This window comes from Moschus berezovskii, chromosome 11 (genome assembly GCF_049115385.1).
Source record: "Moschus berezovskii isolate FMDL1 chromosome 11, NW_MosBer_1.0, whole genome shotgun sequence".
NCBI classification, from domain to species: Eukaryota; Metazoa; Chordata; class Mammalia; order Artiodactyla; family Moschidae; genus Moschus; species Moschus berezovskii.
Genome location: NC_142470.1, coordinates 94,494,026 through 94,638,204, shown reverse-complemented (window position 1 = coordinate 94,638,204; position 144,179 = coordinate 94,494,026). Strand labels below are relative to the sequence as shown.

General features: G+C 44.8%; 1 protein-coding gene across 4 annotated transcripts; it reads left to right on the top strand.

The window, feature by feature from the left end:
- Nucleotides 1-31,226: 31,226 nt before the first annotated feature.
- On the top strand, nucleotides 31,227-140,390 carry TGFA (transforming growth factor alpha). Of its 4 annotated transcripts, none has more exons than XM_055399130.2 (6): nucleotides 31,227-31,413; nucleotides 66,016-66,069; nucleotides 120,441-120,558; nucleotides 133,383-133,532; nucleotides 134,684-134,793; nucleotides 136,654-140,390. In XM_055399130.2, the coding sequence occupies exons 1-6, from the start codon at nucleotides 31,374-31,376 to the stop codon at nucleotides 136,659-136,661; spliced, it is 480 nt and encodes a 159-aa protein (XP_055255105.1). In that variant the 5' UTR covers nucleotides 31,227-31,373; the 3' UTR covers nucleotides 136,662-140,390. The 4 variants fall into 4 exon arrangements, with proteins under 4 accessions (XP_055255105.1, XP_055255104.1, XP_055255103.2 ...); XM_055399129.2 differs by having other exon boundaries at nucleotides 120,438-120,558; XM_055399128.2 differs by lacking the exon at nucleotides 31,227-31,413 and adding an exon at nucleotides 31,644-31,972.
- Nucleotides 140,391-144,179: the final 3,789 nt, after the last annotated feature.

The window sequence follows — 144,179 nt, the reverse complement described above, 5'->3', positions numbered from 1 at the left end:
TCTGATGCTGGGAAGGATTAGGGGTGGGAGGAGAAGGGGACGACAGAGAATGAGATGGCTGGATGGTATCACCGACTCGATGGACATGAGTTTGAGTGAACTCGGGGAGTTGGTGATGGACAGGGAGGTCTGGCATGCTGTAATTCATGGGGTTGCAAAGAGTCGGACACGACTGAGTGACTGAACTGGACTGATGCCAGCTTTAAAGTATTAGAGCTTTGTGTAGATAATCAAGACTGTGAAAGAATCAATGTAATGGGCTTGATCCTCTCTCAGAGAGAGAATAGTTATTAGTGTAATACCCTCAAAATATTGGCAATGGTGTATCTAGAATATTTGATACCTGGAGCAGGCTGGGATTTTTATTCCCTCCTTTGTATACTATGAAATTATTTTGAATAATAATCATGAAATGAAACAAATTATAATAATGACAGAAGACACAATAAAAATTTTCCTTTTTGAACCTTTTATAAATGATCATGTCAGTAAAAAAATTACTTTTGCTTGGTTATGTCTGACTCTTTGCAACCCCATGGACTGTAGCCCACCAGTCTCCTTTGTCCATGGGATTTTCCAATGATTTGAGAGAATAGCACTGAAACATGTATATTACCATATGTGAAACAGATTGCTAGTCCAGGTTCGATGCATGAGACAGAGAGCTCAGAGCCAGTGCACTGGGATGACCCTGAGGGATGGGATGGGAAGGGAGGTGGGAGGGGGGTTCAGGATGGGGGGCACATGTACACCTATGGCTGATTCATGTCAGTGTATGGCAGAAACCACCACTATATTGTAAAGTAATTAGCCTCCAATTAAAATGAATAAATTAAAAAGAAAAAGAATACTGGAGTGGGTTTCATGTCCTTCTCTAGGGGACCTTCCTGATCCAGAAATCGAACCTGTGTCTCTTGTGTTGGCAGGCAGATTCTTTATCACTGTGCCACCTGGAAAGCCCTATGATAAAATGTTATTGTACCAGAAAAGTAACAGATTAATACATCTTAATTACATTAATGTGTTCTTTGGAGAGAAAACATATAACTACAAATCAGTCTGGCATAGGAATGAATGATGAAATAATATATAATAATTACATTTTATGGTTTTGAGCTTTTACTTCTACAAGTTTGTCACTGCCCTCATCAAAATTAATTTGTTTGCATATTCATGTTCATTGGGCAATATGGCTAGATTTATAGTTGATTAAATTTATTAATTTTAATTTCAAAATTTTCTGTCACATAGAGCACCAGATACACAAATAGCTAGTGAAAGTCTAAATGACAAGGGTAGATTTGGTAAAAATTACAATTCCAGAAGCTGCAATTCTGTAACTAAAATATCATCACCAGGAAATTCATCATACATTTCTGTTTACACTTTAGATAAACTTCTAAAGTTTTTCTTTTTCTGTAAAATATTCGTAGAAAAAGGAGAATGATAGCGAACATTGCCATGATTTGAGCCATTGCTTTAGAATCACGTTCAAGTCATGGTGAAAATGATACAGGCAGTCAAATCTTCCCTTTTGAGTTCTTGTGGCAATGGTTACATGTCCAAATGGAAGAGGTCAAGTCCTGTTTCTATATTCTTAGGGCAACTGTGCCATTATTGTTTGTTGTGAATCTACTCTTTCAGTTAAATAGTACCACAGAATGGAAGACTCATAATTCTCCTAAAGCAAGATCAATGATTATAAATGGCTATAAACTTCCTCTCCAAACAACATGTAACTAAATCCATGTGGGTAAGACTGACTGTTTAACTGGAAGGTCTCTGAATTAATTTCCACATAGGATACAAAGTTTATTAAAGATTAAGTAATAAACTGCTAGTTTGAAGCATATTTATATGTATACTTACTATATATGACATAATACACACATAATTATATATATGTATTAAATATATATATATACACACTCAAAAATAACTGCCACAACTGTCTAGAACTTAGCAAAGTATTTTCTTCACAGAAGATTATTTTATCACTGATATTGTTTAGAGTTTCCAGTGTAAAGTGGTAATAAAAAGAGAAAGCCTGTAAGTCAATTTATTATTGCTTTAAAATTCTAAATAGGTAATATACCCTCTTATTGCCTGCACACAGGGAGGAATTCTCACCCCATCAATCTAATACTTTTCCAGGTAGAAAACTTGCTTTTAAATTAAAAATGCTCATCTTCTCTCTTCCTTTCTAAGTCATATTTCTTATTTTTTAAAAAATCAAATTCGTTCATTAGAGCTTCCAGAAAAATAGTTAAAGTAAGTAATAGAGTGAGCATTGTCCTTTTTCTGGTTTTAATGGAATATGTCTAGTGTTCATCATTAAAAATAATATTGGCAGTTGGTTTTATTTAAACATATTGCATCATATTAAAAAAGAATTTCTTATTCCCAATTAACTAAAGGATTAATCAAGAATAGAAAAATGGCTTTTATCAAATTATTTTTACTATCTATTATTATCCCTGCTTTTTTCTCTCTGGCCTAAGAACTTGATAAATCAAGCTTTTTTCCTTCGTAATTATATCATTCTTATATTACTTCAACAAGGTCTACTTGGTCAATTTACAGCAGGTTTCAATTTGTTAGTATTTTATTCATGATTTTTTAAAAAATCTGTATTCAGAGATAGGACAAATTCGAGGTACTAGTTTTGCTCGTTTGCTTTTGCACAGTCTTTGTCAGGTTTGGTGTTAGGGTTATACCAGCTTTGAGAAATGCACTGGGAAACCCTTGTCTTTTCCTGTTCTTTGTGTGTGTGCATGTGTGTATGAGTAAAATGATCCCCTCCTGGTTGAATTAATTAACATACCCATCATCTCTCTTATTTCTCTTCTCTGTCTTCTTCTTTGGTGAGGACATTTAAGTTCTACTCTTCTTAGCAAATTTCAATTACTGTACAACACAGTATTATCAACTATAGTCACTGTGTTTTACATGAGATCCTCAGACCTTATTTATCTTATTATTGAAAGTTTAGCTTTCTAATAGTCACTTCCTATTGCACTCCCCAGACCCTGACAACCACTTTTCTACTCTCTGTTTCTACAAGAGTGACATTATTTTTTATTCCATATTTAAGTGATATTATGCAGTATTTGTCTTTGTCTGAATTATTTCACTTAGTATAACTGAATGAGCCCTCCAGGTTCATTTATGTTGTTGCAAATGACAGAATTTCCTTCTTTCTTATCGCTGAATAATATTCTTCTCTCTAAGTCTAGTTAAAGCTTCATGTATTTTATTGTTGTTGTTTTTTAAAACCAGCTCAGTTTCATTGTTCTTTTCTATTGCCTATCTAGTCTCTATTCATTAATTTCTACTCTGATCTCTGCTATCTCCTTCCTTTTACTAACTTTGGGTTTTCTTTTCTCTCTTTTTTTAGTTGCTATAAAGTTAGGTTGTTTATTGAATAGCTTTCTTTTTTCTTAACGTGGGCAAGTATTACTATGAACTTTCCTCATAGAACTGCTTTTGCTGCATACCATAAGCTTTTGTATGTTGTATTTCCATTTTTATTTGTCTCAAGATACATTTTATTTTGTTTTTTATTTCTTCTTTGACTGATTGGTTTTTTAGGACCGTATTGTTTAATCTACTCACATTTGTGAATTTTCCAGTTTCCTTCTTATAACCGATTTCTGGTTTCATTCCATTATGGCTGGAAAAGATGCTAGATATGATTCTAATCTTCTTAACTTTATTAAGACTTATTTTGTAGCTTAACATATGATCTATCTTGGAGAGTGTTATCTGTGCACTTGAGAAGAATGTGTGTTCAGCTGCTTTGGGATGGAATGTTCTGTAACTACCTGTTAAGTCCATCCGGTCTAACATGGTCGAATATGGCACCAGAGCCAAACAATCAAGGGTTGCTTTCCCTGGGTGGCAGCCACAAAACAGGGACATCAGTTGTATGCACAAACTCTTTCCAGGGAGATACTTGTGGTTTGGAATGTGATTGAGGGAGAATGCAGAGGTGATTTTTGCTGGCTTCCCTGGTCTTGGGGGAGGTCTGCAATCAGCCTCTAGATGTGTGCTAAACTAGAAGTCTGACTCTTAAGCAGTATCCTGTAAAGTATACATGTAGGTCTCTTTCAGGAAAAGGTTGGGAGGTGTGCCTTACTATCTGGTCCTTCTGTGCTAAGCCTTGGGGTGATAGCTGGTTAAAAACTGTTTGTTTGTTACAGTCTTGTGAGACCCACAAATGAAGCCAGCTTGGCCACTGGAACTGGATAATCAAGAAGGGTGTCATCTGGGCAGCAGCTACAAAAGCAAATGTGGCAGATATTTGCACTATCTTCTTCCAGTAAGACTCCAATGACCTGGAGCAGGCTAGAGGGAGAATGTGGGAACCAAACCTGCCAGCCTCCTTGTCTCTGGATAGAATCACAAATGTATGCTAAATTAGAATCCTGGACGTCTGCATCAGCTTTCGCAAATATGCCTCTTTTGAGAAAGACTGGGAGATGGGCACTTCTGTTTGCTACCTCTGTGATGACCTCTAGAGGGGAGAGCCACAGTGAGTTCTCTTGAGCCTGAAAAGAACTGTTTCTTGTTTGCTATCATCAAGTGGGTTTTGTGGACACCAGTAGCTTTTAAAATAGGTGTTTGAGGGGCCCACCCTTCAGGTGGAAATCTTAAAAGTTGTGGTGCTAGATTCTGAGTCAAAATCTTTTGCTCCTCAGGGTTTCCCTCCTGATTGTATGTTGCTTTGATGAAGATAAGGTTTATGGCAAGAGGACTCAGCCTTTTCTACCTGTTTTGATGTATTTTCTTATTTGCTCAACATGTAGAAATCATTCAGCTGGTTTCTAGATTTTTTCAGAAGGAAATGATCCATGTGCAGATGTAGGTTTGGTGTGTCTGTGGGAAGAAGTGAGTTCGGAAGCCCCCTATGTCACCATCTTGGACTGAAACATTCAAGAAGAAGTTCTTTGATATATGTCTTGTGTGGACAAAAAATATTGCCTACCATATCAGTAAACAAGTGCTGTTGGGACCAACAAGTATTCAGTCACTGCAGCCACCTCCAACAATTCACACTGAGAGGATTCAAGATGGAGAAAAATAGAATACTGGGCCCAGATAGTTAAGGTACATGTGAAAAGAATGATTTCAATGAGCCCAGACTTTCATCTTCCCATACATAGAACAGTACTAAGTTCATTAACTCGAGACATCTGTTCTTTCTTTAATTAGCAATAATCTTTTGATGTTCAACTACCTGTTCATCTCTTTCTTTTCTTCTTCTTCTTCTTCTTTTTAACAAAAACTCCTATATATCCTAGCTCCTCCCTTACCTCTTTGGAACAGCCCTTCAGAACTATCTGAGGATGATATCCCAGACTTAAGTCCTCAGTAATGCCCCAAATGAAACATAGTTCTCAACTTTTAGGTTGTACTTTTTTTTTTTTCAGTTGATAATTTGCAACAATGCTTTTTTTGATTCAACATCAGAAGCACAAGAAACAAAAGCAAAAGTAAACAAGTGGGATTACATGAAACTAAAATGCTACTGCAGAGCAAAGAAGGCCATTAACAAAATTAAAAGGCAACATACACAATGGAAGAAAATATTTGCCAACCATGTATCATTCAAAATATATAACAAACTTCATGTCAATGTATGGCAAAACCAACCAATATAATATTATAAAATAAAAAAAAAGAAAATAAAGTGAAAGTCACTAAAAAAAACAAATAAAGTAAATAAAAAAAACAACAAAACTGTATTGTATACTTGAAATTTGCTAAAACAATAGATATTATGTTAAGTGTTATTACCACATGCACACACAGAAGATAATAAAGGATGTGGGAGGAAACTTTAGGAGGTGATGAACCTAGTGGTCATGTATGGATGTGAGAGTTGGACTGTGAAGAAAGCTGATTGCCGAAGAATTGATGCTTTTGAACTGTGGTGTTGGAGAAGACTCTTGAGAGTCCCTTGGACTGCAAGGAGATCCAACCAGTCCATCCTAAAGGAGATCAGTCCTGGGTGTTCATTGGAAGGACTGATGCTAAAGCTGAAACTCCAATACTTTGGCCACCTCATGCGACGAGTTAACTCACTGGAAAGGCTCTGATGCTGGGAAGGATTGGGGGCGGGAGGAGAAGGGGATGACAGAGAATGAGATGGCTGGACAGCATCACCGACTCGATGGAGGTGAGTTTGAGTGAACTCCGGGAGTTGGTGATGGACAGGGAAGCCTGGCGTGCTGCGATTCATGGGGTCGCAAAGAGTCGGACACAACTGAGCGACTGAACTGAACTGAATTGAACATGTCAATGGCCTTGATGGTATGGTACTTTCACAGTTGTATACTAATCCTCAAACTTGAGTTGGGTACATTAAAGATGTATAGCACTCTATAAGTCAATAATACCTCAATAAAAAAATTAAAAACAATGTAGTGATTTAGAATAACAACAATAATTTCATTATTTCTCTTGGTTCCTGTGGGTCAGAAATGCAGAGAAGGCTTAACCCAGTGTTTCTGGGGTCTCATGCAATTGTAATTGGATGATGGCTGGAGCTGGAACATCAGGGAATTAAGGTAGCTGGGGCTAGCCTGGCATCCATATAGTCATATCTTCATATAGTTTTGGGGTCTGTCTATGTGATCTCTCCACATAGGCCAGTTTGGGCTTCCTCACAGCATGACTTCCTGTGGCAACTAAAGTCTGAAAGATTCATTATTCCAGTAAATACTGAAAATGCAATGCAAATATTGAAGCTGCGTTGTCATTTACCCCTACCTAGGAAGTCATACAGCCAATATAGTTTCAAAGAAAAGAAAATTAGACTCCATGTATTGATAGGGAAGTGGCAAAGTCCCATTGTAGAAGAGCATGTGAGATTTGGATTCGAAACACCATCCAATTTGGAGAGAATTGATATCTAAACAATGTTATGTGTTTTGATCCATGAATATGGTATATTTCTCCATTTATTTTGGTCTTCAGATTTTATTGTTCAATATTTTATAGTTTTCAATACAATATCTTGAATATCTTCTGTTATATTTATTTCTATGTATTTGATGATTTTGATTCACTTTTTGCTTCATTTAGAATTGTTTATTGCCAGTACATAGACATTAACTGATTTTTATGTTTCCCTTGCTAAAGTCACTTATTAATTCTAGTTGTTTATACATTCTATTGAATTTTATATGTATACAATCATGTCATCTACAAATAATGCAAGTTTTACTCCAAGCTTTATATGCCAACCCTCCTCACAAGACTTGCAGTGCTATGCTGAATAGAAATAGTGACGGTGGCCATCATGGCCTTGTTCTCAATGTCAGAGGGAAAACATTCATTATTTCATCAGTTATTATAACATAAGCTGTAGGTTTTCTGAAATACACTATAATTAGATCAATGAAGTTCCCTTCTATTTCTAAGAGAAATTTCTATTTCTGAGAGATTTACCATGAATCTATGTTCAATTTTATCAAATTATTTTTCTTCATTTATTGAAATTTATTTTTTCTCTATTCTGTTAACAGTACATGAAACACGTTGACATTTGCAATGTTAAAACAAACTTACATCCTTGGACTAAATCCCATTTTTTCAGGATGTATTATCTTTTAAAATACACTCTCTGGGTTCTATTTGCTAAAATTTTATTTAGAATTTTTTATTTTTATGAGAAATATTGTCTCATAACTGGGATAATTATTAATAGTGCTTCCTTTCACTCTGAATAAGTTAAATGATCACCCTAGGAAATACTACATCTTCTTTCATTTTATTACTTATATGATTTTTTTTATTATTTACATTTTATTATTAAGTTGTAACCTTCCTGAGTTTTTCTTCTGGTTCTATAATAGATTATTTTGAACAGTCTTCTGAATTATATTCCCTTTTCTTTGTTCTGTAGGATTTGAGAGCCTAGTTTTGAGGTATAACAGCAGGATTTGGTTTTGTTCTCACCTCCAACTAAGATGAAGTCTTTCCAGACTAGATGTTGGTCATCAGTGAGTGTAACTGTGGTACCTTTGGCCACACTGCCAAGCAACTGAATGACGAGCATCTTTTTTTCAGACCTGGAGTACAATTTGACATGCAGAATGTCCAGAGCAATTTTCTGTTTCTAGCAGGCATCACCTACCATGGTTTCATTCTACTGAGATAGCACATTCCTCCACCCAATTCTCTGTTCCTCTGACCCACTGCTCACCTGCAACAGTGCAATTGATATTGTGTACTGCTATTAGAGATCTTACTGTCTCCACCCTTGCCTCTGGTGTTTACCTTGTAAATATTGCACCTCCCAGGATACAGTACAAAATTGCTGGTTCTCCTTCCTCCTGCCCTCCCCCACATATACATACATTTCCTGCCCAGTTATTTCCTAGGAGGTGCTAGCAGCAAATAGATAGTAGTGTTAGCATCCTCAAAAAGCAGCACTTCCATGGCATATGGGTACCTACTTGTGTTGTAGTTGGTTCAGACCGTGGATCTCTGGGCCTGAAACAAAACGTAGGGGCAGCTGACTTCCTTTTGAGCTCAATTATATGAGCCATAACCTGGATACGTTACGTGTGTGTAAAGTCTATGTAGGACCATGAAGTCTGTGGCCTACTTGCTGTCATCACCTGCTGCCTCTGGTGGGTCCTATCAGAACACTCTTTTCTTTCCACTGTGTCCCACTTTATGATTAGTGAAAATGCCTCCCAGAATCTGGTCAAGCCATTGACTGGGTTGAAGTTTCTAGTGTTCTTTTAAGTTCTTGTCTTTTTCTTTGCTTTCATAAATAACATAAGGAAAGTTGGGAGAGGCTGGCTCATGCACTTGTAGCCAAATGGCATTAAAGCCACAAGTTATTTCTTTGTGGTTACCTTATTTTTTAGCTATGTATTTAGATCTGTCACTAGGGAGAGGGGAGAGGGGTCAGCAATCCTTGAAATAGGACTGTCTGGCTTGGGTTGGACATAAATGGTGTAAAGAAATAGAATCCAGGCCTCAGAGAGTGCTATCTTGTTACCTGTAGTGAGCTGTTTACACAGGACCTGTTTTTCTGCAAACACATTAGATGTCACTGCATTGATTTCAGCACAAAGATACCCTCTTCCCTGTCTCTCCTATCCTGGTTCCCTCTTAACAAGTCACATTTCCTAACCATTGGGCAACCGTCTTTCCCATCAGTTGAAATGTCCACTCAGTAAGGTCTCTGCAAAGTGAAAACTTCAGTCTTGGCTGCTTGTTTCTCAAGTCTTCTTCCTGGGTTTATTCTTTCAAAACATTTGATCAAGCAATTAAGGCTGGAGAAGTGCAAGAGAAAGGGGTGGTCTGGTAGGACCCATCAGAAGCAGAAGGTGATGACTTAATTAAGATTTTGTACCTCATCCACAGAAGCTTGAGGTCCACTCTTGGTGAAAGTTATTCTTACTTTTGTTGTTGCTGTTTAGTTGTTAAGTTGTGTCTGACTCTTTTGTGACCTCATGAACTGTAGCCCACTAGGCACCTCTGTTCATGGGATTTTCCAGGCAAGAATACTAGAGTGGGTTGCTATTTCCTTCTCCAGGGCATCTTCCCATCCCAGGGATAACAGACCCACTCATCCTGCATTGGCAAGCGGGTTCTTTACCACTGAGCCATCAGGGAAGCCCATTCTTACTTTTATTCTTATCTTTAAAAAAAACCTTGTTTTTCAAAAACTGTGATTTCAGACTTGCAGGGCTAACATAAATATCTCAGAAACAAATTGTGTGGTGATAGTTTTACAATTTCATTTTGGTAAAATTTTCCAAAAAGGGATTTGGGGATTATTGAAATATTTAAGAAATTTTCAAAGATTAATTCACTCATTCATTAAATGAATATTTATTGATAATCAACTACATTCGAGATTGAACTAGGTACATAAACTTCTGCTGGGGAAAGATAGACATAAAAGCAAAAATTTTGGAAGTCCTTGTGTGTTGTAATTGTGGTATGGGTATAATATTTATTGTTATGAATTTAGATGAAGGAAGAGGTCTTTTACTTCTCCTAAATCAAATTAAATCCTAGCTGAGAGATTGCCCAGGTTGATGAAGTTCAGTCTGATGACCCCTGATACTGTGGGACTGATAACAAGCAGAGCAGGAAAATAGCACAGGGCCCATTCCTCAGGTTCAGTGGCTCCCACTTTGACTGACATAGCCCTGCAATAGTGATTCATTCTTCTGGAGAGTCCATTCTTTCTATCCAAGCCTGACTGATGAGAGCTTCCATCAAGGGTTCAGGTGTGCAAACTCAGTGCCTGGATTCCATAGCACGTTAGCAATGGTCTCCTGGAGGTCTTGCCCCTCCAGAGAAGATGGTGTTATGTGGTCAGGCTCACAGAATCAGCAACCTTCTTCTCTAGCCTGGATACCCCCGGAGCAACAGGTACTGGTTTTTACTTTCCAGGGAATTTGCATATGTTTTCCAAATTTTAGGTTGTGTAGAATGATCTGCACATGAATCGTTCCAGAATCTCCTTTGTTCTGACCAAGATTTCTTTCAAATCACTCAGCACTGCCACACATGTGACAACATGCTTAGTGCTAAGATCTCTGCGTGTGGGAATCTACACAGGTAGAACCCCTCCCAAAGGGAGGCATACTCATCATGTCTCATCCTCTTAGTCACTGGGTTCTCTATCTAGCACCTTTATAGTTTCTTTTGATTGCAATGTTCTCAATTTTTAAAAGTCATTCTTTCTCTCTTCTTTTCATAAGTTTTAAAAACTAAAAAAGGGACAAAGTCGGATTTCTTTTCAGAATCAAAATGCAGAACAAATGGAAAAATAATGGAATTTATCCTTCCCAAGCTTGAATATACACAAATAATGCACCCAGCTCTTATATTTTCAACAGCTCTTGACATACAATCCATATACTTTGACTTGGTTCAAGTTCTATTCTCATTTCCAATTATGCCAATTCTCCCGTTACTCAAAAAGAAAAAGCCTTCTTGGTTATTTTCAGAAACTGCTATGTAGCTTACCCACACCAACACCCAGCAAAGTACAGAAGGATGGAGTGGAATGTGGGCGAGACAGAGGCGGAGGCAATTCACCAGGATCTCTTAGTTCTTCCGTAAATCTGATTGTTAACATTTCTATTATATCATGACAGTAACTACTGACTGTTTTTTTTAAATGGGGGAATTCCTTTCTTTTTCATGCAGCTAGTGCATAAAACAGTGGTGTCATCAGCTGAGCTGGAAGGGAGACTCCAAAGAGGCCAAGAGAGCTCTGAGATCTGAATAGTTATTCTTATAGCAGGACGGTGTCTTCAATGTCCCTTTGCCAAGGGTCCTGGTGGTGGTAAGGTTCTATGATATTGTGGTTGGATCACACTGAGTAAGATAACCAGCCATTTCAGGCACAGGAAAAGGCTAGGCTGTGGGCAGGAACCAAATTATGATGAACTATTTATTGCTATATTTGCAAACATGCACTCTTTCCTGGAGAGATGGCCCTGCCAGAGAGAAGCAATGACCTTTGTTTAGCTTGTGGTGGGTATAATGAGAGGGCTGAATATTTACTGAGTCAACTCTGTGCCAGGCCCTGGATTTGAAGTTCACTGGCCAGAGTTCAAATTCTTGCTCTGACAAGAATTTGGGTGTCTGACCCTATGCAAATCACTTAATTTCTCTGGTCTCAGTTTATACATCTGTAAAATGGGGATGCATTGGTAGCTTCATCACACAAGGTTGATGTAAGGATCAAATGAGATAATGATTCAGAAGCACCTTGTAAGTGGTACCAGTGAGAAGGAATGGCTGGTTATCTTATTCAGTGTGATCCAACCACAGCATCATAGAACCTGCTCCACCTGGAGGTCCCGTCTGGGGGAATTCCAAGATCTTGCCCAACTGGAGAAGCAGGTCACTTGGCAGATCCCTGTCTGTATCTGGAGACCTATGATAGCTGGCAAGCCAGATCTCGTGATACGTAAGTAAAGAACTGGGCAAGAGACACTGTGGGCAGGCATGTCTGCTTTTAGAGCTGGGGTGCCATTTCAGGCACAAGAAAAGGCTGGGCTGTGGGCAGGAACCAGACTATGATGAACTACTTCTTACTATATTTGCAAACATGAGCTCGAACGTTTTATACAAATCCTCACAGGAAAAAAAATAATAAAGAGTTTCAGAGAGTAAGATCCAGAGATCCATACGGTAAGAAATAAAATGATAGTATCTTTCAGACCAGGATAGAAGGCAAAGGATTTTTGTTGCTGTTGTTAATTTAGAATGACATTCAGACTAAAAGGGCAAAAGAAGTAAGTGAATCATGCAAATCACTGAATAAAGGCCAACTAAACTTAGATTTTTCAAATTAGAAAAGATAAAAGATCAACATACTCTCTTTCATTAAAATTAAATAAAAAATCATTTGATACCCATATGATATCACTTACATTTGGAACTGAGTATATGACACAAATGAACTTATCTACGAAACACACACAGACTCACACAGAGAACAGACTTGTGGTTGCCAAGTGTGAGGTGGAAGAGGGATGATGGGAGTTCAGAATTAGCAGATACAAACTATTACATATAGAATGGATGAATAACAAGGTTCTGCTATATAGTGGAGGGAACTATATTCAATATCCTGTGATAAACCATAATGGAAAAGAATATGAGAAAGACTATATATAGTATGTACAACTGAATCACTTTTCTATACAGTAGAAATTAACACAACATTATATATCAACTATACGTCAATAAAATAAATTTTTAAAAAATAATTTGAATACTCAGTTTCTTTTACTGCCAGTAAAGAAAAGGAGAAATGGACAGTGAGAGATGGGCAGAATAAGGAAAAGAACAGGACAAGTTGGCTGGAAAGGGAGGTAGGGTTAGGGGCACGCAAGGGCAGCAAGGAGGGTGAGAGGAAATAAGAGCCATAGAAACTGCTCTTGTTACTTGAAGCACGGACCTCCAAATAAGTTATTTCTGACTTTGGTTTTCTGATTATTTTTCAGAGTCTAGAAATGGTTCATCTATCTGTATTAGGGAGAAATGTTTGTTTCCACTGGAACTCTTGAAAATTGTGATATGAGAAGCAATGGCTCAACTTTTAGGTATCTTCTTTGGGTGATGGTAGTTGTAGCTTCAGGCTTCCCTGGTAGCTAAGCTGGTAAAGAATCCTCCTGCAATGCAGGAGAGCCCAGTTTGATTCCTGGGTTGGAAGATCCCCTGGAGAAGGGATAGGCTATCCACTCCAGTATTCTTGGGCTTCCCAGGTGGCTCAGATGATAAGGAATCTGCCTGCAGTGTGGGAGACCTGGGTTTGATCCCTTTGTTGGAAGATCCCCTGGAAGAGTACATGGCAGCCCACTTAAGTATTCTTGCCTGGAGAATCCCATGGACAGAGGTGCCTGGTGGGCTACAGTCCATGGGGTCACAAAGAGTCAGACAGGACTGAACGACTAAGCACAACACAGCACAGTTGTAACTTCGAATCTGTTGCCTTACTTGTTTTCTATGTTCCTGTTGATGGCCAATAAAAACTCATCAGAGAGAATGAAGTGGGTATGTCCTGCCCTACTGGATAGCTATTCCATGGTTTTGTGTCAAATCCTCAGAGATTCAGCTCGGAGTAGCATCCCTAGAAGAGCTGACGAAGGAATCCTTAGGATCTGAAATGTGATGAGTACATGTCAGTTCAGATGTTTACTCCAATGATGTTTGTAACAGGTTAGATCTGACAGGTCAGAGGACGACAACATGAATCCAATGGTACATGTGCAGGACTCACCTTTCCCCTTTCCACACCATTCATCCACATACCACTTCCCTGCTGGGGACATCTCTCATCATGGGTGGCTGTTCTTAATCTGTTCTTACTGCTATCAGAGCAAGTCCAACTCAGAGCAGATCAGATGTGAATGTAAAAGCCCCTCCCCAATGGGATTTTTTTCTATATTCACCTCCTTTACTGATATCATTGGTAGTTACTCGAGAACAAGCCAGCATCGAACAGAAAGTCACTGTCACTGCAAACGGTACTTTGCTAGTCCTGCACATGTACCATTTTAACCTCGTCTTCCAAAATCGGGCAGACGCTGCACCTTTTGATCCCATACGAGGTGATAACAGTTGTCAGTCACAGTGGTGACATCCACCACGCACTGAGCGGTTTCCGTGCAACTGGCTCTGATTACACCTTTAACACAGGTCATCTCACTTAATCTTCCTTAATGACTCTATGTGCTGAGTGTTAGGATCATCCCCATATTACAGGTAAGAAACCTGCCAATTGGAAATGTTCAGAAAGTTGTCCTTGGGACATTGGTGCTGGAGCTAGGATTTGAACTCAGAAACTATGAAAGTCTATATGAGTCCCACCATACCACTGTGGCCTTTGAGAGCCCATGCCATACAGTCCCAGCCACAGTCTTTCAATACAGAGCCACCCTGACTTTTATGATTTAAAGACTCCTTTGTCTGATAAAATTTCTATCCCTCTATAGGTCTAATCTTCTAAGAGGTGGGGGTTTGAATGAGTATCTGCAAGGAAAGAGTATTTCACTGTGTAAGGGGTTGGGCGGAAGGAAAGGAGGAGAAGGTGAGGCCATGAATACATGGATGCTTCCAGCCTAGAATGAACTTATTGCAAAAGGTCAAAGGTCACCTGTTGCAGCTGACTGAGGCACTGGGAATGCCCCATTTCCTGGGAAATGAATGGACAATTCAGGGGCCTCGTCAGTCACTGCTACTTCTCAGCCTTTAAGCCATAAATCTAAAACAAATAATAAACAAGGGAAGCTCTTTAAGACTCCCTCAGCAATCTAGTCTGATTGATTTTTATTCAGGGAAGATGCCAAAAAATCCCCGACTCACTACAATTTGTTTTTTTGTAAGAAACTGAAAAGAGGGAAAACTCAAATGTTTTTGCTGTCTCTCATTTGAACGTTTCTAATCCAAAGTAAACAGGGGACCTCTGTCCTTTGTGCTGGACGGTGGCAGACACAGGGCCCTTGTTCAGGAGTGTGTATCTGCCCATCACAGGCCCCAGAGCATACTGAGGCCCAGTGTCTGGCCCGCGGAATAGGCCCTCCATTTTACACACGCACAGCAGTGCAAACAGCTGATGCTCAAACTTCATCTCCCCCCGACCCCGGTACTCATCTCCCCCTCAACAAAAAAGAGAGACACCCTCGTATCACTCACTCTGGGCAACTCTGAAACCCGTCAAACTGTGCTCACTGCCTTTCTTCCTGAGAGAAATCAGTTTGTTTCTTATTACAAAAGTGAAATAAATTGGCTGTGGAAAGTTTTAAGTTAGGAGAAGAAGAGAGAAGAATAGACAAAAAAAATGACTCAATTTAAACACCCAGACATAAGTGTGAAACATTTAGCATATCTATAGCCATTATCTGTTTCTCTATATTTATGGGGGAGGGGTAACATTTGGACCATACCTTACATTGCTTACGGATGTATTGTAAATTATTACCAAAAAAATGTCAATTGGATTAAAGAATTAAATGTAAAAGGTGGTAGAGTAAATATAGATGAATATTTGTTTCAGTTCTTAACCTGGATTACATGCATAAGCTTCAGAGTCTATAAATGCATATAATCATATACACAATTTGGTATACAAGTAGAGATATGGATAAGGACATGTTGTTGTTCAGTCGCTCAGTCATGTTCAACTCTTTGCAACCCCACGGACTGCAGGACGTCAGGCTTTCCTGTCCTTCACCATCTCCCAGAGCTTGCTCAAACTCATATCCATTGAGTCTGTGTTGCCACCTAACTGTCTCGTCCTCTGTCATCCCCTTCTCCTCCTGCCCAGCATCAGGGTCTTTTCCAATGAGTCAGCTCTTCGCATCAGTTGGCCAAAGTATTGGAACTTCAGCTTCAGTATCAGTCCTTCCAAAGAATATTCAGGACTGATTTCCCTTAGGATTGACTGGTTCGATCTCCTTGCAGTCCAATGGACCCTCAAGAGTCTTCTCCAACACCACAGTTCAAAAGCATCAATTATTCAGTGCTCAGTTTTCTTTATGCTCCAACTCTCACATCTGTACATGACCACTGGAAAAAACAGCTTTGACTAGACGGACCTTTGTTGGTAAAGTAATGTCTCTGCTTTTTAATATGCTGTCTAGGTTGGTCATAGCTTTTCTTTCAAGGAGCAAGTGTCTTTTAATTTCATGGCTGCAGTCACCAACTGCAGTGAATTTGGAGTCCAAGAAAATAGTCTTTCATTGTTTCCCCATCTATTTGCCATGAAGTGATGGGACTGGATGCCATGATCTTAGTTTTCTGAATGTTGAGCTTTAAGCCAGTTTTTTCACTCTCTTCTTTCACCTTCATCAAAAGGCTTTTTAGTTCCTATTTGCTTTCTGCCATAAGGGTGGTATCATCTGCGTATCTGAGGCTACTGATATTTCTCCCTGCAATCTTGATTCCAGCTTCTGCTTCATCCAGCCTGGTATTTTGCATGATGTACTCTGCATAGAAGTTAAATAAGCAGGGTGACAATATACAGCCTTGATGTACTCCTATCCCAATTTTAAATCAGTCTGTTGTTCCATGTCAGATTCTAACTGTTGCTTCTTGACCTCCATACAGATTTCTCAGGAGGCAGATAAGGTGGTCTGGTATTCCCATCTCTTGAAGAATTTTGCATGGTTTGTTGTGATCTACACAGTCAAAGGCTTTAGCGTAGTCTGTGAAGCATAAATAGATGTTTTTCTGGAATTCTCTTGCTTTTTCTAAGACCCAACAGATGTTGGCAATTTGATCTCTGGTTCCTCTGCCTTTTCTAAATCCAGCTTGTACATCTGGAAATTCTTGGTTCACATACTGTTGAAGCCTAGCTTGGAGGATTTTGAGCATGACCTTGCTAGCATGTGAAATGAGTGCGTGTAATTGTGTGGTAATTTGAACTTTTTTTGGCATTGCCCTTCTTTGGTACTGGAATGAAAACTGACCTTGTCTAGATAAGGACATAGATAAAGACATAGTTATGTAAGGGGAGCAGGGGTGATGGTTCACAGTTTTCATCAGATTCTGCAAGATATATGGGTTCCAAAAATCAATAATTTATGTTAACTTAGCTTGGGGAAAAATTCCATGTAGGAAACCATCTACCACAGCTGGTAGAATCATGAATTGGTTAAATGCTTCTGTAGGGCAATTTGGGTAATCCTGCGTATGTGTGTTTGTGATTTAAAATATCCATAAACACATAATAAGTTAAAATAATGCAAAGAGTGTAAATTGAAGAGCCTGCCAGTCTCCTCTGTCCATGGAATTCTCCAGGCTAGAATACTGGAATGAGTAGCCATTCCCTTCTCCAGAGGATTTTCCAGACTCAGGGACTAAACCCAGCTCTCCCGCATTGCAGGCAGATTCTTTATCTTCTGAGTCACCGTGGAAGCCCAACTTGAAGAGTAGAGATAGAGAAATTATTAACGCAGAATATAAAACCTAGAGGTGGGTGGGGTCAGGAATATTACAAATTAGTGGTATGATAAATGTATTATTTCAGTAGGGAAAGAATGGATAAAGTTAATGAGCATCAAAAACCTTAAGATTCCTCATCAGATCAAATTGTATAGAGAATGTTACAGAATAGTAGTTAGTTTAGCATCCTTGTTTGATTCCTGCCTCCAATGTTTTCATACGAAGAATTTTACTCATGCTGATTTGACATAGATATTCCTGATGTTAATGAGGTTGCCTATATCTTTTTCCTGCAACTATAGAAATTATTGTTTTATCTTTGATTTTAAAATATAAAGAAAAGAATTTGTAGCTATGTATAGGATGGATGTGAGCTAAATTTATTGTAGAGATAATTCACAATAAACATAAATATCTAATCATTATGTTGTACACCAGAAACTAATATATGTCAATTTAGGTCAACCTTAAATGTAATTATTTATTAAAAAATACTACCTGAATTACCAGAACAAATCCTACTTGGTAATATATAGTTTTTAATGACATTTTGGATTTATTTATTTTATTTACTTTTTTTCATCTTTGCTCTTAAGTCAGATTGGTCTTTACAGATTTTTTTTTTCTGTTTTGTTTGTGTTTGCTACTTTTGTTAGTTTTGGGTATTAGGGTTGCCTTAATTTGAAAAACTGAATTGGGATACTTTCCAGTCTCCTTCATGTTCTGGAACACTTAAACAGCAAAGGCATAAAAAATTCTTTGAAGTCTAAAAGAAATATAATACTTTATAACTTTGTGGAAATGGCATCTTTTATGGAGTAATTATTGTAAAACTTTTCCATTTCTTTTTCTGATTATTAGTTTTTTCCAGTTTTGACTTCTTCTTGGGTTGATTTGGCAATTATTTTTCCCAGAAAATTTATTCATTTTAATGAGATTTTTCAAATTTATTGAGTTATAGATACTATTTTCTTATAATTAAAAAAAATCTTTTCTACATGTGTTCTATTTCATATCTCATTCCCAACACTATAAATTTTTTATTTTCTCTTCACTCATGATTAGGGCTTCCCAGGTGGCACTAGTGGTAAAAACTCCATCTGCCAGTGGAGGAGACATAAGAGACGTGGGTTTGATCCCTGGGTTGGAGAGATCCCCTGGAGAAGGCCAAGGCAACCCACTCCATTATTCTTGCCTGATTAGTCTTGCCATGCTTTTATTATTCTTTTTAAAGATTCTCTTTCATTTATCCTCTGATTTTTTGTCTAGTGGTTAGGGCTCCAAGTTTTTGCTGCTGAGGGCCTGGGTTCAATACCTGGTTGGAGAACTAATCCCCCACAAGCTGTGTGGAGCGGCCAAAAAGAAGCGGGGTCGAGGGTTGGGGGGATGGAGTGGGGGGCAGGGGGTGAGAGGTGGGGAGGGGGGTGGTGGCCATGCCAAGCAGATCTTAGTTCTCCAAGGAGGGATTGAAGCCAGGCAACTGCAGTACAAGTTCCAAGTCCTAACCACAGGACCTCCAGGGAGCTTCCTGACTTTTGCCTTTTCTAATTCATTAGTTTCTGCTTCAATTGTGACACCACATTATTCCTTTCCTTAGATTTATTTTTATTTTTTAATTTCTATTTCAGTTGTTACTTCATTTCATGTATTTCTTAATAATAAAAGAATTTGTGTCCAAACATTTCAGCTTTGGCTGAATTCCAAATATTTTGACTTTGTGCTCATCACTATTTTGAAGTATAATTTTAACTTTCAGATAAAAGAGAAATTTAGGAAAAAATGATTTCATTGTATGCTTAAGCTGTTCTTTGTCATTAAGTTCTAATTTAATTGAATTATATTTAATGATTGTAGCCTAAAAAGTTTTCTATTCCTGGAGTTTATTAATGTTTCACTTGAAAATCAGCATTATGTCAATTTCTTAAAAATCATCTAAGGATTTTTTAAAGGAATGTGTTTAGACTTGTAGAATAAAATATCTTGATTTGTACAAATTAAATTAATTATATTGTATCAATTATCCAAATTCATTGAAAGCCTGCTAGGTTTCTTCTACTTTTGAAGTACCACAGACAGAGATGCTCCAGTTTCAAAAGGATATTCCTTATCTACTATTGCATGGCAAACCATCCCAAAATTTAGTGTTTCAAAAGCATGACATGTAACTATTTCTTAGGATTCTGAGTTGGCTAGGCTCACTCTTACAGCTGAATTCAACAGGGGATCAGACAGGGACTGCGTTAGGACTTCTGGCTTGTTTCTGCTCCACGTGACCTCTCATTCTCCAGTAGAATAGATTGGGCTTCTGCCCTTGGTAGTAGAATGATTTTAAGACAGCAAGATCTAATGTACAAGAGTTTTTCAAGTCTCTGCTTGTAACCTCCTGTTAACTAAAGTTCCACTGAACTAAGAAAGACACATGGCCAAACCTGCACTTAGTGCGGGCGGGGACAACCCAAGAGCATGGTATCAGGAAGTGCATTGTTGGTGACCATCGATGTGACAATCTACCACACAAAAGGATGACAATTTGTCTTTGCAGTTCTCCTTACATTTCTAATAGTTTTGACCAAAATAATCTTGTTTATATATGAATTCATTGTTTTGCTACAAATTTTAGTTTTCTCATTATTATGTTACTAGTTTTCTTTTGGCTTGTATTTAGTTTTTTACTTTATATCACTGATAGGTGAGTTTCTCAGCTCTAGTTGAATTTTATATTTTAAAAGTGCAATTAAAACCATTCCTTTTAAACTGGAATTTGGAGACTTGTGCTTACTTCTGCCGTCTGATTGTTCTCTTTTCCTTCTAACTCAGTACCTCTCTCTCTGCTCCTGGTTTTCCTCTAGAAATTTGGATGTTAAATGTTCTATTTTTATTCTATTACTAGTTATCTTTAAATTTTTGAAAGAATTTATATATCTAAGAAAATAATTTTATAGTAGTTGTTAATTCTCTTCAATGAACAATAACAAAATAAGCACATTTTTACTTTCCCTTCTATGCCATCCTGTCCTCCCAGTTTATATAACAATAATCTGGGCCTTTAGATCTAGATTATTATAATTTAATCCCTATTCCTAATTCATGTATGTATGTTTTCTTTCAAGAATTACCTTCAGTAGTTTTATTAAATTTCCAACCATACCATTAACTTTATCTGACAGTGGCTCAGACGTTAAGGACATTTAATTATACCATATAGAAAGGCAAGTGAATGGAGGCAGGTCTCTGGTTGGTGCAGTAGCTCTAAAATCTCAAGGTGCTATGTGGGTATCTCTCAGATTCTCTTGGTCATCTCCTCAGGGTCACAAAATGGATATCACACTCCAGATACTTTATCCTTAGACAACCATCTTCAAGACAAAAAGGAGATCAGGCTATGCCATTGTCTGTCTTTATCAAAAAGCAAATTCCTAATAAACTTAACCAAGAAGACAAAAGACTATACTCTGAAAACTACAAAACACCGATGAAGGAAATTGAAGATGATACAAAGAAAAAAAAGATATCCCATCCTCTCGGACTGGAAGAGTTAATGTTAAAATGGCCATACTACCCAAGGCAATCTATAGATTATTTACTATAATCTCTATCAAAATGGCAAACCTAGACAGCATATTAAAAAACAGAGACACTACTTTACCAACAAAGGTCCATTTGGTCAAAGCTAAGTTTTTCCATATGGATCTGATTTGGACCATAAAGAAAGCTAAATGCTGAATAATTGATGGTTTTGAACTGTGGTGTTGGAGAAGACTCTTGAGAGTCCCTTGGACAGCAAGGAGATCAAACCAGTCAATACTGAAGGAAATCAGTCCTGAATATTCATTGGAAGGACTGATGCTGAAGTTGAAGCTCCAATACTTTGGCTACCTGATTTGAAGAACTGATTCACTGGAAAATACTCCGATGCTGGGAAAGATTGAAGGCAGGAGGAGAAGGGGATGGCAGAGGATGAGATGGTTGGATGGGATCACCAACTCGATGGACATGAGTTCAAGCAAGCTCCAGGAGTTGGTGAGGGACAGGGAAGATCCCCTGGATTATTTTATTATAAAATAAAAAACTGATGTACTGCAGTCCAAGGGGTCACAAAGAATCAGACATGACTGAGCAACTGAACTGAACTATCAAAATACCCATGACATTTTTCACAGAACTAGAATAAATAATCTTAAAATCCATACAGAAACACTAAAGGCCCCAAACTGCCAAAACAATCTTGAGATAAAAGAACAAAGTCTGGAGGTTATACTTTCCAGACTTCAGACAATACTAAAAAGATACAATAATGAAAAAAGCATGGTTCAGTTCAGTTCAGTTCAGTCGCTCAGTCGTGTCCGACTCTCCGCGACCCCATGAATCACAGCACGCCAGGCCTCCCTGTCCATCACCAACTCCCGGAGTACACTCAAACTCATGTCCATAGAGTCGGTGATGCCATCCAGCCATCTCATTCTCCATCGTCCCCTTCTCCTCCCGCCCCCAACCTTTCCCAGCATCAGAGTCTTTTCCAGTGAGTCAACTCGTCTCATGAGGTGGCCAAAGTATTGCAGTTTCAGCTTTAGCATCAGTCCCTCCAATGAACATCCAGGATTGATCTCCTTTAGAATGGACTCGTTGGATCTCCTTGCAGTATAAGGGACTCTCAAGAGTCTTCTCCAACACCACAGTTCAAAAGCATCGATTCTTCGGCGATCAGCCTTCTTCGCAGTCCAACTCTCACATCCATACATGACCACTGGAAAAACCATTGCCTTGACTAGACGGACCTTGGTTGGCAAAGTAATGTCTCTGCTTTTTAATATACTATCAAGGTTGGTCATAACTTTCCTTCCAAGGAGCAAGCATCTTTTAATTTCATGGCTGCAATCAGCATCTGCAGTGATTTTGGAGCCCAAAAAAACAAAGTCTGACACTGTTTCCACTGTTTTTCCATCTACTTCCCATGAAGTGATGGGACCAGATGCCATGATCTTGGTGCAAAAACAGACACATAGATCAATGAAACAGGCTAGAAAGCCCAGAAATAAGCCCACACATCTATGGTCAATTAATCTACCATAAAGAAGGCAAGAATATACAATGGAGAAAAGAAAGTCTCTTCAACAAGTGGTGTTGGGAAAATTGGACAACCACACATAAAACATTTCCTCTCACCATATACAAAAATAAACTCAAAATGGTTCAAAGACCTAAAATGGAAACCATAAAACTCCTAGAAGAGAATACAGGCAGAATACTCTTTGACATAAACCATAGCAATATTTTGTTGAATTGGCCTCCTAAGGTAAAAGAAATAAACAAATGGGGTCTAATCAAACTTAAAAAGTTTTTGTACAGCAAAGGGAACCAAAAACAAAATGAAAAGAAAATCTATGGAATGGGAGAAAATATTTGCAAATGATGTGTCTGACAAAGGGTTACTATACAAAGTATACAGGAGCTCATACAATTCTATGCCAAAAAGCAAACAACACAATCCAAAAAAAAGAAAAAAACAAAGGCAGAAGACCTGAATAGACATTTTTCCAAAGAAGACATACAGATGGACAATAGACACATGAAAAGATGCATATCACTAATTATTAGAGAAGTGCAACTCAAAACAACAGTAATATATCACCTCACACCTGTTCGAATGGTTATCATTAAAATGTCTACAAATAACAAATGTTGGAGAGGATGTGGAAAAATGGGAACCCTCCTACACTATTGGTAGAAATGTAAATTGGTGCAGCCACTATGGAAAACAGCATGGAGGTTTCTCAGAAAACTAAAAATAGAACTACCATATGATCCCGCAATTCCACTCCTGAGTATTTATCTGTAAAAAAAACCCTAAAACACTAGTTTGAAAAGATACCTGCTCCTCAATGTTCAGATTGGATTAAGAAGTGGTGTGCATGTGTGTGTGTGTGTGTGTGTGTGTGTGTGTGTGTGTGTATAGATATATATGTTTTCCTTAATTGCTGCATCAATTTACATTTCCACCAACAGTATAAGAAGGTTTCCATATAGTGTGTGTATATATATATGCACACATACACATACATGCCATATCTTGTATATATGTATGTATTTGTGTACATAGATATATATAAACACATACAATGGAATATTACTCATCTATAAAAAGAATGAAAATTTGACTTAGAGAATATTATGTTTAGTGAAATAAGTCAGACAGAGAAAGAAAATACTGTGAATCACTTAAATGTAGAATCTTAAAAAAAAACACAAATGAATGTATATGCAAAATAGAAACAAATTCACAGATACAGAAAGTAAACTTGCAGTTACCAAAGAGGAAAGGGAAGAGGGGAGGGACAAATTAGGAGCATAGGATTAACAGATGCAAACTCCTAGGTATAAAACAGATAAGCAACAAGAATATGCTACATCCGTGCGTGCTAAGTCGCTTCAGTCGTGTCCGACTCTGTGACCCTATGGACCTTAGCCTGCCAGACTCCTCTGTCTGAGGGATTCTTCAGGCAAGAATACTAAAGTGGGTTGCCATGCCCTCTCCAGGGGATCTTCCCGACCCAGGAATCAACCCCCCATCTCTTACGTCTCCTGCAATTGTAGGTGGGTTCTTTACCACTAGCGCCACCTGGGAAGCCATAGCACAGGTAATTATAAACCATTATCTTCTAAAAGGGGCTTCCCTGGTGGCTCAGAGGTTAAAGCGTCTGCCTCCAATGCGGGAGACCTGGGTTCGATCCCTGGGTCGGGAAGATTCCCTTGAGAAGGAAACGGTAACCCACTCCAGTATTCTTGCCTGGAGAATCCCATGGACGGAGAAGCCTGGTAGGCTGCAGTCCACGGGGTCGCAAAGAGTCGGACACGACTGAGCGACATCACCTACCTACCTACCTATCTTCTAAGAACCTACAGTGGAGTATAATCTGCAAAATTACTGAATCACTAAGCTGTACACCTGAAACTAATATAATATTATAAATCAGCTATACTTCAATTAAAAAGAAAAAGAAACAGCAGCAAATTTCTTCCCAAGAAGCCTAATAGGAGACTCTCCCTAACATCTTATTGGCCAGAACTTAGTTACATGCCCAGCCCTAAGGCAACTGTCAACAGACAAGGAATTGTCATGCTTCATCCTCTGGGTCATAGCCTGCTGTCAATCACACAAAATTGGGATTCTGTTAGTAGGAAGAAAAGAAAAATGTTCATTCTATTGGGATCTAACAGTGAGTCCACAACATACTAAAAATCAAGAGTAAGTCTCAACAGTAAGTTTTGATATAGCTTTATCAGTTACTGCTTTATCATTCTTTTACATTATTTCTTATACATAACTGAGTTTATTTGTTTGACTGAATATTTTCTGAACAGTCTATTTATTTTTTCCATTAAGGTGGTACATGAATGGTTTACTTTTTTTTTTAATAGCTTCTTGTCTGAAATAGCTGGATAAGAAAAAGAATTTTGTGTTACGATCATTCCCTGCCCCCAGTGTATTTTCCAGGCCAACTGCTTTGTTGATTTTGGCATTTATGTAGCAAACATGACGATGACGTGTTTCCCTCAGAGGTTACCTGATTCTTCTGCCTGCCTGGCTTCACAGTGAAGAGAGCACTTAACTTGTCCATTGTTGAACCCTTGGTGCCTAACCCAGAGCCTGGAACGTAACAGGCTTGTCATGGACATGTGTGGAATGAATGGGTGAAAGAAAAAAAGAACCGGTTGTCTGTGGACTCCTGAAAGAGCCCCTGCATTTCACATGCATGTTGAACAGTGTGTGTAACCACGTAACACTAGCTGGGAGCCTGTGTGGCTGCCCTCACCACTGCCCCCACTTGGCAACATTCTCTCTGTGCCAGGCATCAAATGTGAGCCCCCCATGGGATCCCTGCCCTGTGTGCACCCCAGTACCTGGACACTTCCTGGATGCTTCAAGAGGATGGAGATTTGCCCATCCTGACTTTCCTGTGATTCTTTTTTTTTTTTTTTTTCCTGCAGCCTTTGTCGCAACCAACTTTGGAAGCATTGCTGGGTTCCAGTGGGGGTGTCTCCCCAGAGATGCCTTTCTTTTCTGTGAGATGAACTGAAGGTTGTCAAAGCCTTCACTCAAACTGGTCTCATCTGCGCTGTCTTAGAGAAATTCCTTGAAATGTCTGGTATGTGGGTGGAATCCTTTTCCAGTTTTGAACAATGACAGATCTCCCCCATCATTATTTGCCTTTGCCCGTTTCAGTGGGGGTTTGGAAGACAGGCGGGCTGAGAAGTTCAATGTGATGGTTCAAATGTATGTCACAGAATAGAACACTGTCCTTGTACTTCTTATTAACTCAAAATCTGTGCCCCTCCTTACAGATCTATGGGATGTATACCCCCTCCTCTTATCGCTGACCCCTCCCTCTTGGGGCAGTTTCTTTAGCCTCTCTATTAAAAATATTTTGTTTATTCTGGCTTTGTCTTTCTCTGTCTCATATCTTTATATCTCATATTTTTTCCCCTTTTCTTCTGAGTGTGGGGAGAATTTCTTGAGTTTATGAGGCAGATTGACGCATCACTAAAAATATTAAGGCCCCTTTGCAGTTCTCTTTGACTTTTCTTTCTTCAATTCTGTATATTTCTTGTTCCTGTCTCTCTTTAGCATCTCTTGGTCATCACTATCCTTTCCCATCATCATTAGTTTCACCTGCCTAAGGATTTCTGGTCATTTGATTTAGAACTTCCCCCTTGCACTCCTGAGGATTTGGGGACCAATCTTCCCAGTCTTTAGCATGCTCTGGCTATAAACGTGTAGCTCTTCTGCCTTCGAGAGTGATTAATGGAATGGTTTGACATCAGCTGTGTTGATACTCTGGGTACCTCTCCTGAATGCTGGTCAGCTAGGCTTGTGAACTGTGTGAGGAGATTACTTTAGTTGTAGCAGCCATCCGGTAACTCTGAGTCTTACTCTAACTAGTACCTTGACATTTGGAGCTGCTTGGACCACCCATGGAAGCATCAACCTTCAGACTTCAATATTGGGTTTTAGAGCCATCCTGTGATATCCTTTGGGAAGGAAGGATTCAAGCTGAATATACAATTTGAATGTGAATTCCCAAGGTAGATCTGAGAGCAGGGGAGTGGAAGATGTTAAGCAGAAGGTCAGACCAATCTTCGGACAACACCAGCATGAAAACCACTCAGGTAGTTGAGAACAAAGCAAACGTCTCTGATGGCTTATTACCTCCCCCATCACACTGGTGATGAAAACTGTAAAAATGGACTCAGCATAAGGTTTCCAGCTTTTTCTTTTGGCTGGAGATAAGGAATACGCTAATAGCTGAGATTTCACAGGGGGCTGATACTGGAACAATACCTTACTTTGGATCAGATTTCTTTTCCTAAATCCCTTAATACATTAAAATCTCATTCTGCCCAAACACAGCTCTCCAGAGTCCTTTACAAAACCTCTCTCTCTCTCATACACAGATGACATCAGATCTTTGACCTCTTACTGAGTCAGGCACCCTTTCCTTTTCCCCTTTGAGTTCCCCTGTCTGCTGCTGCCACCAAGGCAGCCTGCAGCCACCCGAAGCCGTCTCTGCTCACTGCTCTCTGAGGCTTGTCTGCAGGAACTGTAATTCCTTCAAGGCAGTGGCCCATGACTCTGCTTCCTCCCTGAGAATGTCTGGGCTGTTTACTCACTAATATCTGGGTAATTGCCAATCTGAACAGCGGGCTCTGCTGGCCTGAATCATTCAGGGAAGACTCTGGTGCTGTGGCCCCACAATCACTTCCACAAATGAATCCGGAAGGAGGGGAGGCTGATTAGAGTGAAGAAGGAGACTCTTTAAACATACTCTCTGTAATAAGCAGGTAGAAGAAAAGAAAGGGAAAACTGACAGTGGGACGGTACTAGTCTCTGAGTAGAACATACTGTGGTTCTCCTGTTAGCATGGGGAGGAGAGGCTGTGACTGGCTCATTACAGAAGGGATTATCCTTGAGCCCAAGGCCAGCCGAATCGAGTGTTCAGAGGCAGCCCAGACATCATCCTAGCAGGAAGGCCACATACCAGTCAGGCTCCACACACACAGAAATGGGACCTTCAGTGGCCGTGGGAGATAGTTATAGCGCCTGTAGGTAAAGGAGCGCAATGACCTATCTACGAAGATTCAGGGGCTACTGCTGGAATTTCAATCAGCTTGGAGTGCCATGTATTCCATACTGCTAAAATACAAAAACATCACAGCATCCTCTAGGAAAAATGACATCTTCCCTCTAAATCATATTCTGTAATTTTTTTTCTCATTCCTCTCATACCACAGGTTGAGAAACAAATTCATAGCTTCTGACTTACTTTGAAACTATTCCCTGTAGGAAGGTGTACATATGCACCAGCAAACAAACTGATATGGAAATGTTTTTTTTTTTTTTTTAAAAAAAGAAAGGTAATGATAGAACATTGAGAGAGGGGAAAGTTGGGTTCACTAAGAGTTTTTCTTTAAACAATAGTGATATTCGTTGATATTAAATAATGTGCTAAGCATGCAAGTAAATTCTTCCATTTAGTTCTTGTATCGACCCAATGAGTTCAGTATTATCCTTGTTAAAAACATAGGAACTGAGGCAGCATAGCACAGAGCCCAATACAGAGTTCCTGGAAGCAGTTCAATTGTTTTCATATAAAAGGAGGATGGACTCTTACCTCATAGGGTTGTTTTAAAGATTAAATGAGATATAAAAGATGCCCGAGTCAGAGTGTTAATATTTTAGTATATTGGGTTTCCTCCTAGCCCTATAAATGTTCAAAAATCATTTTTCAGTTTACAAAAAATGGTGTGGATATTTAGGAAAAAACTTCAACACTTGATTATCTGTTTGACTTGTATGAGTTGGAAGGTTGATAAAACTACAGATATGAACTGGCTACTGAAAATATTGGGGAAGAATCAATAATTTCCAAGCATTAGAATGTCCTTTGATTTGGGTACTCTTTAGGCTGCAAGGTATCAAATTATCTCTTGATTTTAAAATTTTACAATCATGAAGGGGACAAGCTCATTGTCTTGATTCTGCTGCTACTTCCCTCAACCCATGACTTTATGTGCAGGCAGGGGGCATAGGAGGGGAAACTGCTGTTACCTGACTCTTGTCAGTTTGGACAGTTGGCCCTCAGTCACACTGAACTTGAAGTGTGTGTCCCAGCAGGAAACAAGGTGACAGATCAATTCTCCAGCCCTAGTTGAGGGTCCTGAAGAACAGGAGAAGGATGTGGAGAACACCTGATTTCTTTCCTCCTGTAGCCAAGGCAGGCTAGTCTAGGAAGGAGACAAAGAGCCACAGGCACAGTAGAAACAGCCCGCAGGATGAAGACAGATGCTGCAGGGAGTCAGGGAGTGCTCCCTAAAGACAGTGTGTGTGCCTGTGCATGCACACATGCGCGCTTAGGAAAAGAGGTACCCCAGGCCTTAAACCCTCACCACCGGTCACTGAGTTGAAAAAGCAGCAAAGTACCCTTTGACAGATGTATTACAAGGAATGGTTTCTCAAAGTAAATCTATGCTGTTTCCAAAAATCCTTTTCTACACGGGTATTTCCTGCTCAAACGTCGAGGCCAGTGGCCTGCTGCTTCCTATTTGAAACTAGGCCCCTTATCTCCTATGCTGCTGCTGCTAAGTCGCTTCAGTCGTGTCCGGCTCTGTGAGACCCCATAGACGGCAGCCCACCAGGCTCCCCCGTCCCTGGGATTCTCCAGGCAAGAACACTGGAGTGGGTTGCCATTTCCTTCTCCAATGCATGAAAGTGAAAAGTGAAAGTCACTCAGTCCTGTCGACTCTTAACGACCCCATGGACTGCAGCTACCAGGCCCCTCGGTCCATGGGATTTTCCAGGCGAGAGTACTAGAGTGGGTTGCCATTGCCTTCTCCTATCTCCTATGAAATAAACATCAACTCTGAGAGTCTGAGTCTTGGGCCAAGGGAACAGCAAGCGATTTTGCCCTCTTTCCCTTCAAGGAGAGTGGGTCTATCCTGAGGAGGTAGGGTAGAGGGATTGGATATGCAGATGACACCACCCTTATGGCAGAAAGCAAAGAAGAACTAAAGAGACTCTTGAAAGTGAAAGAGGAGAGTAAAAATGTTGGCTTAAAGATCAACATTCAGAAAACTAAAATCATGGCATCCGGTCCCATCACTTCATGGCAAATAGATGGGAAAACAGTGGAAAGAGTGGCAGACTTTATTTTGGGGGGCTCCAAAATCACTGTAGATTGTGACTGCAGCCATGAAATTAAAAGACACTTACTCCTTGGAAGGAAAGTTATGACCAACCTAGACAGCATATTAAAAAGCAGAGACATTACTTTGTCAACACAGGTCCATCTAGTCAAGGCTATGGTTTTTCCAGTGGTCATGTATGGATGTGAGAGTTGGACTATAAAGAAAGAAAGAATTGATGCTTTTGAACTGTGGTGTTGGAGAAGACACTTGAGAGTCCCTTGGACTCCAAGTAGTTCAAACCAGTCGATCCTAAAGGAAATCCGTCCTGAATATTCATTGGAAGGACTGATGTTGAAGCTGAAATGCCAATCCTTTGGCCACCTGATGGGAAGAACTGACTCATTTGAAAAGACCCTGATGCTGGGAAAGATTGAGGGCGGGAGAAGAAGGGGACGACAGAGGATGAGGTGGTTGGATGGCATCACCGACTCAATGGACATGAGTTTGAGTAAACTCTGGGAGTTGGTGTTGGACAGGGAGGTCTGGTGTGCTGCAGTCCATGGGGTCACAAAGAATCAGACACGACTGAGCGACTGAACTGAACTACTCCCTGAGCTGGGGGCATCTGGAGAATACACTGATCACTGCCTCTCTGGAGCACACTGTCACCTACGCATGGTCCCTAAGGAACGTATGATTCTTCTTTTCTCTACCCAGAAAATCTTCCCTCTGCCTCTCTAACTTCTCCAAATGCCAGCACCAGGGGCCAGCTAAAGTCCACAAATCCTTGAAAAAACCATCCAGGTAGCTCCAGCCCATTCACCCCTCTCTCAGACACGTGGCTGCGTGCTACGTTGTTCTTGGTCTCAGCTGACTGTGGCAGGATGGGGTGGGGTGGTCTGGGGTATTGGTGGTGATGGAATACCAGGTGACGCATCTTCATTATCAGCACCAGACCAGGTGTACGAAGGTCTACTGATCTTCACAACGTGTCGGCCCGAGAACTTGGGGGTGGCCGCGCTCCAGGCGGGAGGCATCCGGAGAATCCAGTGTTCTCTCGGATGGGGGCGCAGGTGGGGAACCTGGTTGAATTTGTTCGATTGTGGGGAGCACTTTCCCTGAGCCATGTCTTGGCAAGGGCAGGCGAAGCTCGCAGGTCCCCTTCCGGGCCGCGTCCCAGTTCCTTGCCCGGGAGAGCCCTCGGCAGCGGCCGTCGGCGCAAATGACAGACGCTTGGGCGGCTCCTCTTCTGCGCCGAGATCCTGGAAGCGGCCGCTGCGCCCGGCCGCTCGGGCTCGGATCTGGGCGGCTAGTCTGAGGGTGGTGTCTGAAATCGGGCGCTTCCTGCCTTTCCCTCGGCCTGGATGCCCGGCTGGCTCGGCGGGCTCCGAGACTCCCGCGCCGCCCCGCCCGGCCGCCCGCGCCAAGCGCGGTGCGCGCTGCGTCCCCGCCCCAGCCCCACCCCACCCCGGGCCCTCAGGGGGGCACCCCCACCGGGGCGGGAGGGTGGTCGGCCGCGCCCGGTCGCCGAGTGGCGGAGGTGACGGTAACCGCCTTCCCATTTCCGCCCGGCCGGTGGCGCGGCGGGGCGAGTGCCAGCAGAGGCGCGCGGTCCTCCCTCCGCCCGCCCGCGCCGGGGGCTGGCCCTGCCTCGCCGGCGCCTTTTTCCCCCGCACCGCGGCGCCGCTCCGCCACTCGGGCACCGCAGGTAGGGCAGGAGGCTGCAGCGCCTGCCGCCCGCCGCCCGTAAAATGGTCACCTCGGCTGGCCAGCTCGCCCTCTTCGCGCTGGGTACGTACGCTGCCGGTGGCGCGCCCGGCGCCACCTGCCCTCCGGGACACCCTGCTTTCCCCTTGTCCCCTCCATTTCTCTGTCTCGGGGGTGTTCTGCGCTCGCGTAGGAGAGGAGAGGGAGGCGAGTGCTTTTCGAGGCTTGCAAGCTAGGAGGCACGGGGAATCACTAGTGCCTACTAGGGATGTGGGGAGCCTGTTCCAAAGGGGGGGACGGCCGAGCGCTCAGCCGTTCCGCGGGAAGTGGCCGGCGGGCCGGGCGTGAGAACGCCCGCCAGGGCAGCGGGAGCGCTGTGTGAACGCGCTTGAACTTTAATCCGCCGCGGCTCGTCCGCTTGCCAACACACCTACCTGCTTGCCTGGCTGCTTCCAAGCCAGTCTTCACCCGCGTATGAAGCGCGTCGATTCGGAGAGGGTGGCGGGGGTCCGACCCTCCGGCCAGACCTTCGCTGCTTCCTTTTCGCACTCTCTGCCTACCCCTGAGCCCCAGCGACCCGCCGATGTTCACCGTCAGCAGCGGCGCCTCGATCTTCTAACTTTGCGAGTTCTGGAGCTTTGGGGTGGGTTTTGGATTTTTGTGCGGATTATTTGTTCTTTTGATTAACTTCTCTAGGAGAAGTGGTTGAAGTGTCAGCCGAGGGCAGGAGTGAAACCCTAGACGGAGTGCTGCCAGTTTCCTTTGAGTCTGTTCTTGGAAGAGAGCGAGGGATGGGGGAAGGGAGGGGAAGTTAAGCCGGGCAAACCTGGGCCGGGTCTGGGGAGCCGGTGAGTTTTTCAAAGGTGAAGGTCACTGCCCGGCCGGCTCTTGCCCCTTGCGGCGCCGGGTTTCTCTGGTGTTGAGAGAACAGATTAACAGCCCAGGTGTCCTGGTTCCGTGAAGTGAATTGTTCAGCCACTGTCTCCTCTGTAAAGCAAGTTGCTTGCTACAGGATGATTTATTAGAGCTTGAGAAAAGCTATGGAACCCTACCCCCCCCCCCCCGCCAGATGCCCAGAGCCTCAGCACCACCCAGTTCCGTGTACAATTTCAGGGGGTTCACGGACCCGCCCGTAATCCTGCCCATGAAACGCTGATTAAGAAGTGGAGGCATCATCTAAGGGAAATACGGGGCAGCCGTGGAACCGGATTCCACAGCAGCTCCGAGGTGTACCCTCACCTGAAACTCACCAACAGGTGGCATGACTCCGAGTGGCTTTTTTTTTTCCTTTTCCCAAGCCTTTTTATATTTTTGTATTGATAATTCTAATTTTAGATTTTTTAAAAAGCAGTTAAACATTACCAATACAGTAGAAGTCTCCTGTATTCGGGTCCCTATTATGATGTTTGCAAATGCTGAAAGTAATAATAATAACCTAACACTATTTGAGCACCTGTTCTGTGCCAGGCACTGTCCAGAGTACTGTGTGTGTATCAGCTCATTTAATTTTCACACCAACCTGATGATGAAGACGGTATTACCATCCCCAGTTTATGGAAGGGGGAAGTGAAGCACATAGGCCCTCAGTTAGTAGGTAGCTGGGTCAGAATTATGAGTGTAGAAGGAATGTTGATATTAAAAGTCAATTTACTGTGGCCACTGTAGTCCCATCTCCTGGATTTGGGACTTTTTCTCCAGGAGAGATGGATGAATACCTTGGAACTTGCTTTAAACAGGGTTTTCTTTTGGATTCACAGGATCTCAGGGCAGTCTCAGGTTATTCAGTGAACAATGAAACAAGAAACAATGAAAGTAAGCAAATTCTAGGAAGCTTTGTGAAGCTGCTCCTGCCCCTCAGCATAGGATACTTGCCCATGAAGACTGCATTCATTCATCATGGAAATTTTCTCTTTTGCCCAAGATCAACTTAATCTTTGTTTCTTTCCTTAACAAAAGAGTGTATAAACTTACAAAGATTGATCAATATGTAAAAGCTGGCTTATACAGTTCCAAGCAATGAGCAAATGAAAAAAGTAGAGGAAAAAGAAGGCAAGAGTAATTTACACCAGTGAGGATTCCTTCATATATATATATATTAGCCATTAGTTCTGTGCATTGACTACAATTTCTGCCTCCCACCTCACTTTCCACTAGATTGCTGAATACCTATCAATGCCACATGCATCTTTATTCTGCACATTTCCTCCAGAGTTGCTTTCCTCTCTAATTTTTTTTATATTAGTTGAAGGCAGTTCTCGGCGAATCAGCCAGTGTTCTGTCAGTAATCAAGATCTAGAAAAATGAGGTCTTTCCCCTTTTTCCCCATGTCCTTGGGGACAATCTAAGAAGGAACTATTAGGATTCCCTGTTGATTCTTCTGATTACTTGATTGGTGTTTTGGTGGAGAGAGTGTGGAGACTTAATTAAATGCAACATTGGGAATTTAATCTGGGTTCCTGTGGTGGCTGCCCTCTCATGTCAGGTTTCCCTCATTAGCTGGGCAAACTGCATAGGGTCTTGGCTTCTCCAATCCCAGGTCATCCTGGTGTCCTTAAGGGAGCAAGATGTGTAATTTTGGGCAAGTTACTTAGCTTATACCTTGTTTTTCTCATCTAGAGAATAGTGATATTAATAGGATCATTGAATATAATTAATGAACCTCAAATGGTGCCTGACACATAGTAAGTGTTTAATCAGTCATCATCATTGTCACTTTGAACTTCATAGAATTCCAGGTATCATCGCAGGTTATGTCCATTCCAAAACTGAGAGTTTGTCTTATCTCCCAGTTCCTCACCCTTCCTAAGACAGAAAATACTAAACTAAAAACCTTAGCGATTTTAGCAAATCTCTTTTGGCAGATGACAAATTCAAGAAAGTTTGGGAGTTCTCTTGAACCTAGTGAATTCTTTAGTTTTTGATGCAGAACATTTGTATTTCCTCCTTACTGTTCAGTGGTCAGTTGTTTATTGAAGTCAGCACTGAATTCTAGTTTCCCTGTCTGTAAAGTGGAAACTCAACACACCTCTACACAATGGGTTGTTATGAGACTCAAATGAAATGGTAAATATGGAAGCTACTTATAAACTTTAAAAATAAAGGGCTACACACAAAATGACATTGATTTTGTAATATATCTTATAATACAGAAATAAACATTATTACTTTTATGGCAGCTCTCAGAAGTAAGACTAGATGTAGACTAAAGAAGCATGTTCCCGGACACAAAATGCCATGAAGGATGGGGAGAGAGGAAGCGAGTCAGCTTCCCAGTGGATTTGGGGCAGAGGGACCAGCAGGGGGCATGAAGTAAGCTGGTTCTCTTCTCCATTACATAGAAATGATGTCTTTCAGAGTGAACAGTGGAGCTTTGCCCAGGACACATGTTTTCCTTATTGGACAGTCATAATTAGGGAAAGTTCACTTTGAACAAGGGCTGTAAAGGTGTATATGGAAGACTTAGAGGGTGAGTTTCCTGTATTTACTTTTCCAAAATTTGGTTTCCTAGGATAAAGTGAAAATCTTTCTGCAAATACTCAGTGTCCCCTGCAAAGAGGACCTTTCTTATAGGAGTAAATGATGCTTCATGTTCCATGGTAACATATGAAAAATAGACGGTTTTTCCATTAGACCTATCTCTAAAGACCTTTTCAAAGTATACTTTGAACAGGGTCCTGCTCTTTGGGCTGCCGGCAAAAGGGACAGGCAATGGGAAGTTGGAGATGGGGTCAGCCAGAATGGAACTGGCCTAACGAACTGGGCGTCTTGTACCTGCTTCTCCCTCCAAACCTCTGTAGTCTCTTCCACAGCAGTGCCATCAAATCACAACCGCTTGGAGGACTTGGTACCCGGTTGGCTGGGTAGGAGGTGGGAGAGTGTGCCCGTCTAATGAGAGTTCCCCTGTGTGACTTGTGACTGCTGCTGGTGGGGAAGTGAGGAAAAGGACCCTCTGAGACCCATAGCTGTATAGTCAGTGCAGTTAGGGAAACTTCTCACTTCACTAATTGCGTTTTGTCTGAAGTACATTTGTTGTTATAAATGCTGCTGTGTGCTTGTGAGCATTATTAAAGGCACTTCTGCCTGTCCTGTTGACCAGAGCAGAGTCAGAAGTCATACTGAGGATCTTAACTGTCCTACATGTTCTTGTAGTTGACCTATGGAAAATGCAATGATCAACGCAATATTAAACTCCAGCAGACCAACGCTAATCATGCCATACTTTTTTTTTGGTTAATCACCAAAAATTGACCATTGTTTTCCTGCCATTTCAAATGTTTTTCATCGTCTCATTTAAAGTATAAACTTAATTCTATGCTAAAGCTAGTATGTTTCAGATTGCCTCTAGATAGAGGATTGGGGCACTTTTATGGTGACTTTTGTTTTGTTTTTTTTTTTCACCTGTGAAATGTTAAATATAAAAATCCTTTTGTAGAATCAGGAAAGGAGCCAGAAATCTAGGCTACTAGAACCATTTCTTAGGAACTCTTCATTTCAAGCATAAGTGTATGTTTCCCTTCAGACCAATTCAGACCCAAAAATGTGGGTAAATTCTTTTGAAGCAGTATTAATTAGTTGGGTTAAATATGACTTAAATAGTTGTTATCTGGGCTTAGAAAAAGTTGGAAGTTCATTGAAATCAAATTGTATGCATTTGCTAGTACTTTTATTTCTTTCTTTTAAGTCAGAGGAAACAAATTTTTTCTTCACTGGATTCCCTGATGGCTCAGACAGTAAAGAGTCTGCCTGCAACATGGGAGACCTGGTTTCAGCCCCTGGGTCAGGAAGATCCCCAGGAGATGGAAATGACAATCCATTCCAGTATTCTTGGGAAATCTCATGGATGGAAGAGCCTGGCAGGTTACAGTCCCTGGGGTCGCAAAGAGTCAGACACGACTGAGCAACTAACACACACTAGCCTAGTGTATTTATTTTATGCCCAGTACTTTTGCCTTTAATAGTTTGCTGTCCTCTTACCTTGAAAATCTTTCAGTTTTCCCCACTTACGTTTCTGAAGTACCTGTAGCTGGTTAGGGCTTCCTCAAGGAGAGATTTGACACATAACTCCTTTGTGTACAACAAGCTTGTATAACTTTGTGGAACTCAAACCTGCTTTTGCCTCTCCTCTTTTGGCTTTAATTTTTGACCATGTTGACTTTTCTGGCAGGGAACCTTGATACACCTCCACGTCCTGTCTTGAACTCATGTGGGTTGGTGCTTGCTGCCTCTTCCCTGCTGGTTTGAGGGCTTCTGGAGGGCAGAACCCCTTAGTCTTCATCTTTGCCCTTGGCACCCGGAGCACAGGCTGACCTTCCGGGGAGACCAGTGAGCACTTGATGACTCCTTGGAATGCCCTGTGCTAAATACTCCCAAGTGTAAACTCAGTTGGCAAACACTTGGCTGGGCAGGTAACATTTATCCTGAAAAGCTCTTTATTATGATCATCAAGGTTGGTTGCATATAAATGCTTCTTTGCAACTTGTTTTCAGATAGTGTTTTATTGTTTTTTAGTAGATGATGATTTCTTTTAGACTGCAAAAGCATATTTTTTTCTCTGAAACATAGAAAATTTAGGAAAACATAAGAGAAAATGTATTTTAATGGCCTGTAATTCCACCACCCAAAGATAACCATGACTAACATTCTGTTGCACAGTCTGATGGATGAAAGTATGCGTGTGTGCATGCATGTTTGGTTGTGTCTGACTCTGCTACCCCATGGACTGTAGCCCATCAGGCTCCTGTGTCCATGGGACTTTCCAGGCAAGAATACTGGAGTGGGTTGCTATTTCCTCCTCCAGGAGATCTTCCCCACCCAGGGATCTAACTGGTATCTCCTGTGTCTCCTTGCATTGGCCGGGAGATTTTTACCACTGGGCCACCTGAGAAGCCTTCAGATGAATGTATAGATCAATAAATATTCTGTAAAAGCTTGTACGAATTCTGAGGGACTCACACTGTTTACTTGCTTTTTAACTTAAAAATCCTTCATAATAAAGCTTTTATGTCATTAAATATTCTTCCATAACATCATCCATAGTAGCTGGGAAAAATAATCCCTTGATTGTATTTACTATAATTTTGAAATCCTTTGACCATATAGATTCTTCTTATTTCTCACTGTTATGAATAATCCACACACTGTTATTGGGAATATGAATTGATACAACTTTTCTTGGACGTCAATGTGGCAATCGCTATTGTTAAGTGGGCGTGATTTGGGTCATTGATTTCACTTTTTGATATATATATTTATATTATATAAATACTTACCTGAAAGTACAGAGAAAAATGTAAATGATGATGGTTGTTGACTTGTTTATAACAATAACAAGTTGCCAGTACCACAGTTATAATATTTTTAAGGAGATTCCTTACATAGTTATTTTTATATATGAATACAATGATTTCCTATGTTCAGTTCAGTTCAGTTGCTCAGTCGTGTCCAACTCTTTGCGACCCCATGAACCGCAGCACACCAGGCCTCCCTGACCATCACCAACTCTCGGAGTTTACCCAGACTCATGTCCATTGAGTTGGTGATGCCATCCAACCATCTCATCCTCTGTCGTCCCCTTCTTTTCCCTCCCTAAATCTTTCCCAGCATCAGGGTCTTTTCAAATGAGTCAGCTCTTTGCATCAGGTGGCCAAAGGATTGCAGTTTTAGCTTCAACATCAGTCCTTCCAATGAACACCCAGGACTGATCTCCTTTAGGATGGACTGGTTGGATCTCCTGGCAGTCCAAGGGACTCTCAAGAGTCTTCTCCAACACCACAGTTCAAAAGCATCAATTCTTTGGCGCTCATCTTTCTTTATAGTCCAACTCTCACATCCATACATGACCACTGGAAAAACCATAGCCTTGACTAGACGGACGTTTGTTGGCAAAGTAATGTCTCTGCTTTTAAATATGCTGTCTAGGTTGGTCATAACTTTCCTTCCAAGGAGTAAGCGTCTTTTAATTTCATGGCTGCAATCACCATCTGCAGTGATTTTGGAGCCCCCCAAAATAAAGTCAGCCACTGTTTCCCCTGTTTCCCCATCTATCTGTCATGAAGTGATGGGACCGGATGCCATGATCTTAGTTTTCTGAATGTTGAGCTTTAAGCCAACTTTTTTACTCTCCTCTTTCACGTTCATTAAGAGGCTCTTTAGTTTTTCACTTTCTGCCTGTGTACCTATTTTAAAAAAATAAAGGTTTCTTCAAAATTTTAAATTAAAAAAGGCAGGTTCTAGAACTAAATGTATGTATAGGGCAACAGTTTGAATTAATTTTTTATAACAATTATATATTAAATTTGTAAGGCTAAAGTCAAGGAACATAAATGATACAACAGAAATTCTTGTACATAAATGTTTGGCTCATCTTTGATTTTTAATCATCTTTAATTATTAATTACCCTTCTTTCCCACTAGCAGTGTGTGAATGTTCACTTTTGAGCCCTTCTATAAGCAGACATTAGTTCTAACATTTGCCAACTTGACTGGGGATAAAAATCTCAGTCCAATTTCATCTTTAATATTTGTTAGAGTAAATAAGTTTGTAGGTAGTTTGTCATCTTGTTATTTGCATCTTAACCTTTTCAGAATTTTTCCTATTGATGGATCATCCTTTTCTTAGAGCTTTATAACACACTTTATATAAAAAGGTTATTGATACTTGGCAAGTAGTCCCCATTTATTGTCTTTTACTGTTTTGTTTATGGTATTTTTGACATGCCTATTGTTTTTTTTTATGTAGCAGAAACTATAAGTCTTTCCTCTTAGGGTTTCTACCTTTGCTTGTATAATTAGGAAAACCTTCCCTATCTTCTAATTCTTTTGTGGTCTCGTTATGTGAACTGCTGCTGCTGCTGCTAAGTCGCTGCAGTCGTGTCTGACTCTGTGCAACCCCATAGATGGCAGCCCACCTATCTCCCCTGTCCCTGGGATTCTCCAGGCAAGAACACTGAGGTGGGTTGCCATTTCCTTCTCCAATGCATGCACGTGAAAAGTGAAAGTGAAGTCGCTCAGTCGTGTCCGACTCCAAGCGACCCCATGGACTGCAGCCTAACAGGCCCCTCCGTCCATGGGATTTTCCAGGCAAGAGTACTGGAGTGGGTTGCCATTGTCTTCTCCGTATGTTGAGCTTTTCTACCTATAATTTGTTCTAATATGTAGTGTGAGGTACAACTCATGTTTTACTTTTTTAAAACAGTCAACCAATTAATATTCTCAATTGTCATTTGTGGAATAATCTATTCCTTCCTACTGTGGTTTGAAATCCCATTTTTTTAAATCATATACAGAATCCTAAGTACTTGAATCTGTTTGTGGAATTTAAGTTTGGTTCTTTTATTTTGTGTTTTTGTCCTTATTCTGAACTTGCTCATTCATGTAGTCTACAAATTTTCATTGAGTATCTATTCTGTATTGTAACTGCTTCTAGGTACTAGGGAATTGGCCAAGAATGATTCCTGTTTTCATGGATCTAGTTGGTGAGACTTTTTCCCCTGCTCTGGTTATTGATGATATCTAAAAGCTTTTTAGATATTTGTATATTATATTTACAGTTGATCCCTGAACAACACAAAGGTTAGGGGTCTAACACTCCAAAAATCCACCTTTAATTTATGATTGTCCGTCACATATCCAGGCTTCCCCACTGGCAGACTCAATCAATGCTGATCATGTAGTTCTGTGGTATTTACTATCAAAAAGAATTCACACATGGAAATGGACCCACACAGTTCAAAGCTGTGTTGTTCAAGGATCAAATGTATTTTGTAATAGGTTTTGTTAATTTTAATAGTCCTTCAGCTGATTCTCTGAGGTTTCTTGCACCATGTAATCTTCAATAGTGATAACTTTGCCTCTTTCCTTTTATATTTTCATCTCGTTGCACATGTGAGTGCTCAGTCCGTCCGCCTCTTTGAAACCCTATGGACTGTAGCCTGCCAGGCTCCTCTGTCCATGGGATTATCCTGGCAAGGATACTAGAGTGCGTTGCCATTTCCTCCTCCAGGGGATCTTCTCAACTCGAGATCGAACCCGTGACTCCTGCATTGGCAGGAGATTTCTTTACCACCGAGCCACCTGGGAAGCCCTTTCATCTCATTACTTTTTCTTATCATGCAGGCTAAAACTTTTAAGAGCAACACTTTTTTTTTTAAGCAGTGGCTATCCTTGTATTTTTCCTGACATACTGTAATGTTTGTAGCTTTTAACAATCAAATAATAGACTGATTTTTCAGTTATTTACATATAATATACATATGTATATTATGTATATTTTCTATGTGTATACATACATGTAAACTTTCATGTTAATAAAATATGCTTCTCTTCATAAATTACTAAAAGATTTAGTATTTTGATTTGTTTTTTAAAGCAGGGGAGATAATGTGTTGGTTTTTTTTCTTTTTCCTGAAATGTTTTGAGGATATTTGACTCAATTAAATTAAAGCCATGCTTTTAAATTCTTGGAACGAACCCTTCTTGGCCGTGTGTATTATTCTCTGTATCTACTGCTAGATTTGATCTATTTGGCCTTTTTTTTTCTTCTTTTTTTAGGTTTTGAAATCAGTGTTAAGTCAGCTTTATAAAATAAATATCAAATTGTTCCATCTGTTTTATTCTCTGGAGTAGATGAATTATCATGGAAATCAAATGTTGCTGTGAAGGCTTGAAAGAAATTGCTTATGAAACTTCTGAGTTTGGTCTGTTTTTAGTGGTCAGTTCAAGTTTTCTACTTCTTGAATCATTTTTGGTAATTATTTATTTTCTTCACAATCTATTCAATTCAGATTTCTAAAGCTTTAGCAAAGATTAATAAATGATCTCCTTTTAATTAAAATTTTTTCTTTTGCACCTACAACTGCAGTTAATATGGTTTTACCAAATATGAAACAAAAATAAGCACTTTGGCCCCCAACATACATTGTTAATTTGTTTTTCTTGATAACTATAAAAACTTCATTTTAGTCATTAACCAGTTCAAGTCAAAGTTTCATATTTGATAGTTTATTTGCATAGAGGCATGTCCAGTGTTGTTACGATGATGCCATTTCTGATTTGGATGCTGCATGGCACTATAATTTCTATCAGAGGCTGCTGACTAGCTTCCTGATGGTTTCTTAAGCTTTAAAAAGTTTTGTTGTTGTTGTTCAGTCACTCAGTTATGTCTGACTCTTTGCGACCCCACGGACTACAGCACGCCAAGCTTCCTAGTCCTTCACCATCTCCTGGAGCTTGTTCAAACTCATGTCCATTGAGTCGGTGATGCCATCCAACCATCTCATCCTCTGTCGTCCCCTTCTCCTCCTGCCGTCAGTCTTTCCCAGCATCAGGGTCTTTTGTAATGAGTCAACTCTTTGCATCAGGTAGCCAAAGTATTGGAGCTTCAGCTTCACCATCAGTCCTTCCAATGAATATTCAGAATTGATTTCCTGTAAGATGGACTGGCTGGATCTCCTTGCAGTCCAAGGGACTCTGAAGAGTCTTCTCCAACACCACAGTTCAAAAGCATCAATTCTTTGGCATTCAGCCTTCTTTGTGGTCCAACTCTCACATCCATACATGTCTACTGGAAAAGCCATAACTTTGACTATGTTTTTAAAAGTTTTAAAACCTCCAAAAACACTATTGTGTCCGTTAGATGCTATTGTAGTGTTTGGAGCAAGATAGGAGATTTCTATTGTTTGCTGATTTGCTTTTTGTTTACTTATTGATTGATTTGCTTTTAAGATCAGTACTTCTAATTGAAAAATGTTGTGTTCTTACAAAGAGACCATGTCTTCATCTTGGATTTTAGGTCTTTAATCTGAGTTTGAACGAGGTTAGTAAACAATTCTCCTGGGTACTTGGAGACTAGGTGTACCTTGATGGCTCTTTTGTCATCTCTCTCCAGGACTGAGGCCCTCTCTGTGTAATTATTATATTTCCAAGAGGTCTGGGAGATTAACTTGCTAAATGGTACACATAATGTGGTGACACAAAAGCAGCTGAAGGTGATAAACGAGAGGTTTGCAATTACACACTCTGCTTCCCTCTGCCAGGCCTTGGCAACAGGGAAAAGACAAACTTCGGATACTTTTCTTGGTTGAAAGAAACCACATAAGACCTGTAACTTTCACTGAGGCCGTGGCTCTGAGGAATTGGCATGGGAACTGTGGAGGAACGTCACCTGGTCACTTTGTCACTGAGCCCAGCCTGAAGCTCTGGGCTCAGGAACCTGTCACCTTGGGCGGGTTTCTGGGTTACCATTGCTGTGTTGAAGGAGCACCTCAACAGGCTGGTTTGCATGCTGTACACACTCCCTGCCAGCACATTTGAACAATGACAGGTGGATTTTTGCACATAGCAGACCTTGGGTGTTATAATTAAGGTTTTGGGTGATGACTCATAGGTCCCTGAACTAGAATGAAAGCAAGCCCGGGACCTGAGCATTTCTCTTAGGGAGATGAGGTAAACTCACAGATCATATAGGTGGGGAATCCTTCTGGATCTGGACACTCCCTACACCTCATCAACCACTCCTGTGTCCCCCCCAACAAAGAAACCCCCCCAAACACACGTTTTGTGCTGAACCTGAGCAGACCACTTCCTGTTACCAGAACACCCTCTGGTTGCCACTCCCCATGTGGCCACTTAGGACACCCTCCTTCTCTGTCAGCCTTGTTAAATCCTACTCATTCTTTTTCCACAGTGAAAAAGAAAATCAGAATCTACAAACGAGAGCCTGGAAAACACCCTCACATTCAATTCACCAGAGACATTCTTTTTCGAGGCTTAACTGTCGGGGCTCTTACCATATCTCTTTCTGTCTATGGTTACAGATTTATTTGTATATTCACTCCTTTTCCTTCAAAAATGGCATTGGGTATTTTAAAACCTGCTTTTCACTTACAGTATATAGGGAAAATGTTTTTGTGGCAAAGATACAAATATGTCTATCCATCTATTTTTAATGAGTAACATTCCATTAAACAGCTCTGGCATTGTCATTTATTCACCTGTTTTGATAGAGATGTAGGGTGTTTCAACCTTTTAAATACTCAAACCTGAAATTAAAATGTTTACAGCTAGATTATTACTGGCATCTTTGAATTATTTACTATGATAAAATCCCCAGAAATGGATTACTGGGTCAAAATGTACACACTTTTCCACCTCTTAATATGTTTTGACAGTCTGCCTTTGAGAAAAGGCTGACAAATTCATACTTCTGTGTATGAGTGCCTATTTATCAGCAAACTTGCCTATGATGAACACTGTGATTTTCAAGACTTTGCTAATCATGTTGATTAAATAATATCTCATTTTAATTTGTATTTCTTTGGCTAAAACCAAAATTTGCTACAATTGCATGCTTTTTCATGGTGAGTATTTGAGTTTATTTTCTTGAGACTTACCCATTTCTGTCCTTAGGTCATGTTTTGTGTAGGTGAGTTATTTCCTCATTGATTCATAAGCAGTTTTTTAAAAGAAGATATATAAAATATTTCCCTTGTTTTGTCATTTTGCTGTTTAAATGTACATGTGTGTATATTTGGGTTTACAGAAGTATGGTTCTGTTTTTGTTTTTAATTTTTAAGGACTTAAAATCGTTTCATTATTTCTTTGTGACTTCTGCTTTTGTCTTGGAGTAGAAAGAGATTTTCTATAACTTTTTGATCTCTCATTTCCTGTATTCTTTCCTCTTGTTGCTTTGGGGATTTAAATTTCACTTCTTTGGGAGTGCATTTTGGTTTCAGATGTGAGATAGGAATCTAACTTGCCTTTTTGTCAAAAATGATCTGGTTCCTCAAACACCATTTGTTGAATAATTTATTCTCTACTCACAGATTTCGAATTTTTGCCACTTGAGACTTTCTTAGGAGTACTTGAATCTGTTTTTAGAGTTTCTGTTCAGTTCCATTAATCTGAGACTTGTCCTGTAATGAACCATTGATTGGGGCTGGGAATGTGTCATTACCCTAGGAAGCTGGGACAGAAAAATTGTGAGAAGTAGGCAGGCATCGGGTAGACCTTGGGTCTCACTATCCTGAAAGGTATGGTGAACTTGCCTCTGCCCTCCTTTTCTTTCTGGAACTTTGTGCTTTGCAGGAATTTGGGGTCACGAGGCAGGCCTGTGGTCCTTCATGTGACATTCAGGTTAATAAAAACCATATATTTTCAGGTCCACTTCTCAAACAAGAGTACCAGAGAGTCTGCCTTGGCATACATAGAGCCACAGACGAACCTGGCACATCTCCTAGGATATAGTAAAAGAAATAATTAAAGAATCAGAAAAGAGAGTCACTAGACAGGCATGACATAGTTTTCTATATTAAAACAAACTCAAATATATTAGTGAATAGAATGCAAGATTGAAATATCAAAATTAGTTCTCCAGGTATAAGTCTTCAAATAAATTGTGATTTTTAAATTTTGACTGTTTCAAGCTGTGCCCCCATACTCTAGAGGAACAGTTATGAGTTCCTTCTCTTTGCCATTTTGGGGGTTTTAATGGAGAAATTTGAGAAGTACTGTCTCAAGTGGATGACTAATTTTCAGATACTTAGAGTAGGGCAGAATAGTAATGAAAATGAATGACTTCACCATTCTTCTGCTTCTGTTGGATATAATTTCCCTTTCTTTTTCTAAGGTTTCCTAAGGTAAAAACTTAATTATTGATTTTAGATGTTTCTTCTTTCCCACCATAGTCATTCAATGCTAAAAATTTCCCTGTAGACTCTGCTTTCACCTCATCCCACAAATTCTGATGAGTTGGTTGTGTTTCAGGTTTTTTTTTACATCAGAATATTTTGACTTCTCTTGAGATTTCTTCTTTGACCCATGTTTTATTTAGAAATGTTGTTTAATCTCCAGTGTGTGGAGATTTTCTGGCTATATTTCTGTTACCTAGTTTACCTTCTTTATTGTCTGAGAGCAGACATGGTATGATTTCTATTCTTTTCAATGTGTGCTCAGTCGTGTCTGACTCTTTATGACCCCATGGACTGTAGCCCTCCAGGCTCCTCTGTCCATTAGACTCTCCATCCAAGAATACTGGAGTGGTTACCATTACCTCTGCCAGGGGATCTTCCCGACCCAGGGACTGAACCCTTCCTCTCCTGCGTTAGCAGGTGGATTCTTTACCACTGAGCCATCTAGGAAGCCCTTCAATGTGTCCAAGTATGTTTTATAGCCCAGAGTGTAGTCTGTCTTGGTGAATGTTCGTGTGAACTTGAAAAGAATGTGTATTCTACTGTTGTTGAATGAAGTAGCTCATAGATGTCATTATATCCAGCTGGCTGATGCGTGGCATTGAGTTCAATTATGTCCTTACTTATTTTCTGCCTGCTGGATTTGTCCATATCTGAAAGAAGGGTGTTGAAACCTCCAGCTGTAACAGTGGATTCATCTGTTTCTCCTTCCAGTTCTATTCATTGTTGCCTCACGTATTTTGGTATTTTATTGGTAGGTGCATACAGGTTCTGTGTTGTTACATAGCTTCATCATTCATTAAAGCTCTTCTAATGATTTGGGATCTCCCAGCAGATAAAGATCTTCACTAGTAAGCTCTTTCTTCCCATGTGGTGCCTATGGTAAGCAGATCTCAATTTTAACTTTCCTTGTGGGGAGAAAAAAATATAAAAGGCATTACTCCAAGTTCCTGAACTAAGGCTCTGTTAGGATCAAGATAGTGGGACCTTCTTTGACTGAGGGCATCCTTTCAAATCAGTTCTTATTTTGAATGTAGGATGTAGAAGGCTTCAGTGAATTGCTTATGTCCCTTTGAGACATCCTTGAGAGTTAGAAATTTACACTTAGGAAAGTAGCATCATCTCACTATGTAATATGAGCTTATGCTCTTGTGAAATGCCCCTTTCCCTTACTGTGGAATAAAGGGGAAAATAAAAGCTCTTCTGACTCAATTGGATTTTTTTTGATTTCAGATAAAAGGCAGAACACTTTCCTTTTAACAGTGATAACAGAAGCAGTTGGAGTATCTCATCTGTCATCTCATGTAATACATCCAAGTGATCAAAGACTTGTGATTTTTCTGAACTGGGCCTGACATAACGTTTATTCTTAATTCATCTGAGGAAGCTACTTTATTCACTTACAAAGCCAAAGGATGAGTAGCAAAAATAAGATCTGACAGCTCAAAGTGAGAGATGCTGTGTGTTTGGTTAGGTTATATTATACTTGGATTGTTCACTTCAGCAAACATTTAACTGTGTATCAAACCTTGTGCTGAGTTTGGTGATATTAATTCAGAAGAAAGCCATGACTAGCCCTCACCCCCAGCCCCTGAATTCTTTGTAGATTGCAGCAGAAGCAAACACAGGTTTTCACAATATGACATGAGGTACACAGTGAACACCTTGGGCTCAAGAAGAGGCCTCTTGAAGGAATTCCCTGGCTGACCGACCAGTGGTTAGGACTCTGCACTCTTGTTGCTGAGGGCCTGGATTCAATCCCTGGTCAGGGAACTAAAATCCCACAAGCTGTGCAGTGCAATCCCTGCCCACCCACCATGTCCCTGCCCCCACCCCCCACCAAAGGAACGTTCTTTGTATGACAGGGCATGGCAGTCTTCAAGAAGCTAATGGCCATCACTTAGAACAGTGATGGGTAATTTCTTTAAGTGCCTGTTATTATAAAAATTCCTTTAACCCATCTAGCAATCCTATGAGATATTGTGATTATCTCCATTTTATAGGTGAGAAAACTGACACACCAAAATGTTAAGTGAATTGCTGAGGCTCCTATAGCCAGCAAAGGGCAGAACAAGGATTTGAACCCAGGACCCTTGCCTGTTATCCTGGCCATCTCCCTGTTCTGCTTCTCTGTGTCATCATGGAAGGCTGTGGCTCCTGCGGGGCCTGGCTTCACTCCCATGAGTGTGCCATTTTGTAGCAGACATTAGATGTAATCAGGCTTTCAGATAGCTGCTCCTCTAAATATTTACCATATTGATGGTAATTGCTATGAAGGCTAAAATGAAATATTCTACTTCCCAAAGCATGAAATAGAAAGAAACAAGTGTGGTAGTTGTTCTCCCCTTCTTTAATCAGAAGTTCAGTTGTTCAGAAGACAGATAATCACTGGAGGTGCGTGTGACACATTTTGTTGCGACCACAGAGCCTCTAATAATAAATTCACTAATAGAGGCCTGTTTGCATTTCTGCCATATATTTTTTAAAAGGTGTTTGTTTTAAAGGGTGATCTCTTTTGTTTATGCAGGCAGCCTGTCTCCAGTGGGTGATGTGCCTGAAGTCAGAGTGCCTGTGCACTGCAGCCTTGAAGGCCCTCTAATGGGGGGCTGGCTTCACCCTCCTTTCACGCCTCCCCAGTTGACATTTCCCCCAAAGAAGAGCAGAAGGTGGAAGAGTCTTTAACACTTTTACTTTACATTTTTAGTTCCTCTCAGTCCAACCAAAGATAGAATCTGTGTTAGCAGATTTGCTAATAGCTGGCTCCACTTTCAGACTCTTCACCCCAACTGCAGTGATGACATGTACCCACAGACAACACAGGCATCTCCATGGACCCGATAGAATCTCAGATCAGAACACAAAGAGCATTTACTGTTTCAGTTGTGTATAGGAACTTCCTTCATCCAGCTGGCAGCATTTTCGATGGCCTTTGTACCTCTGAATAGGTGGTTGAGTATCAGATGCTCAGATGTGGACAGTCTACAAAGGTTGATTAAAGGTGATTTTTTTTTTTCCCCATTAGGTAAAAGTAATGGGGTCAGATGCATTGGGAATCAGTGTATTACTAAGGTACAAAGCAGCCAGTGAGACACCTCTTTTGCAGTGAGTGAGCTTCTGGGGAAAATATATATATATAGATCTGTATCTTGTTTGAAGGACCTTATTTGATAATCCTTTTCTAGAACCATCTCTTCTTAATTGGTTTGTAAATCCAAAGTGTTCAAAGTAGGTTGCTTCTGCTGTGGTGGCATCTCTCAAAACAACATTGACTACTTGGGAATTGTGTAAAAGCCCATCCAAGCTGGTCACAGGGGAGAAAAAGCTGATTTTTTAACTGAGTCAGGGAACTAAACTCTCTTCTGAGAGTTACGTGCACGGATAGTCACTCCTTATAAAACTCCTGCTGTTCTCAGAGCAGAGGGCCTGCTTGAATTTTCCATAGGTCTCCACACTCAGCTACAGACTTCCTTGATCTTTGTTTGCGTCATCTAATCTCTTAGTGACCCATCATCTAACATTTCTTCCTCCGGTTGATGCTCTTTAGTTGTGACATTCAGTAGGAAAGAAAAAGAAAGATTTAACATTTTTGGAACAGAGCAATCCTTTAGGCACAAAATGCCTTCATCTTCTCAGCTTGCAGTCCAGAATCCAAGGAACCAAAATTGCACAGGGCTGGTGTGTGATAACAAGGCAAAGAATTTGGTGAAATAAGCCTAACTGTTTTCTAGCAGGAAGAAAATAAATCTGCTTCACCATTTATATATGTGCTTCACTGACTAATCAGGGAGCAACACTTTGTGGCCTGAAGCAGGGAGAGGGTTCTGCTCCAGTGGGTGACTATTCATGGGCCAAGGATGGAGAAGCAGCCCCCATTGCTGGGAGCTCCCGCGAGCCTGCCCTGTGGATGGAGAGTTTATCTGAGCTCCCAGTCTTGAGAAGTGAACCACTGGACTGTGTGGGGAGGCATGTTTTTTATCCCAGAGAAGAGGCTATGATGTGCAGCTTTCCTTGCAAAACACACACTTCCTTAAACGAAGCAAGTACTGGCTGCCCTGCTGTGCTGAATAGGGGAACGGGTCAGGCTTAAGGAGAGACCACCCCCCGCCAACCAGGTCTCACTCCTGAACACGTTGTGACCCCAGAGGCTAGTCTTGGTTCAACCAAGAGTCTCCCCTGGGGGCTGTGATGTCATCTGATTCTACTACAAGCTGAGCAAAAATAGGCAAATGGCCTCACTGTTTGGCCTTCAAGATAAAGTAGTCAACTTTTATAAATAAGCATGATTTGGTTCCCAGGAAGTGAATTAGGAAGTGTTAAAGAAATCTGCATTGTTCTAACTACCTAGCTCTGTGCTTTTCTTGGTTGTTTCCACGTTAACCTCTTTTATGAATGGTTCAGTCATTGTTTTCACCTGGGATGTTTATCACCTGAGCTGTTTTCAGAGGCTTCACGGGCAGAAATTTTCTGAAAATCTATGAAGGTCTGTATAGTCAAAGCAGTGGTTTTTCCAGTAGTCATGTATGAATGTGAGAGTTGGACCATAAAGAAGGCTGAGTGCTGAAGAATTAATACTTTCTTACTGGTGTGGTGGAGAAGACTCTTGAATATCCCTTGGACAGCAAGGAGATCAAACCAGTCAATCCTAAAGGAAATCAGCCTGAATATTTATTGGAGGACTGATGTGGAAGCTGACGTTCCAGTACTTTGGTCACCTGAGGCAAAGAGCTGACTCTTTGGAAAAGACCCTGATGCTGGGAAAGACTGAGAGCGTGAAGAGAAGGGGGCAACAGGGGATGAGCTGGTTGGATGACATCATCAACTCAATGAACATGAGTTCTCCTGAGCAAACTCCAGGAGATAGTGAAGGACAGGGAAGCCTGGCAGGCTGCGGTCCATGGGGCTGCAAAGAGTCAGACACACTGAGTGACTGAACGACCACAGAGGGCTTTGATTTACATTAAAACGTCTTGCTTTGAGAAGGTGGATAAATTGGTATGAATAGTTCTGGATGTTCTCCGGTGCTGTCCCATTATCCTGGGAGAGAAAGGATGAATCTGCTGTCACCTGTCATCATACCAACAAATGGCAGCTTGCTCCATTGACAATAATTGTGTGCAGGGGTGTGAGGATGTGTGCATGTGTTTCATCGAGAGGCTTCATTTCCTACTTCTTGAGCTTTTTTCAGCTTCCCTCCTCCCCCCCTCAGCTTCTGCAGTGCCTCACGTAATCAGCATTTCATGGTTGATCCTTACGTTTTTATTGATGACAAATAATTTATGCCCAGAGTCTTTCATTTCTCTTTTCTCTTCCTCCCTTCCCCTCTCCACTTGTCACTTTCAAAACATCATTGACAAAGCAGCAGGTATTTTTTGAGCTGAAGTGGGAAGTAGTTCCATCTTCTGGGCTAACCATGATCATTTGAAAGTGTTTGTTTCTAAGGCTTTGGAGGTTGCATCTGAGTTCAGTTCGAAATAGTGCTGTGATCAAGTCGTAATGTCTGCTGTGGGTCCAGGCTGGAGGTGGTCTGACATATGCAGGTATTTCCATTCCTGCTTGAGATGGTGGGTCCTTTTTTCTTAAGAATGATAAAAAGGCATGCATCTCTAAGGAATTACTTGAAGATGTTCTCACTTCTGTTGCTTATATTTCCTGCCTTTTAAGTCATTATTTACTTTTGGCTGCGCCGTGGTCTTTGTTGCTGTGACCGGCTTCCTTGTGGTGCGGGGGCTTCTCATTGCAGTGGCTTCTCTCATTCAGAGCATGGGCTCCAGGTGTTGGGACTAAGCAGCTGCAACCTGTGGCTCTAGAACATAGGCTCGTAGTTGTGGTGCCTGGGCTAAGTTGCCCCAACAACATGTGGGGTCTTCCTGGACCAAGGATCGAACCCATGACTCCTGCATTGGCAGGCAGATTCTTAACCATTAGACCACTAGGGAAGTCCCTTTCCTGCCTTTTAAAAAAATTCAGTGCTCCAAGTTTTAAAAGGTGTTCCATAAACCTAATATCATAACCATGCAAAAGTACTACTGAGTCCTGTTAGGCAGAATTAGCATCCAGCAAGGCAGCCTATGGGCATGCGGGCTGGTATGTCCTGCTGTCCTCCAGAACATGGGGTTATCTGCCTTCCTTTAGAATAAGAAGCATAAAACCGTAGGTATCGCTGGACAGCAAAGCTCTGTGTTGATGTTTGCATCTGCCCGTCTTGGGTGCTTGTTGGGTTATTAGCAGGAATGTTCTGGCTGCCTGCGAGTAAGAAGGGAACACTGACATCTCGCTTTCTTGGAACAAAGGACTCCTTTCCCTAGAAGGTGTGTGTGTGTGTGTGTGTTTGTGTGTAGCATGTTGTGGCACTCCCGCCCAATAACCATCAGTATCCTTAGACCCACATCAGTGGGGACAGCCATCCCTGTTCAGTTGTCCCCCACAGATAAGAAGGAAAGTGGAGAGAAGGGCTGTGTCCACACTAGGCACAGAGGTTGCAGCAGCGGCAGGGTGTTTAGGCAGAGAAGCCCAGAGCAGACAACAGTCTCTGGGTCTGTAACTTTGCAGCTGGACATGCCCTGGTCGCAGGTCAGCTTGAGCCAGTTCACTTTGCTCCTTGTGTGTCCTTTACTCCTGTCTTGGATGCTATAGGCCAGCCCACAGTGGCATCAGAGGGGTGTGTGGTAAGCAGGATTAGATGCTGTGTGAGCCTCTGGAAAGCTTACCTAGGGCACACTGTTGGTGTCTGCATGCTAGCTTATCCTGGATGTTGAATGTGACTCTCACAGGAAAGCCATGGACTGGGATTCCTAGGCCCTGGCTGGGGATGAGCAGGGCCAGAACCTTCATGCTAGCCTGTAGCATCCTGGAGGATCTTTGGGGGTAGTGGGCAGACCCAGATAGGAACCGATAGTGAATACTTTAGAGAAATGCGAGACCGTCATGACCAAAATGAGACTGACTTGTGTGGCTTCGGTGCTTGTGAGCGCTGAGCTTGCTAATGGGTTTCTTCAGACCTCTGTCCTTGTTGACTCACTGACTTGGTATTTTAATTTTGGGGCAGGGTGGGGTGGGGTTGGAGATGGGATACTCCATCTGAGGTGGTCAGGAAAGGTTTGTGAAGACACTGATGTTTGAGCTGGCCTTGAAGGTAAGGAAGGAAGGGAAATAGTGGAGGCAGAGATGGGGTGGGCAGAGGAGGTCCCACACTCAGCCTTCCTGCGATCCCAAGTCCTGCTGGATGTTTCTGTTCTCCCGCTGACCCCTCCTCACACCCTCTCCCATCAGGACTCTGCGGTAGCCTTGTCCCCACTCCGCCAGCTTCCAGCCTTGCTTCTGTAAGTTCTTCTGTTCTCAGCACCCTGCGTGATGTCTCTAATCAGACGCTGTGGCTCCTCTTCTCAAAACCTTGCAGTGGCTGCCCAGCTTGGAGTAAAATTCGGGTTCCTGCGCTCCCCCAAGAGAGCTGTCAGCGCCCCTCCAGCCGTGTTCCCACGGCTGTCTTCTAGCTTCTCCAGCCTTCTTGCTGTTTCTTGAACGTGCGAAGTTCAGTCCCACCCCAGGGCCTGTGCACTTGCCTTCCTTCACTTGGCTGCTCTTCTTCCACATACTTGCAGGACTGTTTCCCTCGTTTAATTCAGGTCTCTGTTAGACGTCACCTGTTCAGAAAGGACATCTGTGATGACTTTATCCTTCTGTGCACACACCCGTGATGAAGAAAATGCCCCACTGTCTGCATCATTTCTTGGAGAACTATCATCACAGCACAGTTCTGATGGTGTCTTCTTATTCCGGAATGAAAGAACCTAGATTCCACAGAGTCCTTCAAAAGTGCTTCTGCTCACATAGGAGTTCAAATCTCACCTCCTTTAGTTCACAATTGCCAGAGATCTCTGCAGCACTGTCTCCCAGGTTTGGCTTAAAAGAGACCTGAATTCATTCTGGAGGTTCAGAGCCGTCTACATGTCAGGCACCGTTTTAGGCACTGGAAATACAGTGAACCGAAAAAATCATCTCTCCCCTACCCCCACTTGGTGCCAAGAAGACAGAAAATAAGCAAACAAGCCTACAGTAAAATGTCATGTTGTGGCAGCAGAGGGGATGGGTGGTGAGCTTCATTACCTTGCAGGTCGTCGTCACAGAAGGATGCTTTCAGGCAGTGGAAATGCCTCCATTTCTCTCTTATTCCTTTCCTGCCTGAAGTGTGAGAAAGGAAATATGAGGAAGGAGAGGATTGGACCAGTTCTCTGTGATGATAGCTGCGTTTTGTTATGACAAAGGCTGTGCTTGGTACCCACATGGGAACCCCTCTCTTGGATGTAGCTGGGGGGTCCAGAAGCAGAATTACACCATCCTTCAACAACTCTTGAATTCTGCCCCCTCCATCTCGGAGCTGACTGCTGGCTGGCAACAGATTGAAAGCTGTATTCGTCACTTGTCCTCATCTGAGGGAACATCTAGAATGCATCTGGTTTACATTGGAAACCACAGAAGCAAGGCCGGCTGCTTGAAGCTGGGGCACTGGATTTCCTTGGTTGTTTCGAAAGCTGCTCAGACTCCTGGCAGTGCCTGTCAGCCTCTCTACTGAAAGACTTCTCTGGAAGACTCTTCACCCATCGTTCCTCCCTTTCCTCCCCTCCAGGTTCCTATCTGCCTTATCCATGGCCTATTTCCAGAGGGTTTTCCCCTGCTTCCTCCCATCCTGACGTGCCCCCAGTTTGAGAGTGAGACTCGGGGTCCAGGTGGCTCAGCCTAGTCAGATCAGCCACTGATCGAAGCTTCTCCCTGGCAGCCACTATCAATACACAGTTGTCTAATAGACTGTGTATATTTGGCTCTGCCAGGTCTCAGTTACGTTGCAGCATACAGGGTCTTTGATCTTCACTGTGGTGCGTGGGATATAGTTTCCTAACCAGGGATCGAACCCGGGCCCCCTGCCTGGGAGCGTGGAGTCGGAGCCATTGGACCACCAGAGAAGTCCCTAGACTGTAATTTTAGAGCAGTTTCAGGCTTGTAGAAAAGTTGAGTATAAAGTACAAAGAGTTCTTGCCTACTTCCCCTGTTACTAACATCTTGCTTGAGTGTGGCACATTGGTTATAATCAATGAGCTGATATTGGAACATTATTTTTAATGAAAGTTAATGTTTTTTAACTAGAGTATAAACTAAAGTCCCTCATTTACAATAGGGCTTATTCTTTGTGTTATGCATTCTATGAATGTGTGTGGTGGTATGTATCCACCATTGTATCACACACAGCAGTTTCACTGCCCTCAGATCCTCTGTGCTCCCCCTGATCCTCCCTTCCTCCCCCCGACCCCATCCCAAACCCCTGGCAACGAGTGATCTTTTTCCACTGTCTCCATAGTTAGGTCTTTTCCAGAATGTCATGTAGTTGGAATCACACAGTCACAGTACATAGTCCTTTCCAATCTGCTCATTTCACTTAAGAACATGCATTTAAGGTTACTTCATGTCTTTTTCCAGTTTGAGAGTTCATTTTTTATTGTTGCATAATATTCCATTGTCTGAATATACCATAGTTTATCCATTTGCCTGCTGAAGGCTATTTTAGTTACTTCCGTGATTGAGTAATTGTGAATAAAGCTGCTATAAATATCTGTTTGTGCAGCTTTCTGTGTGTGCGTGTATGTGTGGGTACATGTAAATTTTCAATTATTTGGGTAAATACCAAGGAGCTCGATTGCCAAACCATATGGTAAGACTATGTCTGGTTTCGCCAGAAACCACCAAACTGTCCTCCAGAGTGGCTGTACCATTCTATCAGCTGGTTCTGGTTCCTGCCCCACTTTCACTTGGACGAGTCTGATTTTTCTGGGCAGTGCTTCGGAAACACGCTGAATATTCCAGGGATGCTGTCCACGTTCTTCCTGTCATTCTCCTCTTCTTGCTAGAGCTGAACCATCTTAGCAGCAAACTTCCTCTTCCCTCCCTCTTTTCTTTTGCTTCACGTCTCTGCCGTCCCCCCACCCCAAAGTCAGCAAGGTAAATGGGGAAGGGCAGGAGCAGGCTTGGTAGGGGAAAGCTACCGTGCTTCCCCAGGGTGTGTTTTTTCTTTATTTAAAATGACTTAAGTTGACAACACTAAGAGGTACATGATGCTCTTCACCCTGAAACTGTGGGGTCAAGTGTGCCTTGTTCCTCTCTGATGTGTCTCCAATCAGTAAAAGAAACTCTTCCTATATGACTAAGAGCACTGGGGGCATTCACCGAACAGCTTTGTATTGTGTGGTCAAAAGAATATCCACTGGCCAGAGGGAAATATTTCAGGGGCTCTGAAGTCAGGCAGTGGACCGAGAGACAGTTGCCCTCCTCGCCATGCCTCCCCTCCTTCCCTCTCCAGGCCCCCAGGAGTCTGTTTGGAGCCCTGAGACTATAAATCACTGGGTGCAGGTTTGTTGGCAGCTCGTTGGTCTTGTTACTTTATAGGCTGGCTTCCTGTTGTGCAACCCAGATGCTCTGGGTTATTATAGAGAAGCATACAGATGAACAGAATGGAGGGAATTACTGAATGTCAGGGAAGGAAGCAGCCCAGTTACCCGAAGCCAGGCTGATCCCGCAGTCCGCTGCGAGCTCCCCCAGGCCGCTGGCAAGGCTTTCCCGAGCCGCCCTGTCCGTTCATGTACTTATTCTGTCTCCCTTGAGTTTTGGGTGCTTCTGCGCATGTGCAGTTGGAAGCTGAATGACCTATAGTTGAGAGACTTTCCATGCCTGGGTCCATAATTTCTCAACAGGGTGCACTGTTAGCCTCTTAAGGAGGACAAACTCCTCTGCATCCCAGCAGTTTAGCATCCCTGCTCTTACCCACTAAATACCAGGAAAGCCCCCATGTCATTGTGACGGTCAAAACCTACCCCACCTGTTACCAGCTGCCCCCAGGACGCACTGCCAGTGGGCAGAAACCCGGGGCTAGGGGTGGTCTGGTCAGGGTCTCCTAGTGAAAGAGGGTTCTCTGAGTGCCTCTTACGCACTTCTCATCCGGCCCTTCTCAGCAGCTGGTACCTGCTCTTTTCCTCCATGCCCTTCATCTTCTCTCTTCTCTTCCTCCTCCTCCCCCTCACTGTCAGCCTCACTCTTCCCAGGTTGCTTTGTGATGCAGGGTTCCAAGAACTTCAGGGTGTTTCCCCTTTAATTCTTGAAAATCCATCTTCTGGGGATTTGTTTCCTCATTTGAACTCTGCTTCTCGATCCACGATCTTTATGCAGTCAGGTGAGTTCTCCTAAGGTGTGTTCTGGAGTCAGCCCCAAGAACCCAGAACACGATGGAGGCCTGATGGTGGCGACGAGCATTGGTGCAGCGCTGTCCCCTCTGTCCAGCCCTTCCCCCATGCCCAAGGCCAACGCTGCATTGATCTGAAATGGAGCCAAGTCCCACTGGCGTTTATCTTGGCTCAAACCCCAGCCTCGGCGTGCCTCCTGCAGGGTGGTTCTGGAGGTGTCCGAGCTGAGTGGTGGGAAGGATGAGTTTGTCATCATCACGTGGAGGAAATAGGGCAGAGTTCAAGGATTGCTTCTGTTTTCACCTCCTCCCCTCTCGTAGTCTTCTTCTAAGCCACTGGTGGGGAGTGGTGTGCACACATGGCCTTGACAGAGCTGAGGGGTGGGTCCGCCTTTGTTGGGGCTGCCAACAGGCTGCCTCTGCTGGGCTGAGGTCTGCACAGGCAGAGCCTCTGCTTACCCTAGGCCCCAAGGATGGCCATTTGGGCGCCACCACAAGGCCAGGGGAAGCTAGGTCAGGGCCAGTGGCCTCCTTGGAGGGGGCGGGGCTTGGCGTTTGATTCCTGAATTTGCTGGCAGCTGTGGGACCCTGGCCCTGCAGGGAGTGTCACTGCGTCTCCCACTGATCCCAGCCCCGTGTCTGGTCCGCTCTCCCAGCCCCGTGTCTGGTCCGCTCTCCCACCCCTTCTTTCCTCAGGGACTCTGGGAAAGTCGAGCATGGCCCTCTGCACTGACACCTTGATGCCTCCCATGAGGGTCAGTCGACTGGAACAGGCTGTGAGCACCTCAGCTTGTCACAGCTTCCTGCAGCCTTGGAGCTTGGCGCTGGGAGAGTGTGTTGGTGATTCAGCAGCCAGGAAACTCTAGGAGAGCTAATCATACTCTCCCAGCTGCTCCGCAATCCCTGTCGAGGCCCTCGGCCCGCCAGATGGGAACAGGGCCTGTGTAAGAGGAAGTTTGCCTCAGTCCCCAGCCCTGGTCCAGGATCATTGATGAACCTTCAATTCTGCTTCCTCCTAACAAGAAAGAGCGGGGCATGGATGGGAGTGGGCACAGGGCCCGTTTCCCAGAGGAGATGCTTGGTGCATCCTGGTTAACTGTTTTACAGAGATATTTTGCTCCTGTGTGCTGTCTGCTTTGCAGGGGGTGGGGGTGGGGGTCCTCTCAGACCACCATATTAGCAGGTAGCACTGTGCTGCAAGGCTTTGACCTGGGTGAGGGTTGCGGGGAGCAGAGAGGAAGATGTGTGTGTAGCAGCGTGAGGCATTGCGTCATACCTACCGGGCCTTACGAAACAAGGTTTCTCAACAGCGCAGCACCCACCCGCTCCTGCCACGGTCTCTACGGCTTTCTCCTTTATTCATTTCTTTTTCTTTTTGATTTATCTTTAATTGAAGGATAATTATAATATTGTGTTGATTTCTGCTATACATCCACATGGATCAGCCACAGGTATACACATGTCCCCTCCCTCCTGAGCCTCCCTCCCACCTCCTAGCCCATCCCACCCATCTCAGTTCAGTTCAGTCACTCAGTGGTGTCCGACTCTTTGTGACCCCATGGACTGCAGCACCCAGGCGTCCCCATCCATCACCATCTCCTGGAGCTTGCTCAGACTCATGTCCATCAAGTCGGTGATGCCGTCCAACCATCTCATCCTGTGTTGTCCCCTTCTCCTCCTGCCTTCAGTCTTTCCCAGCAGCACGGTCTTTTCTAATGAGTCACTTCTTTGCATCAGGTGGCCAAAGTATTGGAGCTTCAGCTTCAGATGAATATTCAGGGTTGATTTCCTTTAGGATTTACTGGTTTGATCTCCTTGCAGTCCAAGGGACTCTCAAGAGTCTTCTCCAGCACAACAGTTTGAAAGCATCAATTCTTCAGTGCTCAGCCTTCTTTATGGTCCAACTCTCACATCCATACACAATTACTGGAAAAACCATAGCTTTGACTAAACGGACCTTTGTCGGCAAAGTGATGTCTCTGCTTTTTATTACTCTGTCTAGGTCTGTCATAGCTTTTCTTCCAAGGAGCAAATGTCTTTTAATTTCATGGCTGCAGTGACTGTCTACTGTGATTTCGGAGCCCGAGAAAATAAAGTCAGCCACGGTTTCCACTGTTCCTCATCTATTTGCCATGAAGTGATGGGACTGGATGCCATGATCTTAGTTTTTTGAATGTTGAGTTTTAAGCCAGCTTTTTCACTCTCCTCTTTCACCCTCATCAAGAGCCACCCCATGCACTACCTGTTTATTCTGAGTCCCTGCAGTCAGTCTTTACAATAATCCCGCGTGGGAGATGTATATCTTTATCCCTTTTTCATAGCGAAGGAGACTGAGATGCTGGCAACAGGCCAGGGTTGCATAACTGCAAGGACTCAAGTTAGGACCCTCATGGCATGTCCGAGACACTGAGCTGAGTGAGGACAGGTGGTGTGCTGGGAAGGTGGCCGGTGCCTGCCGAGAATGGGCGGGAGGAGCCACAAGAAATGGGGTTTAGGACCAGGTTACGCACCCGAAATCTCTGGGCAGGACTTCAGATGGGCCTCTGTGAGCAGAATGCAGAGGGAAGGGGTCTGGTGGTCCAAGTGCTCTAGAAGCTCACTGGCAGCAGGAGCAGAGGTGAAAATGCTTTGGTCAGAAAAACCAGTCAGGCAACTATTGTGAAGACCCAGGAGAGCCGATGCGGCCTGAGTTTTGGCAGTGGCAGTAGGGATGTAGAGGGATGGGTAAGATGGGCAAGGTGGAGGCAAGTCTTGTGGGAGGTTCTGTGGCTTGGTGACGGGGTGGGGCCAATGACGGTATCTGGTCTTCGGCCCACCTAGAACCAGGGAGGAAGAGTGGAGAAGGGCAGGAGACACGAGGTCTGAGGTTCAAGCCTTGGAGAAGGTTGGGGTTGGAAACAATGCTTAGGGCCTGGAAGTGGGAAAGTGTCGATGGGAATGTGGGATTGTGTGCTGGCTTTAGCAGCCCATACTCATCTGCCTTCCATGGAGTACAGGAGAGTCCATTTTCCTCTGACTTTGCATACTTTACTTCATTTTCTTTAATCCTTACAATAGTCATGTGAGGAAGTGTTGTCCTTGTTTGTGGATGAGGACACAGAGGCAAAGTGAGGTTAGATAACACAGCTGAGGTCTCACAGTTAAGGAGCGGCAGAGCTAGGGTTTGAACCCAGTCCTGACGGCAGGGCTTCTTTTTTCTCTGCCATAATAGACCCTGAGCTGGGATTAGAAAGTGGTACGAGGTTGCAGTGCAGACACCCGTCTGCCTGTCTCTTCCACCTTTCTGATCCTGAAGGTTCAATCTGAGCACTTTGGGTTTTCCCACCCACAGATATACAAACACAGAAATGGAAAATACCCATGAGCATTCAAGTAACACTGGCTTATTTTCTAGGAGGTCATAGTCATAAGGTATTGCCTTAGACTCAGTTGGACTTTGCTGCTTCTGGCCACCCACGAGTCATTAGGAAGGGCAGCTGAGGGTCCCAAGCTCACTGACCCAAGAGCATTCATCCTGGACTGTTAGCTTTGAATATATCTTCAAGCCCATGTCAAGACTGCATTGAAAATGTAGAAATGGAAAGTGCCCTTTTAGGTTCTAGTTTCAGATCTCTCCCATCTTCTGATATTCGATGGACATGCTAAATCGAAAGACAAAATTACAACAAACTGTGCACACTCATTGAGGCAAGCACGCACAGCCTTTTGCCTGATCCTGGTTCAAGGCAAGGGATCCACCTGCACACCGAGCATCTGAATGAGGCCAAGTGTGTCCATACCCTTCTTCCCTAGACAGATGGTTTAGAAAGATGCCAGCCCCATATCATCCCAGAAGTTAGGGACAGGGCTGGCCCAATTCTGTCATTTAAACATAAGGAAGCTGAGAGTGAGATTGGTGAAATTGGTGAAGGGACTGGTAGAGGCGGCCCCACTCGCGGATGACCTTAGTCTCTGGACTCCCTGGGTATCTCCGTACCACAGCACATCTGGCTTAGATCTAGGAGAAGAGACTTTTCTAGAGTGTCTGTGTCCTTTGGCTGCGCTCCACAGGATAGGGGGAAGCAGAGGGTGGCTGGCTGGGCCCTGTAACATGAGCTGCCATGTCTGTCACTTACAAGCCTGGTGATCTTGGACAGTTGACTTAATCTCCTATATCTGGACTTTTTCTCATCTCCAAACTGGGAGCTTGAGCAGTGCCTGCTTCCTAGGACTGGCTTTGTGTACTGAATGAGACGATGCAGGGCATGTCGTAAGTGCAGAAATGTTGCTGCTATTACTGTTAATAACGCTCTCAGCCACAGTAATAATTATGGCTGAATGATGCGAGGAGGGAGCGCGGGAGACTAGTCAGGTGCCCGTGGTCTTCCCGCCCACTGCTGGCGTACAGGTGTGTTCCTGGTTCACGTGTCTGTGTGGAGCTGTTTGGGTGCAGGGTCAGAACCTCACTTGGATGGGTTTGTCACAAGAGCTACCCACTTCCCTGCAGAGTTACCACCTGAAACCCAACACTAACCATTTCAAGTGATTTCTCGATAAGACTCTCCTGGGGTAGCAAAGTTTAATCTGTGTTTTGAAGGCAGAGGTTCAGATGCTGGGATGGGCAGAGAAAGAGCCCTCCGTCCCGTGAGCTGTTCGGCCCAAAGCGATTCATTCTGTGTCACGTATTTCTAAACCCTCCTCGCCTTCCCTTGAACTCTCCTGATCCCGTCCGGCCAGTTACTCCACACATTCCTCTGCTGCTTTGCCTGCTGTCCTCTGAAGCCGGTGTCACCAGTGCCTCTATAAGCAGGGGCACTTGTGAACTGTCACCTCTTCTTTGGAGAGAAACTCTGCACTGGGGTGATGAGGATGCCGTGTGGCTGCTTTTGATGTGACATTTATGGCTATTCTCACAGGAGGGTCAGGCACGGGTCTCCTGGTCTCACTGGTCCTGCCAGCTTCCCTCCTTGCCCCTGCCTGCAGTGTGTTCACTTTTTCTTCCTAATCACTTCTGACCCTGAAGCTAGCATCTGTACCTGGCTATCAAACCTCTTGCATTGAAAAATACTAAGTCACACAATATTGCAGGTTTTACAGTTAAAAATCCTGCCATGTTTGCAGATAAATTTCAGGTGTTGGAATATAATTCATAAGAGAAGATACCCTAGAACCTGGTACCAGAAATTACCTTAGTACGAGCAGACCCTGGGTTCCCTGTGACCCATTTCCACATATTTTTGTCCCCTACATGGCTGTTCATGGGTGTCACCTGAAGACCTCGAGCTGTAGGTACCACCCTCACTTCCTGAGCTTCTGCTCTGAGCCTCATGACTGCGCAGCCCCAAGCATGGCAGGAGAGGAAGTGAGATCCTGGCTGCCCTCCACTTAGCCACACTGGTTCCTGCCCCTCCGCCTGCATTAGCTCATTCCCCGCGGGCCTTTCCTCACCACCTCCTCTAAAGCTAAGACATCTTTCATCCAAAAGGATCTGCTGCAACCTCTCTCCACCCTCCCCACATCTCCCTGACGCCAGAACCTCACCCTCAGTCCTTTGCTCAGGAAGCCTGGCTTAGGAGATTTGAAAATGGATGAGCTGTGGAGCCTTGATTTTCTAGGGCAAGCAGCTGATCTACACAGTGGGGTAGGTAGGAGCCTGGAGGCAAATACCAACTGTAGCAGAGGCGAGAGCAGGGCGTGGTCTCCTCTGTCGGGGTGGCCGGGGGCCTCACAATGCCTCTTCCAGGTCGGGGCCTTAGAGCTGAGTGTCTGCAGAGGAGGTGAAGTGGTCACCAGGCCGACAGGTGGAAGAGGATGGAGGGTGTCCCGTGCTCAAGACACAGCCAGGTCCCAACCCCATGCATGCACGCGGGGCCGCACAGATGGGGCATCCTGCTCTGTGGTCAGGGGGTGATAGGTGTCCAGCATCCATTGGCAACATTTCCCCTTGGCCCTGACCTGTGAGCTCACAGGTAAGTAGGCTGTCCTCTCTCTGGCCGTTCTTCCTGTTGGAAGCAGCCATCTGCATTCCAGAAGCTGAAGTGAAAGCTCTGTGGCCCTTGTCCTTCCTGGAGGGCTGCCTGGGTTCCCTCTGCCTCGAGGCTGGGGTCCGTCTTTCACAAGGTCTTTCTTCCATTACGTGTAGATTTTCCCCTCACCACGCACCGCCCCCCCACCCTTTACTAAGTTCACAATCCTGAGATTCCCCTCTTTGGAGCTATTTAAACAAAATGGGATGCTGGCAGGAGCAGCCCAGAAGGGATTCCTGCCTGGAGGGAGGCTGGCTGGCTCGCCTTGGGGCAGGCAAGGCCCGACTTTGAACCTCAGGCGAGAGGCACCTGTAGCCTCTGAGTCTCCGTCTGAACTGTGTGTTGTCTCCCCAGGGCCACTGGCGGTGGCCGTGCCTATGTCTGAACCCACACAGGTGCTCCAGGGAGGATTCCTGTGCTTCTGATGTGTCTCAGAGCCTGCCAAGGCCACTTGTTTCTGGCCTTCACACGGTCCAGCTGTTCCAAGCAAAGCCCAGGGAGCTGGAAGTCCAGGCAGCTGGGCTTATGGAGGTTATGCTGTGGGGAGTCTGGACATTCACACCCTTGCTCCTGCTCGGTAGACCTTGCTCATAGTGGGGGGATTGGAGGCAGTGGAAATATCACAAGAGGCAACAGATGGAGCCTCTGGAAGAGAGGGATCAACCTGGTGCCTAGGCCCACTGAAACTGTTGTCTGGACTCTTTTGGGGGTCATAGCTGGTACCTTCCAGTGTGTCATGACAGCCCATGGTCAGAAGGACTGGTGTGTGGGGTGGTCATTAAACACTGTCCCAGGCATAGGAGTTGGATAGACTTGAGTCTAAATTGGGCTGCAGGAACTTGGGCAGATTTCTCAACCTGTCTAAGCCTCAGTTTCCTCATCTGTAAAATGGGAGTGTTTCCATAGACTGGACCAGAAGGCAGGGAGGCTGGGAGGAGCCCTGTGTCATGGTTATGGTGAGGACTAAATAAGATAGAGCATGTAAAAGCCAAGTGGTGGGTGTGGGACTGCCACCTGCCCAGTAAGTGGCACCTGTGCCCCCGTGAGTCGTGACAGAGGTCAGACCCTGTCTTGTGGGTCTGGGACCCTCCTAGGGAGCCCACCACATGGTGAAGGAGAAGCAGAGGCCTCGTCTCCCATCACAGGGCCTCTGCTGCAATTGTGTCTAAACAGAAATTGCAGAGAGAGTCCAGGGCACTGAAGAGTTTTTCCATGGGACTGTGGAGGATAACAGAAAGGCACTGTTCTTATACTGCTCAAATTATGATTAAAAACCCAGTGTCCTTCCTCTGTGGAACGTGGTGGTTTTGTAACCCCTAATTAGTTCCCGAAACATCTTTGCAAGTTCAGCAGCTGAGAGCTCCCAGGTAAGGAAACTAGGGGGTGGGATGGCAAAGGGACTCGCCCCAAGGCTGAGGGAGCACCCCTCCATGTGCCCTGAATGCTGGGGAGCACCTCTGCTCTCTCCTGGCTGAGGTTGGACAGTGTTTGCTGTCTAGTCCAGGTTTTGCTTCAGCAGAGGTCAGCATGGAGCCCAGGAACTGTACTGACTGATGGATGGACGGATGGATACAGGGCTGGGAGGGAGCGGGGAAGGAAATGCATTTGTTCATAGACTGTGACAGACCGGTGGCACTTCCTCTCAAGAGGTATACAAAGCATCTGAGAGTCTTTCCTTTTGGTTCCACAGGTCACTGGCCACCTTTGGCCCACAGTGGTTTGTGGTGATGCCAGTAAAATCAGCTTGTGACAGGTCCCCAGCTGACTGGGAGAAACCTCTGAGACTTTTCCTTGCTTTGGTAGGAAACCCTCACTTTAATGCTTGGGGTGTAGATTACACACTCGGCCTTTTAGATAATGCCCAGGGGGACCCTGAGACCTTGCTTCCAAAGGCAGTGTCTACTGAGCAGCAAGAAGGAACTACACAGGCCAACATCTGATTTCACCAACTTTCTCTCCTCGTCCCCTTCTGCCAACCACCTCCTGGTCTCCCCGCACCCAACTCCAGCACCAGTGTCAGGTTTGGCACTCTGTAGGAGTATTTGGGAAATTCATGCCAGGCCAGCAGTGAGAGCAGCCTGAAGCTTTTAGATATTTCTCATGTCAAAGGCTTAAAGGAAAGTCCTGAGCAGGTTGCCTTGTCTGTTCCAAGCATGTTTCTCCCTTGAGAGTCAAGGACTGGTGTGTCTACATCCTGAGGGATGGGGGAAAGGAACTCTCACAGCCTGAATGGCAAGGGGCGTACTGTTCCTGAGCCATGGGGTGGGGGCCATAGCACAGAGGTTTGTCTCTTTTCTGAGCTGCCTCTGGGCTAACCTGCAGGTGGCCCGGCCTCATAGCGTGACCACCACGGCATCTTTTTGCAGTTCAGTTTTAGGAAATCATTCTAACTTAGTTGATGCTGATTGCATAACTCCTAGAGGTTCCTTCTTTGACAGAATTGTGCTGCTGTGTTTCCTCCCGGGCTGCAACGTGCAGGTGCAGAAGGTCATCTGCTGTCCGCGGTGGCTTTGGAAGTATGAGACCCCTGTGGTCCCAGAGCTTCCTGCTCAGGTAGGCCCTGGGCTTGGGGGCTCACGCCCACCCAGTTGCAGTATAGACATACTTAATGGTTTTCCTTTCACGTTATAATGTGAAAGGAAAATGAGGTTCACTGGGACAGTGGGGTATGTGCAGGGCCCTGGGGCCTTGGCTCCTGTGATCCCACCTACTGCCACCTCCCTGCCTCCCCTGGGTGGGTTCTTGCCCCTGCCACCTGGGACCTGGACACCAGAAAGGCTGGAGTGAGGTATGTGCCCCTCCTGGGCAGGGCATGGTGGCAGCTGCCCCATCGAGGTTGGTAGCCCAGCTGTGCCTCTGCGGAAGACGGACATGGGCGAGCCTCCCCATCCCCTAATCCATGTATCCCGGGTAGATGTTGCAACACCCTCAAGGTCACCTGCCCTCCGTGGGTTGGGGCGATTGGTTTCTGGGAAGAAGAAACCTCTGACTGGCTTCCCTGCCCCCAGCTGGGTCGCCCATCCCCCTGCTGGCAGACCCAGCTGTCCGGGATCACATGCGCGTTTGGGTACTGTCGCTGGGGCCCAGGGTGCCTCTGGGGAGCTGGCTCACCCTGCAAGTCTCCTCACACCCCAGAGAGAGCAAGACCAGAAAGAACACGTAGCAAATATCATGACCTGCTCAATAGCATGTACATACTTAAAGCCACTGAACTGTGCGCTTAAAAAGAGTTAAGATAGTAACTTCTGTGTATATTTTATCACAATAAAACATATCTATAAGGTGTTTTAAAACAAGAACCATCATGACAAGTGGAGAGAGAGAGAACAGGAAAGAAAAAGCTTGAGATTTTAGTATTGCTAATAGGCACTTTTTTCCTGCTTTTTGCACAAAGGGTCCCACCTATTCATTTTGTACTGAGCTTCCCCAGTGGCTCAAGATGGTGAAGAATCTGCCTGCAATGTGGGAGACCTGGGTTCAATCCCTGGGTTGAGAAGATCCCCTGGAGAAGGGAATGGCAACCCACTCCAGTGGGTTCTTGCCTGGAGAATCCTCGTGGACAGAGGAGCCTGGTGGGCTACAATCCACGGGGTCACAAAGAGTTGGACACAATTTAGTGACTAAACCACCACCACTCTGTATTATGTTGCTATGACTGCCTGTTGGCCACTTTGTGAAACTATCAACTCTTTCCCTTGAGAAGGACCCATCTTTGAGCCTGAGAAGTTGGCTGCTGGCCAGACTCTCACCTGCCTTCTTTTCTTCCTCTTCACAGGTATTTTCTTGGCTGTGTGCCAGGCCCTGGAGAACAGCACATCTGCCCTGAGTGGTGAGTCCCATCCCACCCCCTCCATGTAGGCGGGTGTATGGAGAACGGAAGGGGGAGCAGCCCCTGGCTGCTTTGTGGAGCCTCTGCTACAAGCTTCCCCCGGGGTTCCTGCCTGCTGAGCTCCCATGCATCTGCCTCCTGCACGTTGTCCCAGGCCCTGGGGAGTGCTCCTGGGAGGTCTTAACCGCTGACCCACAGTGACCATTCCCTGCTCACCGAAGGTGTACCTTCCCAACTCTGATCCCAGCACAGTCACTGTGGGCAAGGGTGCTGGCAAACTGAGCCTCATAATCCATCTAAAGAAGAACCCAGATTCCTAAACCCTCTTGTCTCCTTCTGCCTGGGAATCTTTGATTTGTTATTAATATTTTCCAGTTTCTCTTTGGACATTTGTAGTTGCATTTCCTCTGTTGCATTTGTGAGATCCTGGATCAACAGATTGGAAAGTTGGGAAACGTTGGTGGCAAACAGCTATTGGGCAGAGGCTCCCAAAAGCATCCCCTGTGATGTTTGTGCAAGGCTTTTAGCATTTGTCCGTGTGCACTAATATTTTTATACAATTAGTTGCGGTGAGGAAGTGATTCGGGTTCCTGCTTTTTAAACTCAGGGTTTGGAGTTGTGCTTTTTTACATGTGGCTAGTGTTGGAGAAGACTCTTGAGAGTCCCTTATACTGCAAGGAGATCCAACCAGTCCATTCTAAAGGAGATTAATCCTGGATGTTCATTGGAGGGACTGATGCTAAAGCTGAAACTGCAATACTTTGGCCACCTCATGCGACGAGTTGACTCACTGGAAAAGACTCTGATGCTGGGAAAGGTTGGGGGCGGGAGGAGAAGGGGACGACGGAGAATGAGATGGCTGGATGGCATCACCGACTCTGTGGACATGAGTTTGAGTGTACTCCGGGAGTTGGTGATGGACAGGGAGGCCTGGCGTGCTGTGATTCATGGGGTCGCGGAGACTCGGACACGACTGAGCGACTGAACTGACTGAACTGAGGCTGAACTGAACTGAACTGAAGAATGCCTTGAAATGTATCCTTTTAAAATGTCATAATGTTTCATTTAAGTGGACACGTGTTACAATTAGGCTTTTCCCATGGGATATTTTTGTTGTCTTCAGTTTAAATTATAATGCTCCCTCTTGATGCCTAGAAACTATTTCCTTCTTTTGGATTCTTTCCTTGGGACATAGCTCTAGGAGCAAGAGTATATATTTACGACCCTTGTAACAAATTGCTAAGTAGCTTTCCAAATGAATTGAGCCGGTTTGTATGTCAGCAGTGCACCAGTCTGCCTGTTTCTGTTTGCTCGTTGACATAGAGAATGTTCCCATCTGTTACTGCAGTGGCCCCAGCTGCGTCTCCCTAGTTATTTCAGGAAGGTGCCAGGGCAGGAGGTGGTGTTCTGTATTCATACATCCTCAAACCACCACACAGCGTTCCTGGTACTTAGCTCTTCTCTTCCAAAGCTTTCCTTCCAAACATAGTAGATGCTGCTGCTGCTCCCACTGCATACCAGTGCTTCTGCAACCCCACAGTCTCCGCCTGGAGCTGTTATCCTTGATGCACTTGAACCCTTAAGGTGTCTGCGCCACTTGGTGACCCATGATGCCACAGAAGAAACTGCCTCTTGTCTTAGGTGTTATACTTCGTTGGGACTGGGGGTGGAAGCGCCCGTCCATTCCAAAGCGGTGCTTTGGCAGTTCAGGGTCTACTGGAGTTTCCATGAAGTAGTTCTTTCACTTTTTAACTGCTTCCCCCATCACAAAGGGCTCAGATGTGCATATTCAGGGAGGAGGGGATAGCTGTGTGACCCATGCTAGTTTCGCAATTGACCCAGCCCTCATCCTGGGGTGCATTTACCCTCTGGGTGCACCCCCAGCCCGTCGTGACCCTCACTGTAGGACCTGGGAGGCCAACAGCCGGGTTTTCCCCTAAGTCACTTGTAAGTGACAGTTTGTGGTGATGGCAGAGGCTGATGCTTCCCCCAGGGAGACGGTTATCTTACCCCCAACTCCCATTCCATCCTTTCACACAGGAAAGGCCTAGGGGATGTTGTACCCGAGTCAGTCCCCTTAGGGGCCTGGCATGGCTCCTGTCAAGGCCCTTTGGGGTTTCCCAGGCTCTTCTGGGTAGACGTAGGAAAACCTGTGATATTTATCCAGAAAATGACTATGCTTGCTGCGGTCATGATCGACCTCTGTTCCATGTTTCTTTTCTGGGCTTGCTTCTGTGAGACGGTCTCAGGTTGACATTGGACATACTCTCCCTATGACGACTTAGGTTCAGAAAACAGTAGGTGTAGCCTGTCCTTCTGCACACGACTCTGTAGCTGGCTGAGTGCTGCTCTGTGGCCCAGTGTGGTGGGTGAGAGCTGGGGTAGTGCCGCACCTTCTGGTGTCCAGGGGCATTGAGATCTTGGTATTGGCTGGTGATATGTTGGAGAGGCGGGGGCGCCGCCAGTCTGGCCTCTTGCGCTGCTCTCTGTTTGATGGGTTACTTAGCTGTGGTACTTGTGCCCCAGAGAGGTTAATGGAATAGTTCTTTCCGTGTTTGCTTACTCTCTGCCCTGCCCTGCTGGACCAAGAAATGAATCCAGAGAGGGCTGGGTTAGTTAGTTATGTTATGTTATGTTATGTTATGTTATGTTATGTTATGTTATGTTATGTGAAGTAGTTCAGTCGTGTCTGACTCTTTGCGATCCCGTGGACTGTAGCCTATCAGGCTCCTCCCGCCATGGGATTCTCCAGGCAAGAATACTGGAGTGGGGTTAGTTAGTAGATAAGTCCAAATGGTGATGACCATGTCAGAGCCACTTGTCCAAGAGCTAAAGCTCTGTGACTAAATCAGTCTTGTTTGCTCAATTTTTTTTTCCCTTTAGGGTGAACTTCCCGCCTCCTGGAAGACTCCCCAGGCCCTTGTAGGCCTTGCCCACCCCACCCCAACTCTGTCCTCTCCAGACATGGCTGAAATCTTGTTGTGGGTACAGCTCAAACTGGAGACCCCACCAGCCACACTCACTGCACTAGCATTGGAATATATGTGTGTTTAACTCTTGGCTAATTCAGCAAGAAGAATTATTTGTTAATGTTTATAATAGAAATCTTCGTACACAGAAAAGGAGAAATGATAGTACATCAATCCCCATGTATCCATCACCCGGCTTCAACAACTAGCCTCTCTCTGCCATTTTTCTTTCAGCTATTTTCTCACCTTTTTGAGTTTGCTCTTTGTTGGTATAGTTTAAAACATAATCTACTTCTCTTGTGACTATTACTTGTATCTAACAGATAAGAACTTTTAAAATGAAACCATAGTTCAGTTACACCAACAAAAGCAATAGTAACTCTTTTTTATTAGATTCTTAAATATGGAGGGTAGATGACGCTGAACTCAAATTTGTGGCGTTTTATCTAATTCACATTGCCTTTGATGTTTTCATATTTTGCTTTCTACTTATATTTCCTTTCAGGTCAACGCTGCTTTCATAAAATGTGCTCATTGATATACTGGGTGACTGACTTTCACATCTGAGTCCTTCCTAACCCTTATGCTCTGGAGGTTGGTGGGCTCATTTACTGAAACTATCTAGGTGTGAAGATGGGTAATTTTAGGATAGAAGCTACGAGAGCTTCACCCATGGTTTAAATATGCATATCTCTTCATTCTAATTGCAATGAGAAACAGTAATGAACACTAGAAGGTTTTGGTACATTCCTGATTGATGGTGCTGGAACAAAGGACTGCAGATTTACTCAGAATTAAACTCTAACATTTTGATGGAGCAACATAGACAGAAAATTGCAAGCTCCACGTGCCAATCAAAAGTGGAATATGAGCTTGAAGGAACAGGGGCTGATCCCATGTGGCATTCTTATGCTTTCCCCCCAAAAAAGTTCCATGGCCTCATGACTTCATAGCTGCTCTTGGCTTTCTTATTTGAGGTTTCATTGGTTTCTTTCAATCCTCCTTTTTATAAACCCCCAAATGTGGAGGATAGATGATGCCAGAGGCATGGAAACTGGCATTATTATCATCAGAAATGCTTCTCAGACATTCGCTCCGGGTGGGACATTGGAGGGATACATGCCTCAGGCTGCAGGTTGGGAGCCAGCGTGCTAGACCCATCTGGTCTCGGTTCTGCCGTGTCCTCAAGCGAGTTATTCATCTGGTTCCTGTTTGGATGTTGGCCTTGACTTAGGAAAAACCTGTGAAGTTTTTCACATGACCACTGTGATGGATTGATGGAGACTGCTTAGAAAGCTTTGATGAGGATTTAGAAGGCAGCCTTCAAAGTATCAGTTCAGTTCAGTTGCTCAGTCGTGTCTGATTCTTTGTGACCCCGTGGACTGCAGCACACAAGGTTTCTCTGTCCATCACCAACTCCCTGAGCTTGCTCAAACTCATGTCCATCGAGTTGGTGATGCCATCCAACCATCTCATCCTCTGTGGTCCTCATCTCTGCCTGCCTTCAGTCTTCCCGGCATCAGGGTCTTTTCCAGTGAGTCATTTCTTTGCATCAGGTGGCCAAAATATTGGACCTTCAGCTTCAGCATCAGTCCTTCCAATGAACATTCAGGACTGATTTCCTTTAGGATTAACTGGTTGGATCTCCTTGCAGTCCAAGGGACTCTCAAGAGTCTTCTCCAACACCACAGTTCAAAAGCATCAATTCTTCGGCGCTCAGCTTTCTTTATAGTCCAACTCTCACACCCATACATGACCACGGGGAAAACCATAGCCTTGACTAGACAGACCTTTGTTGGCAAAGTAATGTTAGGAATGTATGGCAGTGCTCAAACCTGCCATGAGCCTCAGATACACTGGTGGTAGTGTGACTGCCATGTGTCTCATTCTCTCAGAGCCAGATGCTATTTTACATTCAGGTTCTAACATTATGGGCTTTTCAGGTGGTGCAGTGGTGAAAAATCCACCTGCCAATGCAGGAGACGCAAGAGACTTGTGTTCAGCCCCTGGATTGGGGAGATCCTCTGGAGCAGGAGATAGCAACCTACTCCAGTACTCTCACCGGGAAAACTCCATGGACAGAGGAGTCTGGTGAGCCCCAGTCCATGGGGCTGCAGAGTCAGATGTGACTGACTAACTGAGTATGTATGCACACACACGCACACACACACACACACACGCACACGCACACACACACACACACACACACGCACACATACACACACGCACACATACACACACGCACACACACAGAGGCTACATTATAGTTGCTGGACAACCCTGTCCTTGTTGCCACCACAAAGGTGACCCCACAATGAGATCCTCGCAGTGACAGATGGCAACCACAGCTGACTGCTTAGTGTGTGATTTAGAAACTCATTGCTCCAAGAAGTCAGTAGTCTGCGGGCCAGGACAGAAAATTTGTATCTGGCTGGTTGTCAGTTTGTAAAGCTTGCAGAGAAACATTAGCTGGAGGCAAAGTGAGGATGGCAGCACCTACAGCTTAGAGCCTGACACCCTTCGTGAGGAAAGAGTTAGGGCCTATCTTCAAAGGCACCTTTTAATGCCCCTGACTGGGGACAGAATGCACCCTGGTTAAGTTGTTGGGTGGCTGCTTGCTTAACCCTGCGCAATGTTGCCTCGTTCCCAGGCTGCCCATCTGGTTCTCATATTTTCATGAGACTCATTCTAATGATCCAGGGGTGTGGTGAGGGCCTTGCTCAGACACCTGGGAGCCAAGCTTCTTCTGTTCTTTGCCTAATTCCTGGGTGATTCAGGGTGGCTCTTTAAACCTCTGAATTTCTGCTCCTTCCTCTAGCCTGTGTCTATTGACACCCGCTTGGAATCAGGCAATGTTGGAAACCTTACTTACTTTAGCATCTGGGAGACTTTTCGAAGGCGATGATGAGACCATGGAACATTCATGGTGGTGTCATTCAGAGGGATGGTCCCTCTTATCAGCTTGCATGGGGAGACGGTGGTCAGATTTGGTGGGGGCTTTGAGTTTAGCTGTTAAGAAGGGCAAGTTTGGGCTGGGGGTGTGGAGGGAGGGCAAATCAGATTATAGGGAGCAGTCTTTGAAGACAGCACTTTGTTTGGAAAACAGGTAGAGCACGGGTCAGCCAGCAAGCCAGGGATCTGGTTATTGCTCACCTCGCCTAACAAAAGCTTTTCAGATCTGCAGCCTGCTTCCCCGTTCCATTGTCTGGAGTTTTCCCACGTGGGGCTGAAGTCATTCTAAAATTAGAAAGCTCACGTGTTCTGCCCAGGTACAAGGTTCATGGTTCCAAATATGTGTCTATAGCACAAGAGACTTGGTATGACTTCGTTAGGGGCTAAAAACACAGACAGCCGTGGGTGCGGGGACTGGCTCGCTGTGGAGCACGCTTAGAGGAGTGTGGAGCCTCAGGAGAGAAAGAGGGCTTGTTTCTCCTTTCCTTTCTGGGATTTCTGCTTGTCGCACAATTCCTCACTTTGCCTTCTACTTTTTGCGGGGGAAACGATGCTGGGTCAGAAGGCAGGTTGCTCAGAGTGGTAGGCACACCACAGAATGTGGAATCCGGGATTGTAATTCTGACTCACTAGCTGTGTGACATCTGTAGTGCCCTTAACCCCAGTTCCCCCCTGGATAAAGTTCAGGACCTGGATTAAGGCAGTGTCTTTTCAAACTGTGAGTCAGAAAATCACTCTAGTGGGTCACAACCAACATTTTTTAAAAATGATATTGAAGAACTTAGACTAGAGAATTTCAGAGTGCATTACGTGAAGGCAAGTCAGATAAGTCTCATGATACTCTTTTGGTTACTCATGGATTTACATATTGGCATTCTGCATTTGTTTACTTTTGTAAGCTGCACCATTTTGCATCCTTTATAATTTCTATATTTGGTTTCTTCAGTGTAAGAATTCAGACACTTGCAGAGTAAGTGCCTTAAAACTTTGCAGACCTATACATTCCCCTCTACACCTAGTCTTTCATAGCTATCTTGTTCACCCCTAAATTGACATCAATACTTTTCACCTTTATCAAGTGTTTCCAAAACACTGCACTTTAATAAAAACAACAGCTCTTTCCTTATGCATAGATATTTCATTAATATATATAATATGTAGTTATGTAAATACAGTAATGAGTGTGATTGACATGAGCAGGTTTGGGAACAAACACACGTCGTCTTGGTAAATAAATATCTTCACTGTTAAAAACAGAAATGGGTGGTAAACTAGTGTAGCCAACTGAGCTTTTGCGTGCTGAGGATGTTGCTATAGATATTTTAACAAAGGAATGGAGGGGATGGATTGGGTAAATCAAGGCTGTGGTTTAAGTTGAGCTTAGATAAGTGAATATCTACCAGCTTTGAAAAACCAAAGTGAGTGACACAACTCCTGGGTTTCTAAAAATCAAGGCCTGTAGAAGCCTCCTGTTCTCCTGATTTTTAGCTCTTGACTTTTTCTTAGCACCCACTTATTAAGTACTACCTTCTACCAGGCATTGTGCTAGGCCCTGGAGATATACATGAGAAGTCAGTATGAGCCCTGCCATCAGAGGGCATAGAGCCAGGCCAGTGATGTTGATGATTTTTACATCTCAAAGAAAATCATAAACACAGAGCAGGTGATCCACCATATGGATTTCTTTGAAGAAAACACCCGCCTCTACTATATTCAGACTTCCCATTTTTAATCCAAGTGCCAAACTGTGTCCTTTTTCTTTTCTTTAATAAATTGTTTCTTGCTGAGTTTGGCTTGTGATGCCGAGCTGGTTTTCCATCTGATTGATCACTCTTCTGGGCTGTGATTGTCATCTATGAAGCTGGAATAAAGGGCATCTTCTGGCAGGCACCTTATATAGCAGGAACAGAATCTAACCACACATCAGCCGAAAGAGTCAGCCTGCAGAGAACCACAGTAGTAGCAGTAATCAGGCCCCACAGTCTGTGGCCATTTACTCTGTACCTACAGTGAAGATCACACTAATGCCAGCTCAGTCCACCTCTGGACCTCTTAGCTCAGAGTCTCAGGAGGGAGAATTGGACCAGTATGTCCTCTTTGGTCCGAGTGGTCGCCCAGCACCTGTGGCAGGGGTGGGGGGAAGGCTGCAGGTAACAAGATGCCCAAGAGCAGGGTAGGCCTTGTACAGAGCAGAGCCCCTCGGGTGACCTGGAGGGGACAAAGACCAGCATTCCTGGTCCAGACCGATTCTTTGAATCATTCATTCAATCAGCAAAGATTTACTGAGCACTTATTATGTGCCAGACCTTGAGGAAAGCAAAATCTCTGTCCTCAAGAACCTTATCCTCTACTGGGAGAGACAGACATACTGTTTTATTTTAATCTGTCAAATTGGCATATTTTTGAGCATGGCAACACAGAGTGCTGGTGTGCGTGAGGTGACACAGCTGTGCATATCGCTTGTGGGAGTGCCCGTTGGCTCCTGGGAAAGACTGTAATATTAATGGGGAACTCGATTCCTTAGTATTTGCAAGAACCGTATAATTGCCCATGCCCTGTGATCCAACAATTACACTTTCAGCCATCTATTTTACAGAAATAACCAGGGATGTTAGGTTATTATCCACTATAGTAAAGTACAGCCAATTTAAATGTCAGCAAGAGAGAAATAATTATGGGACAGGTGATTAGATTTAAATAAAAACCCTTTAAAATCATGCTGATGAAGTATATTTAATGATATGGGAGAAAAAGTTATATATAAAATTGAATATAATATCTCATGTAAATAAATAGAAAAAGGTATATATAAAATTGAATATAAAATCTTAATTTTATACACTGTACACACAGATGCAAAAATAAAAGGCAAGCATCATATAGTATTAACATTAATTATCTCTGAGGAACTAAAGAGCCTCTTGATGAAAATGAAAGAAAGTGAAAAAGCTGGCTTAAAACTCAACATTCAGAAAATGAAGAACATGGCATCTGGTCCCATCACTTCATGGCAAATAGATGGAGAAGCAATGGAAACAGTGACAGACTTTATTTTCTTGGGCTCCAAAATCACTGCAGATGGTGACTGCAGCCATGAAATTAAAAGACACTTGCTCCTTGGAAGAAGAGCTATGACCAACCTAGACAGCATATTAAAAAGCAAAGACATTACTTTGCCAACAAAGGTCCGTCTGTCTAGTCATAACTATGTTTTTTCCAGTAGTCATGTATGGATGTGAGAGTTGGACTATAAAGAAAGCTGAGCGCCGAAGAATTGATACTTTTGAACTGTGGTGCTGGAGAAGACTCTTGAGAGTTCCTTGGACTGCAAGGAGATCCAGCCAGTCCATCCTAAAGGAAATCAGTCCTGGGTGTTCTTTGGAAGGACTGATGCTGAAGCTGAAACTGCAATGCTTTGGCCATCTGATGCAAAGAACTAACTCATTGGAAAAGACCCTGGATGCTGGAAAAGATTGAAGGCAGGAGGAGAAGGGGACGACAGAGGATGAGATGGTTGGATGGCATCACTGACTCGATGGACATGAGTTTGAGCAAGCTCCGGGAGTTGGTGATATGAAGAGAAGCCTGACATGCTGCAGTCCCTGGGGTCGCAGAGTCGGATACAACTGAGCAGCTGAACTGAAGTGAATGGCAATATAGCGGATTGTAATTTCCTTTGTACTTTCCTATCTTGTCTACAGTGAGCATTTTTATTGCTATTTTTTAATACATTTATAATACTATACATTTTTAATACTATTTAATTCTATTTTAATACTATAGGAAAAAAAGGAGCTACCTTTTAAAAAAGACAGAAAAGGCCAAGGCTGATGTCCTGCCCTGCAGGTCTCTTGGCCAGTGTGAGCTGATTGCAGGCTGTCTCGAGGTGCAGGCAGTGCCGCTGTTTGTGGAGCACAGGGACCTGCCACCCTGGCCTGCATGCTTGGCACCCACCTCCAGGGACCTCGCTGTCTGCGGAGGTTGACCCCAACAGAATACTTGCCAGTTCACCTGGGGATACTCATCCAAACTCTCCTTTGGTGGCCCTTTGGCTCCTAAATGCTGATTCATTCCTTTTTTTTTAGCTGTTATTTTATTTTTACTTTTTTATCTTTAATTGAAGTATAATTGCGTTACAATGTTGTGTTGGTTTCTGCTGTACAACAATGTGAATCAGCTATAAGTACACATATATCCCCTCCCTCTTGAGCCTCCCTCTCATGCCCCTCACAACCCCACCCCTCTAGGTCATCACAGAGCCCCGAGCTGAGCTCCCTGTGCTAAACAGCAGCTTCCAACTAGCAATATGTTACACATGATATATGTCCATGCTGCTCTCGCAATTCCATTCACTTTTATCTCTGGGTTTCAGTGGAGAGGTTGGGCTTTTCTGGGTCCCCGGCCCTAGAGTCAGTCTCTAGGTAGAATGTGAGCCCTCTGGAATTGGACAGAGTTCAGACTCTCCCCCTGCCACTTACTAGCTGTGAGACCTTAAGCAAATTACTTAACCTGTGTACCTCAGCTTCCTTATCTATGAGACAGGAGTAGTGATGGGACCTGCTCTTAGGGTTGCTGTGAGGATTAAGAGATGACGTGTACAGCACTTGCAGCTGTGTGCACACACATTTGGGTATCTGCTGCCGCTCCTCTGACTGTATCGCTGGTGATGCATGGATCGTGACGCAGGACTGTGTCTTCACAGTGCTTTTATCACTGGCAGTCTAGTTGTAAGGCAGTGGTTCTCATGTTCCAGTGAGCAGAAAAGTCATCCTGCTGATTGTTAAAATGCAGATTCCTGGACCCTCATCGGCCTGTGGCCCAGAAATCGGCACTTCTGATTCTCAGCAAAGTGTGCTTAAGGCCCAAGGGAAAGAAGCTGAGTGGTAGATGCATGCCCTCATAGGCTGAGAGGCTTTCTCTAAGGCAACAACCTCATCCCATCCCTGGAATTCTTACTCCCCTTTGCTGGACAGAGCTGGTTTATGGGAGTCTGTTAAATTTTTGTGTTCCAGCACTGACTTTCTAGCATCCACCCAGAAGCTTGGTAAAGACGATCCAAAACCCCCGAACTTGGGCCATCACCTCAAAGCATCCTCTTTCTCTCTATCCTTGCTGTGATGAACTGGTGAACACAGCGGCTTTGGGGTAAGGCGTCAGCTCTGTTTTCTGAGAGCCTGACCCAAACTGCCTGCTTCTGAGTTTGGGGAACAGCCTTGAGTGTCTGGTTATTTACTAATGGAGGACCTTTAGCTGTTTTGATGGAGCCAGGTTCAGATGTCCTCCTTAGCAGAGCAGTAACTGTTCATTCTGAATCTCTCTTCTTTCTGGAAGTCTGTGTAACAGAAGGTGATTTCACATGTCTGACCATTGTATTGTTAGGCTGCATTGACTAAAGTGTTTCTTAAATACCAAAACACACTAGTACGAATCAAGGGGGAAAATGGATAAAACAAAATAGAATGGGGGGGGTCGATTTTACTCACATTGATGCCATGGAGCTGGGGTTCAAACGGGGATGCTTTTCTTCCCAGTTGTCATTTAGCAGCCTGGCTAGGAAGCTCTCTTTCTAGGCCTTTTTTGTCCCAACTGTTGGGGGCTTGGGGCTTCCCTGGGTGCTCAACTGGTAAAGAATCCACCTGCAATGTAGGAAACCCCAGGTCGATTCCTGGGTCGGGAATATCCCCTGGAGAAGGGATAGGCTACCCACTCCAGTATTCTTGGGCTTCTGTGGTCGTTCAGACGGTAAAGAATCCCCCTGCTGTGTGGGAGACCTGGGTTCAATCCCTGGGTTGGGAAGAGCCCCTGGAGGAGACAGTTCACTCCAGTATTCTTGCCTGAAGAATCCCCATGGACAGAGGAGCCTGATGTGTTGCAGTCCCTGGGGTTGTAAAGAGTCGGACACGACTGAGTGACTAAGCGTGCACTGGGGGCTTGGAATATAATAATCATCTCTCCCTGCCTTACACAGTGAATCTAGAAAGGCACTTTTGGAATCTTAAAAGTGAAAAATGTTACTTACTCAGAAATCTTACTCAGAAATCTGCCACTAATGAGTGTCTCAGGTGCTCTGGGGCATGACAAATGGAAGTACAATCATGAATCACATAACCATCCTCAGGAGCCTCTTTAACCATCTGGATGTAGCAGGCTGTCCAGCTAATATTCCATTAAATAACCACAGCCCAGCTCAGTGAGAGGCTCTGGAAATCTAGATGTACATCTAACCAGAAGGTAACCACATCATCATTGTCATTATAGGCAATTTCCTAAGGATTTAACCCTAGGTCAGTGCTTCACAACCTTTTTCAGAATTAAGATCCAATTTGAACATCAAAAGTATGTGATGCACCACAGACAGTAGTTGTTCCTTTAATATTAAATTCATATATAAAAGTTGCTATGAGAACTCAGGAGCACTTTAAATTTGTATTTTATTGATCACATTAGAATTCACATAGTAACATGACTTGAACTAGCACTGTCAGAATTCTCACCATATGCTGTTCTACCTATCCTCATTTAATACCTACAACTCTAGGGAAAAGGTACTACTATTAGTCCCATTTTACAGTTGGCAAAACTGAGACAGAGAGAAGTGACTTGCCCAAGGTCACACAGAAAGTGGCAGAGCTGAGCTTTGAATCCAGGAAAGGAGGGGGAGAGGGAACCTCAACATGCTCTTTGGGAGGCATCAGGGAAGGTTTCTCAAAGAAGTGATTTTTGAACTGAGTTTTGAAGGAAGAGATGGACTTAGGCAGGCAGACTTTGGGGGTGAGGACGTGCTTGCAGGTGTGTGGAGGTGAGGCTGGGAGAAAGTGGTAGCTAGTTGAGCAGAACAGCACGTGGACTTTGTTCTCAGGTGTATAGATTATTAGCACTGTAAATGCTTTGCCTGGATCTAATGACAGAGAGGCGCTTCCTAAAGGAAGCTCTTCATGGATTTACCTAAGATGGCTGTCAGTAGGCTTTTGAAACACAAAGGATTAAATCTGTAGGGCTCCAAGGTCACAAAGTCCATGGGGATAATAACACAGCCCTCCCAGCCTTCAGCTTTAGCACATGCGGTGGCCCTGTCTGCTCACTGCCTTGGGTGTATATGCAGTGGGGATGGTTTCTAGGCTAGACATTCTCAGTTATTCTTGGAGCTTCAGTTTTACTTGATTTCAGCTTCTCATTTGCAGGTGAGAGAATTATGCCTTTTCACCTGTCTAAGTGTGGCTTGATGCAAAGGTGCCTAAAAATAGAGATGATAAGGCTGATAACACAGTAATTACAGTAGTCTCTAGAGTCAGCCTGGGTTCGAGACTGAACTGTGACCCTTGGGAACTCTGACCTTAGGCAAGTTACTTAATTGCTCTGTGCCTCCATTTCCCCATCTGTAAAGTAGAGGTAACAGCAGAGTGTCCTTCATAAGGTCATTGTGAGGATTAAAGAGTTGGCATGTAACATGTTCAAACAGTGCATAGTAAGGCCCGTGTATTAGTCACATAGATCTTTGCAAAAATACTGAGAAAGCAGTGATACATATGATACCTGAAATGCCGAGATGGCCTTAGCCAGTTGGTAGCCAGGATGTGAGCTGAGTTTCAAGTTGTAAAGGACCACGCTGGGGGTAAGCCACATAATTCCACACCCAGGGGCTTGCCCTTGAAACTCAGAGGACAGGTCAGAGGAAGTCCCCCTTGGCTTGTTGGGAAGTGGTGCTATAGAACCCGTCACTAGAGGATGCCCCACAGTGAAGTTCTCCTTTTAGAACTGTGGTACCCAACGTAGAGGAAACACAGCCTGACCCTTCAGTGGCGGTGATGGGAGGCGTGGGATGTTGTACTCTATCCTGAGCCATGAGGTTTAGGAGGGACGTAGAGAAGCTCAAGAAACTGAACCACCACAAGAAGTTGAGGCACAAGAGGGCTGAAAAGTGAGGTGAAATTCTCAGCTCCCCGTTCGGGGTGCCTGGCACAGACCCCAGGAGCACAGAGGTGGAAGCGCTCAGTCACACGCTTGAGGGATTCACATGGACAGCCTTTGACACTGTTGTTTAAAGTGAGAATAGGCTGCCCTCCCTTCTTGTGAAGGCCTCAGGGAGAGGCTGGTGATCCCACGTGGGGGCTATTTGTAGTGATTTTTAAGAGAAGCGTTTACTCCTAATTCCTCTTTAGATTCTAATGATTTCAGAATCTGAGTGGAAGCCCAGGTTAGAAATATATAAAGATGGAGAAATAATTAGATGGTTAAACAGAGAGCATACCTAATTAAGAAACAAGAGCTACTGGGATTAAATGGCTTTTAGGATTAACCATCCAGGTAACAACATGGAAGAAAATAATATTTCAAAATTTAAAAAAAGTTCTTTGGTACCCTTGAGAAAGAGGATATGGTAGTGACAGGATCTTTAGCCCAATTTGAGTTGACTGCATTTCTTTTATTAGTTTTTTTAAATTCTTGATTTCATTATTTATTATTTTTGGCTGTTCTGGGTCTTTGTTGCTGCACGAGGTTTTCTCTAGTTGTGACATGTGGGCTTCCCATTGCAATGGCTTCTCTTGTTGCGGAGTACAGGCTCAAGGCACTCAGGCTTCGATAGCTGCATCTCCCAGGCATTAGAGCACAGGCTCAATAGTTGTAGCCACAGGCTTAGTTGTGCCATGGCATGTGGGATCTTCCTGGACCAGGGGTCGAACCAATGTCTCCTGCATTGGCAGGTGGATTCTTCACCACTGAGCCACAGGGGAAGCCCCCTGTTATTAATTTTTTTTAAAAGAGATTCTTATGATTGACTGTGAGGGTTTACTACAGATAGCTGTGCTAAGCATCAGAGATGGGCAAAGGATAGTCCCTGCCCTCTGGGCCCTTTACCTGGGAAAAGTGAGGAGTAAAGCTTCAAATCTTCTTTGAGTTAAATGACTTTGCCCACCAGAATTATAAATAAACCCATGTCAGGAAGGGCCAGGTGCACACTGTCCTCTGCCTAAGGGACTGAAGAAGGTGCCTTAGAGGAGTGACTTCCATGGACAGCCTTCTCAGCTTGGAATCAGCTTCAGGTACAACAGGAGGCTTGAAAAGATGTGTCTGGAGGAGCCTGAGAGGTTCAGAGTCCAGAATCGCTTGTCTGTGGACCATGGAAAAGGATGTGGCCTCCAGACCATTTTTCAGTGACTGCACTATATTATTTGTTAGAAATTCTGAAATAAGGTGCAGTCTAGGCCTCCTGCTCCCCGTGTGCACCATGTGCCTTGTGCTGGTCACACCTGCTGTTGGCTCCTTTAGGAAGGTGAGGGGCGCCTCTGATTAGTACACAGTGGAGGAGTCACAGCCAGCCTGGCTTCACTGTGCATGCCGCAGGAGGTCAGCTGAGCTGGCCTTGTTTCCTTCTGGTCAATTTCTAATTAAAATGATCAACTTTGGTAAAGAGTGCTGATGTGCTGTGTGCTTAGTCGTGTCCAACTCTTTGCGACCCTCTGGACTGTAGACCACCAGGCTCCTCTATCCATGGGATTTTTCAGGCAGGAATACTGGACTGTGTTGCCATGCCCTCCTCCAGAGGATCTTCCCAACCCAGGGATCGAACCCATTCTCCTGCATTGCAGGCAGATTTTTTTACCCACTGAGCCATCAGAGAAGCCCAAACAGTGTTGGTACTACAGACCTATCCAAATCGTCACTCTGGTAAAAACTCACATTGGCTGATTAAGTCAAAGGAATTCTTCAAAGGTATGTTTTTACCATTAATGCTGCAGAAAGTAGACTTTTTTCTTAAAATTGGCTTAAGTAGTATAACTTTGTGAGTAAATATAATCCCCTGAGCCAGGATGTTGTTTGGGGAGAGGCTTTGACCATGTCAGTATTTTAAAATATCAGTGTATTTGTATTGGTCTTCAAAGGCTTATGTAATCAAAACTCTGGCTTATTGAGCATGCTCAGTTCATGGTTTGCCTTTAAGTGGATGAGTGATCAATGCTCAGTGTATCCCCCTTGAAGAGAGGATGTCTTTAGAAGCCTCTGGCAGTTACTGAGAACTTCACTGTCCAATGCAACAGCCACCAGCGGCTATGGAACCAAGTTGAGATGTGTTAAAATATACAGTAAACACCAGATTTTGAAGACTTCTTATTCTTTTTATGTACTATCTTATAACTGCATGTTAATACTTGTCATTTATTGAAATGACACTATTTTGATTATATTGGGTAAAATAAAATATTCAAATCAATTTCACTTTTTTTTCCCCCCCAAAAGGTGATTTTTTTTTTTTTTTCAGTTCAGTCACTCAATAGTGTCTGACTCTTTGCAACCCCATGGACTGCAGCATGCCAGGCCTCCCTGTCCATCACCAACTCCTGGAGTTTACTAAACTCATGTCCATTGAGTCAGTGATCCAATCCAACCACCTCATCCTCTGTCATCCCCTTCTCCTCCTGCCTTCAATCTTTCCCAGCATCAGGGTCTTTTCCAATGAGTTAGTTCTTTGCATCAGGTGGCCAAAGTATTGCAGTTTCAGCTTCAGCCTCAGTCCTTCCAATGAATTTTCAGGACTGATTTCCTTTAGGATGGACTGGTTGGATCTCCTTGCAGTTCAAGGGACTCTCAGAGTCTTCTCCAACACCACAGTGCAAAAGCATCAATTATTCAGTGCTCAGCTTCCTTTATAGTCCAATTCTCACATCCATACATGACTACTGAAAAAAACATAGCTTTGACTATATTGTTGGCAAAGTAATGTCTCTGCTTTTTAATATACTGTCTAGGTTGGTCATAGTTTTCTTCCAAGGAGCAGGCGTCTTTTAATTTCATGGCTGCAGTCACCATGTGCAGTGATTTTGGAGCCCCCCCAAAATAAAGTCTCTCACTATTTCCATCGTTTCTCCATCTATTTGCCATGAAGTGGCAATGAATTTTTTTTTTTTTTTTTTTAGAAAATGTCAAATCACCTAATTGGTTCACCATACTTACTACTGGACAGCACGCCCCAAGGGCCTTACAGCACATTTGTTCCCGCTCACATTACTTCCTTCCCATCCTGGGCCTTCCCCTAATAGCCAACCCCTTAGAACATCTCTCGTCAGCCTCATCCCTGTATCTTGCTCCAGCCCACATGTCTAGTGCTTCTCGTGTACCTGAACCTGTGACAGTGATCTGCTTAGGGAATGGTGACTTGTCCTTTAGGTTCTAGGTCTTGCATCTCTTCCTTTAGAGCTCCCCTACCATCTTTGAACAAAATTAATTTGTCCTTCCTCTGTCCCATTCCCTTGTTTTGAAATATTTGGGGTTTGGGCAAAAATATTTGTTTTTTTCCCCCTGCTGCCTCCTCTCTTCTGGTAATTCCTTGAGGGCAAGGGACTGTGTATTTTTTAAAAACTTCTTATTTTATATCAGAGTATAGCCAATTAAGAATTTATAGTAGTTTGAGGTGAACAGAGAAGGGACTCAGTCATACATGTATCCAGTCTCCCCCAAGCTGCCCTCCCATCCAGGCTGCCACAGAACACGGAGCAGAGTTAAGGGACTGTGCCTTGTTAATCTCTGTGTAAGAGGAGCGCTTTATTCCATGCCTGACACGACGGCAGCACATTAAGGTTGAATAAGTAGTGAACACTAGCTCTCTATAACACCGATGTCTCCATGAAGCCATGAAACAGAAAATTAACAGAGCACTGTGTTCACTTCTACAAGTGGAGGCTACAGGCTGCTAACCTAAGAATCAAGCAGATGCTTATAAAAGTTAGTATTCCCAGGCTTCACTCTTAACTAGCAGGTTCAGTCAGGAGAAGTTAAGTCATGCTGCGTAACAAAATTTCATTACCTTCATAGAAAAATTCTCTCATGAATTTGAAGTCCTATGGGCCCTTGGTTGACTCTCCAGGGGTGGTTCTGTTTGCCTCCAGTTGAATGTTCTCACCCACATATGGGTCAATTTTCAGTGCTCCCATTTCATTGCCTGAAGTAGCTCATATGACTGTACCTTATACAAGGGCGTGGGGAGACCAAGCCTGTGTTCCTAGAATGTGTGTGCCAGGTAATCCACGTTTTTAATTCCTTGCTGGGCTGTATTCACACTAACATTAGGTGGCCATTGGGTAGGACAGAACTTTTCAACTTTGGCTGCACATTAAAATTACCTGGGGAGTTTCAAAAACACCAGTGCCCTGGCCCTACCCTCAGAGATCCTAGTTCACAGAGGCTGGGGGAGAGGTCCAAGCATTAGTATTTGTTAGTCTTCCTGAGGGATTCTTCTATGGGGCCAGAGTAGAAAGCCACAGGTGCAGGAAAAAGAGCAAGGGCCTTTGGATTCTGACTGTAGTGCAGACTGAACCTTGGTTTGCATACCTGTCGGCCGCAGTGAAGATCAAACAAATGTGAAAGTATTTGTCAGCTGCAGTATTGAACAAATATCAGCTATATTTATTCACTGGCAGGTGTGGACTTTTTATAAGCTGGAGTCGTGCACATTCTTACACGCACACGTGGTTTCTGTCCCTCCTCGTCCCCTGCCCCCCGCACCCCCAAAGCAAGGAGGGGAAGGAAAGCATCCTTCACACCTTTGCCTCTGCCACCTTTTCAGTCAGCAACCTGGGGGCGGCAAAGTCCCGTCTGCTTATCTTCATGATAAAAGGAAGAGAAAGGAGGGGAAAAATACTTCCCCACTTCTCTTTTCCTCTCTCTCTGTTCCAGAACCCTTAGCCTAGGCTAATTGTGCCTTTGCCTTTCCCAGGCCCCTGCCTTCACTGACCCTTAACTCTGTACCTTATGCTCTAATCTCCTACAACCCTATCTCCAACCTCTCCCTAAAGCTCTTCCCTCTGACACCTCAGTCCCCTGCCAGGGCATGCAGCAAGCACCCTGGCTCTGGGGAGGCCCCTTCCCTGCTTTCTGATGGGTTGAGCAGCGTTAGACACCTATACTCTCAGAATATTCAGATCCAAGACATTGTCCCATAGTGAATCGTCAGGACTGGCTGACTCAGCGCCCTCTGAGAGGTGAGATGTGCTGTTGGTTAGGCCAGCGGGTCTGGCACCCTCAACCACTCTTTAGAATGTCTTGTTTCCTGTGGTTTAATATTTTGTTTTACGTTAGATCCTGAGGTTGCAAACAACTTCTTGTAATGCTACTGTTCTGTAACCTGGGATTGGCCTCCAAAGTCAGCTTTCTTTAGTTTCAAAAGTACCACATTGGCTTTCTTGCACTGACAGAGTTGAGAGTTTAGGCTGGAATAAGCTGTTTTTAATTATTTTCCCCCTCATATCTAACAATTTCCAAAGCAGAACAATGCCAAGCGTACCTTTGGTTGTTCAGTCGCCAGGTTGTATCCAACCATTTGCAACCTCATGGACTGCAACACGCCAGCCTTCCTTGTCCCTTACCATCTCCTGGAATTTGCCCAAGTTCATGTCCATTGAATCGGTGATGCCATCCAGCCTTCTCATCCTCTCTTGCCCTCTTCTCCTTCTGCCCTCAGTCTTTCCCAGCATCAGGCTCTTTTCCAGTGACTCTACTCTTTGCATCAGGTGGCCAAAGTACTGGAGCTTCAGCTTTAGCAACAGTCCTTCCAATGAATATTCAGGATTGATTTCCTTTATAATTGATTGGTTTGATCTCCTTGCTGTCCAAGGGACTCTCAAGAGTCTTCTCCAGCACCACAGTTTGAAAGTATCAATTCTTCGGAGTACCTTGCAGGAAATAAATGCCATACTACGTATGAAAATATAGATCTGTGCTTTTATATGAATTGTTGGCTTTGTAGAAGGATTGAAAGCATCCATCAGCCTAGACAACTGTGAACAGATGGTTTGAAATGATTCTTACTGGTCCAGCAAATACAGCTGAGGAACTTAGCAATGGAGGTTTCATGTCAGGCATCAGACTGTAGGCCACCCCAACCTTCCGAAAAGTTGGAGCCCACTTCTGTCCTGCTTATCTGCCAGAACATTCTCTTCACCTTAGTTCTTTCTGAGATCAGCTGGGCTGGAGTGAGACGTGCCCAAAGGGAGAGAGCTCCAGTGCTCATCTCCTTGTCGGCAGGGACCATGCGTGCAACTTCTCCTAATTTCCAGCGTCTCCCACGTGGTAGGTGCAGTTGGTATTTTCCCTTGATTTGTGCACGGTGTTAGGTCTCCTATAGACATCAGCGATTCACTGAATTAAACAGAAACGCTTAGCAAACTGAAGATGAGCCTCCTTCAGTCAGATCTCCTCGGTATGCTTTCCTGCAAACAAAGATAGTTGAGTAACTATTTGAGCTCTGGTTTGAACTGCAACCCATTGCAGCATCTCCCAGGAGCCACAGTAGCAGCAGCAATTGACCCAGATCACTGCTGCCCTGCGAGGCCCTGCTGCACAAATCCAGGGGGCAGTCCCCCTGCTCTCCGGCTGTAGCTCATACCCCTTTCCTCCTTAACCCCTGTGCTTCGAGTCTCTGGCCGCTTGTCATTTTCTTAGGTGTGTCGGACCCTTCTTCACTGCTAGGCTTTTGCACTTGGTCTTCTCTTTGCCTGCAGTGCTCTTTCCACAGTTTTCCCATAACTGTTATCTCTGTCTCGGGTCTCAAACCTCCTTCCCCTTCTCCACGCGCTTTTCCCTGGACGCTGACCTCCGACGGCAGCCCTCCATCACACCTCTGTTCCTTTCCTTCGTAGCACTCACTGCTGCCTATAATGACTTCATGTTTTTATTTACTTATCCTTTGCCTGCCTCCCCCAGTCTCCCTAAGTTCCCCGAGGGCAGGGATCTTGTCTGGCTAGTTCAGTAATAGTTCCCCGTGCCCAGCACGATGCTTGGCACGTTCGTTGTTGTTTAGTCACCAATCTGTGTCTGACTCTTTTGCGACCCCATGGACTGTGACCCGCCAGGCTCCTATGTCCATGGGATTTTTCAGGCAAGAACACTGGAGTGGGTGGCCAGACCCTTCTCCAGGGGATCTTCCCGACCGAGGGTTGGAACCCGCACCTCTTGCATCTCCGGCATTGGCAGGTCCACCAGGGAAACCTGCTTGGCACAGAAAAGGCACTTGATATTCATATGAGTGAGTGAATGAAGAAATGAGTGAACCTGCCCTTGAAATCGCCACCGCGTCTTTACAACGCTCATTTTGATGCCCGGGAACCTGAGGCCCAGAGTCCCCAGAGTGTTTTTGGAACTTGCTCAAGGTCAGAATTGGTAACAAAGAGCTGAGATTTGATCTCAGTTTGCCTGCCTGCTGACGTTATGGTTCATTTTTTGGCCTTATTCTGTACCTTCATGGGTTTATGAATAGGAAGTATTTTGTTTATTCCTGTGGCTCAAAACTTCTTGTCCATGGTCCTTGAAATAGATCATTTCCCATCATTTTGTGCAAAAGAACCTGGTGGCAACAAGGAAATGTTGCAGCAGAAGCGTATTTTGGAGGGAGTTATAGACATTTGCCCGAGCCTGAGGATTATGGGTGAGTCTTTTTTGAGATGTAATGCACATCTTAAAGGCTAGATTTTAGAAATAAGAAAATAATCAGAGGTTTTCCTGGTGGCTCAAGAATCTGCTTGCAATACAGGAGACACAGGAGACTCGGGTTCGATTCCTGGATTAGGAAGATCCACTTGAGGAGGGCATGGGAACCCATTCCAGTATTCTTGTCTGGAGAATCCCATGGACAGAGAAGCCTAGAGGGCTACAGTCCATAGGGTAGCAGATAACCGGACGTGACTAAAGTGACTGAGCACAGCACACAGCTCTGCAAGGAAATAATCAGTGGTTTCCTAATATCCAACTAAAAGTTTACTGAGGAAGGTCACTTTCAAAATAGTTACAAAACATAAACTGTAGACTATGTAGGAATAAACTCTAAGAGATGTGCTCAGAATCTGAAGAATACTGCAAAGCTTTCATTTTGAGGTAATTGATTTGACTAAAGAGAACCGTGTCTCCATAGCAAAGCACAATGATATGAACTGTAAGTTCTGCTCATTATTACTTTATAAACCCAAGCAGTCCTAGTTAGTCTTTTTTTTTTTTTCTGCTGTGCTGGGCTTTCATTGCTGCTCACAGGCTTTCTTTAGTTGCGGCAAGCAGGAGCTACTCTAGTCATGGTGCGGGGGCTTATCATTGCTGTGGCTTCTCGTGTTGCAGAGCAAGGGCTCTAGAGTGCGTGGGCTCAGTAGTTGTGGCACATGGGGTTAGTTGCCTAAAGGCATGTGGCTATTTCCTGGAGCAGGGATCGAACCTGTGTCCCCTGCATTGGCAGATTCCTATCCTCTGGGCCACCAGGGGAAGGTCCCAGTTAGTCTTTACACAGGATCAGAATGGGGAAAAGGGAATTTGAGTAAATGATTCTAAAGTTTAGCTTTAAGAATAAAGCATGAGAAAATGTTGATTTAAAAGGTGGAGGGATTTGTACCATCAAATGGTAGCAATTAATATAAAGCTGCACTAATTAAAATGTTATGATCCTGGCACAAGAATAGATACATTCATGAGCCAGCCTGGAAAGCTCTAGAAGAGAGCCAGTTACATGTAACAGGTTGATGTGATGCAAACTGGCATTTCATAGCCCTAAGGAAAGAGAGGATGATGTCACAAATGATTCTGGGGTCTTAGGCTATGCATTGAAAAAGAAACAAAGTTGGATATGAAAACTTAATGATATTCTAAAGTAAGTTCTAGCTGATTGGAATATTTTTAAATGGAAACAGAGTTTATCTAAAAAATATTAATATAGGTGAATTGATGCTTTTGAACTATGGTGTTGGAGAAGACTCTTGAGAGTCCCTTGGACTGCAGGGAGATCCAGCCAGTCCATCCTAAAGGAGATCAGTCCTGGGTGTTCATTGGAGGGACTGATGCTGAGGCTGAAACTCCAATACTTTGGCCACCTCATGCGGAGAGCTGACTCATTTGAAAAGACCCTGACGCTGGGAGGGATTGGGGGCAGGAGGAGAAGGGGACGACAGAGGATGAGATGGTTGGATGGCATCACCGACTTGATGGATGTGAGTTTGAGTGAACTCTGGGAGTTGGTGATGGACAGGGAGGCCTGTCGTGCTGTGATTCTTGGGGTCGCAAAGAGTCGAACACTACTGAGCGACTGAACTGAACTGAACTGAACTGATGGCCAATAAACATAGAAAACATATCCAGCCTTGCTAGTAATCAAAGAAATGCAGGTTAACTCTGCATTTAATCTTCAGATTAAAATGCAGATAGAATTTTCATTGATCAAATTAGTTAAGATAAAAATAAGTATTGTATACAAAGTAGATAAGGTTGGAGACTTGTACTGTTGGGTGTATAAGTTCTCTCACTTGTACAAGAATAGTTTGGAAATACTCATCATAAAATTTTAAAATGGCCTGCTTACCCATTGATCCAGAAATACCACTTCTAAAAATTTATCCTAAGGAAATAAGCATGAGTTGCTTTGTGTGACCTAGCTATGATGATGTTCACTGCAGCAAGATATTTATCAGGAGAACTCCAAATGTCAAGATGGTAAGAGGTGCTGGGAAAGGTTTCAGGGTGTTTGAAATGGATGGGCAGAGCCTGTGTCTGTATTGCTGGGCCATACGGAACAGTTAGTGTGCTTAGGTCACCATCTGAGGGGCCAATGAAGCATATAGGTAATGGCAGTGATCCATTTGATGGGCTGTGTTTAGAGTTTTATTTTTCTGTTTTGATGGAAGTTTTTCAGGTTACTGTGAATTAGGGTCCAAATTTCTCATTTACAGTTTTGAACTGTTGAACACTTGCTTACATTAGTTCAGTACATGTGGACATAGTCATTTGATTGAATTTCTAACTGTGTTGGCTCTCAGATTATGACTGTGAAAGCAAAAAGTATAGTTTTCCCTTTCCTCCTGCTCTACCCATTTTTATATTTTAAGAGGGCCATCAAACTTGCAAATATTTTTCTGCTGACAATAGATTACTGGGAAGATAGAATTCTTTTGTTAGGTGTGGTAGGCTGAATAATCCCCCGAGGATGTCCACATCCTGAACCCCAGAAATGGTGCATATTCGACCTTGCATTTAGAGTTTGCAGATTGACTAAATTAAGGGCCTTGAAATGGGGAGATTATTTTGGATGACCTGGGTAAACCCAGTGTCATCAAAAGAGCCCCTATAAGAGGAAGGTATGAGCCCCAAGTTAGAGCAGGAGAGGAGATGAAGGAAGCAGACATTGAAGTGATGCTGTGTCCAGTCAAAGACTGGTTCTGGTTGACTCTAGAAGCTGGGAAAGGCAAGGAAACGGATCTCCTTAGGGTCTTTAGAAGGAACCAGTCCTAGTGACACCTGGATCGTAGCTCCGTAAGACTAATTGCAGGCACAAAACAATAAAATGATAAATTTGTGTTGTTTTAAGAGCCACGTGGTTTGTGGTAATTTGGCATAGCAGCAGTAGAAAAAAATACATTTAGAAAAGGAGGAAATATCAAACTTTTAGTTGAGCTGTAGTTATACATTAGCTATACTATGTTATACACTAGTTATACTACGGGTGAGTTCAGAGATGTAGGTTTTGGTCATGAACTCGGGAAGTCACCCTCCAGGTGTCTGGTTCCTCATCCTTAAGGTTCACTTCTTGCTCTAAAGTTCTGGCCCTCCTTCAGCATTTGTTAGCCGTCATTAGGTAACAGATGTGTTGACACTGATAAGCTGGGTGAGGCTTGTGAGTAGATTTCAGTTGATTTGCTTTGGAAGCTGGTCACACTACTGTTAGCATTGTCCTTTTTGGGGTGTGTGCCTGGGTGTGTGGTGCGTCCTCATATGCAGATCTTGGAATATCACAGTGAATGCTGAGGAGTCAAGTGGGTCAGAGGCCATTAGAACTACAACAAATGGATTGCAAAATGTCTAAGATTGGGCATGCAGGCCTGATGGACTCTCCCATGATGATCTGAGATCTTTCTAGAAGGATTTTCTGTATCTCTCCTACTCAGACCCCCTATTCCAAATTGCTGCAAAGTTTTGCACATACAGAATGAGAAGTTTGAGATTATAATGTCGCATCGAGGCGCCGCTGTAGAGCAGCCCAAGTGTCCATAGTTACTTGTCCAGCAGACCCATGGGACCTGCCCAGGAGGGGGAGTGGGTCTGCATTCTGGATCCCAGAAGGTGCACAGTAAATGTTGCTGAAGAAAACAGTTCAAAACTTTAGCAGTGAGGGTTGTCACTTGATACCACGGAGTGTATGCATGTTTAATAATGCAGTACATGGGCCTTTGGGGCTTCCCTGGTGGCTCAGATGGTAAAGAATCTGCCTGCAATGCAGGAGACCTGGGTTCGATCCCTGGGTCAGGGACCTGGGTTCGATCCCTGGAGAAGGGAAAGGCTACCTACTTCACTGTTCTTGCCTGGAGAATTCCAAGGACAGAGGGGCTTGACAGGCCACAGTCCATGGGGTCACAAAGCGTCGGACACAACTGAGCGACTAACACCACCGCCACATGGGTACTTTGGGGTTTTATCACATACATTGTTTCCTCTGCATACAAGCACAAGAACCACAATCAACAGCTATTAATATTTGAGTTTGACTATGTTCAAGATAAATATATACACGTAGTTTTCAAATTGAAGTTTGTGCCTATAAGAAATCAGCACTACATTTTAAAATGGGAATGAATTCATCTTATCGCCATTTGGCACGTTCACACCAAAAGTAAAGTCATGTTTATCAGGGAATGACTTGAAAGACACCCTTGTTTTTCAGAGCACATTGGAAGCACAATTGGTGATTGAGAGGCATGCCAGGGGGTTGTCGTTATAACTTGTTATCCCAACGTGTGGAAACATTGTGAAATGGAGCTGAGGTTTTGAAGTTAAACATGGGGATATGGAAAACCCCTACTTTACACAGAGTCAGTTCGATAATCAAAAGGGATATCAACGAACACCATGGTGAACAAAACAGCCTTGCATAGTGAGAAAGGAAGAAAAAATTCAGGGCTTGATTAACCAGTCATGGCTCTGGTGCCAACCAGCAGAGCAACCTTGGGCGAGTCACTTAACCTCTTGGGTCTGTTTCCTTGTCTATTAAATGGGGAAAAGTACCTGCTTGTCTGGTGGGGAGTGAGAAATAGGGATGATGGCTTACACAAGCACCCACTCATCTTATTTGTACCTGACCTCAGGAGATGTACAGTTCAGCTAAGAAGATGCCTGAGCCATGCTCAACTGACCACAGTCCAAGATGGAGCTCATTAATTGCTGCTCTACCTTGGCCAGGTGTGGAGAAGGAAGTGCCACATTTGAGTACCTGTCAAGGCCCAAGCTGGCTGTGGAAGGCTCCATCAGTATGAGAGAACCTCTGGTGCTCTTCTTGCCTCTCTTCTATCCCTTACTCAGTTGAGGCCCAGGTTTTTTCTCTAGGCTTTTCTCCTTTCCTCTGAGCCCTCTTGATACCTTTGTTTTTGTTTCCTTTGTATCAGAACAAATTGGCTGTGTGGGTGGTAACCTCACCTGAGCATAAGATCTTTGAAAGTAGGCCAGGTATTTCTCTTCTGCAGTAAGTTTTCTGCACGGATAAATAGCTCAGCTAATATTTGTTTTTTTTAAAAAATTGGAGATGTCCCCTCCAGGACACTGGAGATATACCTTTGTGCAACTCATTTCCTGGGCTGTGTAAGCTCTTAGTCCAGGTTATGTGGATTGGTGCCCCAGGAGTTCCTAAGGGTAGGGTATAGACAGAGTCGTGGTGTCTTCCACTTGGCAAGGAAGCTAAATATGAGCCTTTTCTCAGGGGACATTGTTGTTGTTCAGTTGCTCAGTCATGTCCAGCTCTCTGTGATCCTATGGACTGCAGCACAGCAGGCTTCCCTGTCCTCCACTATCTCGCAGAGTTTGCTCAGATTCATGTTCATTGAGTTGGTGATGCCATCCAACCATCTCATCTTCTGTCACCCCCTTCTCCTCTGCCCTCAATCTTTCCCAGCATCAGGGTCTTTTCCAGTGAGTCAGTTCTTCACATCAGGTGGCCAAAGTATTGGAGTTTCAGCTTTAGCATCAGTCCTTCCAATGAACACCCAGGACCGATCTCCTTTAGGATAGACTGGTTGGATCTCCTTGCAGTCTAAGGGACTCTCAAGAGTCTTTTCCGGCACCACAGTTCAAAAGCATCAATTCTTCAGCGCTCAGCCTTCTTTATGGTCCAACTCAGGGGACAAGAGGGGAGCAAAGAAAGCCTTTCACTTGTCAGAGTAGAGCCCTTCTGGGAAGGAACAGTCCTGTGCATAAAACGCTGTTAGGCCACTGTCTCCAGGAAGGAGGCCTGGCTGGCTGGGGCCTGGTGAAAGGGAGACATCTCACAGTATACACATGTTCCTTATGAATTCTCAAGACTTTGAAGGAAACAAATGTCTTTAAAAACCAGCTGTCTTACAGGTCATTCCACAGGCCAGGGAGACTCACAGAAGCGCAGGTGGGCCCTCTCGAGTAGAGCAGTGTTCCTCTGCATGGTCGTGTGACTTCTGGACCGTGCCACGCTGGAGAGTCTGATTTGGTCTGGAAGGTTGTTGGCTCCCCCACACACCGTAAGCCTATGCTCCTGACCAACCTGCCGACACCTCGCTGTTCCCTGCCTCAACATGGGTGTGTCCCGGGGTCCCCATTGCAGCGCCGCTGCTGATGCTGCGCGCCTTGGCTGGACAGCCTGGGAGAAGCTCCATCCAGCAGCCTGGCCCTTGTCCTCAGCCCAGCTCCCAGAGAGCATACTGGGTTTCTGATGGAGCGTGGGAGCTAACAGCACCTTCTTTAGGAGTTAAAGTAAAGGTGGGTGGGTGGGTGGTGAACTCTGTGTTGCCCCTGGGCTTGACGTACTGAATACTGACCGTTTTCCCCACTGTCGGTTCCCACTGAGTATGGTCATGTCATATGCCAGAACCTGATATGATTGGAGAAACCCGAGCCGGGAGTCACTTTTTATTTTCTCGAGTCACTTTTATGAATGGCTTGAATTGAAAGGAAAGGCGCTGACTGGTACACAGATATGTCTGCGCCGTGTTGTGCTGGCTCCCGGGCCAGATAAACGTGTGAAGCGCAGGAAGCCCTGTAAGCCGAGACTCGGCTTTGAGGCTGATGTCCTGCCTAGGTGGCTGGAACGCAAGGGCAGATGTCTTTGCATAGCTCACCTATGAGTTTAAAGCAAAATAAGGCAGGAAGTCAGAGAGAGACCAATTCATCCCCCCTTGATTATTTACCCAACATGATGCTGAAAGACATCTGTGTTTTTTGGAAGTTCTGTTCCCTGGCAATGAAATAAAACCTCCTTTCTAGGCTAGAAAGATTGATGTCCAACTACATTAAAGGCGTATGTGAGTAAAAGGAAACTCTGTATTCTGCAAGTGAACACAAGAACTTCCACTGTGCTTATGGGACCGTAGTGCAGAGCGCATTATCAGACCCAAAATTTGTGACACAGAAGTAAAATTGTTTTAATAAGACTGGAGCACAAAAATAGTCCCACTTCCCATGGTTTGAAAATTGTTATATGAAGATTTGACTTTATTAGAAGATGAGAGAGAGGCAAAGAGTAGGATTCAACTTTGTTTTTATTTTTCTCTGCTTAAGGACGTCACTGATTGGCACCGTATAGCAAGGCACATCACATCAGTGGCCATGTGTCCAGTTTCTTTTCTGTGAATTTTGTTTAGTTGTTTGCAAAGATTTCTATGGTTCTGTTTATAGTCCAGGAATTCCAAAAGGAATTTCTTAATTTTTTTCTTTTAATTAATTTATATATGTGAGACCAGTGGTTCTCAACCTTTGCTGCATATTAGAACCATTGGGAGAGTCTTTAAAAAATCCCATGGTCCCAGCCACACCCAAGAACAATTAAATGGTCATCTCTGGGGGTGGACCTGGGCATACGTACTTTTGCAAGGTGATTCCATTGTGTGGCCAAGATTGAGAAGTGCTGGTCCAGAGCAGCACTTAGCAAACTGCAGTGTGCATACAACCCTCCCTCCGTGGGGGATGTAGGGGGTGGGGAGTCTGGTTAAAATGCAGGTTCTGTTTCAGCAGCTCCAGGTGTGACCAACACTCTGCGTTCTTACAAGCTTCTGGGCAGTGCCAATGCTGCTGGTCTGTGGACCACACTGAACTGCAAGGTCCCAGATGATAGAAGAGACCCTACAGCTAGAGGCCGGGTGGCAGACACAGCCATGATAACATGCTGCCCAGGTTCTCGCTGGTCCCCTGACTGCAATCCCCTGCCATGTAAACAAACAGCAAAGCTCCCAGAATTCATCTTCCTTTTCCTCTGAGGTTTTTTAATTATTATTAGCAAACCCCAAAGGAAAAGCCCTTCTTTCTCAGACCTCGCTTGACGGTTTGTCTGTGAGGACATGAGTCACCCCAAGGTGGAGGTTGGGGTCCATGTCCCCTGAGTGGGTGGCCGAGGGCCTCTGTGGACAGGGTGGTGACCTGTGTCCTGCACTCTGGCGGCTCGCCCAGCTGTGGGAACATTCCCTGTGCAGCCCCGGGAACCCTGGTCTCGTGCTTCGTCTGTGGGGAGGAGAGATCTTGGTAAACACCGCGTGGGAAGAGGAATGAAATGGGCCGAGAGTGAGGCTAAGGAATGGGTGTGTGAGACGCCAGGTTTAGTGAGGCCGGGGAGTCTCAGAGCCGCATTCCAACGCCCACCTCCCCAGCAGCGGGTGGGAGAAGAAGCTCACCTGCCCAGGGAGGCGGGCAGTGTGACGCATCACGGTGCGGGGCCCCAGGCGGGCTCTGCGGGGTGGCCTGACGTGCCTCACTCTGGGGCCTGGCTGTGGGCTAGAGGGGCAGCTCCTGCCCTGGCCCCCTGCGCTGGGGACCCACCAGCGGTCCCCAGGCCCCGTCCTGTCTCCTACGAAAGGTCACCTTGTTCAGTGGTCCGCATGCCCTCTCAGTGCCTAGAAAGGTCTGATGCAAGGCCAAGACCCCTAAATTAGTTTACCTGGATTTTTTGGCTATCTTTGGCCCAAGGAAATCTTAGGAATGGACTGGAATTTCTGGACTAGGCCTTCTCTGTAGAGTGGGTGAGTTCTGTAGAACAGCTGCTCAAGACTGAGCTAAAAGTAACAGACGTGTGAAAACTTAGTCCACTGTGGTTCCCACTCTCTGGTCACATCAGTTCAGTTCAGTCGCTCAGTTGTGTCCAACTCTTTGTGACCCCATAAACCGCAGCACGCCAGGCCTCCCTGCCCATCACCAACTCCCAGAGTCCACCCAAACCCATGTCCATTGAGTCAGTGATGCCATCCAACCATCTCATCGTCTGTCGTCCCCTTCTCCTCCTGCCCTCAATCTTTCCCAGCATCAGGGTCTTTTCAAATGAGTCAGCTTTCTCTATCAGGTGGCCAAAGTATTGGAGTTTAAGCCTCAGCATCAGTCCCTCCAATGAACACCCAGGACTGATCTCCTTTAGGATAGACTGGTTGGATCTCCTTGCAGTCCAAGGGACTCTCAAGAATCTTCTCCAGCACCACAGTTCAAAAGCATCCATTCTTCGGCGATTAGCTTTCTTTATAGTCCAACTCTCACATCCATACATGACTACTAAAAAAACCATAATCTTGACTAGATGGACCTTTGTTGGCAAAGTAACGTCTCTGCTTTTAAATAATCTATCTAGGTTGGTCATAACTTTCCTTCCAAGGAGCAAGCATCTTTTAATTTCATGGCTGCAGTCACCATCCACAGTGATTTTGGAGCCCAGAAAAATAAAGTCAGCCACTGTTTCCACTGTTGCCCCATCTATTGGCCATGAAGTGATGGTCACATCAGGTCAGGTCAACTCTGCCTACCCTGCCCGCTTCCCCGACCTCTTGCCTCTGCTCATTTGCACATCTGATCCACACTGGGGGGCTGATTGCACATATTTGCTGTGCCCTTATGGAGATCCCGTGTTCAAGCCCACTTTTCTCTAACAAACTTTCTTAGATTAAACTAGCTGCATTTAGATAATCATCCTTTATTTGTTACTCCTTCAGCACCTAAGCTTACCATTAATAATAGACATTTCTATGAGAGTCCATGCTCCTCAAAGGGCTCCCTCATCCACCATCTCACTTTTGATAGAATCAGAATTTTAATATGAAAGGAACCTTGGAAATCAATTTTACAGAGTAGTAAACTGAGACCCGTGGGCCTCGCAAGTGGTGCTAGTGGTAAAGAACTTGCCTGCCAATGCAGGAGAGGCCAGAGATGCAGTTTCAATCCTTGGTCAGAAAGATCCCCTGGAGGAGGGCATGACAGCCCACTCCAATATTCTTGCCTGGAGAATCCCATGGACAGAGGAGCCTGATGGGCTACAGTCCATAGGGCTGCACAGAGTTGGACACAACTGAAGTGACTTAGCATGCACACACAAACTGAGACCCAGGGACGGGAGTGACTTGGCCACAGTCGAGTGAGTGTCCTGGTTGCCGCGAGGACCCAGGCTGCCGACTCCGTGTTTCGTGTTGCATCCGTCCAGCCTCTGGTGCACAGTGCTGCCGCAGGCCAGTGAGGCTGGAGGCCTTTGCAGATCGTGTCAGGGGTGGTTCACCCCAAGCCAAGGGCGTTACACAACAGCGATGGTTGTTGAGTACAGAGTTCCTTGGAACTTGATTGCAGGGTGCACGAAGGAGATTTGAATAAATGGAAAATCACAGCATGTTTGTGACTGGGAAATTTTCATATTTAAATAGGCCGGTTATCTCTAATTTCTAATGTCAGTCTCTAAAAGATTTGGATATTTTAGGAATGGAACTTGTCAATGATTCTAAAGTTCAACTGGAATAAATAAACAGATGAGAATATCTGTTTTTTAAAAATGAGTGATGGGGGCAAGCTGCTGCTAATGCTAAGTCGCTTCAGTCGTGTCCGACTCTGTGAGACCCATAGACCGCAGCCTACCAGGCTCCTCTGTCCCTGGGATTCTCCAGGCAAGAACACTGGAGTGGGTTGCCATTTCCTTCTCCAATGCATGAAAGTGAAAGTGAATTTGCTTAGTCGTGTCCGACTCTTCGCGACCCCATGGACTGCAGCCTACCAGGCTCTGCCATCCATGGGATTTTCCAGGCAGGAGTACTGGAGTGGGTTGCCATTGCCTTCTCCAGATGGGGGCAAGAAAGAGTGGTGAATTTGTACTGTCACATATTAAACCATATTATACTGTTACAATAAGTAAAGTGATTTGGTACTGATATAGATATAGAATCTCAGTGGAACTAAATAGAAAGACCAAAAAATAAGTATAGTTATGATAGAGATAACATTTCAGATCAACAGGGAAATTATAAACTATTCAATAAATGGTACTGGGAAAATTGTTTAGAAAATAATAAAGTACACACTATAAAATAAATGATAGATTGTTTAGAATTAAATATAGACAATGAAACAGTAGAAATTTAGGTAAATATTTTTATAATCTTAAGAAAGGGAAGGCATCTAATCACAATGCTGAGGTTATTTCTGCATTAACAAGATGAAGACACAAAAGACAGATTATTGGCAATATGTGTGTATAACAGGATACTGAGTTATTATTCCTATTATTTTAAGGAACTTTTACAAATAAACAGGAAAGAATATATCAGCACAAAGTTGGATGAAAAATAAAAGCAGCTTATTCACCAAAGTTGAAATACAAATGCTATGAATTTATGAGAAAAACATTCAGCATCCTAAGTAATCAAGAAAATGCAAATTTTTATAAGAGATTCCAATATGCCTCCATGAAATTGACAAGGAGGGAAAGGGAAAATAATATTCAGTGTTCGGAAGGAATCGAAATATTCATCTCCTTCTTAAGGAGCCTAAGTTGTTACAAATGTCCTGGAATGCAGCTTGACAGTATGTCTCAAGTCTTAGAAATGAGAACTCCTTTGTCATGCTAATTTTGCTCCCAGGAAAATAATCATAAGTGTACATAGACAAAGATCTAAGTAGAAGGATATTCAGTTCTATATTATTTACAAGAGTGAGTTACTAGGAAGGTATCAGAATGTCCAACAAGAGGAGATTGGTTAAAGAAAATGTGTCAGTCAAAGAACTCATTCGTTAAAGACTACCCTGTAGAGTAATATTATTGGGTTGGACTGTTGTGTTCAAAGTGGATAACCAACAAGAACCAATTGAATAGCACATGAGACTCTACTCAATATTATGTGGCAGCCTGGATGGGAGGAGGGTTTCTGGGATAGTGGATAATGTATGGCTGAGTCCCTTCACTGTTCACCTGAAACTACCACAACATTGTTAATTGGCTATACCCCAATACAAAATAAAAGTTTAAAGTTTGAAATAAAATATTACTGGGTTGGAGAAATGTTCATGAGAGCATTGTTTTATTCCGGTTGGGGACAGAATGAAGACAAAGGGTATCCTCCAAAGTGCTGATACGGGTTATCCCTGAGTGATGGGCTAGTGGTGGTTATTTTTGAGTGATGGGCTTACAGGTGACTTAGTTTTTTTCCTTTCTTTGTGCTTTTTATATTCTCTCAAGTTTTCTGCCTTGAACATATGTTGCTTTTGGAAATTTCAAAAGTTATCACAACAAGGGAAAAAAGAAGGGCAGGAGGTATAGTTGTAAGAATCTGGGTGGGCTTTGCTCAGCTGTCTTTGAGAGACCTTGTAAGTGCCTTATAGTGCACTGGAAGGAGTGCTCCCTAGAGCTGCCCAAACTAGGATCAGGAGAGGTAAAATATCCTGCCCTTGCTTCCCAGGCCCTCCTTCCCATAAGGGCCACTGTGGAATAGATCAGAACGTTCATGGTTTCACCATCTAGGTCTACAGAAGGCATTTCTGCTGCGTTGCCCACAGGCAAACATAGACCTTCCCCATTCACAAAAAGTGTCTTGCAAGTGGCTGCATGCAGGACACCAGCTCTTCAGGGGGTAGTAGAAAGCAATGACTTCTTGACTTGGAAGGTGAGGAAAAATATATTCAGGACAGGTTAATGGAGACATATTATGTGAGCTTTTGTCTTTCGAATACCAACGATCACCTCGACACCTGGAAGAACAGAAGACCCTGAGAATCCTCAATTCCAGGAAAGGCAGTACAGATGAGAAATGTTACTTCCTATGGAAGAGTGCAGTATTGACCCTCGTGTAGCTAATTGGTAGGCACCATCCGTCTGAGACACGATAGAGAAGGGCCGACACAGCCACCAAAATGAGATCATTGCCTGTATAGACTTTATATATCTATATGACCATAGCCTATAAAGATTTGTCAAGAGATGGACTGTAGCATGTATAAACAGGGAAATAAGCAAGTGTTTGGCAGAAGAGGCCCCCAGCTAATCAGTATGTCCTTAAACAGAAATTTTGGGGTAAGAAAGATGATTCAAATAAAAATGTAAAGCCAGATGCTACTTGAGAGGGTGGCAGGTATAGTCTGAAAATTAAGCTGCGCTGTCTTCCCTGGTGGCTCAGAGGTTAAAGCGTCTGCCTCCAATGAGGGAGACCTGGGTTCAATCCCTGGGTTGGGAAGATCCCTGGAGAAGAAAATGGCAGCCCACTCCAGTAGTCTTGCCTGGAGAATCCCTCGGACAGAGGAGCCTGGTAGGCTACAGTCCACGGGTCGCAAAGAGTCGGACACGACTGAGCGACTTCACTTCAAGCCCCTTTGAGTTGATTCAGAGTTCACAGTTATAATATTGTATTTATTTTTAAATTTCTCAATACATTAAAGGAGACCATGAAGTTATATTTATCAATTTAGGAAGGGAAAGCTTAACAAAGGACAGGAATAATGCAGAACACAGCACTATATAAACAATACCTAAAATCTTGGGTAACTTAGTCTTAGAGTTCGCTTTGGGGGCAATGAATAAATAAAACTTCACATTTTAATCCAGTTTATGTCATTTGGGCTCATTAGGGAAATGTTTCTGAAACACAAATAGATGGATGAGTCCAGTGAATTGAATGGGTGATTCCAAGATGCTGTGGGCATTAGCGACTGGGTGGGAAGAACATCACTGGAATAAGTCATTGGAGAATATGCCTTGTCCTGGAGTATATCAACTAGAGTTTTTTGGTTGCAGCGATCAGTTCTGGCTACCATAAACAAATGCAACCTTGTTGGGAGGCTGTTAAGCCCACAAATCAGCAAGAAAGCTAGAGAATCATACTTGGAAATAGATGCCTCCAGGAAGCCAGGCATCTCAGGACTGAGCTGTGTTCAACACGCTGCAGTTGTGTTACATGAACTCTACCTGCATTATCTCTGTGTCTTCTCAAGATGCAAATTCCATAAGGGAGGGTACGTGCCTGGCTGTTTCCATAACCCTATATAAACCCATCATGGAAAAGAAAATCTGGGTGCTGCTTAGAAGTGGGGAAATATTTGTCAGTCAGCCCTAAATTGTTGACCATAAGCTTAACAGAGGCATGGATGTTTGATTCCAGTTTTGTTTTGTTTTTTAAAGGAATATGAAGAGTAATATTATCATGGATCAATTTTACAGCTAGATGGTTTATCCAAGTAATTAATACTGCATGGATCCTGATTACAAAGTAGTCATAGAGATAGAATGTGGTTTGACAGCAAATGTCAGACTGGTGCATTTTCTGGAAATCTCAGTATGCCACAAATGGAACACCCAAAAGATTCTTTGCATACCTGTTGGATTACTCAGAAGCTGGAGAAGACAGAAACACCTGCTTCTTTGACTGCAACCTTGACCAGAAAGTGTAACAGGCTAGCGTGTCTCTGTGTCCATTCAAAGTTTCCAACAGGAAAGAAGGAAACACTAGGCATAGTTCAGCTTCAGAAAAGCAGAATCTCCAAAAATTCAGAGAAAAACCAAATGTGATCCAATGACTGGGATTCTAAAAGGAATTGTGGCCTGGGGAGGTTGGAGTGTTAGTCGCTCAGTCGTGCCTGACTCTTTGCGACCCCATGGACTGCAGCCCACCAGGCTCCTCTGTCCATGAGATTGTCCAGGCATACTGGAGTGGGTTGCCATTTCCTTCTCCAGGGGATCTTCCCAACCAGGGATCGAACCCGGGTCTCCTGCACTGCAGGCAGATTCTTTTACCGACTGAGCTACAAGGGGAGGTTGGAAGGCTTGTAATAATTCTGAGTTCATATTCAGAGGGTACACGAGAAAGACAGGGAGTAAACACTTAAAGGAGATCTGAGTGTATCTGCTGAGGGAGATCTCTGTAATAAGTTGTGCAGAGAAGATGAAAAAAAAGACATGTCCCAAGAGATATGACAAAGAACAGTACTGAATGGCACTTTGTTGAGTGAACAAGCTCATTGGTACCTCCTGGGTGGCAGGTGTTACCCTGGGTGCTGGCAGATGATTACAAGATTGTCAGGAAAACTGAAAGACGTGAGAAATAGAGGCCTGCCCACATGGCTGTTGGCCACTTGAGAAAAGGGGTTTTAAAGCTCTATTTGGGAGCAGACAGGTTAAAAAGAAAGGAATATATCCATTCCTTGGGGCAGGTGGAATGAGGTTAGCGCAGAACCAAGAAAAAACTACTAATGACTATAATTTTGTTTTCCTCTTTTCTGTCAAGGAGAGAGCTCTTCAAACTAGAGAAGATAAAACAAACATCGCAAATAAGAAATAGTCTAGAGAGGATCCTAGTAAAAGACCACGTAATGCCGTAAATGAATTTATGTTCAGGGTTACAAATGAATTACATCACAGTATACGAAGGAAACTTGTAGAAAAATCATTCCATCCCTGTTGGGGATTTTTAAGTAGTAGACTTTTAAGAAGTAGTCACTGTTGCTCAGTCACTAAGTCATGTCCAATTCCGTGACCCCATGGACTGCGGCACACCAGGCTTCCCCGTCCTCCACTGTCTCCTGGATGTTGCTCAGACTCATGTCTACTGATTCAGTGATGCCATCCAACCATCTCATTTTCTGTCGCCCCTTCTCCTCTTACCCTCAATCTTTCCTAGCATCAGAGTCTTTTCCAATGAGTCTGCTCTTTGCATCAGGGGGCCAAAATATTGGAGCTTTAGCATGAGTCCTTCCTGTGAATATTCAGGGTTGATTACCTTGAGGATTGACTGGTTTGATCTGCTCTCTGTCCAAGGGATTCTCAAGAGTCTTCTTCAGCACCACAGTTCAAAAGCATCAAATTTTGGTGCTCAGCCTTCTTTATGGTCCAGCTCTCACATCCATACATGGCTATAGTCAAACCATAGCTTTGACTGTACGGACATTTGTTGGCAAAGTGATATATCTGATTTTTAATATGCTGTCTAGGTTTGTCATATCTTTTCTTCCAAGGAGCAAGCATCTTTTCATTTCATGGCTGCAGTTACCATTCACAATGATTTTGGAGCCCAAGAAAATCTGCCACTGCCATTTTTTCCCCATCTGTTTGTCATAAAGTGGTAGGACTGGATGCCATGATCTTAGTTTTTAGAATGTTTTAAGCCAGCTTCTTCACTTTTCTCTTTCACTTTCATCAAAAGGCTCTTTAGTTCCTCTTTGCTTTCTGCCTTTAGGGTGGTATCATCTGCATATCTGAGGTTATTGATATTTTTTCTAGAAATCTTCATTCCAGCTTATAATTCATCCAGTCCAGCAATTCACGATATACTCTGCATATAAGTTAAATAAGCAGGTGACAATATACAGCCTTGACGTACTCCTTTGCCAATTTTAAACTAGTCCATTGTTCCATGTCCGGTTCTGACTGTTGCTTCTTGACCTGCATACAGGTTTCACAGGAGGCAGGGTGAGGTGCTCTGGGTATTCTCATCTCTTGAGGAATTTTGCAGCTTGTTGTAATTCACACCATCAAAGGCTTTTTGTAGTCAATAAGGAAGTTTTTCTGGAATTCCCTTGGTTTCTCTATGATCCAACGGCTGTTGGAAATTTGATCTCTGGTTCCTCTACCTTTTCTAAATCCAGTTTGTACTTCTGGAAGTTCTCATTTCACGTACTGTTGAAGCCTAACTTGAAGGATTTTGAGCATTCCCTTGCTAGCATGTGAAATGAGTGCAATAGTACAGTAGTTTGAACATTCTTTGGCATTGCCTTTCTTTGGAATTGGAATGAAAACTGACCTTTTCCAGGTCTGTGGCCTCTGCTGAGTTTAAATGGTTAGAGTCATAGAACTATGTCCCAGGGCTTTTGTAAGAATTAACTTTGATGATGCATGGAAACCTAAAGCATTTGGTAAAGTGGTTTTTGTAATAGTTGTTTTTGTTGTTCTCATGCAGGACTATTTTAAGAAGGGCACTAAAAAAAGTCAGGATCTGTCCTGAGGTAAAAAGTTTACAGACTTTGCCACTTAAAGAGCATTTATAGAAATTGGAGTGATTAGTTATGTATTGCTGTGTAACAAATTACCCCAAAGTTTAGTAGCTTAATCAGTAAACATTTATCCCACACAGATTCTGAGACTCGGGAATTATGAAGCAGCTTAGCTAAGAGGTTTTGGTTCAGGGTCTCTTATAGAGGTTGTTTTCAAGATGTCAACTGGGGCTGAACTGTCATCTGACAGCTTCACTGGGGGCTGAATAATGGCTCCTTCACGTAACTCTCGGGTGAAGACTTCAGTTTCTTGCCACGTGGACCTCTCCATTGAGTGTCCTGATGACCTGGCAACTAGCTTCCCCCAGGGTAAATGATCAGAGAGAAAGCAAGGCAGAAGTTATGGTGCCTTTTGTGACCTAACTTCTGAAGTCACATACTATCCATATTCTATTGGTCACCCCTGACATAGTATGGGAGGCAAATTCACAAGGCCATGGATACCAGGAACTGGGGATCACTGAGACCCATCTTGAAGGCCAGCTTTGCTGGGAGTTATCACCACAGAGTCTCAGAGATTTGGAAGCTGACTGCAAACACTTAAAAGTGCTGTTTTCTGGAAGAGGGAGGCATTTTGTGTGGCTTCCAAGGATGGAGTCTAACTGATAATCAGAGAGTTTTCAGGGCGACATCAGTTAGCTTGGTTTGAGGCAGAACCTCACTGCAATAAACTGACCCAAATAGGAGTTGCCTTACAGGGTAGTGAGCCCCTGTGTATAAAAAGAGTCAAGCACAGCTGGATGCCCCCCTCAGGGACACCATATGAAGGGATGGGCTCTGGGCTAGCCAGAAATTTAGATATGAGCACCTCCATCTCTTTAATATTTCATTTCTGGGTTAGGGAAGAATCTGGGGAGATGGGACCCTTTACAGCCTTATTTCTATTATTTTGCTTTTGGTGGAAAGGAACTGTTTCATCAAAATATAGGATCTTTTGTTTCTGAACCAACGTGGCTTGGAAAAACTATTAACAGATAAAATGACCTTGGTGTTTCTAGAATCCCCTAACATTTCTCCTTTTAAGAGCAGAGTTCTGATGTGGTTGGTTTACACTTAGTCTGTGGGGTTTAATGCTTTTGAACTGTGGTGTTGAGAAGACTCTTGAGAGTCCCTTGGACTGCAAGGAGATCAAGCCAGTCAATCCTAAAGGAAATGAGTCCTGAATATTCATTGGAAGGACTGATGGTGAAGCTGAAGCTCCAATACTTTGACCACCTGATGTGAAGAACTGACTCATTGGAAAAGACCCTGATGCTGGGAAAGATTGAAAGCAGGAGAAGGGGACGACAGAGAACGGGATTGTTGGATGGCATCACCGACTTGATGGACATGAGTTTGAGTAAGCTCCAGGAGTTGGTGATGGACAGGGAAGGTTGGCATGCTGCAGTCCATGGGGTTGCAAAGAGTCGGACATGACTGAGCAACTGAACTGAATTGTGGGGTTTAAACCAGGAATTCTTAACTTTTTATCAAAGGCTTTAGATCTTGGAAGGGGAAGGACTGAGTTTTTCTTTGGGAATCCCAGCAGACCTTGGAGAGAGGGGTGAGGATATAGTTCTGGGGGTATTGGCTGGCTCAGACATCTACCAGGGGGAAACCAATCCACTCTGAGCCTGCGGAAAGTACTCCCTGACACTTCACTGGGGATTCCACAGGCAGAACTGAGAATGCACTCATGGTAAAAATAGCTTCCTGGAAAAACCTAAGCGGTTGATGGGGGGTGGTGAGATAGTGTTACACTGGTCACCCTGTGTGCACATAATGTAGGAAATATCATTTCCTACAGGAAGAGAGACTTGAGCATACCACTTTCATTCCTCCTTCCTCCCATCTGCCCTTGGACGCTCACTGAAATGAGTGATCAATGGAACATGAAACTATTTCTAAACTTTCAGCAGTCCTAGAAGCTCTGAACAATTTCTGCCAGTGAATGTACAGATGGGATCCATCCTGCCCCAGAGCAGCATCCCCCTCTCCAGGAGGTGAGGGGATTATCAGGAGCAGAATCAACACCTTGGAAGACCCGGATATGTGGGTGAGAGCTGGCCGGCCATGTGGCAGTGGGGTGAGGGAAGGTCCGTCTGTCTGGATCCTCTCTAAACCTCAAAAAGGACACTAGTCAGGGCCTCTCTGAGTGATGAGCTTGGTCAGCTCTTACTCCTGGCATGGCATGAGTGCCTAGCAACCAAGAGAAGAAAAAACTTCTGGCACAAAGATAAAACCCTCTGCTGTACTTGCTCTGCCTCCTACTGAACAGAGTCCTCAGATATTTAATACCAGTACTTAAATTTTGCCTTTTCTATCTTTTTCTGGGCCCAAAGTGTTGAACAGGGCCACGCAGTCTCTGATGGAACCTGTCTTAGCTCTCCATCATACTCTACAGGGTATGTCTTTGTCTGTAAAGATGATGATGCAAGACTTTACTGGCCACGTGAAAAGATTTATTATATAAGAAGAATATTCTTGAGGAATTTCAGTAACTGTCTCTGTGCTAGCACTAAGTCACTTCAGTTGTGTCTGACTCCCTGTAACCCTGTGGACTGTAGCCTGCCAGGCTCCTTTGTCCATGGGATTCTCCAGGCAGGAATACTGGAGTGGGTTGCCATTCCCTTTTCCAGGGGATCTTCCTGACCCAGGGATCGAACCTGCAGGAGATTCTTTATCATGGAGAAGATGTTGAATTACCTCTAATTTGTGTCTTTGAGACTGCAGCTGACATTGCAGCTATGAAACCACAGCAAGGAGCTTTTAGTAAAAAAAAAAAAAGCAACTGCAAGGAGATGAAAAAACATGGCAACCAATTTTGAATCCACAATGGGCCAATGAGCAACAGGTTGGATATGACAGTAAATCAGATCACTGGATTTTTCTTAATGACCTGAGAAATAGCACTAGGAGCTCAGGGACACAAAGATAAAATTACTGCGGAGAAAAATGTGAAAAACAGAACTAAGCGATCCAATATACAGATAATAATATTTCCAAATGAAGAAAGAAAAGAGCAAACTAAGGTTGACACAGTCATGGATGAATTAATTAAAGAGAACTTTTCCCCTGATAGCTCAGTTGGTAAAGAGTCCGCCTGCAATTCAGGAGACCCCGATTTGATTCCTGGTTGGGAAGATCCACTGGAGAAGGGATAGGCTACCTACTCTGGTATTCTTGGGCTTCCCTTGTGGCTCAGCTGGTAAAGAATCCGTCTGCAATGCAGGAGACCTGGGTTCGATCCCTGGGTTGGGGAGATCCCCTGGAGAAGGGAAAGGCTACCCACTCCAGTATTCTGGCCTGTAGAATTGCATGGACTGTATAGTCCATGGGGTTGCAAAGAATCGGACATGACTGAGCAACTTTCACTCACTCGAGCTGAAAAAGATGTGTCCTTAAGAATGAAAGCATTAACTTTCAATGTAATTTGACAAGTTTTTATTACAAAGGAAAAAATGTCATAAGCACCCAGGTGAAAACAAAAAACAGGTTTCTTAGAATACTACAATGAAGCCAGCTTCCAGGCCCCTCATCAACGACAAACCACAAGTCAATAGTAGGTGACCTTACAGGGTCTACAGATTGTGACCCAGGTGTCATTCACATACAAAGCCATAAACATGGGTGAGTAAACAGAAAGATGTTCTCTGACACATACTATTAGATGTAGACCTACCCTCACAGGCTCTTTCTGAAAAATGTTCAAATATCCTCTACGGCTAGATAGCATGTGTATCAGGATTACACTTGATCTTAGCCAAAAGGCCGAGAAGCGATGTGTATCAGGATTAAAAGCCCCCAAATGGGGACGATGTGGTATAGAAAAAGCAGTGATGATGTGTGTCCAAGTAACAGTTGTTGATTTAGTTACCCTCCTACAGATGTCAAAATTAATTCTTAAAGTTACGTATGGGAATAATTAAAAGAGACATGAAATCAGACTGCAGTAGCTGGTAACTGGGGACAAGAGAAAGGGGGAAGGAAAAGTACACTACGTTTCTTATCTAAAAGAATGTCTAGTTTCATTCTTAACTTTGATAATCAGGGAAAATAAACATTTTAAATTTAAAGATGATCATCAATAGATTAAAAGAGAATATGTATATTCTATTGCTAAAAGAGAAGAGTCAAAGAAACATAGTCCTTGATGCAAAAGGACAGCTGCTGCTGCTGTTGCTAAGTCACTTCAGTCGTGTCCGACTCTGTATGACCCCATAGATGGCAGCCCACCAGGCTCCCCTGTCCCTGGGATTCTCCAGGCAAGAACACTGGAGTGGGCTGCCATTTCCTTCTCCAATGCATGAAAGTGAAAAGTGAAAGTGAAGTTGCTCAGTCGTGTCCAATTTTTAGCAACCGCATGGACTGCAGATCACCAGGCTCCTCCACCCATGGGATTTTCCAGGCAAGAGTACTGGAGTGGGGTGCCATTGCCTTCTCTGTAAAGGACAGTAACAACAGAAAAAAGAAAACTACTAGAAAAAATAAGCATTTGTAAAATATTTTAGAAAGCAGTGGTTATTTCTCAGCAATGGCAATTAATTTTCTTAGCATTTTTAGATTTTCTAAAATTTCTACAATGAACATGTGTTACTTTTTAAATAACAAATTATGAAGGTCTTTCTCGGACTGTTATAAAAGTTGTTTTATAATAACACACTACCAGTAAAACTAAAGGCTGTGTGGAAAGCCCCCAGTGATATTGATAAGATATTATCGAGATCCTTTGATGTAGATGGTCATGTATTTTTTTCTGGTCATTTAAGATTTTATGACTGGTGAGATACAAGATGTAGCAATTTGGAGAAATTGTAGGGCACCACCTTCTGTATCAGGAGGACTGAAGATATGGTAGACACGGTGCTATCCTGCCTTGGTGATTTTTTGTCCAGAGAGATTTGATAACCTAGTAATGACACATATCATTTCTGTCATTTCAGTAGAAACAGCTGGACCTTGCCTGCTGTAAAATTGTGGCAGCAGTGCTTTATATTTTGTCATGTTCTCAGACTTCCACTTGAAGAAGTAGCCTTTGCTCAGTTACAAATGCTGGTCTCATAAACATTCTGCAAGGACAGATCCTCTCTGGCCCCTGAAAGACTGTTACCAACCCTGTAAAGGGGTGTGAGCATTGATCTGACCCTTGTAGGTTGGAGAGGGGACAGAACATATCTTAAGGTGAGGAGCAAAGGGTTCAAACTGGAGAGATTCTAAGTGTAAGATATGTTGGTATTTGGATGAGGTTCCCAGAAAGGACTATGGGAAAAAAGGAGAAAAGGAAGTGATTTATTAAGAGGATTTTCCCTCATCAGAAATTCACTAACTAACCCCCAAACACTGTCCATACTTCAGGCTTAGCACTTGAGTTACACTCCCTGCTGCAACAGACAAGTCCTGAATGCTGTTTACTTCCTGCTTATTTCAAAGTCTGTGCAGGTATTCCTGGCCCTTCAGACTTCTTCCCTTGCAGATATTCAAAGACCCAGGCTCTGTGCCCCTGGAAGGACATCTAGCCAGCAGCTGGAAAAAGAAAAAGGGAGATCCCCCTGCAGAGGCTTCTATGGACCAAAGTGGTGCATATAACTTTTGCTCGCATCCACTGGCCATAACATGGTCACACTTTCCTGCAAGGGAGTCTGAGAAGTGTAGTCTGTGTGTCTAGGAAGGAAAGTAACACAGGTTGGGAGGAACTTATGGGAGTTTCTGCTGCAGATTTTTTCCTTCTCGTTCCCTGCCTCCTCCACAGAATGGTTTCCTTACTGTCCTCTTTCAATTAAAAAAAAAAAAAAAAAAGACATGAGTGTAGGAATTGGAAGTGGAGTAGATAGTGGAAGCATGTGAGGTTTACGTGGCTAAGAGGCCAAGCCCAAGGTCAGCTTTTATTAAACGTCTTTGATCTGAGCATCATCTGTCTTCTCTAAACATTTATTTTGTGTCTCCCTCCTCCTTTTCCTTTATAATGATAAAACACAAGGCAGTAACATGATTTATGCTATGCAGATTCAAATCTATATTTCTAAAGGTTGGTCTTCTATATAAAAATTGTTTAAACTTTACCTTTTTAATATTGTGCAGTTTTAATGTTCAGTTCAGTTCATAATGTTTATTTTCAAACTCTAAATGTTCACTTTATAAAATTTGAAAAATTATTTTTAAGAAATGATTGCCCATAATCCCACCACTCTCACAACATCTCATGGTTTTCTTTCGGAATATAATCTTGATTAAAGGACTCTTATCTAAGGGCAACCAAAAACCATCAATATAACACCCAGGTTGAAAAGGACAAGTAATATATTTGTCATGGGACAAAGTCCCAGCCACAAAATCACATCTGTTTTTAAAGCTGTTGAGCTTTGCCTTAAATTTATCTCTGGATACCTCTGTTTCCTCACTTTAAAATGAGGAGTGTCCTTCATCTACCCAGACTGCATCTGCAGACTGTAAAAGAAAAAAGCATCTGTCAAAAGTTCTGAGGGCATAGAATGTTCTAGAAAAACAGTCATCCCAACCGTGCTTACATATACTCAGTGTGGAGGGTTTGAAGGGATTATGGTTCAAAGACTTAACAAGAGGAAGCATTTTTTCCTAAGGGGGGATTGAGGGTTTCCTGCCAACCTCTTTACCTAACAATTTTGATACTAATAAAAAGCAGAACAGAAACACACAGAGACTGCAAACCCAGGTAGCCCCAGGCTCCAACGGGGCTGCTCCTTCAACAAAGTCAAAAGAGAATTCCCCGTCTAGCAGGGCTCAGCTGTGGTTCCCAGAGCCGTTCACATCTGGATTCAGAGCTGGCTGATGAGAGCCAAACGTAGATATCCTTGTTTACTTTGGAAACGGAAGTTTGAAATGAAATCTTTTCAAAATGCTGGTTGACACCCAAGAGGATGTAATTAGAACAAGGGGCTTTCTGGTTTGAAGATGTAGAAGAAAGAAATGATCTGTCTGTTTGAAATCAAATTATTAAATTGTAACAGAGATGGGAGGTTTGACTTTCAGTCTTCAAAGCAAAGTCATGACTGGCAATTTTCTTAGTTTGGTTTTTTGCTTTAAATCACAAAGGCCAAGGTAGAGAAGAAGCAATCAGGGGGCTAGAGAACGGGGTCTGGAGGAGAAAGAAGAGCTGATTAGGGACGGGTGATCTTCCATGTCCTGTGTATTTCCCTTCTTTTTCCAACTCATGGACTTAAAATGCAGTTTGGGGGCTACTTGGGGGCACCTCACGCATGCCTCTCTCTCCCTTCCCCATGCACTTTAGGGGAGGAGGAGGTATTACTGGTGGAAGCTGGACACATGTAAGAGGCCAGGTTGAAATTCATAATGCTGCGCACCTTTAGATGCGCAGCCCACCCTTCACATGATGTCACTGAAATTTCATTTTAGATTCCTAAAGCCTCTTTGCTAATTAAAACCATTTTGCCTTGGGACTTTTAGCTCTTTTAATTCTAAAATAGTCCTGAGAATTTCATGGTAATTCCTGATTAGTTTACTCTTCAAATGAAAGAGTTGTGGTAAGTGCAGAAGGTGCCCACGAGGGTTTAGCCCTCACCGCCCCTCCGGCTCTTTCTCCCTCTCCCCAGCCCCTTCTCTCTGTCTCTCCCTTTTGTCTCCCTTTCTCCCTCGCGCTCTCTCACACACACCCTCTCTGAAGTGACACACCCTCAGGAGCTTTAGCTTCTGCCAACCCACGAGTTCTGGCTTTAGCTCTACCGTTTGCTAACTTAGCAACATCGGACATCCTTAACCTCCCTTGGCTTTACTTTCCTCATCTGTAGACTGGGGTAGTAATGAGCACCTCACAGGACTTTGGTGGGGATTAAACAGAATTCTCCGTATAAAATGCTGGGTATCGTGCTTGCATTTAGCAGACAGTGTATTACTGGTATTGTTGTTATATTCATGTTATCTGATTCTCTTCTGTTGAATTAGAAAAAGGTACCAAAAGTAATGCAAGTTCTGCCTTTGCCTTAGAAATAACCAGAAGCAGAAAGAACCCTATTGGTGTCAGATTCTACCAGTGAGTGCTTTTCTCTCTGAATATGTATCTGTTTTCTTTTCTGTCTCTCCTCCCCGCCCCCACACATACACACAGGTGTTGTGTTATTTAAAGCCAGTATCTTTGTAGGAAGTATGTTGTCTGTGTTGTCTGTTTCTTCACTGATACCTTTCTTTGAATTTGGTTCAATCACATCTGATTCCCCTTGAGTCTTATCCTAAAGAGAGAAATGCTCAGAGGGGATTAAATTAGCTCAGATGCTCCCTTAGGTTCCCCCCCAACCCCCACCCAGCATCTTGTTTCAAGCTGCAAAAGTAATTCAGAGTCCAGTTTAGCCCTGCTCTGAGCCAGAAGCTCCCAATTTCTTGGACATAAGCATCACGTAGCCCAGAGGTTGGGCTCTGGGAGGGGCGGGGGCGGGCTTTGTGAGACCCTTGGTATTATTCTGTGGGCCAGCCCCCACTCTCTTTGCAACTACTCCTCAATTAACCATCATCTGTGGACAGAAATCTCTTTTGCATCTACATTTTGCAGTCACTGCTCCCTCATGGGAGTAATAAGTTTCACATGTACTGTCCCCCACTCCTCCCCCAGATAAAGTAATACTTCCTCTTGCTTCTCGTAAAAGTGCCCCTTTCTGATTACTAGAAAGTCATCTAGTTTCCTAACTGCCTAAGAAGCTAAGTATTCCTCTTCCTCACAGCCACGTGCCTTGCAGAGTCTGATTGAGTTTGATTGTGTGCCTTCCCAGCATCTGTCTTCCTGGACTGAATAGTGTTCTGATCTTCTGTAGCCCTTTACTCTCTTAAAATCAAAGAGAACTGAGATAAAAGTCTAGTTCTAGTACTTTCTAGCTCCATTGGCAAGGTTACCTAAGCTTTAGTTCTGTTTCCTCCTCTGAAAAACAGAGAATAGTGACATTTCCCCCACAGGTGGTTTGAGGTTGAAGGAGATAGAGACAAATGATCGTCCCCCTTAAATGATGGTACTGTGAAGCCAAACTGCGTTCAGATTGCCTTATATCTGTCCGTTTTAAAGTGTTCGCTGTCCTTGGTTTGTGAATGAGTCAAGTGATCATATCACACCACTGCCACACACATCCCCATTTCAGCAGAATCAAGCTCCCACTTGAAACCACGCCCTGTTCATCTGCCCCTCACACTGGCACAGGAAATGCCCTCATTGATTGCCTTCCTCTCTGTGGTAAAGGTCAAAAGCGTTACCACACTCAATGCTGACAATGCTCTTCCTTGTCAGGATCACTTCTAAAATTTGTGATAGTTCTTTTTCTCATTCCCCTAATGCCCAGGGGAACCAGGGCCCTGCTCACCAGTCTCCATCTGGGGAGGTGCTTGTGCTCTGCACCACCCCTTTCTCTAAGCCCTGGCTTAGCACTTCTGCCGCCCAGGTGTAAACCTCTGTACCAGCCTTCCCCTCACATGCCGACTAATTCTGCAGGTTCATGCGTTGGCTCATGTAAGCCTGGAGTTCCATCCCTGTAAAATGGGCTCACTGGGAGCCTAAAATGAGTCTTCTCCACCCCAGAACCGAGCCCAGAGGAGTTTGTGCCTCTGGCCTTGGCCCTGGGAGCACCAGCGAGCTGATATCAGATGCACTCAGCTCCATCCGCTCCCCTCACTTCACACGGGCTGCTTCCATCTATTGCCTTTTCTCCTAGACATTCCAGAAGCATTAGTTGTCTTTAGACACTTTAGTGTCTGAAGAGAAAATACTCAGCCCTGGGTGAAAAACCTGTCTGAAAGTTCCTACTAAAAAAACAGGTGTCATTCTGAAACTGTCAGAAAGTTAGCCATATTTGAGGAAGTAATGAAATGGCTATAAGTGATGTAAGCTTCACAACGGGCAAACGTGTTCACAGCTGCTGATGTGTGGAGAAGAGTTGAGGAGTCGGCTCTGAGGGACCGGCCCTGCAGAAAGTCCAATTAGGGCTGCTTTTCAAGGGGGTGATTGTCCTCAGCAGTGTGGACGCCCTCCCCCCCACCCCTGGGGGAGCAGGGCTGTTAGAAGGCGGTGTTCAGACGGCTGCCTCCGACCCTTCTGACTGCAGAGACCCCTGCTTGAGGTGAGTCCGCGGTTTCCACACCCTCTAGATTGCTATTCCAGACCTTCTTCCTGTGAGTGGGGCAGGGGTTCCAGGCCCTATTAGTGGGTCTGTGGTCTCCAGGCAAATTTTCATAGCTTCGCAAGAGAACAGCAGCATCTGTGAGATATGCATTTGGTTAACAAGCTGGGGAGGCCTCTCATAAATTTCAGAGCAGCAGGAACTCAATGGCTTCAAAACTCCAACTGCAGATGGGCTTGGTATGAGATCTGTTCCGCAAACCAGAGCATTTGACTTTACAATCAGCCCACGTGCGCATCAGACCCAGTGCCTGGAGGAGAGGAGGGCAGGGTCTGGAGCCCAAGGGAGGGGCAGCCTCCTCACTCCTCCCTGCCTGGACCCCCAGGGCCTCCTTGGAGTTTCTGTTGGCCTCACCTTTCTTTTCCAAGTGAGATGGGTTTTTCTGTTTTAAGTGTCCAGACCTTTCCTTCCTTCACTTTGATATTTACTTGAGTTTCCAGAAAGAAGAGAAAGAAACACTAAGAGGGAGAAAGTAGAGGAGGAAAGTGAAGTCACTCAGTCGTGTCCGACTCTTTGCGACCCCGTGGACTGTAGGCCACCAGGCTCCTCCGTCCATGGGATTCTCCAGGCAAGAATACTGGAGTGGGTTGCCATTTCCTTCTCCAGGGGATCTTCCTGACCCAAGGATCGAACCCAGGTCTCCTGCATTGCAGGCAGACGCTTTAGCCTCTGAGCCACCAGGGAAGCCCAGTAGAGGAGGGTAGAGCAAAAATAAGGAGAGAGAAGAAGCGGGAGGGGAACAGAGGGACAGAGGCAGGCTGAAAGACTCCTTCTCTGGGAAGATGCTGGGAGTCGGGGTGTTTTCTTGTATGGCTCATAGTTATGTATGAAAATGAAAGCTGCTCAGTCGTGTCCAACTCTTTGCGACCCCATGGGCCATGGAATTCTCCAGGCCACAATACTGGAGTGGGTAGCCGTTCCCTTCTCCGGGGGATCTTCCCAACCCAGGGATCGAACCCAGGTCTCCCGCATTGCAGGTGGTTTCTTTACCAGCTGAGCCACAAGGGAAGCCCACGAATACTGGAGTGGGTAGCCTATTCCTTCTCCAGTGGATCTATCCCCACCCAGGAATCAAACCCTGGTCTCCTGCATTGCAGGCAGATTCTTTACCAACTGAGCTATCAGGGAAGCCCCTCATAATTATGTAAATTACCAGCAAATCCTCCACCTGATGTGACCGCCCGCCCTGCCTGGCTATAAGGCCAGCAACCAGCATGTAAGGCACACTCAGTAAGCGAAGCCATCTTCTCCCCTCCCAGCCATGCCCCAAGCTCCTTTTCTCCAGAGTATCCCTGGAGCTTGTGTTAGCATCAGTAGGACAGGTCTTGTCTGTGAGCATACCATGCTGCGGTGTTGGGGTTTTCACTGCAGATTCTAGTGGTACCTGAGGCAAATACCTATAAAAGCCCCAAACAAGAATAAAATCTCCCCCTGACCTGTAGGGAACTTCGCGTGCTGTGCAGGGCTTTTAGGTTTCTCAGCCCAGGAGGCTTAGCCAGGCTTCCCCCTGAGATTGCTGCAAGTGCAGAGGGCCAGGAGGTGGCCCAACCTCGGACCATGTCTGGTCCCCTCCTCCCTGTCCATTTCCCCAGCACAGGTCACACACCCCCAGACATTGGACTGGAAACAGGAACCACCCTCACTGCACACATTGGGCTGCTCAGGGTTAAGCACCAGGATGGCACCCAATGCAGACCTTGAACTAAATGCTCACTCTTAAAATGTTTGGGTTGTCACATGAGGTCAAGCTCATGTGACGGAATAGAAATAAAAAGTTTTTATGAGTATGTCTGTGTGTGTGTGTGTGTGTGTGTGTGTGCAGGCACACAGGCAATGTGGGACTGTAGCCCACCAGGCTCCGCTGTCCATGGAATTCTCCAAGCAAGAATACTGGAGTGGATTGTCATTTCCTTCTCCAGGGGATCTTCCTGACCCAGGGATCAAACCGGGGTCTCCTGCATTGCAGGCAGATTCTTTAACAACTACGCCACCAGGCAAGCCCAGTTCCCCCAAAGTGGTGGATTAAGGATGAGTTTTATTCTCAAAAATGTTGTTTATTTTACATTGGCACTTACAAAAGGTTTCTACAGTGATGTATCACTTTTGTAATCAGGAAAAGGGGGTTTAAAATAAACAGTATTTTAGTGATCATGATCATCATCTAGCATCCCTTGGTCCCCTCAGCACCGGGGGTTGAGTCAGAACAGTGGGATTGTGGAAGACCAGGAGGCTACCTTCTAAGCATCACACTCCCCACCTCATCCTGCTCTCTGACTGCAGGGAGCAAACCAGCAGGTGTTCGCCTTCATCACTGTGACGAGGGCAGGGAGTTTCCCTATCGCCTGGGCTCTTGGCTCTTAGCTGTTGAACAGCAGACAATGACATTGGCAAGGGTCTCTGTGCTGTCTTCCTGGAAGATGTCGTCCACCATAACACTTGAAGTCCCCTTTGAAAGGGGCTGTAGAAGTTGCTCTCTGACCATAGACTCGGGCAAAGCTGAGCCTGTCCTGCATATGCAAAATGGGTGCTGCTGCTGCTGCTGCTAAGTCGCGTCAGTCGTGCCCGACTCTGTACAACCCCATAGACGGCAGCCCACCAGGCTCCTCTGTCCCTGGGATTCTCCAGGCAAGAACACTGGAGTGGGTTGCCATTTCCTTCTCCAATGCGTGAAAGTGAAGTTGCTCAGTCGTGTCCTACTCTTCGAGACCTCATGGACTGTAGCCTACCAGGCTCCTCCATCTGTGGGATTTTCCAGCAAGAGTACTGGAGTGGGTTGCCATTGCCTTCTCCAGCAAAATGGGTGCACTTCTATCTAATGGACCGTGTGCATGCTTGCTTAGATGGCCTGGAGGCGGGGAACATCAGCGCGCGCTCAGGACTCTCTGAGGTGTCTTCATGTGTAACCTGACCCCTGGCGTCTTGGTTCCTTTAGACCCCTGCCCTTGTAGCCCGTGTCTGCTCTGCCCTTCCCGTTCTCACTGCTGTCCATCTCTCTGTCTCTTCCCCCCCCCCCACTCCCTCCTCTGCGCCCTCTCTCCGTCTCTCCCTCCTTCCCTCTGTCGGCTCTGTATCTCTCCCCCCCACCCATTCTCCCTCCCTCCCTCTCCCCACCCCCCCACACACACGCCTTTCTCACTTGCATCTCCTTTCTGTGGTACCTATTTTTATAAAGCCTCAAGTCATTTATGAGATGAGGCGAAATATCCATAAATGCAGGTTAAAAAGATCGCGACACTGGGTCTCCTCCTGCCCCATCAGCTCTGGGGAGCAGTGTTCCCACAGACAGGTTCTGAGTTTTCCTTTTAATATGTTTCTAGTGACCTGACACTTCACCACCAAGACCGTCAGCTGATTCTATGCTTTAGTATCCCAGGGAAGGGGGAGCCTGGTGGGCTTCCGTCTATGGGGTCACACAGAGTCGGACACGACTGAAGTGACTTAGCAGCAGCAGTATCACAAAGGAGCTTGGAGAGCTGGAAGATGATCGGCTCCAAGTGTCCCTTTCAGGAACCCTGTTGTTTTACTTTTCTGAGCGGCCTTGCGTCTCTCTCCTTTGTTTCCTGTGATACTAGCTTGGTTCTGGTGATGAGTGCCCATCAGAATCACCTGTATGTCAATTCTGCCTCAATAAACCTGACTTTAAAAAAAATTCATCTGGGCTGGGCAGCTTGTCACACAAATTCCTAGGCCCCACCCCAAGGATCCTAATCCCGTAGTCTAGGGTGGGGTCCAGGAACTTGGCTTTCTGACAAGCTGCAGGGATGTGAAGCTGTCGGCCCACAGATCACCGTGAAGGAGCCTGGCTGTGAGCCCTGACAAGGGACTTGCAATAGCCACTTGGACGGGGTTGTCTAAAAGGCCTTTTATAGAGCTTATCAAAAGCCTTTTTCGACGTCTAATCGAATTAGATCCACTGGTCTCCAGTCCCTTCGTCTCTCCATATTTGCCCCTTGACGAGTTTAGTGAGCACAGAAATGCTGGTTATGTGACCTACAGCAGACCTTTTCAGCCTCAACTTATCATCCCAGTGTCTGCTGTCAGCAAGTGGCCAAGCCACTCATGAACCACCTGGCCCAGGACTCGCAGGTAACTGTAAGCAGCCCCCGTGTCCTGGAGGCGACTGCGGGGCAGGAACGAGCTGCAGGCAGAGCACGGCTGGCCAACTGTCCTGGGTTGCCACCTTCACCTGGCTTTGGGCTGCTCTGCTGGTCTTCACATGTGAAAGTCACTATCTTCAGTGACTGAAAGGCACCCCGGGACTTTTAGTTGCACTGCAGTGAACTTGGGGGAGAGGAGGAGATTATATACGAGAGTGGTCTGGTCACATGTGGGGTCTCATTAGCATCATGGGATTGTGGGTGCTGATAACAGAAGAGTTAACAGTGAGCATAGTACTTAATACCCTTGGCCTTGCTCAACCTCAGAGCCTCCACGAGGCAGAGGGCTCGCCGTCTCACAGAGGTGGAAGCTCAGAACGGCATCCAGAGGCAGGACCCTAATCCATGTCTTTCTGTGCCTCCTCAGCCAAGGTCATGATCTCTAAGGGCTCTCTGCATCAAGGATTCTGCTGGTTTTTTTGTTGTTCAGTCACTAAGTCATGTCCAACTCTTTGTGACCCCGTGGACTGCAGCACGCCAGGCTTACCTGTCCTTCACTATCTTCTGGAGTTTGCTCAAACTCATGTCCATTGAGTTGGTGATGCTATCTAACCGTCTCATCCTCTGCCATCTCCTTTGCCTTCCCTCTTTCCCAGCATCAGGCTCTTTTCCATTGAATCAGCTCTTCACATCAGATGGCCAAAGTATTGGAGCTTCAGCATCAGTCCTTCCAATGAATATTCAGGGTTGATTTTCTTTAGGATTGACTAGTTTATTCTCCTTGTAGTCCATGAGATTCTCAAGAGTCTCCTTCAGCACCATAATTTGAAAGCATCAAAGCTGTGCTTTTTTAGGCTCTGTTTTTTCCATTAGAATTATGAGTTTTCCAAAATTGTGATACTTCTAGAAGCAAATGATAGATAGCAACATGAGTTTACTATTTCATGATGGTTGAAAATCTTACAATATGAAATTGGAGTGTAATTCACTCAAAAACACAAGAGCTCCATACACATATGTTCCCCCCCCGCAAATATATGAGAACAACCTACTCCCTAAATGCCCAAACACAAGTATAAGAGAACCTTTTGAAAGATGCAACAAAAACATCTGTCATGCCATCTTGAAATAGCTACCTACTGTGTCTGAAGAGTTATTTGGACAAAGCAGGGCTACTGGAGTCTAATAAATCCCTTTGGGCTGGTCAGTAGGTGATGTGTGGTTCCTAACAGTGCTTCTGAGAGGTCTAATGGTGCCCCAGGCTCCTGAGAGTCACAGAGCTCCGAGTGGACCCAACTCTCTTACCTCTCCCCACCACCACCCTGGCTTTCCCAGTCCTGCCTGTGCCACTCCCAGGTGGACTTGTATGCATTAAATCACCTTCATGGCATGATCACAACTAATCCCACCACACCAGAGAGACCCTGCCACCATGTTTATGTAAATCCTTCCCAGACTTCTTCAGGTCTAAATTTCTGTTTGTTTGCATAGAATCATACTCTACAGACCACATTAGAAATTCACTACTTCCTTACAGTTATATATCATGACATCTTTTTGCATCATAATGCTTCCTCAGCATCAACTGAATGGTTAAATAGTACTCTTTTGTACCTTTCTTCAGTTTCCTGCCTTTAAAACAGATTTTTATGGAGGCTATCTTTTAAAAAAATGATCTCTATCATTTTTCAAAGGTAAAATTAGGTCGTTCTTGGGGAATAGGCTTTAAATAGTAAAATTGCTGTTATATATCTGAATTACACTGAGGCTTTTGGGGAGACTCTTGTTTCCTACAAAACTAAGTAAGAAAAGCCCCCAGGAAAGCTCACAAGTAGGTTCTGGACTGGCCGTTAGATAATTCATGAGAGCTGAGGAGGAGATGCAGGTAGGGACTAGAAACCCCAGCCATCTGGGCTCCTTCTCCAGCGGGGTGGGGACCTGTGGGATGTCTTGCTGTGCCTTGAATCTGAGCCAAATGTCTTCTCTCTCCCCAGCAGACCCGCCCGTGGCTGCAGCTGTGGTGTCCCATTTTAATGACTGCCCAGATTCCCACAGTCAGTTCTGCTTCCATGGAACCTGCAGGTTTTTGGTGCAGGAGGAGAAGCCAGCGTGTGTGTAAGTGTCCCTTGTGGTTCTGCAGTGCTGGGACTGCAGGCGTCCCAGCCACCACTTAAAACAGCGTTTACCTCCACAAGCCATGCCAGAGCCACCTGAGAGCTCTGGAGCCAAGCATAATGGAGAATCAGAACAGTGGGCTGAGGGACACCTGCTTCAACCCTGCTGGTCCCGGCCCAGAGCCACTGAGGCCGGATTCATAGGACGTGGAGCCTGGGTGTCTGCATTTTTAACAAGCATCTCAGATGGCTCCTAGGTTCAACAGAGTCTCAAACTTCCTGGATTCAAGTGAGGTTTTTCCTTTTTTAAAAAAATTGTAGTTGATTTGGGCTTCCCAGGTGGCTCAGCAGTAAAGAACCTGCCCGCTAATGCAGGAGACACCAGAGATGAGGGTTCCATTTCTGGGTGGGAAAGATCCCCTGCAGGAGGAAATGGCAACCCACTCTAGTATTCTTGCCTGAAAAGTCCCATGAACAAAGGAGCCTGGTGGGCTACAGTCCATGGGGCTGCAGAGTCGGACATGGCTGAGCGCACCTACATAGCTGATTTACAGTGTTGTATTAGTATCAGGTGTGTGGCAAAGCAATTCAGTTATAACTTATGTATATAATGCATGCATTCTTCTTGAGGTTCTTTTCCATGATAGGTTATTATAAGATATTGAATATTGTTCCCTGTACTATACAGTAGGTCCCTGTTATTTACCCATTTTATATATATCTGTTAATCCCAAACTCCCAATCTTGGATTCACTACTTAGAATTTTTTAACTCACTTTAATTCACTACTTAGAATTTTTGGAGAGCAAGACACTTAGTTGGATCCCTTTGAGTGGCTGGTATCTCTGAGATGAGGTATGTGCCCTCTGGCATCTTTACCGCACAGCTAATAAAATAAGCCAGAAGGGCACACAAAGGGTTGGTGTGCCTGATTGGCAACAGGACAGAACAACTTGGGAACAAAGATGGGCACAGCAGGCCCAGCATGAGGCTGGGTGGGGGTGGGGGGTGGGGGACAGGGTGCAGGGCGGGTTGCTTCTTAAAATATAGCTGAGCCCACCCACACCCACTGAATCAGAATCTCTAGGAATGGGACCCAGGAGTCACATTAGTTAAAAGCCACCAGTGATTGCAATGGTCAGCCCGACTGGGCAAGAGTAAGCAGAGAAGTAACTCCAGGCCTGGACACTCATGCATCCCAACCCTTTGCGTGCACTTCCGGCTTATTTTATTAGCTGTACTATACTGTTATGGGTCAGTGCGGCCACAGAAGGGAAAGGACAAACTTGCAGGTGAATTGGAGGCCAGGGCCTGTTGGAAGTGAGCCTTTATTCTCTAGCCAGTGGGAGCCATCAGTTTGGGAAAGGGATGTCTTAAGAAAGTTAACCTGGGCATGGCGGAATACTGTAAGTTGGCCCTGTACTCAGCCTTGGCGCTGTGGACGTTTGGGGCCTGGTAACCCTTTGTCGTGTGGGCACGCCTGTGTGGCTGGAGGATGTTAGCATTCCTGGCCCCTACCCCCCAGGTGCCAGTACCACTGCCCCCCAACAGTTGTGGCGATCAAAAATGTCTCCAGCCATTGCCAAATGTGCCCTGGGGTGAGGAGATATGTGGAGGAGGCAGAATTGTCCTCCACCCCCTTTAAGAATCATCCATCTCTACAAAGTTGCCATTTTTATAGGTGGAAGATGAAAGTCAGCAATTTCATATGATCCAACCTAATAGTACCAGTGCGTGTGTGCTAAGTCACTTCAGTCATGTCCAACTCTTTCTGACCCTATGGACCATAGCCTGCCAGGCTCCTCTGTCCATGGGGATTCTCCAGGCAAGAATACTGGAGTGGCTTGCCATGCTGGGGGATCTTCCCAACCTGGGGGATCGAACACAGGTCTCTGGCATTGTCAGGTGGGTTCTTTACCACCAGCGCCACCTGGGAAGCCTCTGGTACTGGTAAATAATACTAAATGTTAATAAAGAGCCAACATTTATTGAGCTTTGCTTCATGCCAGTCACTGTTCTAAGCATGATCCACATGTTAACTCATGTAATCCTCATGATAACAGCAGGGCATGGAGAGGTTGTGCCCTGATCACAGAGGAGAGCGCACATTCAGACCCAGCTGGTCCAGCTCCTAAAGCTACTTTCTTATCCACGTGCTAAAGGGTATCAGAGGAATAGCCCAGGGGACTGGGAGAGCCTGCCACAGTAAGCAGTGGTGGGTAGGACTCTCCTTTTCCTGAGGAGCAGCTGTGTGAGCCTGTGCAGTGGCCCCTTGGGGTGCCTCTGGGCCTCACTTGGAGGGGCACACTGGCCACCTTCCTCCAGGAGAACTGGAGAAGGGCCCAGGTCACATCTGCAGAGCCAAGAGCCCTCCTGCCAACCCCATAAATACAAAGCACGCTGATGACAAGAGTCACTGTCATTCACGATTACCACTCTTATGAAAATACACATGGGAGCCTTGGGGACTGATGAGATTGTTTTTGTTACTTGCCTGATCATTGTGGAAAAATACTGGCCCTGAAGGAAGTGTGGCTTTTTAGCCCATATCTCAGGAAGTCTCCAGTGCAGCAGGTGGAGGGTCTTCTCCCTTCCAGTCATGTCTCATGCCAAGACCTCAGGCTATGCGATGAGAGGGTCTTCTTTGGAGAGAGAGGACAGTTCTGACCAAAACTGTGTCAGAAGGTTAGTGTTTCCACCAGATCAGGGGCTGTTCTAAATGTTGAGAGCTGGCAGCCTTGAGCCTGGGTCAGCAGAGACCCAGAGCAATAGCCCTACCTGTGGCTGAGCCCCATTGGCTGGTGGAAGCCTTCTGAGAGTGGGATGTGTGGGGCTCTCTCGTTCTCCTCAGTCTGGGTGCCAAGCTCTGCTTTTGGCTCAGGGAGATCATTGTCCATCACATTTACACTCCATTAACGCTGGCTGTCTGGACAGTGGCCGTCTCTCTCCCCGCTCACACTGTAACTATTACTATAAATAATAATAGTGAGCCCTGGGTAAAAGCTGTAACTGTGCGCCAGCCCCAGCTCCACATACAGTGGCTCATACCGTTTTCTTATCCTTCTTCTCGAGTAGAGATTCTTGCCCTTATTGTGAAAATCAGAAAACTTAAGCTCAGAGAAGTTAGGCAACTTGCCCGGAGTCCCAGAGCCCATATAGAGTGGAGCTGGGATTCAGTGCCGTCAGTTCTAGCCCCCCAAACCCATGTTCTGTTTTACTGCCCTGGAGGGCACTCTTTCTGCCTCAGCCTCACAGAGTTCACCTCAAAAAGCTAAGCTTTTGTTTCCAGGAAAGGAATTGGCACTGTCCCTTTGCAGGCAAACCTTCCTCCAGGGGAATGTCAGGGTCATTCCCAACCTAGTTGCCCTGACTCTCAAGGATTCCTTCCTCTGGGTCAAGGGCAGAGTCTATAGAATCCACTTTTGCAGTATGGGGAAGCTGACCGTCTCTGGGGAGGCATGGCCATGCAAGACTTTACCTCCTTTTTACCTCAGTTTCCCCACTGGGTCTTGGTGGCTGAGGGGCAGTATTCAGTGCACAGACGTGTTTCATGCAGTGGTAGATGAATCTGAATTATTCTTTGGTTGTTTTATTTATTTTTATTTATTTATTTATTTTTTATTATATCTAAAAAAGAATTTTATTAAAAAAGCACAAATGCAAAGAAATGAACAGAGGAAAATTTATGCGTCGAACCTGGACTGGTCACTTATGATAATATACATGCTACAATGGTAACCTGAACCCTGTATAAGAGACTGCAAAAGAGACATAGGCATTTAGAACAGTCTTTGGGACTCTGTGGGAGAGGGTGAAGGTGGAATGATTGGAGAGAATGGAATTGTAGCATGTATATTATCTTTGGTTGTTTTAATTAGTTGCTTGCATTTTGGAAGTCAGGTTTACAGCTCCAAGCAGACACCCAGCTTCGCTGGAGCACAGCCTGCCCTCTCCAGTTCGCCAGTTTCCACCTCTGCCCACTGCTCCATGACACCGAAGCTGCCGCCAGTCCATCATCCTGTTGCCTTTCTTTTCTGCTCTCAACAGCCAGCTTTGATCATTTCTGTCGCTACATGAGTCTCTAAGCTCGGTGAGGGCAGGACCATACCTTATACCTTTTTGTACTTTCAGTACTTAGAAGAATGTTCTAATTCATTCATTGCCACTAGATCAGAAATTCTGAGTCTGTGCAGAGAAAGCGAAGCCTGCTGTTCCTGCTCTTAAGAACCACCTAGCTCTGGGGAAACTGACACACTCATTCTAGTCAGTAAAACTTGCAAAACTTGAGGTTAAGGGCATGTCAGTCATGGACTTACAAGGAAAAAACCCACAGGGGCCGAAGATTATAGTCTGAAAAGAGGGAGTTCTTTCTAAAATACTGTTGGCTCCTAAGCTTTGTTTTCCATAAGAACAATAGTCTTTGGGTCTCCAGAGTGAAAATGACATCTCACACTAAAATATGAAATAAAGAAAAAAAGTTGAAACAAATAACTAGTCAGAAATTGCCAAAGGTAGTGAACATCATCCTGAAATATTTATGCTTCACATGAACCCGAGATTGTATTTTTTGGTCTCTCTTTAATAAATCCCTGCTAGGCACCAGCCACTTTAGAAAACAAATAGGCGAGGAATTTCCAAAGGCAGTTAGTAAAACCAGAGAAATGCAAGGTTAGGACTCAAGCACCATTTTTTTCCCCTGAGGCAAATTCTGCAAACAGTTGGTCTGCTGCTTGCAGGAACCTTCAAACAAAGGAAAACAGCTGAAGGAAGCCACCCAAGTGACAGGTTTTCAGGGTTCCAGTGTTGGCAGCCAGGCAATTCGCTGAAATGTCTCACCGTCCAAAATGCCCCTTGGTGATTGAACTCCCTGACTTTCCCACAGCAAAGTGTGAAAGCACATTGCTGTCGGCCAAGGAAAATATTCCACCTGGCTCTGGTCACAGTGCCTTCCACTGGGATCTGAACAGTCAAACACCCAGAGAGGGGTGACCGCCTTCAGTAAGCCTGTAGACTGCCTGTGTAACCGAGAACATGCCTCCCGAGAGACCAGGTTTGGGGGTAGTTTTCCTGCTGGCACTTAAGCCACTTCATGTAGATCTATCACCTCAACAACCAGCAGGCGGTGGGGTTTGGGGAGAAGTTAGGACATCACCCAACCACAGATCTTGAGGAAGTGCACGCCTTCTCTCTGCCCTCACCTGAAGCAGATACTGAGGGTCACACACCAGGCAGGATCACACAGCAGTTAAAGGCACAGATTTCAAGGTCAGACAGACCCAAGTGACTTAGCACCATTAAGCCTCAGTTTCTTTGTGTATAAGATGGGGAGATGAGTATTTCTCAGGATCGTCAGGAGGCCCCAGTGACCATAATGCATGTAGAGCTTTTGCTGTCCAAGATAGGAGCCACTAGCCATGTGAGGCTTTTTCACTTATTTAATTAAAATTTCATTTTTCAGTCTCACTAGCCACATTTCAGGTACTTAGTATCTCTGGGCAATGGCACCCCACTCCAGTACTCTTGCCTGGAAAATCCCGTGGATGGAGGAGCCTGGTGGGCTGCAGTCCATGGGGTCACTAAGAGTCGGACACGACTGAGCAACTTCACTTTCACTTTTCACTTTCATGCATTGGAGAAGGAAATGGCAACCCACTCCAGTGTTCTTGCCTGGAGAATCCCAGGGACGGGGGAGCCTACTGGGCTGACATCTATGGGGTCGCACAGAGTCGGACACAACTGAAGCGACTTCGCAGCAGCAGTATCTCTGGGCAGCGAGTGGCTACTATATTAGATGCCAAACATACAGACACTATTTGCATCATCACAGAAAGTTATTTTTAAGTTTACTGTTTATTGAAGTATAGTTGACTTATAGTATTGTGTTAGTTTCTGCTGTACAAGCAGAGTAACAGTTATATACATGTATATATTCTTTTTATATTCTTTTCCAGTATGGTTTATCCCAGGATATTGAATACAGCTCCCTGTGCTATACAGTAGGAGTTGTTTCTCTATTCTTTGTGTAATAGTTTGCATCTACTAACCCCAAACGCCCAGTCCATCCCTCTCCCACCCACTGATCCTTGGCAACAGACAAGTCTGTTCTGTCTCTGAGTCTGTTTCTGTTTTGTAGATAAACTCATTTGTGCTGTATTTTAGATTCCACATATAAGGGATATCATATGGCACTTGCCTTTTGTCCTTCTCGCTTACTTCACTTAGTATGATAATTTCTAGTTGCATCCATGTTCCTGCAAATGACTTATTTATTTCTTTGTCATGGCTGAGTAGTATTCTGTTGCATATATGTGCCACATCTTCATCCATTCACCTATTGAATTACTACAGAAGGTGCTGTTAGAGCATTGGAGAACATTCAAGCCCAGCAGAGTGTAAGAGCAGCCTTCATCAGCACCATCAGCATTGTGATCAGTACGTTGTTAACCATGACCACAGCTGAAGGATTCAGGTCCTGCTGAAGGAACAGTGAAAGTCGAGTAGACCATGTGCCATGAGGAAGCCCCTACCCCTCCACTACACTCCTCTCCAAGTGCCCCAAGCAGAGAGGTTATAGGTCATGGCAAATCCAGTTCTTGAGGCCAAGAATGTGTGCTTTGTCACTCAGCCGTGTCCAACTGTTTGTGACCCCTTGGACTGTACCCTGCCAGGCTTCTCTGTCCATAGGGATTCTCCAGGCAAGAACACTGGAGTGGGTTGCCAAGCTCTCCTCCAGGGGATCTTCCCAACCCAGGGATGGAACCCAGGTCTCCCACACTGCAGCTGGATTCTTTACCATCTGAGACACCAGGGAAGCCCATGAATACTGGAGTGGGTAGCCTATCCCTTTTCCAGGGGATCTTCCCAACCCAGTAATCAAACCAGGGTCTCCTGCATTGCAGGCGGATTCTTTACCAGCTGAGCTACCAGGGAAACCCCAAGGCCAAGGATGGGTAAGCCCAATACAAGTGTCCTGAGACTCAGTGTCCCCACTCCCACCACAACCCTGTGGATTTTCTCCACAGTTAAGGCAAGTTGATATAAATATTTTTCTAAAACCTTAGTCCCTAACTGTTGGTCAGCCTGGTCCTTGGCCCCAATATTGAAGACTTTATCTTAGGGTCCCTGCCAAAAGCTTTGACTAAAATTCAGAATACTAGCCTCCAGCCAGAGAGTACATCATTGTTTATGAAGACAGTGTCTCTCAAGAGCCTTTAAAATGCTCTCATTCTTGTATTTACATTTTTAGCACTCATGCAGCCCTTCCTCTGTGTCAGGTACTTCACAAGGTATTAACTCATTGAACGCTCATAACTCTATGAGTAAGTCTTGTTACTCTGTGTTTTACTGACACAGAATCAGTGGCACAGAGAGGTTAAGTAGCTTGCTCAAGGTCACACAGGCATTAAGTGGGGAATGGGATTCAAACCCATGACAGTTTGACTCCAAGTCTATATACCATGATGCGCCCACTTATGGGATCCTATCCTGAGGAAGTAATCTAAAACGCAAGCAAAGTGTGTACACAAAGATAATCCATTGGCATTATTTATGAAATCAAAATTGGATGCAGTCTAAATGGAAAGGGTTCAGTGAAGCAAACCCTGTATAAATTACTTTACAACCATTTCAGACAACTCCTGCATGTTTCTAGTGACATAGTAAAATGGAGAAGAGATGTCAAATGAAAAATGGATACAAAATAATATTTTTAAAAAATCTTAACTATGTTAAGAAAACCATATAGAAGAAGTACTTACTTGTCAGACTTTTAGGTGGTCGGATGTGCAGTAATGTGCACTTTCTTTTTCTATCATAATTTATGTGCTTTTCAATTTGCTTAGAAACATTATTTTTCTAATTAGAGGATATTTTCCTTAAGAAGAAAAAGAATTGTAAGAGCACACACCTCTGCATGCATTATCACCATTTCTTAAAAATTTTAAAAGGCACTGTGAACCAGGTGCAAAGGGGACTTAGCGGGGAAACTGGGCAACTGGACAGGGCTAGAAGGTCTGAAAGCCCAGAGCAGAGGAGAAGAGAGGCATATCGTTCATCATTTAATTATTGCTGTTTGCTCCTAAGAAAGCACCAAAGCCACCTCCAGACTGAATCACACAGAAGAGAAGGTCCCAGGGACCCCCTGGTTGGAGCACGTTGCCCCTCACCTTCAGCCACCATGGCTTCTCAGCTCAGACAGAATCCTTGCCCCTCCTGTGCTGCACTTTGCCCTGTCTTTTTCAGGGCACTACTTTCTTTTTGGTTCTTATTTGGGGAAAACAGCCTGCATATGATTCCAGAGGCTCATTTTCAAAATTATGAAGACAAACTTAGCATTCCTTGTGTTTGACAATACCCACTCTCAACAGATGAAACTGAATGATCAAATGGTATAAAAAATTGTGCAGGCTTACACATTTGCCATTCCCCGTGGTGACAGAATAATTCCTATTTTATTCAGACTCCTTTCTTAAACAGAGGTGCCACATCTCGGGTTTCTCCTGCACCTGAATGAGAAGACCCATTGTACAGCTCCCACCCTGGGGAAATGCCCAGAAAGAGATAGGAATGGGGGAGAGAGGGGAAAGGGGCAGACTTTGGAGTGTTGCTCTCGAGTCTCTAACTTAAATGACCACTCTGCCTTGGTGGTTCTCAGGCCTGGCCACACATTAGTGTCACTTGGGTGCCCAGACTGATTGGTCAGGGGCGTCTCCAAGGGTGTGGCCATGGCCTTGGCATTTTCCAAAGCTTCCCAGGTGATTCTGATGTGCAGCCAGGTGGGATCTGGTGCCTACCTGAAGTTGAGACAGCAGCTGAGTCAAGTGTGAGTCATTTGTGACCAAGTGAGGTGATGCTTCCCCTCATTGTGTGACTTATGCTAAAATAATTGGCATAATTAAATCTAATATTAGTGGAAGCTTGGGAAATTTTTAAAACATGTTTGTCACCAAACCTTTTCTTGCCCCTCTCCCCCAATAAAAAGCAACCGAGAAGCTTGCCTATATTACAGATGAGTGTGGGGAAAAAAAGGACCTCTGTCCATCCCAAAACCAACAAGTCTAAATTGCTTTAGAAAGTCTAACCCTGGTTGCCTGTCGGAATCATCTGGGAGCTTTAAAAATACTGATGCCAGTCCTTACTCCCAGGGACTCTGCCTTAGTTGGTCTGGGGTATGGCCTGGACATCAAGTTGTTGTTTTTTTTTCCAAGCTCCCCAGGCCATTCCAATGTTCAGCTAGAGTTGATTTCGCTGGTCAGCCTTCATGGTGGCTTTCAACTTTGGCTCATCAGTCAGCCTTTTCTTTAAGACACCCAGGCCCCATTTTCAGAGAGGCTTTGATCTGGGAGGTCCTGGGGAAAGCTCGAGTATCTAGACCACAGGCTGTTCTGCCTCCCAGTGCAGTTGGGCTGCTTGGTGCTAAGACTTGCTACGCTAAGAGCTCACCTAGGCCGTGACCTAGAGTCTCATGTACTGGGTTGCCCAAAAGGTCTTACAGAAAAATCCAAATGAACTTTTCGCTAACTCAATATTTGGCAACAACTCATATAACTCTCGTGCCTCACCAGGGAAGGTTCCATTCAGAAACACACTGAGCACCCTATTCCAGTGAGACTGGGGTTTGAGTGTTTGCAGCTATGATCCTAAGGGGACAAAGAGGCATTCTTTTTGGCATGAAGACATTCCTAATGGGCTCGGACTTCCACTGGAGCAGTTCTGAGGCAAGGCTGGTTGTGAAGGGCCCAGCACTCACATGTTACGAAGAACAAGAAAGTCAGCAAAGTGTGACTCAGTCTGGGGGCTGTCTTTCCTGGTGAGTTAAGATGGCATTGTTTGGGGGCATCTTTGCAATTTGCTATACCCATAGCAGGAAGACCTCTTTACAGGGCAGTCAGCAGCCCATCTTCCCTTTTGCTGTGTGGTTTGTGAGTTTCCCGTTGAACCCAGAGTATCTTCCAAATCAATTTGCATTACACCAGAAAGGTCTTCAGATTTAAGATCCCTAGTTTTTAAACTCTAGATTCCACTCCCCACCCTCTTTCCCCATCTGTAAAACAAGGTAAATAGCAGCCCAGACCTCACATGCAGTTGTTATTGTTGGGATTAACAGAGATGATTCATGTAGGAGTTTAGCATAGCCTTCAATAAGCTAATGTTGTAATTAGCACTAGGCTCCCACTCTTTTATTTAAATAGGATTTCTTGGAGTTCCCATCATTGACTTGTTAGTTCATAGGGTTTCCAGAACCAAGCAGTTGAGGCAGTTGAGGAGATGTTTGAACCCTCCTCTCCCAGAGCCTGTGGGTTAGAGGAGTTTAAGCTGGGTGAAATTGCCTCTCCTATGGCCTGGACCTTTCATAAATGGCTGTGCAAATCGTCATCACACTCCTCTCCCTAGGAGGAAGCAACACCAACACCCAACTACAGAGAAGTCTCATTGACTTGGCCACAGTTCCTGGTTAGACATCTAACAAAGCCCAGGCTCCCCAACCCTCTTCTGTTCAGTGCTTCACCAGAAATTTTGCAGAGCTTGGTCTTGCCTGCAGGAGCCTAGAGGCTGGCCTCCAGTGAAGCTGGCAGGAAGGGCAGTCACAGAGATGGGCATAGTCCTAAGGGCCTTTAGGGAAAGACAGGCTATAGAGATCCATGGAAAGAGCTTTGGAAAACGGATGGATGGATGAAGGAATGAGTGAGTCTTCAAATTATATCTTCTTGGAAAATGGGGTCTTTGAGATGGAGTTTGAGAAAGGAAGTGAGGAATAATGTTGCAGGCAGGGAAGGTAGCAGGAGCTGAGATGGACGAGGGGAAGGTAACCATTCACTCACTCCTTCATTCACAGCCAGGTGTGTCCTGAGTATGTGCTGGCACTAGTTTAGCTGACACTGGGGGGTGGGGGACTGATGGGTTGGCTGAAATGACAGAAGATAAAGTAGAGGGGGTAGATTAGGGTCCTGCAGATATGGGGTGTTGGATGCTAAATGAAAGGAGGAGGAAGCCCACAACCCAGGTGAGAGCCATCAGGGTGCAGAGTGAAACTCAGAAAGGCTGCGGGGGAGGGGAGGGGAGGCGCCCTTTGCAAGATTCTCTGTCGACACTCACAGCTTCATTTGTGCCTCAGCCGTGCCTGCCGTTTATTGCCCCTCAGTCTCAAGTGCAGCCCACACTTTGCTTTCTCCTGGTGGGAAGGGACCAGTGCCTTTGTTTTCTCCCCCGCCGACAGGGTGAGCTGTTTCCTAACTTTGGCCTTCACGTGATCCTGTTATTAAGACCAACCAAAAAAAAAAAAAACAACAAAAACTTGCCCCTGTTTCATAACCCCCCAGTCATCTCCCTCCTAGCCTGAGCCTGTGAGAGGCTGTGCTCTTATTCACATTTCCATGGTACAGATCCTTTTTCAAGCAAAATCTTGCCAGAGCTCCCGCATCTTCCTCCTCCCCAGAGCCTGCTCTCTCCTTAGGTCTGTGGAGAACCCTGCATTGTTGGACCTCAAAGCTCAAATCTCCTTTACTGTTTCAAGATCAAGAGCTTAATCTGCAGTGTTTTTATCCCAATCCCAGATAGGATACAGGGGCAGCAACCTGCTGAGTGAGCCGGAACCCATACCCTGGGGTCCACAGATCTGGGAATGTGTTTCTCTCTCTTCCTTGGCAGAGGCTGGCTCTTTGCAACCCTATGTAGCCCACTATGTTCCTCTGTCCAAGGAGTTCTCCAGGCAAGAATACTGGAGTGAGTGGCCATTCCCTTCTCCAGGAGATCTTCTCTTTGACCCAGGGATTGAACCGGGGTCTCCCACATTGCAGGCAGATTCTTTACCTCCTGAGCCTCCCTGGCATGGTGATCACAAGCAAATGACTTGACTTTTCTATGCAAAGACTAAATGAGAAAACATGGGTCAAATGTAAATTAATCTTTAACTGAAAGCCAGTACCTGAATTCAAACTAAAAATGCCTTTAAATGAGGTACATAACAATTGAACTTTGGAATAAAGAGCACCAGTGGGAAACTTTTCCATTAAGCAGCCTTAGAGACTGAAGTCGTATGCTCCCGGATCCCAGGCTGTGGCCTTAAGCAGCCATTTTTGCAATATCTCCTGTTTGCCTTAATCTTAAACCCATACAGTACCTGTTCTTTAACATTAAGATGATTAACATTTTGTTAACATTGAGCAAAAGCTATGCTCCAGGAAATACCCTGTATTTATCCTGTGACTCCTGGCATCTGGGGTCTGGAAGCCCAGGTTTAAGGGAATCACAAATGTAAGACCCGTGGGGCTTTTCAGGTCCTACAGTTACGAGACAGTGCTGCTGGTTCTACCCCAGTATGTGCCCCTGTGCCCTGGATCACCTGGTAAATGCTTGCAGGACTAATTAACCCTGACAAAGAAGATAAAATCAAGCCACGATTTTTGTCTCCTGCTGGTTTAGTGTGTTTTCTTTCTCTCTTCACTGGGAATTCTGAATACACACATTAAGTTTAAAAATAACCTGGGTTTTTATGAACTGCCAAAATGAGCTTCACGTCCTAGACACATTTGCTGCCTTCCTCACTCCCCCAGGATCTGGCATAGTAACCGTGATAACAAAGTGCTTCAGCAGCACCTTGCCTCCGCAGATGATAAGCTGATGAGTTACCGCGTTCTCCAAGCATGGGAAGCCTGTGCAGGGGAGTTGGAGCGATTTTACTGACACCTTTGCCTCCAGTAGCCAGGGCTGGAGGGGCTCCTTTGGGGCTTTTTTGGGGGCTTGGGTCTCTCCAGTCCGGTCCTCCTGGGGAGTGGGGTGAATGAGACCGCTGCCCGGAGAGTGTGCTGACGTCCCTGTCTTCCTCAGCTGCCACTCTGGGTACGTCGGTGCACGCTGCGAACACGCAGACCTCCTGGCCGTGGTGGCTGCCAGCCAGAAGAAGCAGGCCATCACCGCCCTGGTGGTGGTCTCCATCGTGGCCCTGGCTGTCCTCATCATCACGTGTGTGCTGATACAGTAAGTCTTCCTGCCCCTGAGTCTGGGTCCCCCACCTGCCTGCCTTCCTGGGGCCATCTGCAGCGCCCCCAGATAGCAGGGCCACCTCAGCAGTTTACCGCTGTGATGTCTGATTGGTGTTAGCAAAGCCAAGAGGGATTTTGGTGAAAGTTGAGTGGTATGAAGGGCACACAGCCCGGGAGATCTCCAGCAAATGGGTCAGCAGAGCTCTGACTGGAAGCAGAGCCAAAGGCTTGGAGCCTTCACCATAGTGATGGGGGTGTGCAGGGGTTCCAGAGGGAATTGGAAAAGGCTCCAAGCCTCCTGTGTGCAGTTAACAACCACACTTCCTCTCTGCAAACCCTAAAGCCACTTTGCTGTTCCTCCCTCTGTTCTTCCTCCAGACCTCAGTCGCTGCCTGGCATCTTCCAGGAAGCCTTCCTGAGCCCCTTTCCGGGTGTTCTTAACCTCAGTTGCTTGCCTCTATCTCCCAATTGCATTGCTCTGCAAAGGGACAGACCCGAGGGTTGTATTTCTAGTACTGGGCCAGAAAACTGGCCCGATATTCCCTGGAAATATGGGTAGCAGGTGCACCGAGAGGATGACTTTGCCACGACCAGAGAGTGTTAGTCTTCGGGAAAAGACCTGAAGCCATGGAGTTGCTTGGCTCATTCTTTGATTCCTTCCGTGGGTCCATGCAGTCTACCCGCAGTCCCTGCTTTACTGCTTTCTGGCTGCTCCTGATGGATGACCCCGTCCCGAGCCCACAGAGCCCTACCAGCCTGAAGCAGCTGTTTTGGCCCAGTCCTGAAAGTGGTTCTAAGTGACCCAACTGCTGCTTTATGGAGCAAACAGCTGGGCCGCCGGGGTGGGGGTGGGGGGTGGGGAGTGACCGGTCCCCTCTGTCAACTGGAGCCCATTCGGCCAACCCAGAGAGGAAAGGCCACACAGAGCTGGTCTTTTGGGGTGGCCAACAGATCCTTCTGCAAGTGGCCCCAAAGGCCACCTCCTTGCAAAGCCCTCAGCCCTGTGCTGTGATTGTCCCTCTGGAAGCTCCAGGGGAAGGATAGGTAGAGCCCGGAGCTGCCCGGCAGGCCCCTCCGGCAGATACTGCATCAGCTGGGCACTCCTGCCAGGCTCCTACCCAGCCCGCATTCTCTGCACCTTTGTAGCTGCTGCGAGGTCCGAAAACACTGTGAGTGGTGCCGGGCGCTCATCTGCCGGCATGAGAAGCCCAGCGCCCTCCTGAAGGGAAGGACTGCTTGCTGCCACTCAGAAACAGGTAAGGAGGCTGCCTCGAGGGAGGGCTTTTCCCTCGGCAGACACTTTTGGGTAGAGAAAAGGACCACCTTCTCCAAGTCAGGGCAGAAGTTCTTGGAGGGTGGAGCAGAAAGAAGGGAGAAACAGAAGAGGACATTTGTCCTGCCAAGTCAGATTCAGTCTATTCCGACCTGTCTCTCCCTCAGAAGGCAGCTCTCTTATCCTTAACTGTAGCCATGTGACCTTTAACAAGTAACTTGATGTCTCTGAGCCTTGGTTTTCTCATTAAAAAGATGCCGCGTGCCAGTTAAATAAGTACTGAGATAAAGAACCTGGTGTATCACAGACTGGAGACACAGAACAGACTTTCTTTCTCTTTCTCTTGAGAAATCATCTTCCCTTTCCCATCAGTGAAACGAGAGATGCGGCTTCTAGAAGGTCTTGAAGGACTCTGAACTCTTAGAATCCTCTGATCTTCACTCAGCTTACCATCGTTCCATGAATATTTTCTCCAACATCCGTGAAAAAAGATTGGACATCTGGCTAGGATGGCAGACTCATATCTCCAGAGCCTTCTCCGAGCATCCCTAGCTCCGGGCTCCTGGAGTCAAATAGCAAATTAATCCAGACAGGCTCTGAAAGTCACACATGAATGAGTTTCTGGAATGCTTATTTGACCAAAAAGACTGTCATAAACTTAGCATTCCTTTTTCGGAAGTGGTTTGTCAAGAGACAATCACCCCAACCTCACCCACCTGAGGGTGGCTTCTCTACTAAACAGTCAGCTCAAGGGTGTATAGCGAGGGCAGGGAGAAAAGTGCCTGCTGTGTTCCTTAGGCCTCCTGGTGATCTGACTTGGAGGGAACTGAAGGCAAGGGACCGCCATTTACTTGATCTTCATTTCAAGAGCCATAGTAATTGTGCATGAGTGGTCCTTTTGATTTAGTAATGTGCTAATTCATTGATCCTCGCAGTAGTCTTGAGGAGGGTGTGGGTAAACTGAGTCTGCCAAAGACCTGTGTGGAAGGTCTGAGTCCCTGGGGGAGCTAGGATGAGACCCAGGGCCTCTGAAGTCCCCACTCCCATTTCCTCCACTACCTCAGGGGACCATGCATTGAGCAGATAAACATTTTTGTTTTGTCTTTTAACATCAATAGAAAAAAATTGTGTATGGCTTTTTAAGAAAATTGATAGTATTTTTGTACCTTCAGTCTGCATCTTGGCAGAGTCATTTAGGGTGGAGTAAATTTCTTGTTAATGTCACTTCTTCTCTACCTACATTAAGAGAATGTTGGCTTTGAACCCAGCGATGGGTCTGACCTTGCAGAGATGGTCACCAAAGCTAAAAGCCCCTCTTCTTAAGATGATGGGTACGCTCCACCTCCAGGGAACCCAGGAGAGACCAGTGCAGGAAGATGTCCAGGCTGGACTGGACCCCGGAGTTGCTGGGGACTGGGTGCACCCTGCTTCACCGTGATAGGCACAGAGGACACCCTCAGGGCCCACCCATTGAGAGACAACGGGGTCTATTCTTCCATGGCCTTAGAGGAAGCCATTCTGCTGCCAGAGCCCTGGACCAGCTCATGAGCTGCCCACTAAGACGCTGCTGTTGAGGGAACTGGCTGCAGACGGGGCTGTTCACCTCCAGTTGAATGAAGGCCTTCAACAGTGTGTGTCCCCATTTCCTTCTTTCCTTTGGTGCTGAAAGCACAGATTCAGGAGCTACTGCCCCTGTGGTCGAACCAGCAGAATGTGGACTTGATTGCCCAAGAGGACCCAGTGACTTGGGCTGGTGCCTCCCCAAGTTTCTGTCCCATGCCAGTTTTCCCAGCCTGGCTGGAGTGTGGCCTGCAGAGCTTAACCTGTTTTTCCTTCCTTCCAGTGGTCTGAAGAGCCCAGAGGAGGAGTTCTGCCAGGTGGCCTGCAGCAGCCGGAGGGGAAAAGGACTTCTTGAGTTCGGCACAGCGAGGGCTGGCAGGCATGGGCCAGCAGGCCTTTCCTTCTCTGCCTGCCATCACCTGTACAGGCTTTTTGTCTTATGTGGTCCTCCCTTTAAAATTCTGTCCAGAACTCTGTCTGCTTGGGGTTATCCGATGTGACCTGGAGAAGAAATTGGTGGACCACAGTTTAAAGACTGGTCAGAAATGAATGGCATGGGGTGGACCTCCTATTTACCTAATGACCTCTGTGCTTCGTCACCTGCATCCAGGTGTGTGTAGGTGTGTTCTGCCAGTTACGGATGCCAGACCTGTCTCTCCACAGTAGTCTCCATCGTGCCAGACACTGGAGTTCCTATAATTGTTACAGTTTCTTTCTTATCTGCTTATTGGGGAAAATGGTGAAGAAAAGCATTGCTGCTTTTTGCTGCATGAAGAAGCCGCCAGTGGAGGAGGAGCCATACCAGTCCTCTGTCAGGAAACCCTCAACCAGCCCAATGTCTTCCATGGACACATGATGTTGAAGACCTTCCTGAGCTGTCACCATCCTTGGAGATAATTTCTTATTTATTAGATGGATGATGATTTTATCTTAATCTCTTAAGTCAGTATAAAAAGTGTAAAAGCCTTCCAGACATCTACATCAATGATCCATGTATTGCTGGCCAGAAAACTAGACTGATTAGAAATGTCTGGTCTCTTTGGGACAGCTAAAAGTTGTGGGAGGGGGAAGCACCAGGATGGGTGGAGTGGAAGCAGAGGTGGAGTTACTGATGGTAGCAAAGATTGAGGTTCAGAGATCATGCCATTTAATACACAAAACTGGTAAATGCCCTATGGTACATTCCTGCTGAAAAGTTAGCAGGTCTTACAGTGGCTACCTGGCACCTTATTGAGGAAGAGGAAGAGAGTCTGTGTGTGTATCTACAAGGAGGAAACACAACAGTGGCTACACCGCTCTTATTAAACCTGTTAGCCTTCTGGTGGGCCGTCCGAGAATCTGTCTAGACATAGAGCTTTAGCAGAGAGCAACAGGCGTTTGGGGTTGCACTCATGAAAGGGGACCAGTCACTTATTTTCCATGTTGTTACTTGGTTGATTTGTTGCTTTATTTTGAAAAGGACAAATTGAACTTTCCTGTTTATTTTTAAGAATTAGGAGAAATATTCCAGTGATTTTATTTTTCTTATCCATTCAGGATGCTACATTTTTGGTTTTTATTTTAAAACAAAAACTCTTAATAAGCTGCCTTCATCATGTGGGTCTTGCTTTTCCCTCAGAGAAGGAGAAATTGTTCTGGGTACTTTCCAACCCAATGAGCCCACTTGTGGAACTCATCCCTAGGAATTGTTACTAAAATTTGCAAACAGGGAAACAATGAAATAATTTGTAAACTCCTTATGTGAGGGAACTCTTATTCACTAATATTTGAAAAATGGGAGATCTCTACCTATTAACCCTTCAGTGCCTCTAGCTCCTCACTTCATGAAAGGGACTTTTAAAATATGTCAAGTGAGCTTGAAATTCCTACCAGGTCATTTTGTCCTCCTGGAATTCTTCTACCCAGTATGTCTATTTCAATGCATTTTCTCTGTATTTCTTACAGTTGAGAAAATTATATGACCTGTGTCGCAATTCTGGCACTTGTATTGAACGACGCTGCATCCAAAGCACCAAGATTAGAAATGGGATCCTTTCGCCAGCAGTGTAACTGACATAGCTTCTGGGGTCTAGTCATGAGAGAATATATGCTTAAGTTTGCATTCCTTACGCACGTCTTACAGCAGCGGATCTGCGGGCTGGGGCCTCACCCCCGGAGACCGATGCAGTTGACACTGGTCTGTGGACCCCAGTTTGCCCTCCCGTTTTTCACTGGGCTCTCCTGAAAGTCTGATTCCCGTATAGAGAGACTAATGAAAGTGGAGTGGCATCATTGTTTTTTAACTTGAAATCACATATTTACTTTAGGACAATCTTTCCTCAGTCTTTTAGAGACTGTTTGAAGTCTGGTTGCCTTTAAAGAGCAAGAACTGATATTGAGAATGTCTTGTGGGGTTTTCTCCACCTACTGGATGGAAGGATCAGTGTCCAGTCTACAGGCACCTAAGAGCCTTTGCAGAAGGGTGAGGAGGTGAGAACCAAGAACCTTCTTGATTTCCTGTGGGGACGTCATACTTAGCGTCTGTGAATGCTCCAATCACAGCTGCCGGTGGCCCCCCACCCCCTGGCTGCCACTCCAGTGCTGATAAGCCGTGCAGTGCACGGGCTCAAATGTGTGCCACCCTGGGAGAGTTGGAGGCAGAGGCTGGGATCAAGGCAGACCTTTGTCCATGTCCAGGTTATGAGAACCTTGCTTCTTTAGTGATTTCTTTCTTAGAAATCAGAGTGGCCACTAAGCATTGGATTCCTATGCCATTTGTGGCATTGGTACTTCTTTGGTTAGATATAAAAATGCCCCCTTTTCAGGTTAAAAATCATCTTCTAATCCAACTCTGTAGGTTCCCTGTGTTTCCTTGCTTTTGCAAAGCCAATTTCATTATGATTAGGGACTTGTTCCCAAGATCTGACCTGGTGAGCAGCTGCACACCGGGGATTGGGAACACAGCTGTTTCCAATATCTGTCTCAGGAGAAATGCAAAACCCCCATTTAAAAGGGGTGGGGGAAGGGAGAGACTGCTTCCAACTCCAGTGAAGCCTGGATCCTCCCACTGCTGTACAGGCTGTGACTTCTTTAAGCATGCTGGCAGGAAACGTCTTCTTCTAGATGGAAGGATATACAGCAGCCAATCCTGATCTGGAAGACACATCTGAACACATGTGGTAAACAAGCAAGACTTGAGCTTGCCATTGTGTGCCAGCAGAGGAGAGGGGCAGAATGTCCCCAGAGTCTATTTTCCCATGAAAGGAGATGGTAGAATTGACATTACCCCCACCTGATTGGTGAGGGTGGAGGTGCACCTCCAGAGCTTTTTGGGAGCCTGGTCTATGCAGGTGGAGCACATGTCTGCATCTTCAGGTTTCCCGGGTCCAGGCTGCTTCAGTGCACGTGGACAGCTGGCTGCTCTTCCAGGCCATCTTGACAGGAACAGTTCAAAGAGGCTCCAACACTGCTCGGGAGATCCTGACCCGATAGTGGGATCTGGGCTTTGATTTCTCCCAACCTGCTCACCTGAGGAGGGGACCGGGGGATGATTCAGAAGCCCAGGACCAAGGAGGACATCACAAAAACAAGAGGAACACATGTTTGTTCTTAATGTTCCAATAGAAGACCTGTTCTCTAGTCACTGATTTTATCAGGCTTTCTAAAAGGTCTTATGGTAAACACACACACAGTACTGAACACAACACCTCTTCCTAGTGTAATAATGCTGAAGTGTTCAACTTTTCATTATCTTATTATAACAAACCCAATGCTTTTTTTTTTTTTAGAACTTGTTACTCTGACTTCTGTATATGTTGCACTGAAAAGGTTAATATTTAATGTTTTAATTTATTTTGTGTGGTAAGTTAATTTTGATTTCTGTAATGCATTAATGTGATTAGCAGTTCTTTTCTTTAATATCTGAATTATACTTATTTAAAGAGTAGTGAGCAATATAAAATGCAGTTGTGTTTTTCAGTAATGTGTATTGTTGTCAGTTGTACTGTACCTTGTTTGGAAGGATGAAGGAATGAACTCTTTTTTTTTTCCTAAGTCAAGACTGAAGCTTTTCTTTCATGAGGTTGGGAGATGGCTGAAGTACATTAAGAGTTTTCTCTGCAAATGTGAATGGTGCGAAAAAAAATAGATGCTCTTTTGCAAAATGTGGGAATCCTAAAATTAACTTTAGTTGATCCCTATATGCTTGTAAAAACCAAATTCTCTGAAGTTCTACTCAATATCTGTTTCATTTACTGTGTGTCCAACAATACGCTAACTAGTGTGGAAGATGAAACAGACAACCCCTGCCCCAAGGAATCAGAATCTGCCTGAGATCAGTTGACATGCAGATAATAATTCCAGACTCATTCCAGACAAAATACAAATAAAGCCTGAAATTGTAATGTAGGGGAGTGTGTGTGTTAATAGCGGTAATTCTCCACATGTGGTCCCCAGAATAGCACCATTGCATCACCTGGGAGCTTCCAAGTAAGGCAAATTTTCAGGGCCCACCCCAGACCTATTAAATTCTCAAGATGTCATGCCCTCTCTACCTTCCAGATGATTCTGATAGGTACTCGAGTTTGAGAACCATGGTGCTATAGGATTCCAGGAAGGGCAAATTCATGTGGGCCTAGGGTTTTTAGGAAAGGTTTTCTAGAGGATATTCAGGGGAAGTGAAACTTAGCACAGTTTACCCCTTAGCGTTCAAGGCTAACGGCCATCAGGTAGTGCCGCCTTGAGGTGAGGCTCACGTTTATTTGGATCTTCTCAGCCTAGTTGAAGAAAATAACAGGCCAGTCTGTCTCCTTCCACACCACTGCTCATACCCACCCCCACTCCCCTCTGCTCAGTTTCTAACTGTCAGGACTTGTTCTAAAACTGTCAGCCCAGTTCTTACAAGCCCCACTGCACTTAAATTCCCATGCAAGCCTCTGCCCTTCTAACCCGTGCGTGGACCGCTGGTGTGCAAGGTGGAGAAGCAGGGGAGAGTGAAACCGTCGCTGTGAGAGGTGAGAGCTAGGTCCCGAGGCAAACCCAGCTCTTTGTAGTGAAGGAGGTGCCTGTGGAGCCCGGTGTCCAGGCCTCAAAGGTCTTGGCATTGGCCTCACAGTAGGACCGCCACCCAGGCAACTCCTTGTTCGCAGTGTCCTGTCTGGAATCTGTCCCTCAGCAGAGCCTTTACCCACCTCTGAGGAGAGGGAGGGACAGACTTCTACCCGAACCCGGTGTCCCCCTCATGACCCTAATCAGTCTCCAGGGACATCTCCAGGCCCGATTTCTAAACCTTTATTCTCCCTAATTTCCAAGCCTTCCTGCCAAGGCTCCCTCTTCCGTTTCTGGTGTCTGGTGCACTGGACTGTCTCGGGTGGTGGGGAAGGACCTATCCCAGGAGAGAGCCCCCTTGAACTTGGAATCAGCCAGCCCTTCCCTCATTTGTCCAGGTGATGTGTGGATGCCCACTTGCCTCCAGGCTCTGGATAGTTGGGGCCTAGTCATTGTGGATGCCATTGGCCCACGCTTCAGACCCATGCTTTGCCTGGTTGCTCTGTGCCCTGACTCTTGCCTGGCCAGTTTTCGGTGCTGAAGTGTGGCCTAGCCTTGCCCTCCACTCTAGCTTGGAGCTCCCTGCCCAGCAGCAGCCTGGAATTCTAACCCCAACTCTCTTTCCCCGTCTCTTGAAATTCCATCTTCCAGTTTGCTTTTCCCAGGTCTTGAGCCTTATGCTCTGCCTTTTATCCTAAGAGATAGGAAATGACATGCCCATGGTCACACAGCCTTGGGTCTAGCAATGCCTGTTCTACCAGGCTAGCATCTCTCTCCCCAGGGCAATTGAACCCTAGAATTTGTGGGGGTGGAGCTAGAGCATCTTTTAAATCTCTCCCCATGATTCTAATCCTATCCCTACTGACTTCTGGAATACACCAAGCCCCAGGGAGCATATAGCGTAAGGGAGGGTTGATGCCCAGAGCTGAGATATCCTCCCAGGGCTTGCCACCCTAGTCCATGCTTAAGAATCCCTTCATACCCAACAGATGTTAGCCCTGGGGAAACATGGAGGCTGGGCCCTCCTTTCACGTGAGACAATCTAAATCAAGCAAGGGAGAGAACACCTGTGGGAACAGGGGCCCCTGAGGAGTACTGCAAGATACTTGAGGTTATGTGAGCCTGGACAATGGCTTTTCAGGAGCCAGATTTCAGACGTGAGATTAAAATGTGGTGACGTTTATCCTGAAAATAAAAAGGAGATTGGGGAGAAGAAAGGAAAAATAAAACATAAAAAACCCCCTCTCTCCAGGCACGTTTACCTCAATGGGAGCTTCAGGCCCTGAGGTACAGCAGCACAAAGTGCCCCAGGACAGGAGGAGCCCCGGCTGCCATGAAGTCCTCTAGGGCAAGTCCAAGCCCACCATTGGAGCCCCTCTCAGGGTCAGGGGAGTGGGGCTGAGAACTGGGCAGGAGAAGAGCTCCATTCCTGGGCTTAACTGCCCTGCATATTCCAGGGAAGGACTCTCCCCAGGTCTAGAAATGTGACATCCCAGAAGGACTGTGCTGTGACAAGCTGGCATCATTTAAACCTTGTCCCATCAGAACAGAGCAAAGAGTGGTGCCCCAGCCCTGCAGCGTGGTCTCCCCCTGCCTTTGTACAAGAAGCTCCCCAGACAGAGCCCGGGGCCCTCGGTCCCTGTGGTGGGAGGAGGACTGGAGGTACAGACCTGGGTGTGGTTGCAGCCCCACTTCTGGGCTGTGTCACCTGGGGCCGTGTTGAGTCTTTCTGAGCCTCCAGTGCCTGCCTGCTTAGCTCAGGGAACTGTTGAGATAAAACTTATAAACACCCACTTGCTCAGCCTGATTCTTGAAATTAAGCTAATGCCATTGATAAACTGTCCAGCTCAAGGGAGGCCTCCATTCTCTAGAGACATTCAATTCAAGGTAAAAGCAGGCATGGGGGAGGGGGAGTGTAGGAGAAATATTTTCAGAGCGCCAATGGCGAAAGGGGCCACGTTCAGAGGTCGTGGTCCCAGGACGCCACCTTGAGAGGTGGTTAAGGACCCAGAGGAGTGGGGAAGACTGTCCTGGGACGTAGGAAGGTGCTCAGTGTGCCCTCAAGTTGCCGGGCCAGAGGCAAAGAGGTTGGCTTCAGCTCAGCTGTGGGTCTTTCATGGCCAGAGCCAGCCCCTGGACTACTGTGCCCCCTAACACCTAAGTGATCAAGCAGAGACTGGGTGGCCAGCAGGGACACAGGGGGTTCCCTAGTGAGCTACAGCGTGAGCCAGAAGACCTCTGGGGGCCATCTTCCTCCAGCATCCTGACCACCCTCTCCAGCCCAAGAGTCCCTGTGTTATCCCAGCACTCCAAACCTTCACCTACCATAGCACCCTTCTAGACTAGTCTTTGGGAACCCAGACCTAAGCCTCTGTCTTCCCCTTGTTTTGCTGTGGGTCTTGTAGCCTCTTGGAGCTTCTTGGTGATGGAGGGGCATCTCAGGCCCTGCCCAGTCCCCTTCCCTCCCACCTGCTGACTTCAGGTGGTGGTGGTGGTGGTGGTTTAGTCGCTAAGTCATGTCTGACTCTTGCAATCCCATGGACTGCAAGCCTGCCAGGCACCTCTGCCCATGGGATTCTCCAGACAAGAATACTGCTGTGTGTTGCCATTTCCTTCTGCAGATTCCCTTCATAGTACAGCAGAAACTAACACAACTTTGTAAAGCAGTTATACTCCAATAAAAAAAATAGAAAAAATAAGACAGTGGTTTTCAGACACTGAACAGCAATGCAATGCAGGAGGATGCTCTTATAGGTGAGAAGGAGAGAAAGGAAATCTACAGTT

What these genes read in the sequence shown, in the direction of transcription:
- TGFA (XM_055399127.2), top strand. Translation starts at nt 31,804, where the DNA reads ATGAAGCGCGTCGATTCGGAGAGGGTGGCGGGGGTCCGACCCTCCGGC. An exon ending in GCGAGTTCTGGAGCTTTGGG is followed by an intron (nt 31,973 to 66,015) that starts GTGGGTTTTGGA and finishes TCCTCTTCACAG; the next exon opens with GTATTTTCTTGGCTGTGTGC. An exon ending in CAGCACATCTGCCCTGAGTG is followed by an intron (nt 66,070 to 120,437) that starts GTGAGTCCCATC and finishes CTCTCTCCCCAG; the next exon opens with CAGACCCGCCCGTGGCTGCA.